The sequence below is a fragment of the Erpetoichthys calabaricus genome, chromosome 8 (assembly GCF_900747795.2).
Source record: "Erpetoichthys calabaricus chromosome 8, fErpCal1.3, whole genome shotgun sequence".
NCBI classification, from domain to species: Eukaryota; Metazoa; Chordata; class Cladistia; order Polypteriformes; family Polypteridae; genus Erpetoichthys; species Erpetoichthys calabaricus.
In genome coordinates, this window is record NC_041401.2 from 177,401,178 (window position 1) to 177,510,169 (window position 108,992).

At 40.0% G+C, this 108,992-nt stretch overlaps 1 protein-coding gene across 4 annotated transcripts; it reads left to right on the forward strand.

Annotated features, from left to right (window-relative positions):
• Positions 1-13,771: 13,771 nt before the first annotated feature.
• LOC114656318 (glycine N-acyltransferase-like protein 3) lies at positions 13,772-77,549 on the forward strand. Of its 4 annotated transcripts, none has more exons than XM_028807890.2 (6): positions 58,365-58,448; positions 66,590-66,780; positions 70,884-70,991; positions 73,804-73,930; positions 74,390-74,519; positions 74,874-77,549. In XM_028807890.2, the coding sequence occupies exons 2-6, from the start codon at positions 66,703-66,705 to the stop codon at positions 75,286-75,288; spliced, it is 858 nt and encodes a 285-aa protein (XP_028663723.2). In that variant the 5' UTR covers positions 58,365-58,448; positions 66,590-66,702; the 3' UTR covers positions 75,289-77,549. The 4 variants fall into 4 exon arrangements, with proteins under 4 accessions (XP_051786179.1, XP_028663723.2, XP_028663725.2 ...); XM_028807892.2 differs by having other exon boundaries at positions 58,392-58,448; positions 66,593-66,780; XM_051930219.1 differs by lacking the exons at positions 58,365-58,448; positions 66,590-66,780; positions 70,884-70,991 and adding exons at positions 13,772-14,005; positions 30,248-30,355.
• Positions 77,550-108,992: the final 31,443 nt, after the last annotated feature.

Below are 108,992 nucleotides of genomic sequence, written 5' to 3' on the forward strand. Positions count from 1 at the left end.
CCACTTGATTTTGGAGAATTAAAATTCTGGATTATTGAGAAAAATATTCATGCTGTGCTTTGGATATTGAGATAAATCCAGATCAAGGTTGTCAAAAACACAGCTTTCTGTATTCCACACAAGGCAAAAAAAATTTCAGGCAAGCAAGAAACATCTGGGTGGCTAAGAATCGGCAACATTTATAACTATTTCATTTATATAGTCAGTGAGTGTGTTTTACATGAAGGAAGCCCAATGGTTTATATAATCGTACATTTAAAGTGACAGGAAAGGTTCATGCTATGCAATTGTAGGGAGAGACAACTGTTTATTGTTTAAGTGGTATACTTTGCAAATCCTAAAACTTTCACATTATGTACTGAATCATTTTAAAAGTAGTTTTTCTTTTAAAAATTAAATTCATTCTAGTTAGAAATTAAGAGCTAAAGTGAGTGATTGCATGTCTTCATTGGAGAAGTCAAATTATTCCTTACTCAGGTGTTTATGAATTTAGTAAGGTGATGCAGAATGTCCCTGTCCCACTAAACTGCAGGCATCAGCAACTGTTCACATCGGAGCAGAGCTGATTGTGACTTACTGCAACACAGTATCCGTGTATCAGTACAAAAGAAAGAAGCTCATGGCGATGTGCTTTCAAGATGAATGAAGCCAAAAGAATGTGTGGAGAGATATGTAACCTTCATTGTGCAAATGATGGGCACAGTGTCGCCAGAAGATACAAGTGCCACATACATAAATTAATAAAATAACTAGAATACAGATCATGCATGTCACTAAAAGACTTATATGTAGATTTCTGTGTGTGATGATTCACAGATAGAAAGATGTGATAGGCACTATATGATAGACAGATAGATAGATAGATAGACACGGACCACTTTATGGATACATAGCTGCTCTGCCTTTGGAGGTCAGAACCGCAGACTCACATGCTGTACATAGCTGAGGACAAAGTCAATGCAGTTCTGCGTGGTCACTCAGTGCAGCAGAGTGCTGGAGCAGCCAACATGCAGTAATTTACTGGATTCTCGTGCATCAGCGCTTCTGTAAAAATAAATGCGCAAAACGCCAGGAATTCATCACTACAAAGAGTTATATTGCTGGAGTTTGGTTACCGTGGCCTCATCCCATTAGCGACTAGCTGAAAAAGGGAGCTGCGGCCTCCAGCAAATACCAAGATACAAAACGTAGGTGGCAAAATTGAAAATTCAATAGTGATCCAGCTACAGTAAATGTAGTCACCCTCTACTCCCACATATTCTTCACATTGAATGGTCCGAGATCTTCAGTCAGTTCCTAATAGTCAAAAACTACATTTTGGAATAACTAACATGAATGAACAACTAAAATTTATTTCTGAAATGTATTCATCCATGTATTACTATACAATATAGTTGGCTGATGCTTTTTGGCTTACAAGACCAGGATACAATAGAACTGTTCACAGAATATGTTTTATGGTTAGAGCACATGCTGTTGATCAGGGTCACACAGTGAGTGAGAGGCAAAAACAAAAACAATAGCCTTGAGGTATCAAGTCCTTTGTCTCAGCTGTTACGCAACAGCCATTATCAAATCCCTTAACCTATTCCAGGTTTGAGGGGTCTGGTGCCCATCACACTAACATCAAGCTTAAGGTAGGAACCAACTCTGAATGAGGTACTAGTACATGACCTGAGCACATTGCTGCATGCACTCACACTCCCTGATATGTCATCAACTTATTTTCCCCAGTTAACCCAACATGCACATCTTTCGAATATGGGAAGAAAAGCAGGGTATCAGACACAGGAAGACCATGCAGATTGCAAGCTTAGATTGATTAAAGATTAAAGCTGCCACCTTTAATATTACTCTCCATTTGAACTCCATTAGCACTATAAATTCTATTAATGAATGACTTTATTTTAAAATTTACAAAATACTCCATATGTGACATTCACAATTAAACCAGAGGTTTTATTGAGGGACATAAATAACACTTTATATAAAGAAATCACATCGGAATATATCAAGAAACAACTACTGCCACATTTTCTTGACAGACAAGAGGCACAGACACTTCTCGCTCATCACAATCATATGTTCCATCTTGCTTTTCTTTTCTTGGACATTGCAGTGGGTTAGATATAATGGACAAAATGAAACAGATAAATAAATGTAAATGTGAATTGTGGAAATAAATAAATAAAAGCACAATAGTATGTTGGCAAAAATAATTAAATGTTTCATATAATGTTTTTGTTGCTTATTTCATTCATATTTATCTAATGATTTTTTTCACTTATTTATCAATGACTTTACATGCAGCATTAAAAACACAATGAAGTGAAAACCCGTCACAGTTGAGAGGGTGGGCTCTAGTGAGTTCTAGACTGGTGAATCGTTGGTGAGGCACATGCCCTACGTTTTGAATGTGCACATGTGACTGCAAGAAAAAATAGCCCATAATTACTCCAGAAAATGAGTACTTTAATTGAGAACGTTCTGAATTCAACATCAGGATTCTGCATCTGAAATATCTGCTGTAAATGTGGTCCTTGATGGATGACAATTTATATCCACTTTATCAATGATTCACCAATCACAACATGTCCAAAAACATTCAGGTTAGATGAATTTTCAATGCTAAATTGGCCCTAATGTGCGTGTTTGGTGTGTGTGTGTGTGTATGTGTTTACTCTAAGATGGACTGGCAACCTGTCCAGGATTGTCCCTGCCTTGTGCCCTATGCTAGCTGGGATAGGCTCCACCCCCTTCCCATGCAGCCAATGTCTTGATTAGGCAGGCAATAAAATGACAAGATATTGCTCTCTTGTCCAATACAAAAGATTCCCAGACATCAGGCCAGGCACTCCATACAATTTTATGAAAATGTAATACCTCAACGCCACAAAGGCAAGATTATTTATTGTGAAATGTGACAAAACTGATAATCAGTTGAAAATCAGTCTTGAGTGAAATCACATGCTTGAGGACACTTTGATGTCATTACTTATTGAAAAATAACATGACCCAAAAAATATTCACAATGGTAACCACAAAACAGTTACACAGCTAATAAAGTGAGTCTCAGCACCACACACATTGTTTCCAAATTTAAATTAATTGCAATTAACTTTACCATATTTTGGTGTTACTTTCACTGTATCATTATGTCTGCTGTTAGCCTAGCACAATCTTTAATAAGATGTCTGATGTCCACTGAAAAGCCACAATCGTCACATCTATGAAAATGAACATTTAATCTCATACTTAAAGCCCTGGGTGGCACGGTGGCGCAGTGGTGGCGCTGTTGCCTCGCAGTAAGAAAACCTGGGTTTGCTTCAAGGGTCCTCCTTATGTGGAGTTTGCATGTTCTCCCTGTGTCTGCATGGGTTTCCTCCAGGTGCTCCGGTTTCCTCCCACAGTCCAAAGAAATGCAGGTTAGGTGCATTGGCGATGCCCTGCCCGGGATTTGTTCCTACCTTGCACCCTGTGCTGGCTGGGATTGGCTCCAGCAGACCCCCGTGACCCTGTGTTATGATATACCGGGTTGGATAATGACTAACTGACTGACTGACTGACTTAAAGCCGTCTGGTAATATCGTTTTGTTTTGCAACTCAAATGATATAGAAAAACAGGTGACCACCACAAAGAACAAAAATGATTCTTTAGTAAGTAAAGTTTGGTAGACTCTGGACAGAAAGCATGTGTGCAACTACAGAGAATAACAAAGAATGAGAGCTTAAAATTAGGAAAATGAAGTCAAGCATAGGAACGAGGCAAAATATAGAGAAATAGCAAATTATAGGAAAGGGCCCAGGGCTAGTCATTTTAAACAGATTTCTTAACTGAGTGAAGAGTTCTAAGGGTTTAGAAAATTCTCTATAGCAAGGCATAAAACATAGCAAAGGTGAAAAACTCAGGTTCAACAGGACATCAGCATGTCTGTAATAAGCAGAGAGGTGAACATCAGTTAGTCAGAGCTGAAGCACTGTGGACAGCGTCTAAAGTTCAAGAGAAGAAGCTGTGACTTCTGCAGAAGCAGTGGTTCACATTCGAACAGTCATGATGAGAACAGGAATTCAGCCCAACAAGTTCACCAATCCTGTTCATTTAGATTCCCCAAAATAGCATTAAATTGAGATTTCGGGGTACGTAAAGTCCTACTCTCCACCACACTACCTGGTAATTGATTCAGTGTATTTATGGTTCCATGTTGAGAACAAGCACTTTCTAGTATTTGTGTGAAATTTGCCATTAAAAAGTTTCCAAACATGTCCCCATGTTCTTGCTGAGGAATTCATTTAAATGTAATATCTGGGATCCACCATTGCAAATCCCTTTATAATCTTAATCACTTCAGTTGGGTCACTTCTTCAACTTCAGAGAGTGTATAAGAACACTTATTTTGAAGTGCCTGATAAATGTTTAAATTGTATAAGGGGATTTGCATTAAGGAATTAAGATTATTACAATACTAGCTGTGCTGCCCATCTAAGGTGGGTCTATACCTAAGCAATCAACATAGACCTCAGTGTGTTCAGTATTAACGTTTGCAGCACACCATCTATTGCAATGCATTTTGTAATGCATGTATTGATTAAATACATTGCATTTGTCATTCCAACAGATGGAATACACAAAGAGTTGTAGTAATGAAATGCATTGCATTTTTCTTGCCAGCAGATGGTGCATCACAAACATTAGCACTGCTTTTACAAATCCATCCATCCATCCATTTTCCAACCCGCTGAATCCGAACACAGGGTCACGGGGGTCTGCTGCTAATCCCAGCCAACACAGGGCACAAGGCAGGAGCTTTTACAAATCACAAACCCAATTGCATATAACAGATACATACTGTAGCAACCAGACAGACACACAGATACACAGACACTTGTCCTTTCATTAAGGTGGAAATTATGTTATATGTAGCTCAAGTTCAAGGTGACCTTCTGTAGTGTTGTATAGGTGTATGTGAGCAGTTCTTGTAAAGATTCTTGGGAATATATGGAGTAAATTTCACGTTTATTATTACTGTAAACTGAAACACTTGCTTGCATGTATCCCATAGACTAATGATATTAATAAAATACCAACAATAGAAAAAAAGAAATTTACTGTATATATGAAAGGGTAATGGAACTGAAAAAATTACATTCATTACCATCACATCACAGAGGGAGAATTACATTTCAATAGCCCTTGTCCACTTACATGTAGGTTTATGTAGATTTCATTATCAAGTTAAAAGTGACTATTGTTATTCACTGTTAAATATGATGCTTATGGTAAATGTATACCATTATTTTCAATTAAGTATACATTTACAACATCTTATATTCAGTCATTTGTACTTGTTCTTAATTATACACATATATATATAAGTTAAAGCAGCATGTTGGTTTAGGTTGGTGAGTCCATCAGCATTAACTAGTGGGCTATGGCTGTGATGCTGTTTTATTTTTGTGGGTTCAGTTTGAGAGTATTGTGTATAAATTGAGAAACTCAATAAAAAATACAGCACAGCATCACTGGTGCAGAGCCTCTTGCCAACAAAATCAAGAGCTCTCTGTTGTAAGAATTAATAACTCAAGTGCTGTTTCCATGGGCCCAATGGGAGAAAGCAGCTGCTTCTGTTTGCAACATGTTGGCTTCAGGTGCTTGAAATAGATACAAAGGTTGGGTTTGGGGCTTTTCCTGGATGTACGTCTTCAGTCATTTGATCTTTCTTTCTAATATAAGCAGTTAGGGAGTGCTTTTTGCCCAATATGTTTACACTATGCAGCCAAATGATTGAGTTCAGGTGATTCAGCTGCATCCATTGATAAGAGGTGCTAACAGTCAAGAACATAGCCATGAAATCTCCATTGACAAACACTGGCAGTAGAATGGGTTGCACCGAAGAGCTCAGTGACTTCAAATGTGGCACTGTCATAGGATATAACCTTTGCCATGCTGTGTCTTGAAGCCATGGACTATATTGTCACTACATTTATACATCAATGGGGTTGACAACACAGACATTTTATTGCCACTAGATTTTAAAGGACAATAAATTGAACTGAACTGAATGAAGCTGTGTGGCCGAGACTGAATTAGTTATAAAACATAACAAGCATACACTCTTCACACAGCACATCTGTTTCAGTTTCCACTGTAAGTAGATAATGGCGTAGTCCCCAACCATTAGAAAATATCAATGTTGTTGTCAGTAACTCCTAAGAAGCACTAAGAAGCATGGATTACACACGAGATACCTTTAAAAAGGATAGATTTTAAATTTTCAGTGAATAGCATAAATTACATTATATTAGATAAACAAACTGTATTAATCCCAAAGGGAAATTTAGATCCATACAGCAGCAAGTGCATAAAAACAAAGATACAGACTTATAGGACAAATGATACAATCAATTAATCTCTCTCTATACAGTATATAAAATCCAATGTCTGTCTGTCTGTCCACTTTCATGAGAGAACTACTTAACGGATTTAGATCGGTTTTTTCTATAATTTGCTTGAACATTCCGGTTGATTTTGCGACTTCTCTCATCTCGCTAAGTATCATAGTTCAGTTGCGGCACTGATTTATTCACATAAATCCGAGAGAGAGACTGCGGGCCGAGGGGAGGGGGAGGTGGGACCTCAGGAGTAGGGAGCCACGTGGGGCCCTCCTCACTCACGCGCCAGCCTCCATTCGAGTCGCTCTACCTCTCACAACGTGTTGAAGTGTACCTTGCCTCCACTTAGCTAGCGATACCTGTTTGATCAGCAGACATTATTATCTAGAGATTGTTAAAGAGTAACGTTTGTTGTTTTTGACAGAGAGATCTCAGCTACGTGTGTTTTAGAGGGTGGCTGCTCATTGGCAGATGAGCAGATATATCACATGCTCTTCATCCCATGTGGGGGACACTCTCCTGTCAGAACTGAACATGATCAGATACAGTGCCAATGTTTGACGTTGGAGCATACCTACCTTCCACTTCTTCTTCTTCTTCTTCTTCAGCTATTCCCATTTTTATACAGGGTTGCTATTTTTTTGTCTAGAATTTCTGTGCAGAATTGCAAAATAAACTTAAAGGGTGTCAGCATTTAATTTGGGACATTGGGAGGAAGCATTGAATTGCCTGATTGCGGTGGGCAGAAAAGACCCCCAGAGGTGCTTCTTAGCACTCTGTGGTGGAATGAGCCCGTGGCTAAAAGTGCTCCAGGAGGAGATGGAGGGAATTTTTCATGATGCTATCCAAGTTTGCCAAAATCCTCTTTTCTACAACAGCTTTTATTGTGTTCAAGGTTGGCTGTGTGACGAAGCAGGCTTTCCAGATGGGTTTGTCTGGGTATTGTGCATGTTTTGAGCTCAAGTTGCTTCCACAAGAGACCACAGCAGAGAACAATACACTGGCTGCTATGGACTGATAGAACATCTCCAGCAGATTGCTACATACATCAAAACACCTGAGTCTTCTTGGCAAGTCCAGTCTGCTCTGGCCATCATGGTCTTGTCACACCATCCAGTATGCTGTTCATGTAAACCCCCAGGTCCTTGTAGCTCTGTACCACTTTCACATCCTCCCCTGAATAACGACTGGCAAAATAATTTCATTCTGTTTTTCAGCGTTTCTTGATTTTGGGACTTTTGCTTGTATAGGATTGTTTGATTGTTTTGGGCAAATCCTATTGCCTTTGTGCTCCACAGAGCTTCATTGTTATTAAAGAACTTTTTCTGTGAAGAATAATTATTTATTTTATTAAGATTCTATGAGGTCCTTTTTGTGTCTAACCAGGAATTTTGATGGGATCTGTAGTGGGCATTTTTGGACTTATGTGCTTTAGGACTCCTTGTCGATGACAAACTGAGCCTCACAAATTTCCGTCTCTTGGTCAGGTAGTCTATGATCTAGGAGATTGTGAGGGCAACAAGATGTAAAGACTTGAATATTTTCCCCAGTCGATGAGGCAGAATGGTGTTAAAAGCACTATATAAATTAATGATGAAATTACAAACACTGTGTGTTGAAGTGAAGGATGCAGGTGCTGGTATGCGAATGTGCAGGCAGTTAGTCACGTCAGACTTGTGGCAAGTAGTCTGAGGCTGTAGAACAGACATTACCAGGCCCTAACAGTGTCAGTTTAGCATAACCTAGCACAGGTTGCATGACTTCATGGCAAACAATAACAGAAAATGAAACATTTCTTAAGTAATATTAGTTATTTGTCATGAATTGATTGCACTCTAAAATGAAAAATGGTATGAGGCCTGTGAAAGACCCGTAAATCCAGCCAGGGCCCTACCTAACATGCCCAGAAAAGGCTTAACCTAAGGCAGCCTGACTCCAATACTCTTCTGTCTGGCTTCAACCTGAATGGACCTAAAAAGGGTTTTTGGTGTCAAAAATTCAAACTATCTTTAATGTCCCAAAGCAAAAATACACATTGCAGATGCCCCAGAGGACAGCTGGGTGTCCTGTACCAGATTAGGGTGGAATCCTTACCCAGCTGGGATGCCATAATAGAAGGATAGACTAAATGGGAGCAATAGCCAGTCAGGATGCCTTATGATCTCCGTCCGGGGTGTGATGCCCGAAGATTACAAGAACTGGCAGGAGAGCATGACAGGGAGAAGTTCATCCCCCACTTTAATAGGTGCAGCGTCCTTCATATAAACTCCCAGTTTGGACACCCGCAGGGCTGCATGGGAATTAGAGTCCAGAGGATTAGCCCTGTGGGGATCCCTGGCAGATGACAGAGGGCACTGCCATGAGAGGATCTCCCTGGCTTTCTCATAACCCGGAAGTGTTTCCAACTGGCTATGTCACGTCACTGGAAGTACTCCTGGGTCCTCAATAAAACAGATGCACTGCCTTGTCCAAGCGAGTCAGAGTTCAAAGCAGAGATAGGCAACACTCAACCGCAGGAGTAGCAGTGCGGTGTAGAGAGAGGGAGAGACCGAGAGAAGAAACACATGTCTGTTGTTGGTTCAAGGTGTTTTGTAATGAAATCACTTTATTTCAATCTAGGACTGTGTTTTGTGTGATCTTGTTTGGGGTTTGGGGGCTCTTTAGTACCCCCTAGCCTTCACCACATAGATGACCAAAAAAACCAAAGCAAAATCATTAAAAATAAGAATATTTATTTATACTGCAAAAATACACAAAATTTGCACAAAAATGCAAAAGAAGCCAAAAAGAGTTTGTCTAAGAAGTCAAAGAAGCCACCCATTCCATTCCTTTCCAGTTCTTCATGGCAGATTAAACTGGACTCCATAGGATATTTTCGTATATCCACATCTTGTGGCTTGTGCTTTTCAGTCAACCTTTCCCAGAGTTGCTTGGAGTGTTAGGCCACCATACTGACTTGCCACTAGCTGGTCCAAGCAAACTCCTTGACTACAAACAGGTGACCTTCATTAGACTAATTATGAGATTTCTAAAAACCAACTGGCTGCATCAGTGATGATTTAGGAGTGTCACATCGAAGGGGTTAATACTAACTATATGTAATCAATTATTCAAACAACAAGACCCCTGAGCAAGTGCAGGCCGAGTCCAACGGTATGTACAAATATGTGACTGATAATGTTAATTATTATGCAATGTTGAGAACTAGGTTTCTTTAAAAACTGCCATTTTTTTCTTTGAAAGCAGAGGTGAGTGACTGATCATCAGAATTTGGCTTCTGAGGGAAGTCAGTTAAAAAATATTGTGGTTACAGAGGTACACCGAGTATCTATGCTTCATTGGTAGACTACTGTATTCCTGATTTTGATGTCCAATTGCATTTTCGCAATTAGATGGAAGAGGATTGCAATTTGTAAAACTATTTCATTGTGTGTTATATCTTTACCATTACCACAGCAAAGGACTGAGTATCAGTTTTATTTGGCATTGATCATACTGTATAATGTTGTGTGGAGCTTCAGCCCAGACACAGACTGGCAGACACCAATGGTTCCAACACACACACACACGCATTTTATTCACAATATTTACAGTTCCCAACACAGTCCCGCACAGCACACAGTGCCCCTGCAGTAATCACCCTCAAAGTCTGGACCTTTGTCATGGACCTTAAACTGCTAGATACAGTATACCACTGGACAGTGGACAGCAACAAACACTGCTGAAACTCAGTTGGCACATGTAATATAAAAATATATTAATAACTGTCTCAGTGTTTTCATCTGTTCATCCATTATTGAACCCCCTTAATCCAACTGAAGGTTATAGAGGTCAAAGCTTATCCCGGCAACATCTGGCGCAAGGCACAAGCAAAACCCGGACAGAACATCACAGCATCACAGGGCACATTCACAGACACAACCATACTGAGTCATAGTTGGTTAGTTTAGACTCTCCAGATAATCTGACCCAACACATGTCTTTATGGAGAACAACAAAATCACTCATAGAAACAGCCCCATTGGCACATATCAACACAGACAGTGCGTAAGCTGGGATTCACATTTTGCAGTCTCAGTCGAAGGGGGGCCTTTAGTTGTACAACGCCCAGACTTTGGAATGACCTCCCTAAATTAATTAGATCAGTTGACTCAATGTATTCCTTTACAAAACAACTTAAAACTCGTCTGTTCAGGAAGGCTTTTAACTTAACCTAAAATTAGTGCCCCTTCTTTCAGTTTACCTCTCAGTCCAGATGCTCAGTGTCTGTTATATCACAAATGATGTTATTTGTTCAGCCTTTTCTTTTAGTATTGAATTTATTATTTTACTCTGGTTTATTGTCTTTTATTCTATTTAATGCTTTGTATCTCCTGTATTTATTTGTTTAATGTTCTATGCAGAAATATTTGTTCTCAATGTTATATATACCCTGCTGTTTAAATAAGCACCTTGAGCATGGGAAAGGCACTATATAAATAAAATTTATTATTATTATTATTATTATTATTTTTATTGTCCCATTTATTGTACAGAGTACCATCTGCTGTGTGAAACTGCTAAGTGCAGGGCCTACCCATGAATACCAATAATATCTTGGCTAATAGGGAGAAATTAGCCTGTTTTTTTTGCTTTAAAGCTGTTCAAAACAGAATTTCATTTAAATTCACACATCCACTCATACAGTTAGGTCCATAAATATTTGGACAGAGACCACTTTTTTCTAATTTTGGTTCTGTACATTACCACAATGAATTTTAAATGAAACAACTCAGATGCAGTTGAAGTGCAGACTTTCAGCTTTAATTCAGTGGGGTGAACAAAACGATTGCATAAAAATGTGAGGCAACTAAAGCGTTTTTTTAACACAATCCCTACATTTCAGGGGCTCAAAAGTAATTGGACAAATTAAATAACTGGAAATAAAAGGCTCATTTCTAATACTTGGTTGAAAACCCTTTGCTGGCAATGACAGCCTGAAGTCTTGAACTCATGGACATCACCAGATGCTGGGTTTCCTCCTTTTTAATGCTCTGCCAGGCCTTTACTGCAGCGGCTTTCAGTTGCTGTTTATTTGTGGGCCTTTCTGTTAGAAGTTTAGTCTTCAACAAGTGAAATGCATGCTCAATTGGGTTAAGATCAGGTGACTGACTTGGCCATTCAAGAATTTTCCACTTCTTTGCTTTAATAAACTCCTGGGTTGCTTTGGCTGTATGTTTTGGGTCATTGTCCCTCTGTATCATGAAACGGCGCCCAATCAATTTGACTGCATTTGGCTGGATTTGAGCAGACAGTATGTCTCTGAACACCTCAGAATTCATTCGGCTGCTTCTGTCCTATGTCACATCATCAATAAACACTAGTGTCCAGTGCCACTGGCAGCCATGCACTCCCAAGCCATCACACTGCCTCCACCTTGTTTTACAGATAATGTGGTATGCTTTGGATAATGAGCTGTTCCACGCCTTCCCCATACTTTTTTCTTGCCATCATTCTGGTAGAGGTTGATCTTGGTTTCATCTGTCCAAAGAATGTTTTTTCCAGAACTGTGCTGGCTTTTTTAGATGTTCTTGAGGCTTATGAGTGGCTTGCACCTTGCAGTGCACCCTCTGTATTTACTTTCATGCAGTCTTCTCTTTATGGTAGACTTGGATATCGATACGCCTACCCCCTGGAGAGTGTTGTTCATTTGGTTGGCTGTTGTGAAGGGGTTTCTCTTGACCATGGAAATGATTCTACGATCATCCACCACTGTTGTCTTCCGTGGACGTCCAGGTCTTATTGCGTTGCTGAGTTCACCAGTGCTTGCCTTCTTTCTCAGGATGTACCAAACTGTAGATTTTGCCACTCATAATATTGTAGCAATTTCTCGGATGGGTTTTTTTTCTGTTTTCGCAGCTTAAGGATGGCTTCTTTCACCTGCATGGAGAGCTCCTTTGACCGCTTGTTGTATGTTCACAGCAAAATCTTCCACATGCAAGCACCACACCTCACATCAACTCCAGGCCTTTTATCTGCTTAATTGATAATGACATAACGGCGGACTTGCCCACACTTGCCCATGAAATAGCCTTTGAGTCAATTGTCCAATTACTTTTGAGCCCCTGAAATGAAGGGATTGTGTTAAAAAAATGCTTTAGTTGCCTCACATTTTTATGCAATCGTTTTGTTCACCCCACTGAATTAAAGCTGAAAATCTGCACTTCAACTGTATCTGAGTTGTTTCATTTAAAATTCATTGTGGTGATGTACAGAACCAAAATTAGAAAAAAGTTGTCTCTGTCCAAATATTTATGGACCTAACTGTATGTCTGTCATTACATGCACATTTATAAATATTTATTAATCAATCCATTTATTCATTTTCAAAATTTTAGGTTCATGTGCAAAGCTATAGCCAACCCCAGAATGGGGAATCAATCTATCACAGGGTATATATTGTACACAGCTATTCCTACTCATACAGGAAAGAATTATATGTTCTAGTTAAACCAACTTTCAAAACTTTGAGATGTGGGAGGAAAATGAGAGTACTTACAGAAAAACCCATACAGACACAGAGAGAACAGGCAAACCCCTCTCAGCGACTGGGCCTCTTCAACCCTTACTTCTGCTGGAGCTGGGAGGCAGCAGGGCTCCTTAGGTCTCCACTTCTGGACCAGTTCATCCCATTGCCACCTTTTTTCTGCTAAAGCCGCCTGTCTTAGCCTAGACTCTGCCACCTCCAGTGCCTTGTTATCCCTTCATTTTCTGCCAGCCTATACTTCTATACTTGCTGAAGCCATGTGTGAACGTTTTGAGCATCTGTATTGAAGAGCTTCTCTTTTAAAATATGTGACACCATAACTTCCTTCACATTGCCACTGAAGGGAAGATTCAGGATTTTTCTGTTCCTGTAAAACACTGGGCTTCCAAAGGCTTAGATGAAGGCTGAGCCACCTATGGAGGACGCTAACCCAGGACTGGATCCAGCAGCCTATTTCAGTAATCTGGAACAAAAAACTTGAGAAAACAGATGGAAATAAGGTGACCAGGTATGAGCTGGTATGGGTATTTAAGTAAATGTGCCTTGCTATGTTCCTAGTTGGCTGCTGCCCTATCCTCAGAACTGCCAGGATAGGCTATGGCTTCCCACAAACATAAACTGGCATATATTGCAGTGGTAGTGCTGCTTCTTTGCAGTAAGGAGACTGTGGAAGATTGTGGGTTCGCTTCCCGGTTCCTCCCTGTGTGGATAGTGCTTTGAGTACTGAGAAAAGCGCTATATAAATGTAATGAATTATTATTATATTGGTCCTGAAATAGTATGGATAGACACTCTTACTGCATTTTACAGGCTGATAAATGGCTTCACAGAGCAGCAAATAATATACAACCTGTGATGGGTATTCTTACTGAGCATAACATCTCCTTATATTCCAGCAGGGTTACTGAGCCACCATCAACTGACCTGTCTTTCATCAGGCACACTCTGGAACTACACCTTCTTTCACCAGTGACACATCAGAGTGATTTCAGTGTCTTGTTACGCTTCACTATGATTCTGCTGGAGTCAATGAAAAAGCTATCAGCCTTAGCTCATCTTCTTCAAAGAGAACTGCCACACTCGATAACAGTAAGATATAGTGTTTTCGTTCTAATATAATTTGACTCTTTTTTACTTTCTTGTATACAAAGTATAGGGAAAGTATTGTAATCATTCAAAAATTCCACCTCGAGATTTTGATGAATCTTGACATTTTAGACCACCCTGAGTCAGAAAATACCATTTTTGGAATTATGTCTGTGTGTGTGTGTGTGTGTGTGTGTGTGTGTGTGTGTGTGCGCGTGTGTGTGTGTGTGTGTAAACACGATAACTTGAGTACGCTTCCACTTAGGTCAAGCAAATTTTGCAAAGAAGTATTAGGTACAAAATGTAGCTCAAAAGTAGATAGAAATCCATTTCCGCTAACTGGAAGTGGTACTTTTTTATTCATGCAGCTGCAGAGTCCGATTTATTCAAGTTTCATTTTATAATAATTGTTCAATATATTATTAATTTGACTTAATTTGCTGTTATAAAAATATAATCATTGTCTTGTGATTTATTCCTCAAATATCCATCCCCATAACTGAGTATACAAGAAGTCTAGGGGAGACCACTCCCGATTTTTTCTTAGTGACGTTTTGCCTCAGACTCCTCAAATATGTACAGGTAGTATTTATGAAAAAATTTTAATCCAATAAGTGATTAACTTGATGAACTCTATCTGTCTGCACTTCCCACTAAGTAGTGGACTCACTTACAGCATTACAGCACCCCTAATTTGCTGCTGAGAAAGGATCGCCCATGTCGTGATTTTGTCAAATAAGGTAAGCCAAAGTGAAGCTGGTCAATGGTCTGGATCTTGCACTCCCTGAACCACAGGCAATGCAAGATTAAAACAAGTCCTTGAGATATATAGTTCAAAGGGGATGACCATTGTACAGTGGACACCAGGGGGCACTCAAGCTTCCCAAACACTCAACACAAACAAGCTCAGACATAAGTGTGAAAGCACAAGAGTTTTTATTCGAGTGAAACTCTTCTCTGTAAGCGTTTCTCACACCACAAGTACTGCAATAGACAGCACTCAGTAATGCCTTGTCTTCTGTTGTCTTTCTCTGTCATTGGTCACTGCTTCCTCCACTCCTCCTCACAAGCTTCATCCACCTTCCTCCCGACTCTGGCTCCTGGAACTGAGGCAGGCAGCACCTTTAATCTACCACCTGGAAGTACTTCCGGTGTTCCATACATGAGGTCCAAAAGCAATTCCGTGTGAGGTGAAAGTCTCATTAAGTAAGGCTCCCCAGTCCCAGCAGCACCCCATAGAGTTCAACAAGGCTGAACCAACAAACTCCAAGTCCCATGATGCCCTGTGGAAATGCGTGGCGCTGCTGCAAATCAGCAGGGCTGCCATTTAATGTTCCGGGGGAGACAGTGTCATGTGCATGCTGTCCCCCCGTCCTTCCATCTTGTGGGTGTCACGGCCATCCCTCACAACAGGTAATTAACATCGCTATGTCCTCAGTTGTCCTGGACACTTACGTTATTGCAGGCAGTGCATAAGTTTCAAGAAACTAAGACCCCTGGGCATGAGCATTCCAGATAATTAAATTTTGATTTGGTTTAACAGATATTAAATAATTTATTAATAATCCTGGAAAAGATTGTCCAGGGACAAGTGAGGTTCTAAATCAAAGCAATTTAATTGGATTTGACAAGCCTAAATAAAATCATTAATCTCTTTGGTAACTTTGGCACTTAATAGATATGGATTAACTATTGTTTTATGCACCTGTTATGAAGGGTATAAAAATAACAGACAAACTTGACCTTAGTTAGAGTCAGTGACAAACAGTCAGCCAGTTAGTTGGATGGAGGGAGACAACTTGCTGACACCAAACAAACAGCAGTAGCCACAAGATGAGTTATATGTTTTGTTATAATGTGTTAGCTCCTTCTTTCTGATTGGGGGCATTAAGGAGAACTCAAAGAGGGTCTAAGAGTCAGCTGAATATTATGTTTACATGCAAAAAGCCTTTTAAATGATTTTGTTTGCAAACCACAAAAATAGGACAGGGAGCTTGGTGTGAAATAAGCTGCCTATTTTCATCCCTCCATATTTTCCTCCATTCTTGTACGTATTTTTGGTGCACTTGTGGTGTAGGAGTTTTAGTCCAAGTTCCACTAGGACATAACACGGAGGTTAAGTCATCCAAGTGTGTGCTTGTAGTTTCTGGACAGGTTCCCAGGAGTGGAGCCCTTTTTTTCATTTAAGGAGTATGAGACATTAAAAAACTGGGAGCTCCTATTACCTGTGCCTTCTTTGTCTTCCATGAACAGTGAACAAAAAAAAACAAACTTCTGAGCTAAAGGAGAAAACATGTCTCAATCAGCCTTTGCAGTGGTGCAAGCTGGTTTCCCCTCCCTCTTCTGGAGTACCTCAGAATTAAGCTAGCGTCACATTACACAACTTTCAGTTAGAGGGAATGTCAAACTTGATGACTGCTGTCGCTGATCTCATCACCTGAGGATGTCAGATTACACAACTAGGGATTGTGGGGAATAGCTAACAGCATAACCACAAAGACAACTTTCCAGTATGGGTTCATGTTTCCAAACTATTGAGTGCTCTTCCCATTTTCACTAAGATTATATAAATAAAGTGTACAACTGAGTATCACTAGAAAAATCATGTTGTGTGATGGGGCCTTTAGGAGCTGCAGAGGTGCTGGCTGAATTTTTTCACTGGGCTTTCTCAGCCTTGCCTTTGCTTCCCTTCCATACTTTATGTTTGATTCCTTTAACTGCCCAATGTGGACTGTCTCTAACTGTTTTTGTTCCTTCTGCTGCCCATGGCGGAAATGTTAGGCAAAAGAAGCCTCCCAGGATATGTTCCTGTTAGCCTTCGTACCTTAACAGATGAAGCCACAGGGTTCTTCTCTGAGACTGAGTTTTAATCGGAATAGACTTTATGGAAGATGGTCATGCATCACACATCCGGAGTCCTGTATTTAAATCCTGTGTTAGATCTTTATTTGTGTTGAGATAGCAAGTTCTCCTCGTGTTAAGATGGAGTTTCCTCCAACATCCCCAAAGGCATACATGATAGATACGTGTGATTCTAAATTGGCCCCATGTGAGTGAGGTGTTACTTTATATAATGGGCTTTGCTTTTAATACATTTTTGTGACCTGCATTTTGGAGTTACCTTCACATGTTGATACTGAAAATGTCTTATGATTTTCAGTTGTTGTTAGTTCACTTTCAGATGTTTCATCATTATATAAAAGTGAGTTTGAGCCCTACACCCACTGTATAAGTAGTTAATTATTGTAGAGGACAAATGACACCCCTGTCTATATGAAATTGATGTACACTAATTCAAAGGCTGCTTTTGCTTAGAGTCAGGTCAATGTCAGCATTTTGTTCTTTGCCTTCCACACATATAAAGTATTTGTGCATGCCCATAGTGGTGCACCTAGAGAAGTGGCTTTAGGAGAATCTGCTGTGAAAGTCAGTCTTGAAGACAACAAAACTTCAAAAACACAGAAAAAGTTTGGGGACCGTCCCAGTAAATTGTCGTCCAGACAATAATAAAGAAACTGATTTGTAACTTGTAAAGAATAGCGAACACTTTACTACACACAAATTGGAGTTTTTATATGACAAGGAATGATGGGACAGGAAATGGTTGGCAGGAAGTGACGATTGGAGACAGGAAGCAGAACCAGCGTCATCAGTCGACAGAAGTGGAGGATTGTGGAACCGGAAGTGACGTCATTGGGATTGACTGGAAGTGACGTCATCACGGCTATTTTGAACCCAGAAATGGAGATCTTTATTTTTCTTCTGACTTCCTGTAGAATGAGAGAGATTCAGGTAAGTACCACGTGATGACCCTCTGTCTCGCGATAATTCACTCACCTTTAGGCTCTTTGACTGCCTCCAACTCGCACGTGTGTGACATGACCCCCCCCCCCCCCAGCCCAGACCCATCAGGTCGGGCGACCTGCACCGAGAGGTCATGGACACGGGAGAGAGCATCTGTGTTGGCCTGAAAGGAACCTCTACAATAAGTGACACTAAAACGATAAGGTTGAAGATCTAAAACCTGCTAGTGACGCGAGGATTAGACTCCCAATGAAGAATCATCCACTGTAAAGCGGCATGATCCATCACCAGAGTAAATTCACACCCCAATAGGTAGTACCTCAATGACGTGATAGCCCACTTAATCGCCAAGGCTTCTCACTCCACCGCAGCGTACTTGGTCTCCTGGTCCAACAGTTTCCGGCTGAGATACATAACGGGGTGTTCAGCACCGTCGACGCATTAGCTCAGCACAGCACCCAATCCTGTGGCCGATGCGTCGGTCTGGAGAATAAAAGGAATAGAAAAGTTAGGAGATTTTAATAAAATTTTAATAAAGGTGCTGACGTAAGGGCCAATTTTAAGTCACTGAATGCCTTATCAACCAAATCATCCCATACCACTTTTAAAGGTGCTCGTTTCCTTGTTAAATTCGATAAGGGCATAGGAATTTCAGAAAAATGCGGTACAAAGCGTCGATAGTAACCCGCCAATCCCAAAAATGCTTGTACTTGCCGCTTATTTATCGGACGGGGCCAATTCAGGTTGGCATCAGTTTTATTACATTGTGGTTTAACAACACCCCCACCCACCAGGTAGCCCAAATATATGGCTTCCTTTAATCCAAAAAAACATTTATTCGGATTAATACAAAGCCCTGCTGATGCCAGCGTGATGAGTATTGTTTAAACCTGCCATACATGATCCTTCCATGTGCCGGAATAAATGACTACGTCCTCCAGGTAGGCAGCACAATAGGAATTGTGAGGCCGTAGCAGTGTGTCTACCAGACGTTGAAAAGTAGCTGGTGCCCTGTGCAAACCAAAAGGAAGAACCCTGTATTGCCAATGTCCCCTGGGTGTACTAAAAGCGGTTTTTGCTTTAGCGGAATCCGTTAAGGGAATTTGCCAATACCCTTTTGTCATGTCAAGAGTAGTTAGGAATTGGGCGTTCCCCAGCCGATCGAGTAAATCATCCATTCGTGGCATGGGATACGCATCAAATTTAGAGACCTGATTAAGTCGACGAAAGTCATTACAGAACCTCCATGACCCATCAGGTTTAGAAACCAAAACAATTGGACTAGACCAAGGGCTATAACTTTCTTCAATAACCCCTAATTCTAGCATTCGCTTAATCTCCAACTCTACTTCCGCTTTCTTTGCTTCCGGGAGCCTATAGGGTCTCTCTCTGACAATCACTCCAGGGTCAGTAATGATATCATGAACAATCAGTGCAGTTAGTCCCGGTATTTCATCCACAACTTTGGGTACAGACAAGATAGCCCTTTCAAGATCTTGTCGTTGTTCATACGTCAAATTGGGACCAAAATTAAGATGGGCACAGGACATAAAAAGCGAACTAGGCTGTCCGGAGGGGAGATCAAGATCTCTATCCTTCCACGGTTTCAGCAAATTAATATATGCACTCACACGGTCGACGATTAGGTTGTTTAACCAAATAGTCTACGAGTCCTTTCCTTAATTTCATACGGGCCTTGCCAATGTGCTAACAATTTTGAATGAGAAGTTGGAACTAATACCATAACATGATCACCCGGGACAAATTCCCGAATGGTGGTATTTCTATTGTAATAACGTGACTGCACTGCTTGTGCTTTTTCCAAATTCTTTTTTAGAATAGGTCTGATTTTCTCCAATCTATTGTGTAATTGCGCGATATATTCAAGAATCTTTGAAGTAGGGAGGACCTCCTCTTCCAAACCTTCTTTTAGCATATCCAAAAGTCCTCTGGGTTGTCTTCCATACAACAGTTCAAAAGGAGAAAACCCCGTAGAGGTCTGAGGAACTTCCCGATAAGCAAATAAAACGAGAGGAAGTAACTGGTCCCAGTTTCTTCAATCCTTGTTAACTACTTTGCGTAACATCTGTTTTAACGTTTGATTAAAACGTTCTACTAGCCTGTCAGTTTGGGGATGGTAGACAGACGTTTTCAGATGTTTTATTCTGAGTAATTTGGCGACTTCCCTGAACGTTTCCGAAGTGAAGGGAGTACCTTGGTCCGTTAAGACTTCTTTGGGGATCCCAACACGAGCGAATATCCCTACCAATTCCCGTGCGATATTTTTTGTACTAGCTGAGCGCAAAGGAACAGCTTCAGGGAAATGAGTGGCATAATCCACTAGGACTAGAATATATTTAAAGCCCTTTAACGAGGGTTCTAGGTGTCCTACGAAATCAATTCCAACTCGTTCAAAAGGAATATCTATAAGGGGAAGGGGAACAAGAGGAGCTCTAGTCCTTCTTGGAATCTGGCGAAGTTGGCACACGGGACAAGAAGTGCAAAATCGCCGGACCTCCTCATTAACTCCCGGCCAATAAAATCGGAGTTTAATTCTCTAGGTTTGTATAACCTTCAATAGATACTATGGTATTCCTAGCGAATTTTAAGGAATCATCGTTCTACTGTTCTCTTTTAAAAGATGATGGTGTTAATAAGAATTGGGCAGTTAAATCTTGAATAGGGTCTCTTTCGACCTCAATGGGAGGGGCTTCTGCCTCCACATCCTCCACGTTAACTGTATTAGCTCCCGCAGAGGATGATGGGACATGGATTTCTTTGCACTGGGTACCCGTATCGGTCCGTGCTACTGTGGGACACGGCGTGGAGGCAGTCGGAGCATTATTCTCCATTACTAAGCCCAAATTTTCCTTAGGTACAGTTACGTTGTTACCGCTGGTAATTTTATTCCAATCTCTTCCTAGTATGACTGGAAAAGGGGATCTGGTAATATAGCCATAGCCATACTAGTTAAATTCTGGTTCACAGACACCACACATCTGGCTGTTTTATAATACCGGATGTCCCCATGAATACACTTCAGACTAGTTTTAATTTTAGTCCATTGTTGCGGTAAAACGAAACGGGCAGCAATCAATAAAAATGTTACTCCCAGAATCAAACATCGCCCTTACCTTCCTGCCATTTATAATAACTGCACCTGTATATGGAAGAGACAAAGGGTTAGTCACTGTGGCACAATACCTTTCTCCCTTTCCTAATGAACAAGCCATAGGCTCGTAATGACAGTTGGGAGACAGATGTCCGATCTCCCCACACTTGAAACAGCGAGGAAGAACAGCTGGTCTGTCCCTTTTATGGACGGCAGGTTCGGGAGTTTGTCGGGTGGGCTCAGGGGCTGCCCCACATACCTGTTGGGTTCTGCGAGAAAACTGTTCCGACCGCCCTGATTTACAGGCCGCCCAATGACGCTCCGCGATTTGAATCAAGGAATCCATATCCTCGAAATTATGCTTCCGGACTTGCTGGGCGATATGTTCAGGGAGGGCATGCACAAAGGTCTCACACACCAGGAGCTCGACCATTTTATGGGAGGTATTTATATCTGGCCTTAGCCAGCAACAGACTTTTCCCCAAGCTTCAAAGCCCTGGGTTCTTAATGGTCTCTCGGGATCGAATTGCCACTCCCTCCATTCTCTCGCCTGCTGCTCCGGAGATACGGCGTAGCATTTGAAAACCTCCATTTTTAGAGCATTGTAGTCAGCAGCCTGCTCCTCAGTTAAGTCGTAGTAAGCCCTCTGCGCCATCCCCTTCAGATTGGAGCCAGTTGGTACGCCCATTCCGACCTCGGCCATGCGTTCCGTTTAGCGGTACGCTCAAAAATCAAAAAATATGTCTCAATGTCATCCAATTCAGTCAATGTCGCCCATCTGGATTTTTAAGGTGTGGAGATCACCCATGATGGTACTCAAGACTGTATTAAGGTCCTGTTCTTCCGACATCTTTTAAACTTTCGAAAACAATCCTGCCGACTACGCCAATTGTGAAAGTCAGTCTTGAAGAAAACAAAACTTCAAAAACACAGAAAAAGATCTGGGGACCGTCCCCGTATATTGTCGTCCAGACAATAATAAAGAAACTGATTCGTAACTTGTAAAGAATAACGAATAATTTACTACACACAAAATGGCGTTTTTATATGACAAGGAATGATGGGACAGGAAATGGTTGGCAGGAAGTGATGATTGGCGACAGGAAGCGGAACCAACGTCATCAGGAGTCGACAGAAGTGGAGAATTGTGGAACCGGAAGTGACGTCATTGGGATTGACCAGAAGTGACGCCATCGTGGCCATTTTGAACCCGGAAATGGAGATCCTTATTTTTCTTCTGACTTTCTGTAGAATGAGAGAGATTCAGGTAAGTACCACATGATGACCCTCTGTCTCGCGATAATTCACTCACCTTTAGGCTCTTTGACTGCCTCCAACTCACACATGTGTGACACTGCATATTTCTACTGTTAAGATTTTAGGATTTTTAGGGAGCGCAAACTGAAAAACATATGATCAATGTATTCACAATCTTCCTTAAGTTTTAATTGGACAACTCTGGTTGTCTCTATTAATAATAATAATAATTCATTACATTTATATATTAGTATCATTTTCAAATTGAATGTATGTGTATGTATGTCTGCAGAGTAAAAGTGATCTTCGCAGTCTCCATTGCTGTTAACAGCTCCAGCTTACAATTGCTATTCCTATTCTGAAGAAGCAAAATCTTGAAATGTCTAAAGTAAATAACACCTCTCCAATTACAAATATTCATTTTCTGTCAAAAATCATAGAAAGTATTGTTTCTGCTCACCTAACACAGAACACAATAGTTACCAATGTTGCCATGCAAAAATTTGGTCACACCAAATTCCCGAGTGAGCTCCTGCATAAACTGTAAATGGCAACTTCCTTACTTCTGATGTGGAATGTTCCTTTACTCCACTTTTTCTTGACTTCACTGATGAATATGCCCCTGTCATATAGTGTCTGAGAATCTATGTAAGACCTGCTACTGTTGAATATGTTCATACATCTCCACAAGCATGAAATCTTTAGCGTATATTGGTGAACTAATATTTCTGCAGCTTTTTCCAAGTGCTGTGTCTCAGATTTCGATGTTCAGCAGGATTTTGTTCTGTATCTACATGGTGCCCTTGGAGTACAAGATAAACTCGCTCAGATTATACTTGCATGTTCATGATGCTCATGAAGATCATTCCTGGATTCATAGCACATGTAAATACATTCACATTCTCAGGCAGCAAAGTGGTCACATACAGTGTCCTGGGTTCAAATCCCATACTTGGTGGTTGTCTGTGTGTCTTTTCTCTATGTTTTCTTAATTTCTCTGTGCATTTCTTTCTGATGTTCCAGTTTTCCTCTCAAATCTTAAAGATGCACATTTTAGGCTGTCCCAGTTTGATTTGGCCCTTTCTTTTGAACAATACTGCCAGTATGGGCTCTAGCTTCACTCAAATCTTAGCTGGACTAAGGATGTTTGGGACTGTTTTGTTATGTTAAAACCTGTCACAACGACATCAAAGTATGAATGTCTTCTAAATTTTAAACTCTTAACACAACTGGAAGATCAGCACCACAATTCTCTGTTACTACTACACGTCTCAGTCCTACAAACTTTTCTCATCATTCAAACTTACCAGCCTATGAATCATGGTTAGTCATCTGAGATTTGAAAGTCATATCTCTGCAGCTGTCAGAACATCTGCCTAAATCCTTATTTGTGGCCCTTCCTCATACTTGATGCAGAACTACAATTCCCGACCTTCCTCACTTCTCAATTAGAACTAATTTCAATAATTTTATAATGCTTTCTTTTAAAGTCTGACACAGGTCAACCGTAAAGAACACGTCATCCTTCAAATGGATGGACTACACTGGTTTCCTGTGTGATATTGTATTACATTCGAAATTTTCTTACTGACTTAGAAAGATGTTGATTCTAAAAATCAAGACTACCTGGCATTGATGATTGCCTCAGAGCACACCTGACAGACTCTCATCATTTCGAGGACTTGTAAAATTCTTTGCCAATATTCACTTAACTTTGTGGCTTCCAAATTATGAAACTGTTGTTTTCTTTGCATGTTTGTGAATCTCTATTAGAAGTAACATTCATGTTCCAATTAAAAATTCATCTTGTTCCCCTTCCATTTTTTTAGACTTAATGCTGGAAGTGGACAAGGGGCCTCATGTATAAATGGTGTGTATTCACATTAAGATTTATAAAATCTAAAGTTGGCGTAAAGCAACACACATTTTCATGGCAGCCTCAGACCACCCGTACGCACGTTTCTGCTTCGTTTTGTAAGCGGGCAGCACCTAGCATCAAAGCAATGATACTGTTTCTGTGTGGTTTTCCTTTCTGTTTCATATTCACATCCATGACGCAGGCTTTATTAAATACACTGAAATTAACTGCATATTGTTTACAAATTGAAGACACTTGATTGTAATTAATCTGCGCAGAATGGCCAAACTATACCAACTACCATGGTTGTTTTAGCGTTGTTAGAAGACATTGCAAACGGAAGAATTAGAAGAAAGCGTGTATTTAGAGATTATATTGATTTCCTGTACCATGATGATGACTGCCTTCTAATTTTTTAGATTTCCAAGAGCTATCCTCTTAGAGCTGTGTGCTGTTAGAATACTAGGATGTATACTTGATACCATTTTTATGATGAAAGGCATTAAAGTATGTATATTACATTTTACAGATAAATTGTTAACTTCTTTTAAATAATGTATACTGTTAATAATTAAACATGTGGTGGCATGGTGGCATGGCAGAAGTGCTGCTGGTCCTGGGTGTACCCTGCCTAGAGTTTGCATGTTTTCCCGGTGGGTTTCCTCAGTATGCTGCACTTTCCTTTCAAAGGGTATGTACGTTAGAGGATTTGGTGATGCTAAATTTATGCTACTAGTGTTTGTGTGCTCTTGTATTCATGTTGCGATGAGCTGGCGCTTTGTCAAGGTACTGCTCCTGCGTCACGCACGATGCTTGCTGGTACGGGCATGACCGTGGATGGATGGCTGGCTGGAATAATTAAATATGTATAATGAAGAATTTTCTGTGTTCCTTAAAAGTTTTGAAGACACCCCTTAATGCAAAGCAGCAGTGCTACTGCTGTGCCACTATGCCACCACATGTTTAATACATGCCTTAATTATTTCATAATGAAAATTATATCAAATATCCATCTAGAATTCTAAAATGTTCAGAAAACTGTAATACATGCATGTAATGTATTTTGTATGGCTATCACTGCCTACGCGCTTCTGTCGACCTAACAGAAAACCTGTTTAGGAAGCACACAGAGATTAATGACTGGGTCGGGGAACATTTAGAATATGAAGTATTTCACGTGCTACTTTATTTATGATTGGGGTTTGAGAAACTAGTAAATTAAACATCAATTTTAAGATGCAGTTTACGACATCCTAACTTAATGACAAAATAAACGATGAGGTTATAGTCGGAATTTCGAGAATACAGTCAACATTTCTACTTTAATGTCAACATAGACCTTGTTATTCTTCACTGTGTGTGTCCCTATTTTTTTTTTCTTCTCTTTGGCCTTAATACGCTTCTGTATGACACTCCAACAATGGGCTGCAACTCAGCTTTTCATATCGACTTTGCTATCTGACCACTTCTTTTTTATTTATGGTATTGTGCAACTTTCGGAACTTGAAATTTTGGGTGCCTTTGCCATGCTGTGCCACTCCATCAATTTTCCTTTGCTACCTCTACCACTGCTTAAGCCACCAAATAGGATGCTTTTCTTTGCCTCCACTTCACTGAGCAGGACCTCCTTTTTGCATTTGCTGAAGTTCTTCTTTTTTACACGTGCTTTTGCCATTGTCTTTTAACAAAACACTAAACAGAAGGGGCTATTTATATTGATTTGCATATTTAAATAGGCTGTAGGCATGTGTGTTAAAATTCACTTTGATTGAGATTTATAAAGGGGAAGTGTGTGGAACTTTGCTTATGCAGTTTTATGCATCCTGATTTTTTTATGTTTACGCACATTTCTAGTTTTGTTCGTATGCCATGTTTTAGTATGAATTCTGTGCAAGGCATTATACATGAGACCCCAGAAGGTGAAACGTAGTCAAAACCAGAATAAAGCTGAAACAGTGAAGATAAAACCTTTTTCACCAAAGCCTAATCGATATTTAGAAATCAAAGTCAGAGGGAAAACTGAAAGTTTGGAAATCAGAAACTTGAGAAAGAAATTCGCACTACATTTGTTTGAGTTTTCTACCCAAATAATGGATATAAATGAATCATCGCTCTGGTAGTTAAGTGGTACTGATGATGGTGCTGTCTGAAGCCACTTTACTTGGTAACTGGGAGCAGCGTACCAGTAACAGGAATTATAGCATGGTGGCATCCATGTACAAAACAAAATATCATTGCGACACCAGAAAACCAAATAATCACTAAGATCAGGAACATTATACTGCCATGGTAATGGCACAGAAATGTACCTAAAGTAAAGAAACCCATATTCTGATTATTCTGATGTTTACTATTGGTTAGAAAAATGATTTCTCAAAGTGAACATCTCCTAACACATTTAAATCAACCACACCTGTAAAATTATTCCCAAATCTGCCTTACGTCTCACCAGTATCAACAATACTATTCCTAATTATAGTGTACTGTATAGTCTACCGTCTCATCGCAGGGATAAGTTGCTCGTTACTTATATTGTTGTAATACTGTTATAGAGATTAATATTTAATATTTTGATAATTGTTTGTAAATTTTCATTAAGAATTAGTAGTAAATTAAAAGAAAGCGCGGCTTTCTTTAAGTAAGCAGTAGTAATTTCCTTCCCCCAAAGCTTTAGGAATGCCGTTACCTTTTGTTAAGTGCTGCCTTGAAAGTGTATTTTATTGCATTGGGTTAGGGCGTATCTTGGACCAGCTTGGCAGGGGTGATTCTATGCAGGACATTCTATAAGCCATTCCCGACAGGAACAGATAAGACTTTAGGGCAGGTGTGTAAAGGCAGTACACCCATTGGTCTAAATTATGGCCGTTTATGATTGGTCTTGAATCAGAGGCCTTTCTGTACCATGACGCCCCACTGGTTTATGATTTTTGATAAGAATGATGTAAGCTAGTCACTCTGACTTTCTCTTTACATCTTGCCATTTGGCTGTGACGAGAAGATCAATTCCCTTAATTACCATTTTTCCATGATGAAGACAACTCTATCTTGGCACCCATTTTGAGACAAGCCTGTTTCAATAGTCTATTCAAAGGCCACGTGGTAACAAAGACAAAGCTACACTGAATATAAGCCAACAGAAGATGCACTGCTACTTAGGCTGTGATGGTATTTTTGTCACATTCATTTTATTTTGCTTATTATTTTGGCCATATTAACCAATAATATATAATTAATTAAATGTGTAGTCTGCCTGTTCTTTCACTCTGATTGCCTGAAATTATACATAAACAATGAAAGGGAGGAGGACATGCTAAAGTACAGTACTTGACCACAGAGTGGTAAGTGTATGTGATTTGAGGCATTTTGGTAAAGTGTACATAATAAATAGTATAAAAGGAAAAATAGGGTAATCATGGGACCCAATATGACAAGACAAATACAGAGTCACAAACACAGGGAAAAGGGTGTATGGCCTATGTTCCATTTAGAAGGCCAGGAGATTCACCAGCCAATTCAGGTGAGGCTCACCCCAGGTCATAATGTTCCCAACTGCCACTAACAGGCTTTGGCATGCACAGGCCCAAAAATGAAGAGCTAACCTTTAAAGTTCAAAACATCACAAGTGTCCCAGAAATGTCAAAATATCTCACAATGGAGAGAAAAACTGTGAAACCCAAAAGAAACTCTCACAAAGAATCTTTATAAATGAAGATATTTATTGACAAAGAAAAAAAATATAACAAATGTAGAAAAAATAAAGCAAAAATAAATCCAAAACGGCAAACTAGTCCAATTCACAGTCCAACAGCAAAAGCCAAAGACAGAAGCAAAATAAATCATATAAATTGTATAAACCAAAAAAATCAAGAACAACAATACTTACTGCAAACTCTTACACAAGCTTCATGATCCACTGCTGGCCTGGTCTTTGTGCCTCAGAGGTAGAGCCAGATTGAAGACAAGGCATCAATGACATCAGAGTGGCACCACGACCTGGGTACATTCCAAAGTACAAGGAATGGCCACCGCTTTAAAAAGACGGTATATCATTAGCAAATAATAAACAAGACTATCAGGAATAAAATCAAATCATGAAAAATAATTCAAAATGAACAAAAACAATATCACTCTATTATAAAAAAAAAATCTTGGGAGGGAGACTAGGGAGAAGAGACGTGATCTTTTCGGAAGACAATTTGACGTCCCGTGAGAGACACTTTAACTTCACGCGAGACAAGGCAGTGAGACAACATTTAAAACAAGTTTACGGACATCTAACCTAGCAGTTGTTGGAATGCTTTTGGCAGACACACTTCATGTGCTTCCAGCTCTTAAAACAACAACAAGCGACAAGCAGAATACGCAGATCGGCAGCAGCAGCAAGCCAGCAGATGATCCGACTGCTTCTCCCCCTTGGGTGAGCATAGCGAGCAGGGGGCAGAGCCCCCTAGTTAAAGCAAAAAATAAAACAAAAACATCAGATAAATACTAACATGCACGATCATGTGGGTGGTACAATGGATCTTGTGTCCTGGGTTCAAATAACATACATGGTTGCTGTCTACGTGTTTTCAGGTTTTCTTTTTGTCTGCATGGGGTTTTCTTCTTCCAGCATTACAAAGATGTGCTTGCTAGGTTAACTGGTAAATGGTTAAATTGGCACTGTGAGGGTCTGTGCATGAGCTGACCCTGTGATAGACTGGATAGGCTCTGCCCCCCACCACTCCCCACAACAGTATTAATTAGGAATGAGAATGTTATATGGCCTTGTAATGTATTTTATCTCTTGATACTTTGAATTATAGGAATACTGCCACATAATTACGCCACTGTTTTAATGAGTTTTAAGCACAGGGAAAAAAATGAACATTTGAAAAATCCGTAATTTAATAAACCACCAAGAAAAGTAACATTGCAACGATGCACGCTACGAACCGATCGCTGTAAACAGAAGTGAAAACAAAATCAAGCCCTCTCTGCCTTATGCGTCCATTCCTCTCTCTCTTGCGTGCCTGTGTGTGTGTGTGTGTCTCTCTTGCGCGCCTGTGTGTGTGTGTCTCTCTCTCTCTCTCTGGCTTGCTCTGTGTGTGTGTGTGTCTCTCTCTCTTGCGCCTGTGTGTGTGTGTCTGTCTCTCACGCCTGTGTGTGTGTGTCTCTCTCTCTCGCGCGCGCCTGTATGTGTGCGTTTCTCTCGTGCGCCTGTGTGTGTGTGTCTCTCTCTCTCTCTGGCTTGCTTAGTGTGTGTGTGTGTGTGTGTGTGTTTCTCTCGCGCACCTGTGTGTGTGTGTCTCTCTCGCACGCCTGTGTGTGTTGCTCTCTCTCTCTCTCTCTGGCTCGCTTGGTGTGTGTGTGTCTCTCTCACGCGCGCCTGTGTGTGTGTCTCCCTCTCACGCGCCTGTGTGTGTGTCTCTCTCTTGCACGCCTGTGTGTGTCTCTATCTCTCACATGCCTGTGTGTGTGTGTCTGTCTCTCTCGCGCGCCTGTGTGTGTGTGTCTCTCTCGCGCGCCTATGTGTGTTGCTCTCTCTCTCTCTCTGGCTCGCTCGGCTGCCTTAGTGAATTATGGGCATGGCCCTGTCTTGCGTCTTGCCTGCCATACGAGGGTGGACACGGGCCGGGGAATAAGGACAGTTTGTGAGTTAGCAGCTGCAATAGTTTTACACTCCAGTACATTGCGGTGAATGCTGGTAACGGTCAGGCGGGCGGATGGGCAGGCGTTCTCGTCCCATGGTCTTAGAGTTGGTGGGCGTGGCTCTGTGAGTTGTCGTCGTATCCCATGGTCTTAGAGTTGGCAGGCGTGGCTATGTCGTGCGTATCCCATGGTTGTCTTGTGTGCCCTAGTCGGCTGCTTAGTGAATTATACATATAGATATATTTCTAAGGTGCCTTGTGATGGTTGATTCATTGAAGACACCTACTGTATATAAAACTGAAGAAATGATTACATACAATCTGTATGAGCATTCAACAGATAAGGTGAACATTGAGTGATCTTTAGAAGATTCACCATGTCACACACTACGCAGTGACCCCGGTGGCCAGTATATCTAAATTAGACATAGTAATTCCTGAGATGGAATTAAGGTTCACACTTCGTACTTCCACTCTGATGATGAAAAATCTATAAAACAAGGACTTGTAGGTATGTCAAATTAAAGCAGAAAGTAAGTATTCACATACTCACTCAAATCCTTGCATCTTACTGTCATTTCCAGGTTTATGGAGGTCTTCAGCACATACGAAACAATAATCCTTTCAACATGGAGGTGTGCGTTGATTCATGGCCAGATTTCAGAACAGTTGTCTTGCGGCGTCAGAGACAGGTATTTGGATTCCCTTTTTGAGGTGCATTCTGATTCCTTCTTCTGTACATATTTTTAATTGTACTAAGATATGTAGATGACATCCAGGCTTGGCTTCCACCTTGGTTTTACAGAAGAATCCAGTTACAGACTGGTCAGTCACTGCAGAAATTAACAAATTATTTGATTTAAGTTTTGAATATGTAAACCAAGTCAAGTCAAGTAGGGGAGCATGCACTGGAGTTGGCGCACTCAATACACGACGAAACAACTCGGGATCCCAGTTGGCAACACCCCCAGGCAGACACACGATCCAGTCCCACCCTCTGGAATGACCCTCTATCTGCTGCAGCCAGGTGTTATGTGGGTGACCCCTTGGCCTGGTCCAGCCACTCGGGTCCCCAACAATGAGGATCTTATGAGCTGGATCACCCTCGGGGAAACGCGCCACATGGCCGTAGTGCCGTAACTGATGCTCCCTCACAATGCAGGTAATATGCCTCATTCAGGACTCCATGAGCAACCTCTCATTTGACACAAAGTCAAACCAAGTTACCCAAGGATTTTCCAGAGAGACACAGTATTAAGGGAGTCCAGTCTTCATCTCAGGTCACTAGATAGCGTTCATGTCTCGCAACCATATAGCAAGACAGGAAGCACCAGGACTCTAAAGACTTGGACCTTCGTCCTTTTGCATAGATATCGGGAGCACAACACACTCCTTTCCAGCGACCTCATGACCCCCCCCATGCTCTCCCAATCCGTCTGCTGACTTCATAGGAAGAGTCATGTCTCTCTCTCTCTAAACAAAACAATGACATAAATGACTTGTTTATTATTTCTTAATACTAATACAGGTATTGGTATGACCATAAGAGCACAAGACTTTTACTGTATAGTCTGTGTCTTAAAAACCTGAGACACCTTACCCAGGAAATGGCTTTTACAGTATAATTTCCAAAATCAAGTTGGGAAAGCAGTCAGCTTGAACACAGCTACAGCCATGTGTGTTAGGTTTACTTGTGACTGTAAACTGGCCTGGTATGGGCATTCATCCCAAACCCCAAAGATGTTCAGGTTAGGTTACTTGGCGACTCTTAACTTCTCTCCATTTGAGCAGGTGTACTGATATGTGCATGAATGGGCTGTGCAAAGCACTGGCTCACAGTCCAGGGTTTGTTCTTGACTTGTACCTGATACTGAGGGGATAGTTGGTGGCCCCATTAACCTTAACTGGATTAATCAGGATTTAGAGTGCTCTTTTTATATTTAATGACCAATTTCATGCTTAATTTATTTATGTTTCATAATAAGGTTTAGCACTTTCAAAAAGGATACATTGCTTTACATCAAAATGGTCTCCCAAGATTGAAATTTAGAACCACTAAAATAGACAGTGCTAACTCATGTTTTTATAATTTTTGTGCTAATTTATAATTACATACATACATACTTATAGTCTTAAACCCACTCCAAGGTCATGATGGAGCATAATCTGGCAGCACTGGATGCAAGGTTTAAACAAAACTGGACAGAATTCCAGCCAGTCGCAGGAGACACATACACAAACACACACTCATACTTGGCCATTGTAGCATTACCAGTTAACCCAACCTGCACACCTTTGGAGATGCACCACCATGTTGTTCAATTCCAATTTTAATATTCTTCCCTTTTGGTTTTGAAGGCTGAAGAAAAAGAGCAAAGTAACATTATCAAGCAAAGATGTTAAGTGGGTCCAATACGTCACTGCTCATTACCTAAATATGTACAGAATAGGTAAAGATCTTTTTTTAAGACCAAAAAATAAATCAGTTGTATACTGGAAATTTTTAGGAAAAAATTGAATCAGACATTTTGCACCTTCAATTATCACTCAAAAAGAAAATGACAGAACACAGAACAAAGTGATCATGCTTTGGCTTGCTCTTAATTACTTAACAGTTTATCACAGATGACAATGACGCCTTTTCCAATCCACATGCAATATTTGCTACGGATCCAGCGGAGCTGAAGAGAATACTACTGGAATTCAAAGTAATTGACTGGAAGCAAAGCCTTCTGCTATACGGTAAGTATCAGACCATTTGAGACAGTCCAAGAATGAGCTAACAGTTGGAACCTAATCTTATAAAAATGGCTTTAATATGTCACCTGAAGTCACGTCTTCAAAAAGTGGCTCTCTGGTTAAACTGAGAAAACATTTGAGATAAAATTTTAGACATTTTGTACAACTTTAAGAGTATTCTAGTGGAGAGAAGTTTTTAAACTTGGAGATTCATACTTCAAATTTCACTGTCTTTATGTCTGTCATAAGGCCAAGTCATCTCATCTGTTTGCGCTCTTTCCTGAAGGCATTACCCATGACCCATGAGGGCAAATGAGTTTAAAGTTGTTGCCTACCACATCCTATCTCATTATACTGTGCCTATCAAAAGAGAAAAAATGTGGTGAAGAAAGCAGACCCGCAGCACTTGTTAAAATTTTGTTATAATGTACATTGTGTTTGTTAAGGCATTTCAGGTTCCTCCTATGATATTTTGAAAGAAATGGCAGATGAAAAAAATCTGGCATTGGAGCATTTATTAGCACCATGCAGAGTGTTTATTCATCATAATCCAGAACTTATTGAGGATGGTTGGTAAGTACTGACAACTGTCTGCTTGACACACTGGGTATCTTGTGCATATTTATTAATGCGGCCTGCATAATTTGTCTTCTCTTTGACAAAAAATAAATACTTGAAAGCTAAATTTAGACAGTATAGAGGTACTTAAGCAAAATTACTGTATATGCACACACATACAGTATATATATACAAAAAAAAAACTTTTCAACAATGCAGTGAAACTTTCACATCTTTTCAACTCAGCCCTAAACTCCATTAAATGCTTTTTCACATTTTTTAAAACCAAAGAAACAGCTTCATTTGTAATGCAGTTTGGGAATTAACCAAATAGAATCTCTGAACCAGTGCTTCTTTAAAGTTTTCTTCATGCATAGTCTAATTTGGCAAAACAGGAGTATTTATTTCTCATGGGTTTCCAGGTTTAGCAGCTTGGTATCTTTATGAATTCTTTACCTTCTTTGTATGTCTTTATTGGTTTTCACAACGGTGCTCTGGTTCCCTCTCCATCCAGAATAAGTGTGGATTGACTGAAAATGGTACATTGGTTTAGTAGGAGCGATTGTGGTTGTATGAGTGATTGTGCCCTCCAATGAAGTCATACTGTGTTCATGGCTGGTCCCTGCCCTTTGCCTGCTGCTGCTGGTATAGCCTCTAGCTAACCCTATATTGCTGTGGTTCTCAAATGTTAATGGTGAACTTCAAAAGTCCTGGTTGTTTTTTTTTTTTTGTTTTTTTATTCAAAACATGTTAAACATGACCAATGATGACTGTTTCTTTTCTCAAAGAGCCCCTTTAAAGTGCATCTCATATATAGACATTACTTGTATATAGTTTGACCAGATTTGCATTTTCTCCTGGCATTAAAATGTTTACCTGACTGCTGCCAACACTTTGCGCAATTCATTTGAGTTTTCTGCTGACTTCATTGTTGTGAGTGTAGACAAAATGCATTTGCATTTCTGCTCAGTTCAACATGGTTGTCACAAAGGAAATCCAGAGGATAACGATGTTGCTTCTGTACTTTAGTTCTGAAAAAATTATTCAGAATGCAGCAGAATTAATCACTTTCTCTAAAATGTTTTGCCTTCATATCCAAAAAAGCTTTGTGTTAGGTTAATTGTTGACTCAAAATTGGCCTGTAATAATACAGTAGATGAGACAGGACTTGGCTCCTGGAAAATTTGAAATTAAGAGGGCTTAAAAATGGGTGGATGGATCGATACAAATAAAATAATTTACCTAAATGTGCTGCTCTAAATAACAACTACACTTATCTTCTTTACCTCTTTGTCTAATGAGGGGTGCGGTCAAAGCAGGTCAACACAGACTTCCCTGCCCTCAGCTACAGATTCCAGCTTTTCCTGGGTAAGTTACCGGTGTTATCAGACTAGTTGAGAGATATACTCCCTCTGGCATGTTCTGGGTCTATCACAGTGTTTCCATCCAGTGGGATTTTCCCAGAGCAGCTCTAGGGAGAGCCACCCAGAGGGCATCCTTACCACATGTCCAAACCACCAGAACGGTCTCCTGTCAATCTGGCAAGCAGCAATTCTACTCTAAGTGCTCTCCCTAAATTGCTGAACTTCAAACCCTATCACAGAGTGTCAGCTCAGCTCATTCTTTTGGTCATTACCCACAGCTCATGACAATAGGTAGGGACAAGTAAAATCAGGAGAACACTTCAGTGTGAAGGAGTTTATTGTAAGTATTGGTTTTTGTGTGGATTTTTCTGCTCTGACTTTAGTTTTTGTTTTTCTTTTAAGGCACATCCTTTTTGCTATTTGGAACATTTTTTGTTATTTTCCTATTTATGTACATAAACCTCAATTTAAAATACAGTTCGAGATTGTTCTACAGGTCAGAGTTTTCACCGTTTATTCTCCATTGTATATTTTGCAACATTTAGTCTTGTGACCTGTAGGGGGCATTGCAGCGCCCGAAACTCCCAGGCACTACTACACTACTACTACAGTCCTGGGTTCATATACAAGGTGTTTATTTTGCACAATTTCTCCACAGGGCTTCAGTTTCCTTCTTTCTAGACCTACAATAAGCAATAGGTTTCTCCTTCTACACCTCCCAGGCAGTCTCATCCACCTCCTCCAGACGCAGACTACTGAGAGAACAATGGTGCCCCCTTTTATGCGGACCCAGAAATACTTCCTGTGTACAGGAGGAAGCATTCCCAAGTCAGGCAGAAGCCCCTGAAAGTAGTGACAGCTGTCCCCAACAGCTTCCCTTGTCAGTGCCCAAGGAACCCAGCAGGGCCGACCCAGGGGACCACAACTCCCAACATGCCCTGTAGGTACATGAATGGGCATACTGGCACAACAATGCTGTCATCCAGTGTGCATGTACTCTTGAGAGGCAGTACCTACCCCTCCACCCTCCAGCCCATCAACCCCTGTCCATCCACTACACTGGCCTCCCTGCCATGTGAGGGTGTGGGATTTTATTCCAGCTGGGATATCAGTCCAGCCCTGCTGTCCATCACAGTCTTTTTAAGCTTTCAAGGCCAGCTGCCCAATATGGGGCCTGCAGGTAGATTTCTGGGACAAACTGGTCTGAGATAAGCCTCTTTTGGGTTGGCCCGTGAAGGTTCTGGTCTACCTTTTGTAGATGTTTTTGAAGACCTTACCTCATTTGCCATGTTTTGTATATCAAATCATAACAACCGGAATCCACTTCTGGAGCCAGGCCTGGGAAGTGATGTTCCCCAGAGGACAGCGGGTGGTTGAGCAACCACCATAACTCATCCGGGCTCATAGTGAAACAGTGATGTTCAAGTCATGTCAAATTTATTTATAGAGCACAATCTAAAACAATATAAGTCGACTAAAGTGCTATACAGCTTCTAGAATGAATAACTCCCTCTATTATTTAAGAAAAATGGGATGTGACTTTTTCAGAGAGATACTTTCAAGTCCCACAAGATGAGACCTTATGCCAAGAGATTTAACTATGCCTGAGGCCAGAAATAAAAGACAAGGAGTAGATGACAAAGTAGAATATCATAAAGAATTCAAAAATGTTGGCGCGATACACATGCAGAGCAGGTTAGAGATTATGGAAGTACAAAAATTCAGAAGTCTCAAAAAAAACTGATAGTAAAGATCGCTTTAGCGCAAACTTCCAGAAATTATTACTCGGTGAAATAACGGAACAGTGAAAAGAGATCGAACATATTGTTCGGATTTAAAGTTTAAGTCGGAGACTTGTAGATAGTCTAATTCGTGTTGCCATCAGGGAAAAGTAGTGTTTCTTCCCAAAGAAGAGGTCTGTCTGTGAGAATTAAAAGATTTGTTGCTTGGTGAAAGTGAAATCCACATACGCGAGTGGCAGAGACACGAAGTGGCTAGCGCATATCGTAGGCTGGGGGGTTGGCAAATGAAGCGATCAGGGGGACAGAGCCCCCAAGTACACCAAAAATAAATGCTGACATACAAATTTAAAAAGCTAAGGTGAAAAGATAGGCTTTCAGGCAGGATTTAAAAGTGACCAAAGTTGGTGCTGACCTTTATATAAAAAGGTAGACTATTTCAAAGCTTAAGGGCAGCTACTGCAAAGGCATGGCCCCCTCTAACCATGACCAATAACTTCTGGTCAGAGGACCTCAGTGATCATGAAGGAGAGTAAGGCGGCAAGAGGTCAATAAGATAGAATGTTGCTAAACCACTCAGGGACTAAAAAACAAACAGTAAAATGTAATAAACTCAATCCTGTGGCAAACAGGAAGCCAGTGAAGAGAAGCTAAGACTGGTGTGATGTGATTCTGTTTTCGTGTGCCTGTTAGAAGCTTGGCAGCAGCATTCTGGCCGAGCTGGAGACAAGCAAGGCATGACTGATTAACTCCAATGTATAATGAGTTGCAGTAGTCAAGATGAGAAGAGACAAACAAATGAGTGTTTCAAAATCGTTTAGAGAAAGAAGGAGCTTAACCTTAGCTAGTACTCTGAAATGAAGAGTTAATTTGTTTATCAAATTTGAGGGCATTATCAAAAATCATTGAAGCATTTACGGTAAGTTGTCAAAGGGACAAGATTAATTTCTGGAGAACAAGTAAGATCAGAAGGTCCAAAACACCCAATCTCTGTTTTTTTTTTGTCATTTAGACTAAGACGATTTAGGGACATCCATGTTTTAATATCTTAGACCTTCCAATAAAGGCTTAAGAGATTTTGTTTTGATCTGTTTCAATGGAAAATTTATCTGTGTATGATCTGCGTAGCAATGGAAAGAAATGTTGTGTTTTTTAAAAATGGATCCTAAGGGCAACATGTACAGTGATAAAAGAACAGGCCCCAGAATAGATCCTTGAGGGACCCCACAGGTGATAGTGGCCGAGGATGTGGGCTCACCACCTGTAAGATGAACGGTGTGGGTTGGGTTGGATGCCAGTTTAGTGGCAGGCATAGGTGGGAAAGACCTAGATTGGCTAGACCTTGTCTGTGAGTACATTTATTTATTCATTAATTATTTAATCCCCCCATATACTGTATATCTAAGAGACCTTGATTATTTGTGTCAACTGGATTGTATAATATGAGGGGAAAAAACTGAAAGTTGTCTGACTGTACATTACTTTATATTGCATCCTTTAGCTGTAAATTCATTTGCTCCATAGCATAGTCTATAATCAAGAAACTATATGACAGCAAATCACACAATAGTAAAGTAACTAAAGTAATTAACAACAAAACTTCTTGTTTCACTTTGCAGGTTTCACAAATCATCAAAGTTGTCCAGTGACACTACGTTCCTTGCAGAGCTCATTAACAAACATATAAGCTATGGTGGAAGTGAACAGAGCCTGAATTATATAAAGAAGTGTATTGAACTTTTCCCATCTGCTTACATATCAGATGACGAGGGCCACTTTATGGGATGGTGTCTGACTGATGAACTGTCCGCATTTAGGATGGCTTACATCCTTCCAGAATTCAGAAATAAAAGCTATATAAAGGGACTAGTCGCAAATCTGGCAAAGAAGATGCATCATAGGGGATATCCCATCTACTGCTTTACTGAAAAAATCAACACCATATCGCAGTTGATTTGTAAAAGTCTTGGAATGACAGAGTGTCCACATACTTACTATTATCTCAAAATGACTCCAAGGAAAAGTCAACTATAAGAGCTCATAATTTAAAAAAATGAATTTCTTGCTGATTAAATTAAATTTGATAGGTGTACATGTATGGTAAACAGTAAAGGAATTCATAAAGTTCAATTGTTTTTGCATTCCATAATGCATAAGAATGTATTTTAATACAATAGCTGTTCTTTCAGACAGATCTAAAACAGCCAGTTGTTATGGCCAGAGTCATGAGACTAAAAGTACCAACCTGAAAGGTCCAAAACCAAGCACTGTGAGATAACATGTCCACCAAAGAACAGGAATAGACTTTATAACAACACACAACATGTCACTGTCATGGAGAGCACATGTTCATTATCTTTCATATGCTTCTAAAAACCAAGAACACTTATTAAAATATTAAGTCGTTATTACACTTAAATGATGAACTATAGGCTACCAAGGGGTCCAGTTCTGTGTATGTAAAATTAGCAAATCATTTAAAGAGGTAAAATGAATTAAATGTGAATCATTAGTTACCATTTCTTTAAATTTACACTACAGTATGTGCCACAGCAAAAATACATGAATAACCAAAACAGATTTACAATTATTATCAATTGCATTTTGAGAATAGCCTACTGAGATGGATGACTGGTTCAGGATTTCAAATGTCTAGCTTAGAAAGTATGTTTTCTTTTGAGGTTGGGTGGCATATCATTTTCAATCGTTTTTTGTCCATTTAGGTCTACAACATATATGCAATTAGTACATTCACCTCTTTATAGCTATCCCTTTTAAAATCACAAGCTCTGTTGTACTGTATGGCCTTGTAAAATCATATTGCCCATCTTTGCAATTATTAAAATAAACTGTACAATGCTGTATTTTCCAAAATTTAAGATTTTTAATCATAAAAACTCAACACTTATCTCACTTGCTCATTTAAAATATGAACAACCTTGTCTGTTGAGATAAATGTAATTTTCCTGTTGCTACTGTATATAACTCTTCATGTAAACTGTGTTTATTTTTCGCCACTGACCCTCACTATATGACCAGCATGAGTTATATTACGAACATAAGCATAAACCATACTATCTACTACAATCTAAAACAATATAATTAAGACACACTTCCAAAATAATTACATTCCCATATGTTTAATTTTTGAAGCAGTTACGATAGACACACCGTTATAAGGTTATTCATACTAATTTCGAAAAATAATTGTCAGTTGGTTTTGTACTTTACTTTTCCTGTTTAATATGTGCAACTTATGCTACCTCCACATTATTACATTTTCATTTTAAAAATGCAGACATTAATCTCCGTTTTCACCCTTCATCTACACTGCACTGGGGTTTTTAACCGCCAATAATGGTGACTTTTAAAACTGCTCTATAGACCTGCATACTTCAGAAAACTCTGGCTCAGCATGTGGATGGCCAAAAACATAGACTTTTAAAAATGTAAACTCTAATCACGCTCAGATTTCCTCATGTTTATTACATAGCCCTTCTCTGATGTCTCATTCCTTGACCGGTCACCCTTCACCGAAGGAAACTCTAATTCCCACATAGCAGACATGCAGGAATTGCTTTCCATGGTGGTTGTTGTGTTGCTTACCCGTAAGCATCTAAACTACACTTTGTACAGTTTGAATGCTGCATACAAGCACAAAAGACAAATAATTTACCAGTTACTACAGCTTTCATGGCTGGCGGCATTACCACCCCTTTCAGAGCTTTTCCTCCAAAGTGTCCATGTCCAGTGTAAGTGAACCTTTATGTCATATGTGTTTTCCGCCATTTTAGTGTCTACAGAGATACTTTTGTAGACGATGTGAAAACAGAAGTGTGGATGAAGGTTGTGTTCATTTAAAAACATAGTAGTGTCAATGTGGCCTAAAACTCAGCCCTTCTTCAGTGAAGCCGTTCACGTAATAAAGCATTGAATAATTCATTGAAAAACAACTCTGCTTAATGAATGACTGCCTGTATTATTTTACCATGTTTTGCTTCCTTTAAGTGTTGTTATGCTTAATAAAGGCACTTTTAATGTTCCTACTGGCTAAAAAATTGCCATAGGCTATGCTGTTTAGATAAAATGCATTTATTTAAAACACCTCTGTATAAGATATGAATGTGTGATTGATGTTTTTATTATTTTTTCTAATTCCATGCCCCGTGGCTGTGTGTAATTTATGTGCCCTCCTTGTGCCTACATGCTTTTTTAACTGTTTTTGTCTTGTATTCCCCAAGATGTGCGCATGAGGTTTACAAATGGCTATAAACTGGTATTGCACATGAATGTGTATGTGTGTGTGTGTGGTGTGAGGCCTACAATAGACTAGTGCTCCATCCTGGGTAGGAGCCCCCCCACTCTGACCTTAGGTTTGTTGAGAAAGTTGTGGCTTATCGTTAATTGTATTAATTGTGTTAAATTTCAGACCTTATTTTTAGCTGTATGACTACATATCATAGAATATGCCAAAAATCATTCAAAATTCTATAAATATCTGCCAGAGCTGCTTCTCTGTAAACTTATTTCTGAAGTACCAATATCATGTTTTATTACTGCGCCATTGTAGGTTAAGCAGAATATTGCATTTGTAATTCACAATGTGCTGAAAACAGATTACAGTGATTTGTGACAATAATGACCCCTTAGACCTTTAATGTTCTACAATGAAGCAACTCTGAAGCTTCTCTTTTCTCTCTACATTGATATTACAGTAATATTTTTTTTTAAAAATTGATATCTTCAACATTCTTGTTGAATTCTGCTTTAAATTTTGCAACAAGAGCTTCTAGATGGTGACGGAATCTGTGCTTATGTAAATGAATCAGATGTTTAGAGGTTTCTTTTTAGCATAAAATTGTTAAATGATAATTTAGGTACTTGCATGTTTTACATATTTTATTTGAATTATTGTATTCACATAACCATGAAGAATGCTTGTTAAATTGTTTTATGGAGCATTTAATAGAATAAAAGGCTGCCAAGTAAATATCTTCTTTATTGTATTTATTGAAGCAAAACAGACTATTCATTATTTTTCCATTTTTCCTCAGCATTTGTCAAGTGGAAAGATTTACAGGGTGAATAAATCTAGAACTACAAAGTTGCCTTGTGCAGCACACGAGCCATTCAGCTTCAGGAGTGAAGGGCTTCAAGGGTCACATTATAAAATGCAGAATGTGCTTCATCGTTATAAAAGGTTATCACTTGGTGATGTCCATCCATCCATCCATTTTCCAACCCGCTGAATCCGAACACAGGGTCACGGGGGTCTGCTGGAGACAATCCCAGCCAACACAGTGCACAAGGCAGGAACCAATCCTGGGCAGGGTGCCAACCCACCGCAGGACACACACAAACACACCCACACACCAAGCACACACTAGGGCCAATTTAGAATCACCAATCCACCTAACCTGCATGTCTTTGGACTGTGGGAGGAAACCGGAGCGCCCGGAGGAAACCCACGCAGACACGGGGAGAACATGCAAACTCCACACAGGGAGGACCCGGGAAGCAAACCCAGGTCCCCAGATCTCCCAACTGTGAGGCAGCAGCGCTACCCACTGCGCCACCGTGCCGCCCCACTTGGTGATGTCTTATCAGAAAATGATCTGAGCAATGTCATTAAACCTGCATAAAATTTACTTGATTGTTCATTCTTCCACAGCTAGTAATAACAATTTAACAAAACATTAAACAAGATAAATCTTACAAAAGTAAAAAAGAGGTTATATTATATTTATATAATATATATATCTATATACACAGTATATATTTATCTATAATAATAAAAGGCAAAGCCCTCACTGACTGACTCACTCACTGACTCACTCATCACTAATTCTCCAACTTCCCGTGTAGGTGGAAGGCTGAAATTTGGCAGGCTCATTCCTTACAGCTTACTTACAAAAGTTAGGCAGGTTTCATTTCGAAATTCAAAGCGTAATGGTCATAACTGGAACATATTTTTTGTCCATACACTGTAATGGAGGAGGCGGAGTCACGTATCGCGTCATCACGCCTCCTACGTAATCACGTGAACTAAAAACAAGGAAGACATTTACAGCACGAGTCACACGCGGGAACGAAGGTAAATTACGTTAATTTTTGACTGTCTTTTAATACTGTGTGAGCATACATATTAACACATGTGCAATTAAACGTGTGCATTTACGGGGTGATTTCTCAGGCTTAAAAGCTCACCTTTTATCAAACGCGGGAACAAAGGTAACTGACGTTGTTCACTGTCTTTTAATACTGTGTAACCATACATATTAACACATGTCCAATTAAACGTGTGCATTTACGGGGTGATTTCTCAGGCTTAAAAGCTCGCCTTTTACTAAAAAGGTAAATGCAAAACTATTTTCAATCAGTTTATTGAAACGCTCCCGTTAAGGATTGCAATAAGATATTCGCGAGATAAAAGAACGAAGTACGGGGAAATGGAGGAACAGCCGCAAACAGCGAAGAGCAAAAAATTAATTAAACAATTGAGAATGGAGCGAGTTAAGCATACAAGCATGTTCATAAGGGAAACAAAGCACGGTGTAAAACGTAACTTTAAATTAAGTTAATAGAAACGCTCCCGCTGCGGATTGCAATAACATATTCGCGAGATAAAAGTTTAATGAGAAGACACGAGGTATAAACGAAGCACACGCCGTGGCGCAACGTTAGGGGCAACAGTTTCAACCATTCTATGATCTGCTTCTCGCAACTGAAAGACGGCACATGGCGGATGTTAGCCGACTTGCTGACCGCAACGTTAGGGGCTTCAACTATGCCGCTGACGCAACATGTCAGTGCCAACACTTTGCAGACTGTACTTAAAAGACACGCCCTCCTCACTGGACAGTTAAAAACACCAATCAAACTAACGATGACATCAAGTATTACCCAATCAAAAGTAGGAAAGGAGGCATCTTCATAAAATGCGTGTGGGATGATTTGCATGAGACGCTGCTTTAAAAAAAAAATGATAAAAAAAATACGGGATAAATCCCGTCCAGTATTGATTCAAAACGAGACGCGCAATTTCATTCTCAAACGCGGCACGATTCCGTATTTTAAAGGACGGGTGGCAACCCTACAGTGCCAGGTAACCACCCATACAATCAGATTGTGATTCAGACTAGGAATGCAATGAATGTAATTACCCCGATCTACATACAAGGTGAAAGTCTTGCAACATTCAAAGATGATGGTTTGGGATAATTAGTATTTATTAAGTACAACATTGAACATAAAAGAGCTTATGAAGCCTTGAACCGAAAAAAGCAAGATCTCAGAGATCGTAAAAAAAAAAAAAGGAGGTAATGTCGTTTTACTCGCTGTACATTTTACTCAGACATTACCACTTATTCCACGAGGGAGACCAGCAGATGAACTCAACGCGTGTTTAAAATCCATGCTTCTCCCACGGTCGGTTATATGTCGCGTGTTCTCGGGTAGGTACACCAAAAAATGTATACATTTAAGCATGTAATGGGCAAAGAAAAAATTACGTATACCCGAAGGCACTGCAGTAGTACTCAATGTAACTTTACTTCTTAAATGTTAATGTTTTACTGTTTAATAATTTATACGCTTCTTATATATTGTTCAAATTCTTTTATGAAAATACCAGTGACAGCGCAATGCACGATAACATCGAGTGAATACACCATACGCATCTGCCCACGGCCGCCCTGGTGTGCGCAGATAGGAGTTGATTCTAAAATAAAATAAACATAAAAAGAGTAATACATTCATCACCCATAAAGCGGATAGCAGACGTGACGTATTATATGTGTACCACATTTCAAGTCAATACGTGAAACGGTTTGCAAGCTACATGTGATTTAAAATCCTGGACAGACCAACGAAAAGCCACGGTAGCAAATTATTGAAGAAGATTTTACTGTTTAATAATTTATATTTATATGAAATGTGCTTCTTATATATTACTTCATATTCTCATATGATAATGATGTTAATGTTGTTTATATTGATTTCTATGTTATTGTAAGTGCATCTATGTGTGTATATGTATGTATGTATGTGTGTGTATATATATATATATATATATATATATATATATATATATATAAAATATATATATAAAAAATATATGTGTATATGTATATATAATATATCTGTATATGTGTGTATATGTGTGTGTATATGTGTATATGTATATATATATGACGGCAACACTCATAACAATGACAACACAATTACATTGACAATCATGTTACATTTTTTTTAAAATGTTTCCTTTACTTTTTCATTACCTCTTTAACACACTACTTCTCCGCTGCGAAGCGCGGGTATTTTGCTAGTATACTGTATATAAAAGTCAACGTATGTGTGTGTGTATGTATGTATGTTCCAACATCACTTCCGAACAGCTGGAGAAATATTCGTGAAACTTGGTATACATATTTCTCATTGGTCGTCTAAAAATATTGTAGAGTGAAATCAACCCTATTGGGGAAGGGTGGGGAGTTATCTTGCGGTTGTGTGTGCATGTTATCATCCAATTGACACTCGGAATGACCACCAGAGGGCAAATTGGAGGACATTGCCAGCATTCTTTATGTTTGAGCACCACCGCGCCACTGTTGCTTTTGAAATTAAACAGAGTTGGCCGGATCCAAGTGTCATTTGGATGACAACATACATACACGACCACAAGACAAGCACATTAGTGAGTTCATTGTTTGTTAATTTTTTTTTTTTTTTTTAAAGTTGTGTTTTTTTGTTTTATTATATTTTTCTCAAACAATTAAAAAAAATACACTTTATTTTCCTCCCAGGCAACGCTAGGTATTTCAGCTAGTATGTACATATATATATGTGTGTGTGTGTGTGTATATATTGTGATTGACTTTTTAGGTGAATTCAGAAAAATAAGGGGACATAAGAAAATAAGTGGGTTGAGTATAATTATATAATTTATAACTCACACAGGTCACTATTTATCCAGAAGAAAAAATCATTTATTTGAATTACTATATGTGAAATTGGAAAATTTAACACATTATATTACAATTTACATTTAGTCGGAGTTTGAACTGCGTGTGTCAGCTTAGGCTGATGTCCCATTATGAGACTTTTTGTTGTGGGTATGTCAGATTTTCCAATCACAGTCGCTGATCTCGTTGCTGCACCATGTCAAATTACATGGCTGACAATTGCAGCCCATGTCACATTGACCAACCGAGCTTGATCTTCCAGCGCAGTTGTGCTTGCCCCTTTTTCTGACACCCAATAGGATGTTGCCTGATGGAGTGGTGCTTTTTAAAGAATTAACAGCTGCAAAGAGTTCAGCAGCAAATTCTGTGCTTTATTATTTTTTATCATTCTGTTATTCTGCAATGTAAAATAGAAGACATCAGACAGATGAGCTTCTCTTCAGTTTGTGAGGTTCAAAACACAACTGTTCCTCATTCTTCATCATTACATTCTATGCATTGCATGTCTAGATGAGCATTCATTGGCTCATTTGGTTGTCAGCTCTCTGGCATACATGGCCTGCCCTTCCAACTAATAAGAAAATCAAACCTGTTTGACTTGATCCTAGCCAGTCACAGATTAGTTGGTCTCAGTTGTCAGGCATGTCACATTAGACAATCAGCTTCACAGAACTGCTTCTGACTGGCTAAGATAATGTAAATGAAGACTACACCTGAAAATCGCTGGAAAAGTCGTCTAATGTGACACAGGTTTTAGTGTTTTGAAAAGCGTTTGGCATTTCATTTGAACTGCACAGATCAGTTCAGTGTTTCGAACTTCATTCATCAAGCTCTGAAGTTCTTAAAGTAAATCTTTATTGATGTAATATTCAGCATAGTTTGGCTGAAAAATTCCAATTAAAAAATTAAATACAAAACATACAAACTATGTACATACATACAGTACATACATAGGGATTTTTTGTAAATGTTATATACAAATAACATTAAAATAAATAAATAAATTGAGATTCAAAGCTTTACCATATACATTTTTAGCATTGCCTTAGCATTTTTCCCTCCTTTAAATGTATTAATATAAGAGAAAGAGAAGTTAGGAGAGAAAATTAAATTTTAAATTGTGCAAGGCATCGTCTTGGACCATTTACATTTATGAATGTGGAATTTACATTCACTATTAAACATATTAAGGTATAAGCAGAAACAACAAAAACCAAGATGAAGCTTTGGGATGTCCACCCCATATACTTGAAAGAAAGGAAAAACTTAGCAGTAGAAGTAGTCGCAACAGACTCAGTCCACGACTGAACTGAAATATATGAGACAATACGGTGGTTTTATAGTGGGTTGACAGGAAGGGGTGTGTTTCGAGGACTGGAACCGGAAGTAAGATCACACAGGGTTTCCTTCTGAGGGTCTGCAGAGGAATGAGAGAAGATGTTAGTGTGCATCGCCACCCCCTAGACTGGCGTATACGTACATTTATTTAAGCCCATTGACTGCCTTCTCTCCACATGTGTGTAATAATGGATTTACCAACTTTTATATTCCATATCTTCTTATATAATACGCTACCGTGGTTGTCCGTTTGTCTGTCCAGGATTTTAAATCACCTGTAGCTCACAAACCGTTTGACCGATTGACCTGAAATTTGGTACACATATACTAGGTGACGTCTACTATCCGCTTTTGGGGTGATGATTGACCTCCAAGGTTATTCCTCTTTTTATTTTTATTTTATTTTATTGTGGAATGAACTCTCGGCAGCGGCCAGCAGGAGCGGCCGTGCGGCACATGTGTTACGGGCGCCTTTCTCATTCCCTACTACCTTCGCCGTCACTTCTCCTACCTCTTCATATCTTAAATCATTCTTGAGGCAGATTGAAGACTTAAGTGCCAGCTTAAGTGAAAAATTAAGGAAAACGTACTAAGTAATTGCAAAACAAACACTGACTTAATCAGTTTTAATGCGAAAAGATGCAGATGAAAGAAGAGAAGAAGCAGGTCGCTAGGGTGGAGAAAAGAAGAGCTGCTCAGGAAGCGCATCAACCTCTGAGCAAATGAATGGTAAACGTACAGAGAAAGGGGATGAAAACTAGGAATGCTCAAGTCAAGTGTGTTCACTGCCCGTTATCGTGCAGTGCGCCATTGCTAGTTCCATATAAAAGAACAAAACATTTTTACCATTTAAGGAAATATTAACACCAGTAGTCATCTTAAAAAAAAGTTTCCACCAAAAAAAAAATCTGTGTAAATACATCGAAAAAAATCAATGAACAATACTTTCCTGCATTTCAAACTTCATTCATTACGGTTTGAACTGCTCCTTTAAGCCTCCAGTCTCAAACCCTAACCTCACATTTCGTTTGAATTGCGCATATCACCACCGAGCAGTGCTTAAATTGGAACCAAATTACTGGCAGTAGTCTTTTTTTAATGTAAAATTGTCTTAATTCAATTGACTGGTCAGCTAGCCTGAGGGAATACAGATGGCTGAGATGAAAGAGTGGTCTTGCTGGGGATGGAATGGGGCGGAGTCGTGCTGAAGCAGTACTAGAACGTAGCAGGGAGTCGGCCTATCCCATTGATCCGGAAAGTACAATAAGGTAAGCTGGGCAAACATAAAGACAGGATAACAAAGAAGCTTAGTTTCTCTCTCTCGGCTGCCACATCCAGACAGAAAGCCACCTGGTAGCATTATTAAACAAGATGAACCAATTATTAATATTTAATATTTTTTGCCAACACTCACATTTGTACTTTGTTTATTATAGTGGAAATATTATCTATGATACCTGAATACATTTGTAATTTTCATTCACCCCCGCTTGTTCTTGTGCTCTAATTGCCTGAGATTATAAAATACACAAGAATAGGGGAAATTTTAAAGTACAGCAGCAGTTAATTGTGACGGTGTAGTAAGAGTATAGGATCTAGGGCATTCAGTTATGGTATGAGTAATAAATAGACCAGTATTAAAAGGGGAACATGGTCACCCTAGGACCTAGCCAAAACATAACAATATCACCAAATAATGCAATAAAAGTAAACTGAGATTTTCTTTTCATTGAGATTTTGGTATTGTCTGCTGTTGTCCAGCGTTTGTCTGCATTGAAGCCCATTTATGATAAAATTTGTTATCTCCATTCTCCACAAAAAATGAATTTAAATGTTTTCTTGGCCATTACTACAAGCTACACAGGGTGAGTAAAAGACTAATAGTTTCATTTTTGGGTGCAGTATTATTTTGAGATGTGGAATTAAATAAACAAAAGACAGGAAAAGATTTGGGGCACCAGCCAGTGATCTCCATATATTGTAAGACAAGATCAAGCAAGATTTTTGCAATTTCGGACAACATGCATGTTCTCAGATAAGAGTTCATATAATGACTGACTCCAACATTGCAAGTGTGGAGGTTTTATGGATTCTTGACCAGAAGAAATCTGGATTAGGGGCGCAACCAAAAGTGACCTCACAGATCCCTGACACTCTGTGCTTCTGGTCTGTAGTTGAAAAACAAAAGGATGTGAATAAGAGTGTCCTCTCTTGAATCGGGGCTGGAATTATCAACACTACACAAGCCCTTTAAATGTCTCCTACATGCACATGCATGACACATGATAATGTCTGATAACAAACAGCTACAATCACTTGGGAATCCATACATGATGTGAGCACTCCACCCTGCCTAGCTATGTACCCCAGTGATGGTCTGTTCTGCACCATCCACAGACCACTGCCTCTTTGTGACACCAGCTGAACTATACCTGGATTGATATGGCACAGGATAATGTGTGTCATTTGCACAACTTATTCAATTGTTCAATGTTCTTTGCTAGCTATGAGAATATTACCTAATAGTGATAACCCTCACTTGTAATGCTGTTCTAGTGCAAGTCTTTCTTGTTTGGGTTTCAGAATAATATTTTACACTCTTTGTCACTTAATCAATGAGCCAACTCTTGTGAAAATTGGACAAGTGCTCCAGGACTCGACATTTGTTTACTGAGTGTATAACAAATGTCAAAAGTCAAATCACAGTTTACATTACACAATAATGAACATCAAGGACATTTCTGTACACATCAGTGACAGACCTGCAAAGGTGGAACACAAAAGAATCCTACTAGATTTAAATTCCCAGTGAAAATGTCCTTACAATGTAATGATCATCACAAGCCAGTAATGTAACATAATATGAATTAGGAAATAATCCTTTATAGCAGGGCAATGACCTGAAGCACAATGCCAGGTCAACAATAGATTGTTTGAAAAAAAGAAAGAAAATGAAGGACCAGTCCAATACTGAATACAGTAAGACAGAAATTTATGTATGGCGAGAGTTGCCATTCATTGCTCACTATCAATAAATGTGTCCGAGCCTGAAAAAAATCTATGAAAAAGTATAGCAAGCAGACATTCAGAATGAAAGGCTTCTGGCAGATGATTCTGTCACTCTGCTTCCAACAAGCAATGACTCTCTCTGCAGTCAGCTGTAACATTTCCTTTGCCATTCCGATACATTCCTTTATAACTGCCTTAAATTTTGTATATTATTTAAAGCTAATTAAACAATAAGCAGTTACTGGTTTATTACTAGTATTACTAGTATTACATTACTAGTGTGAATATATTTACCAGGCACAGCCCTGTGTCACTATGTCTCTATTAGTACTGAGAATATCTCCCTATTATAAAAAAAAATCTTCAGACAAGACGAGACCATTTCCAAGAGATATTTTTCAGGTCCGGCCCTCCTCTCAACCATTTACAGTTAGCGGTCCTCTTACCTCTCATTCGTATGAATGCTTTTGTCAGACACAGTTCCTGCGTTCTCAGCTCTTATAAATTTTTACGTTTTCCTCACTTTAAGTTCTCAATAAAAGAAGACTTATGATGTCCAAATCTTAATGAAGAATTTCATCCCAAAGGATTATCAACAGAAGAAATGACTACACGGGCAATCCTAGCACACCAGAGAAACAATGAAGTCAAATGAATTTACACGAAAATTGTTGATCGGTTACACGGCAAATTGGCTAAATGTGTATCAACAGACTATGCTGAAACAGTTGGTGGTGACTGTGTAGAAGATGAAAACATCAACTTACAATATCCTGTAGGATATCTATAACCGTTAATACCGTCCAGTCTTCCGTGGATAATATTAGACACCAAAGGAGATCTTGATATGCCATTCGTATTAAAACGTTTAAAGTTTCCCGTTAGAACAGCTTTTGCTATGACAATTAACAAATCTCAGAGCCAAACATTCAAAAAAGGTTGGTATATTTATTAGAGAGAAAGAAACGATATTCACTCACAGGCAGTTATACTTTACGTTGTCATGATGTAACTCCAAACACGGAATCAAAATTCAAAGTGATGTTGATGAAAAGTTAATTCCAAATATTGTTTTTACTGAAGTTTTACAGTAAAAGTGTAAGTTTAAAAAGTATTTGCGTGTTAATTTCAAAGCCAAACAGAATGAAAATGTATAACGCAACGAATACCTCTAATGCAACATGAAACATAATTTTCTTTCAATTTATTACGTTTTACTGTTTTTTAATATGGTTGATTACTTTCTGTAATGTAAAATAGTTAGGTCTATTATGCATATGTAACAATTCCCATGAAAATAACAATCTGTTTAAATTGTACATCCGCTTCCCCATACGTGAGTGGCAAAGCCACGAAGTGTGTAGCGCGTAGCGCCTGCCCAAGGATTGGCGAGTGAAGCGAGCAGGGGGCAGAGCCCCCTAGTATGTTCAAAGTAAAGCATCTTGTATCTCTCCTATGATGTGAACCCTGCTCTTCTCATTAGGAGGCGGCAGTGTTACCACCACAGTACTGTTCTGCCTCTTTATGATTCACGTACTTAGTAAACATAAGTAAGTTACAAGACAGCTGACAGGTAGCATGGAGCCAACCAAAGGTAAACTGAGAGACAGTAAGAAAAAAAATAAACTATGGCACAGTGGTGACAGGGAGGGGTTGGAAGCATACACTGATTACAGTGCGTTGCCACACCCAACACACACAGTGCCACCTGGATTGGGACCCGAGAGCAGCAGGTGACACCTCAGCACCACACTGGAACGCTGTGAGGCTTTTTTACAGTGGCTGGAGTGCCAAACCTGCTACCATCCCTCAAGTTTTACCTGTAAGTTGGACGACCTGCTTGCAGGGTTGGGTGCAGGTTAACGTCATCCCCAGGACTTAACGTCATCCCCAGAACGGAGCAATTACAGCTTAAGGGCCTTGCTCAAGGGCCCAACCGAGTAGAGTCACTACTGGCGTTTACAGGATTCAAACTGGCAACCATACGATTGCTGGCACAGATCCCAGCCTCAGAGCCACCACTCCACCCTACCGTGGTGACAACTGATGTTAAAATGTAAAAGGATTTCATTTAACAGCAAACCAGTTCACAAGGATGGAGCTTCAGTGATGATATTTACAGTAAAAATGACTGCATTAAGTCTCATGAACATACACAAGTATGTAACAAAAAACCAAACACACACATAAAAATAAGACTCGCACTGTGTCACTCACAGAAATGGAATAAATCCTCTGCACAAGAGCTCTTATTCAGGTAACCAAAAAAAGACTGGGATAAAAACTAAAATGGTAAAAATAAATGGCTTACGTCTGCCCACCTTCCATTTCATAAAACTTCTAGCCAAAACAATCAAAAGACCACCCTAGCTCTTAAGAGTTCCCTCCTGTGGTGTAGCAATAGATTGTGCAAAGCACAAGGGACTACGAGCTTGGGGGGGCCCACTCGGGGCCATATAGATTTTTTTAAAAAAATGAATAACTTAAATCACCTGCATAGTTCATTGCGTTAATAATTCACAGTTTCAGTGACGTGTTTGCACCATCACCAGGCAAGTCCAATCCAATCCATATTACATATTCGGCAGGCATTCAGTTTATACAAATTTAAACTTCGGTAGTTTGCAGGTTCAGAGCCTAATCGGAGGCACAGCACGCCCTAGTCAGTCCACCTTACAGAGAAGTGTACATTCCCAAATTTGGCGACCTTCGGCGTACCATAGAGGACGTGAATGGAAGAAGTTTTGAAGGACATCACATGAATGGTGTAAATATACATTATTATCATAAATAATTGTTACTTTCGTACTTATTATGTCAACAGTTTTCAAAGTTCAAACTCGTAAATAGTAAATCATCGTAATTCTGTTGTTACGTTATGGTCCCCGTTAGTCAGCAAATGGCAAATATTAGAACATATTCAATGTTTTTTATACTCTGGCCAAACAACACCATGTCGGCCATTAGCAGTGGATCCAGCAAACATTATAAGAGTGGTGCTGCTAAACGTAAGGCACGCCTGCAGCAGGAACTGAAAAACGCTAAGCTTACCAAGACTTCTACCTTTCTCAAAACTGAGCAAGGTCCAGCGGTGGTAACTGAGAATGCTGATGCTGGTGAATCGTTGCAACGATCGCAAGCAGGTTATGCAGACAGTGCAGTGAGTGAAATGGTTACAACTATCAAGTTTTGAAGTAGCGATACAACGGCTTCAGATCAGGTGCTATATGATAAAACCATTAAAAATGGAGAAACTACTGAAGACAAACAAGCAATATATATGATCAAGCAATTTCCTGCCAACAAGGCAAATTTCTTGGAACCATTGACACCTCACTTTATGATGTCCATTTTCTCAGAACTTGTGTAAAACAGGTCGAATGTGTAGTAGATAGATAGATAGATAGATACTTTATTAATCCCAAGGGGAAATTCACATACTCCAGCAGCAGCATACTGATACAAAAAACAATATTAAATTAGAGATTGATAATAATGCAGGTAAAAACAGACAATAACTTTATATAATGTTAACGTTTACCCCCCCCCCCCCCCGGGTGGAATTGAAGAATCGCATAGTTTGGGGGAGGAACGATCTCCTCAGTCTGTCAGTGGAGCAGGACGGTGACAGCAGTCTGTCGCTGAAGCTGCTCTTCTGTCTGGAGATGATACTATTTAGTGGATGCAGTGGATTCTCCATAATTGATAGGAGCCTGCTGAGCGCCCTTCGCTCTGCCACAGATGTCAAACTGTCCAGCTCCATGCCAACAATAGAGCCTGCCTTCCTCACCAGTTTGTCCAGACGTGAGGTGTCTTTCCTCTTAATGCTGCCTCCCCAGCACACCACTGCGTAGAAGAGGGCGCTCGCCACAACTGTTTGATAGAACATCTGCAGCATCTTATTGCAGATGTTGAAGGACGCCAGCCTTTTAAGGAAGTATAGCTATATATATATATATATATATATATATATATATATATATATATAGATAGATAGATAGATAGATAGATAGATAGATAGATAGATAGATAGATAGATAGATAGATAGATAGATATAGTAGTATCCTGTCAGCCGTATTAATTTGATACAAACTGAAATGGCTTCATTTAATAACACAGGTCAGTTTCTACTTTCTAGCTTACTTCACAAAGTTGTCTTGGAAAAGCAAGCGGGTCCACATCTTACATATATTTATGTACTACTACTATTACCCATACCTCCCACATTCATTTCCCACAATTTATTTAATTTTTGCTAATTTACAGCTGGTCTAATAAAGCGATTAAAAAAGTTATTACAAATTCCATTTAGAGAGCCGGTTTGTTTGTCACCAGCATGTGATCTGGTCGTGGACACCACTGCCCAGCCAGCCCCTAGGATTTAGTTGTGAATATTTTACTAACAATTATGCTAGACAGGAGGGGCTCACCAAAGGGCGCTGCACAGGGGCCTTCAGCAAGCTAGCTACTCCACTGGTTCCCTCACAGCACCTGCTTTGCAGCTAACCACTGAGCCACCAGACTGATGAAATCTATTTATTTTTTTCCCCACTGGCTGTCTCTGCTCCCACGAAATGGTCTTCCACTGGGTCAGTCGACCCCATACTGACGGACTTGCTGAGTTTATAAGGAGGCCCCGATCTTCCCCTGACTAACACAGCATGGCACTCTGACTTTTCCAAGGGGAAAACTGGCCAAACTGAGTAACCCTCTATAAATTCACCTGCAGTGTTGCGGTCCTTAAGTTAACACACATAAAACACACTATTGACCTAAATGAGTAAAACTAACTCAACCAGACTGCGCAATTATCAAGTCAACATCAAAACTGAAACAGGGTTCCCTATAACTTTTGCTTTCCCCCCACGCAATTCCCGGTGAGTGTGTCCGTCCTTCAGCCCACAGACGCTAGACTAGGGTGCCGTTTTTAACGAAGCATTTTGTGCGTAACAAGGTGCACAAGTTAGTTGGCAAACATGTCGAATGCTGACATGCAAATATTTGTCCGTTTCACTTTCAGTTCAATGCAAACTTTACTAACAAAATGAACAAGACCGCTGTAATTTGCGGGGATTCTAGGTAAGTGGTATCCGTATCGCTAACCATTTCAGTTGGCAAACCTGAGTATAAGGTGCTGTGAGGCTCTCGGCGTCACAAAGTAGGAATATAAGTTTTTAATGACAACATTGTGTGACATCAACATAATTATCTTTATCTGTTATCAGGAGCAGACTGCATGACAAAACCGGCCCGGACATCCTTCAAAGAGTGAGGTGATGAGGTCGACCCACTCGGCCCGTTATTCATTGAAATTTTCTTAAAATTTGTGATGAGTACGCAGCTCGCCACTTGCTATGAGCCTATGATATGAACTCTATCTAAACTGTTGCCAAACTTAATCTGTACACTGTTGTTTAGACACAACTTAAAATTTGATGACATGCTTAGAAATAAAATTTAATGAAAATTAAAAATTTAGTAACACAGCTTACACGTTATTAGAGTCAAATGTCAATGTCATGTCCAAGTGCCAGTACCCTAGTAGTCTAGTAGCTGCTCATTTACAATGGAATAAATTATAACCGAGGTTAGAATGAAAACCTCACATGATTGAAATGTTCCATTAACTTAACAATAAACTATAAATGTTCCATCCTAATATGAAAAATTCCTATCCTGTGCTTTATAACTTTATATCATCATACTAATAATTGCAGCTGAAAACCACTAATTATCGCTCACACCGACGACCAGAGAACAATAAAACATAATACATAGTCAGTCAGTTATTGTCCAACCCGCTATTTCCTAACACAGGGTCATCGGGGTCTGCTGGAGCCAATCCCAGCCAGCACAGGGCGTAAGGCAGGAACAAATCCGGGGCAGGGCGCCAGCCCACCGCAGGGCACACACACACACCAAGCACTCTAAGGACAATTTAAGATCGCCAATGCACCTAACCTGCATGTCTTTGGACTGTTTGGAGGAAACCCATGCAGACATGGGAAGAACATGCAAACTCCATGCAGAGAGGACCCGGGAAGCAAACCCAGATCTCCTTAATGCGAGGCAGCAGTGCTACCACTGTGCCACCCACGCATAATACATAATTGTGGACGAAAAAGGCACACTGAAAAGCAGGCAGATAAGGGCGGAGTGGTGGCTCTGAGGCTAAGGATCTGCGCTGGTATCCAGAAGGTTGCCATTTCGAATCCCCATCACTGCCAAAAGAGATCCTGCTCTGCTGGGCCCTTGAGTAAGACCCTTAACCTGTAATTGCTCCAGGGGCGCTGTACAATGGCTGACCCTGCGCTCTAACCCCAAGGGGTATGCAAAAACTAACAAATTTCTAATACGAGAAATCGTATAAGACGAAATTAAGAACAAAAAAAATATATATATATATTTTTCTCAATTCTCTTTATTATTCATTCGGAGTCACAGTAAGTAGAGATTCAAAAGAGAATAACTTATTGCCGCAAAGCTCAATTGAACCCTGATCAAAAGCCAGGAGAGGTTTTTTATACTTTAGCATCTCATGATTAATAAGACAGAAAGAACATCCTTATCAAAACAGTAAAGTTAAACAATATGTCTGTTGAGCTAAGCATTATCTGTGTTTTCAAAGCTAAGCACAGGAGAGACGCCTTTGCATAAACTACGTGTACTTTCTGCAGCCTTGTGACCTTGTCCCTGAAACATTCACTCTGAGAAAGGGAAAACAAGAAACAGCTTAGATTTTATTCATGTGGACACTATTTCTCCTGAACCCTGGAATAACATATTTTTGTTAGTTCATAAGCCAAAGCGTCTCTCACTGGCAAGTTACAAAATAGTTATTATAAAAATTCTAATTTACTAAACACACAAAATACGTGGTGCTGAGGAGAACATTCTTCTTCTACATAATCTAAACTAATTATTAGTACCAAAGAGTTGAAATACTATATATGAGATAAAATAAATTGCAATAATGTACAGTATATGCTAACTGAAATGTAGCAGTATTGAAACAGAAATCGGCAAAAGGCAGTTTTGACCAAATTTTTCGCTGCAACGTTGTGTACTGACAACTAAAACAACTTGATGACGTAATACAGTATATTATATAGGACTATATAAATCGCAGTACCAGACAGATACTGTTTAGTAGTTTAGAAAATTAATTTTAATGTCAAACAGTAACCAGTTTATTTCATGAAATGGCTGGCCCATGAGCAGACCAGAGTCCCTGGCAAACTGGGCATTATCCAGATGCCCTAATGGCCAGTCCGCCCCTGTCTGTTATACCACGAACCAAAGCCAGTATACATATATAAGAGTGTGTTAAAGTCACACTCACCCCAAGCGAGTGTTCCTGCGCTCCAGACAGTGTTGTGCAGTGGGCGGGTGGCGTGCCATGAAACTTGGGCAGACAGGTTGAGGGGTTGGGAACTTACATATCGCGTTTGAAATGAAAGTGCATGGAGATCATGTCACCCAACCAGCAAGATTAAGTTACCACAACGTCATTTTTGGGTTTTTTTTATTAGTGAATTAATGAAATGGAGCTGAAATTACAATAGTAAGCTGAAGTAATTACTATTATTATTGTGTCAGCACAATGTATTAATTCCATCCATCCATCCATTTTCCAACCCGCTGAATCCGAACACAGGGTCACGGGGGTCTGCTGGAGCCAATCCCAGCCAACACAGGGCACAAGGCAGGAACCAATCCTGGGCAGGGTGCCAACCCACCGCAGCAATGTATTAATTAAGGTTTGCAATTCAGAAGGTTAAACAAAATCATTAAATTTGAATTTTTAACTTGTAAGCATGCATTTATTTAAGTATTGCATTTAATAATAATAATAATAATAATTCCTGATATAGAGCATGTGTCTCCTGAACATTAACATGACTGCTAACTTTGTGTGTGGCTATCAGCAATGGAGACAGAAATAATGAACAAGTAACACCAAAGCTCATCTTTATCTATACATGTCAATCTGGACAAGTACTTTTATTATCTTGTCAGTTTCCCAGAGTTTTTAAATCAGTTTTTGCATCTCACGCATTGAAGAAACCAATAAAACACTTGTCAATTAAGCCAGCAATATCCACACAACTCATTATAATGGTCAGCTATATACGAAATGAAGTGCCTGCTGTGTCATCTACATCCAGAAAAAAGATTTTCTTTTCATCTTCCTTCTGCAGGGCCATCTTAACATCATCACAGCCCCTTGTGCAAAGCAGTGCGTAGTGTTAGTAGAGTTTTTGATAGCAAAAGGCATCAGAAACATTATGGGCCCCTGGGGCCCGCAGCCTGTGGCCATACGTGAAGACGGCCCTACATCCTCGATCTCCTAAAGAAGCATCAATAAAACAATTATATGCCACAATTCCAGAAAACACAGATAGTGACAAAGTGGGCTGTCAAGGTATATGAGTGGACTTTGCCAACAATTGTGTACATTTTCTAAAGCTGCCCTTATTGACACAATCTCGGCTCTCATGACGTCCCCTGGCCGCTGACTCCCGACAGCAGAGCAGTGAAGTTTCATTTATTGGAGTAATTCCTTTCTTTCTCTCCATTCCACTGTGCTTTGCCACTTGACATGGGGCACCCTCGATATGTGCCACTCTCACATCAAAATCCAAATCCCTCTGCTGTAAATAAATAAAAAAAAACAAATAGGTCTAACCTCCTCATCATGGCATGTGGCCTGACTTAAGCCATATCAGAGAAACATTCCAGCTCTCTCCACTTCTAATCCTTCTGATTTTCTCTCAAAGTAAATTACTTAATTGTCATGAGAGCCTGCTAGAAGCTTTATTATATAGGAGAAGTGAATAGGGTTCAAGTGGAACAGAAGTTAGCAGGAAAGTCAGAACTGGTGATTAGAGACCCCCCATACCCCCCAACCCCCCCCCCCCCACCGGTGCTGGCAGAGTCCAAGGATGTGTACAAATATGTGACTGATAATGTTAATGATTAAGCAGTGTTGAGAAACAGGATACTTTAAAAATTGCTGCATTTCCTTTTGAACACAGAGATGGTTGACTGATCAGCAGCATTTGGCTTCTGTGGTAAGTCAATTCAGAGATTTTGTACTGATAGAGGGTACCCCGACTGTCTATGCTTCCTGCAGTAGACTTTACTGTGTTTTTGATTTTGATGTAGGATTGCATTTCCACACAAGTGTTAGATGCTTGACTATTTCATTGTGTAAAAGGAACAGAAATGTTTGCACAATTGTGTGTTGTTGTTTCACCTTTAGTAAAGGGTGGTGTATCAGTTTTATATTGCATTGCACATACAGTGTTGTTGAGGGAAAGGTGGAAAGGAGCCTGGGAGGATATTTTCTCATGGATTTTAAACTGCTAGCTATACCAGTGGATGGTGGACAGCAGCAAACACTGCTGAAACTCAGTTGGCACACATAATGTAAAAATATTTTAGAAATTGGCTCTGTATTCTATTGTATTTATCCATTATTGAACTCCCTTAATCCAAACTGAGGGCTACAAATGTCACAGCTTATCCCAGCAGCATCTGGCACAAGGCATGAGCCAAACCTGGACAGAAAATCACGGCAGCACAGGGCACATTCACAGACACACAACCATACTGACTCGTAGTTGGTTAACTTAGAGTCTCCAGATAATCTAACACACGTCTTTATGGAGAACAACCAAAACACTGGTAGAAACAGCTCTGTGGCCCAGAGAGCAGATGCATAATCAACGCAGACAGTGGCCAGGCTGGGCTTCACACCCACAACTCAGGAGTCCTGTAATGTTCACCACTATGCTCCTGTGGCCAGGGAGAGGGAAGTCTGGGCGTCTCTGCTCAAGCTGCTGCCCCCGTGACCCGATCTTGGATAAGCAGAAGAGGATGGATGGATGGATGGATGGATAATACGCTTTATTTATGTAGCACATTTCATACACTGAAGGACACTTTACAATTCAATAAACACATTAACAAGATAATAGAAATTAAATAATATGAAAAACAAGAAAATGAATAATACTCATTGAAGAGATGTATTTTTAACAGGAGTTTGAAATAAATAATAGATCTTTCCTTGCGAAGGCTGAGAGGAAGAGCATTCCAAATTTTAGGGGCTATCACACTGAAAGCTCTGCCACCCATAGTTCCTAGCCTGTATTTAGGTGCAGTGAGTAAGTTAGCATCCGATGATCTTAATGCACAAGCAGGAATGCAAGGAAGCATCAGCTCAGATGAATAATGAGGGGCTAAACCATGAAGGGCTTTAAAGGTGAGAAGAATAATTTTATTTTTGATTCTTGAAAAGATGTAAGCAATGCAAATCATAAAGGACAGGAGTGATGTGACTGATTTTTTAGTGTGTGTAAGTAGACATGCAGCAGAATATGTGGTAAGCTATTGATATATTTAGTCAGGAGGCCATAAAGCAGTGCAGTGATGAAAGCATGAATGAGTGTTTCAGTATCCTTCACACTGAGGAAAGAATGCAGATAAGCAAAAAAGCTGTCTGTACTATTGAGCTAATGTGTGGTTAGAAAAGTAAGAAGCTGATCAAAGATGACACCCAAATTACGGATTGATGCTGAAGGTTCAACCAGGATCCCATCGACATCAATTTTTAGCCCACGACAGGTAGAGAGGACAGATTTGGTACCAACTAATAAGAGTTCTGTTTTATCAGGATTAAATCGTAAACAATTAACTGTCATCCAATGATCGATTTCGCGAATGCAATCAGTCAGTGCAACAGGTGAAGATGCTGCAGTTGCATCCACACTTATATAAAGTTGTGTGTCATCGGCATAGCACTGGAAGGTCAGACCGTACTGACGAATAATCTCACCTAATGGCAACATATAGATGTTAAAGAGAACTGGACTTAGAACTGACCCTTGAGGGATACCTTGTGTGAGGAAAGTAGTGATAGATTTGTTTTCCATAATGAAGACGTAGTACTGGCCATCACTGAGGTATGATGTGAACCAAGAAAGAGCAGCACCAGAGAAACCAGTAACTAAAAGTAGTGTACAGTTTGACAAGTACAGTCCTAATGAGGAGCAGACAGCGACTTTAAGTACTAATTAGATAGATAGATAGATACTTTATTAATCCCAAGGGGAAATTCACAATTAATTAAAATGTGGAATTAAAAGGTCTCTACTTTTATTCTGAAATTTACCCTGATAACTATATAAAACCGCTTGCAGTGATGTACTGCATTAATGGAACAATATAAAATAAATATTGATTGATTCAAAGTATCGTATAGTAAATCAGATGGCTGACTTTCAACTACTCCTACCACTAACTCATATACACACCACCCACCACTTCACTGGCACACGTATGGAAATGACTGTGGAAATTGTGATTTGTAGAAAGACTTAAAGTGCCAGTTAAATTAAAAAAATTAAATAGATAAACTAGTAATGTTTATTTTCCATTCGCCAGTTGCTTTATATTACGTGGATTCAGGCAATGTTCATTTTCAAAGATGTTTTAACAGTTTTAGCTACTTTTATCTGCAGATATTTTAATGAACCACTAGGCTTCACATTTTATCTCAAACATGCCTCAGCCTCGATTAAGGAGTCTCCTGTTTTTTGTACTTAAGAGTGCCATCTTCTGTGTGTAACTGCTAAATGCAGGGCCTCTCCATGAATACCAGTGCTTCAAAAACACCTTGGGTATTAGGTTTAAATTTGCTGGGATATTTATTTTTGTGTTAATTTTAAAGCTGTTGAGAACACAATTTCATTTAAATTCAAATGTATGTTAAACACTTCCATTCATATGCCTGTCATGATGTACACATTTAAAAATATTCATATATATATAGTGATAAAAATAACTCGCAAGAAAACTCAAAAAGAGTTGGGGAATGAAACCATATATTGTCAGGCAAAGATGAAAAAAATGTGGTCAAATGAATCAAAATAGATCACAGAAGACATCGTACATTCTGTTTAGATAGATAGATAGATAGATAGATAGATAGATAGATAGATAGATAGATAGATAGATAGATAGATAGATAGATAGATAGATAGATAGATAGATAGATAGATAGATAGATAGATACTTTATTAATCCCAAGGGGAAATTCACATACTCCAGCAGCTAAAAAATATTAAATTAAAGAGTAATAAAAAATGCAGGTAAAAAACAGACAATAACTTGAAAAATGTTCAACGTTTACCCCCTCAGGTGGAATTGAAGAGTCGCACAGTTTGGGAGAGGAATGATCTTCTCAGTCTGTCAGTGGAGCAGGACAGTGACAACAGTCTGTCGCTGAAACTGCTCCTCTGTCTGGAGATGACACTGTTTAATGGATGTAGTGGATTCTCCATAATTGATAGGAGCCTGCTGAGTGCCCGTTGCTCTGCTACGGATGTCAAACCGTCCAGCTCTATGCCAACAATAGAGCCTGCCTTCCTCACCAGTTTGTCCAGGCGTGAGGCATCCTTCTTCTTAATGCTGCCTCCCCAGCACACCACTGCGTAGAAGAGGGCACTCGCCACAACCATCTGATAGAACATCTGCAGCATCTTACTGCAGATGTTGAAGGATGCCAGTCTTCTAAGGAAGTACAGGCAGCTCTGTCCTTTCTTGCACAGAGAATCAGTATTGACAGTCCAGTCCAATTTATCATCCAGCTGCACTCCCAGGTATTTAATAATAATAATAATAATTCATTATTTATAGGTCTGTGCCATCTGCACACAGTCACCTCTGATGATCACGGGGTCCATGAGGGGCCTGGGTCTCCTAAAATCCACCACCAGTTCCTTGGTTTTGCTGGTGTTCAGGTGTAGGTGGTTTAAGTCGCACCATTTAACAAAGTCCTTGATGATGTTTCTATACTCCTCCTCCTGCCCACTCCTGATACAGCCCACGATGGCAGTGTCGTCAGCAAACTTTTGCACGTGGCAGGACTCCGAGTTATATTGGAAGTCCGATGTATACAGGCTGAACAGGACTGGAGAAAGTACAGTCCCCTGCGGCGCTCCTGTGTTGCTGACCACAATGTCAGATCTGCAATTCCCGAGACGCACATACTGAGGTCTGTTTGTAAGATAGTCCACGATCCATGCCACCAGGTATGAATCTACTCCCATCTCTGTCAGCTTGTCCCTAAGGAGCAGAGGTTGGATGGTGTTGAAGGTGCTAGAGAAGTCTAGAAACATAATTCTTACAGCGCCACTGCCTCTGTCCAAGTGGGAGAGTGATTGATGTAGCATATAGATGATGGCATCTTCCGCTCCCACCTTCTCCTGGCATGCGAACTGCAGAGGGTCGAGGGCATGTTGGACCTGTGGCCTCAGGTGGTGAAAGCAGCAGCCGCTCCATGGTCTTCATCACATGTGATGTTAGAGCGACAGGCCGGAAGTCATTCAGCTCACCAGGACGTGATACCTTTGGGACTGGGGTGATGCAAGATGTTTTCCAAAGCCTCGGGACTTTCCCCTGTTCCAGGCTCAGGTTGAAGATGCGCTGTAGAGGACCCCCCAGCTCTGATGCACAGACCTTCAGCAGTCGTGGCGATACTCCATCTGGACCTGCTGCTTTGCTGGCACGAAGTTTCCTCAGCTCTCTGCTCACTTGCGCTGCTGTAATTGTGGGTGGGGATGTCTCTCCTATGTTGGTATCAGCAGAAGGATGTGTAGAGAGTGCAGTACTCCGAGGTGAGAGTGGGTTAGGGTGGTCAAACCTGTTAAAGAAGATGTTCATTTGGTTTGCTCTCTTTACGTCTCTCTCGATGGTGGTACCCCGCTTCGAGCTGCAGCCAGTGATGATCTTCATCCCATCCCACACTTCCTTCATGCTGTTGTTCTGCAACTTCTGCTCCAGCTTTCTCCTGTACTGCTCCTTCGCCGCCCTGAGCTGGACTCGGAGTTCCTTCTGCACACGCTTTAGCTCATGCTGATCACCGTCTTTAAAAGCCCTTTTTTTCTGGTTCAAAAGGCCCTTGATGTCACTTGTAATCCATGGCTTGTTGTTAGCATAGCAGCGTACAGTTCTTACTGGAACTACAATGTCCATACAGAAGTTGATGTAGTCAGTAGTGCAGTCAACAACCTCCTCAATGTTCTCACTATGTGATCCCTGCAGGATATCCCAGTCTGTAGTTCCAAAACATTGTCTCAGAGCATTCTCAGCCTCCGGGGACCACTTCCTGAATGATCGTGTGGTTGTAGGTAGGACTGTCACATGGTTAAAGTCTCCAGCGATTAGCACAAGTGCCTTGGGGTGCTGCGTTTGTAACAGCAGAATGGATGATGTCACTCGCTATCTCCACGTCCGCCCGAGGAGGAATATACACGATGACAACAATGACGTGTCCAAACTCTCTGGGCAAGTAATAGGGACGCAAAGTTACGGCCAAAAGTTCGATGTACCTGCAGCAAGTGGAGACTTTGACTTTGACATGTCCAGAGTTACACCACCGTTTATTAACATAGAGAGCGAGTCCTCCTCCTTTGTGCTTCCCACAGGTACTTGCGTCTCTGTCCGCTCTAACTGTGCTAAACCCGGGTAGCTCCACATTAGCATCTGGGATGGTGTTAGTTAGCCACGTTTCGCAGAAACACAACAAACTGCATTCTCTGTAGGTTCTGACATTTTTCACCAGCGCAGCCAGTTTGTCGATCTTATTTGAGATTGAGTTCACATTCCCCAGAATAACAGAAGGCACCGAAGGCTTAAAACGCCACTTTCTCGCAAGCCGCTTCATTTTTAGCTTAGTGCCGGCTCTGCTGCCACGATACCGCCTTCTTACCTCGTCAGGTAAACAGGGAACCACACCGGCACTGGCATTTGTTCTCAGCGCTCGAAGTTGAGTACTTGAATAGGCGAGTCTCAGCGTGTAAAAATCCATGCCCACATTGTAAAAGTAAGTGTGTCCAGGGAACAAATCCACATAAAATAAAGTGGTAGGAGTGATCAATAAATAAAAATACAAAAATAAAAGTAGAAAAATACACATACACATATAGTCATACACGGAGCTGCTGAAAAGGCTGCCACTCTCGGCGGCGCCGGATGTTGAAACGTTTTAAGACGTTTTTATAGACAAAATGGTGGAAGGAAATGACATGGTGGAATTGACATGGTGGAAATGATGTCATGTGGAATGGCCGGAAGTGGCACCATTATGGCAGCACCGGAAGTGATGTCATCAGAGATGCTCGGAAGTGACGTCACAGAAGTTGTGTGTGGTGTTGTTGCAGCCATTTTGTGAACCCAGAAGTAAAGTAGGTGCATTCTTATTCTTCTTCATTTTTTTCTGTCGGCGAAGAAAAACAGACATCGGCGCTCACAACCAGCCCTCCACCTTGCAAAGTAACACTCACCTTTGGACTTGATGGCTGCTTCCTAATCACGCATGTGTGACAATATATATAGTATATAAACAGGATTTCCAGAAGATTCTGGAGTGTATCTGTGGGAATTTGTGTCCATTCAGCCAAAATAGTATTTGTGAGGTCAGGTACTGATTTTGGACAAGAAGACCTGATTTGCTATCAGCGTTCTGATTAATCCCAAAGGTGTTCCATAACATTGAGGACAAACGCTAGACAAGCTCTGAAATTGTCTTCCATCCACACGTGTGTGACAACTGAAAAGTACTCAGTTAATTGCATAGTACTTCTGATACATTTGATTAACTGAGGCCCATTGTTTTAGAAAATTAAACGGGAGAAGCCAGGTATCACAGCTAGTATAGATATAATTTTAAATCTTACAATCTAATTTTATATTTTGTAATCATTCTTCCAGAAATACATTTGTGTGTCACTAAACTGGAGCATTTGTTTTTATAAATATCCATATATATAGTATATAAACACACACATATACTATACAATCAAAGGTTTGTGGACACCACACAATCATACCTATGTAGGAAGTCACATTCTGATGTGGCAAAAATAAGAAGTTCTGATTTCTGCCCAGTCATTACAACTGAAAATTCTCAAGAGTGCAAATAGGACCACCAAGAGTGAAAGGGGAAACGTGAATACTCTGACCCATAATAACAAAAACATTGTTCTTTTATATTTAAAAATCCAGAAACAAGAATAGAAACAAGGAAGATCAAAAGGTATGCGTAAAATTGAAACCAAAACCAACCACTAAGAAGTCCTAGATTCAGTAATGAACAAAGCTAAAATCCTTAAACAAAAGATAAAAAAAAACAAAACAATTACAACAGCCAAAAATTCATAAATCCAAAAAAAGAAATAAACAGAAGAGGAGAAGAACAACAGAATTTTCAGTAATAACACAGCAGCCAGCTCATGACCTTCTGAGAGTCTCACCACTGTGACTTCAGGGGAACATCTAAGGGCTCAATATGTAAGAGATAAGGGACACAAGTCACATATACATAATTGACACAATAATTATATAATGTTATAAAATATAAAATAAAATGATATTCTTAAAACAAAAGAAAAATTATATTCAATAACAAAGTAATATTTAAAAGACAACAAAAAAACTAAATGAAGAAACAAAAAAAGAAATCTGACTGAGCCGGGAACAAAACTCCATGGTACGTGCAGGCTGTACACTGACAGAGACTGAGCTCCGATTCAAACCCAGCATTCTGGGCGCATCACTGCCAACAACTGCACCACCTTTCAGGCAAATTCATGAAGTTCTTAAAACTTGTAAGCATTACATGGATACATATTCCCTTCTGCCCGAGTACATTTTCTTTCAGTACTCCAATTTTCTAGCACTTTCCAAACACATTCATGCTAGGCAAACTGGGGTCTTGAGACTTAAATTGGCACTGAATGATTGTGTGTGTCGTGCACTCTATGGGTGCCCTGTCTTCCATTGGTTTATGCCTTGTATCAGATGTTGCCCAGGACTGGATCCAGTGCCACATGTCAATATGGCTGGAAAAAAATATTGTCAAAAAACAGGTGGAAGGAAGGTGGCCAGGTACGAGTGTAAAGGTAATTGCGTAAGTGTGCCTTATTATGTCCTTGGTTGGCTGCCGCCCTATCCTTAGAACTGCCAGGATAGGCTATGGCTTCCCGCAAATATAAATCAGAAAAGGCAAGTTCTGAAAATATATGGATTGATGCTAGAACTGCATTTTACTGGCTAATAAATAGCCTTACGTGGCAGTGAGTAGACGTATATACAACCTGTGATGGGTATTAACACTTTCTGAACATAACATTTCCTTATATTCCAGCAGGTGTACTGAGCTGCCTTCTGCCGACCTGGTTTTTCATCAGAAACACTCTGGAACTACACCTTTTTAACCAGTAACCTGTTAGTAGTTTCAGTGCCTTCTTAGTCTCCACCATGATTCTGCTGGAGTCAGTGAAAAAGCTATCAGCCTTGGCTCATCTACTTCAAAAAGAACTGCCATACTCCATATCTGTAGGATATATTCTTTTTTTTCTAATATGACTTTCTGCCTTAGACTGCTGAAAATGTTTACAGGTACCCTTGGAGGAAGCCATAATGATGCATATAGTGTGTTTGGACAGTTATGGATCCAATAAGTGATTAACTTGATGAGCTCTAACAGATCTGTCTACTGTCACAAACTTGATCACAAGCCATAGCCAGGTTTGGGGCAGCCACCTGTATATTATTGTCCTGGCTGCAAAATTGCAAACAAAAAAGATAGCAATGGTGTCCATAAATCAGAGTCCAAAACAGAACTGAGGGAGTAGGGGAAAGGTGGAGGCTTTTAAAGGTCGGGATAGGAAGTGACGTCAAAGGGGCCAGGATCGGAAGGGTCTTCAACCAAAGGCTCGGGCCCGGACATGACATCAAGGGGGGCTGGAACCGGAAAGGTCTTCATGTATAGGTTCGCACTTGTCAGTGACATCAACACGGCCAGGTGGAATTTCCCGTGAATGGATCTGCAAGGAAGCGAGAATAAGAATCAGTGCACTCTGCCACATCCCGGTCTGATTCGGAGTTGCTCTCATTCCAGCCCTTTAGCTGCCTCCCATGCGCACGTGTGTGACACTATACTTTCCACTAAGTAAGAGACTAACCTTTGCTGTATACATGTCAAGATTTTTTCAAAAATAAAGTGAGCAAAAATTGGTCAGCGGTTTGAATCCTGCACCGTACTCTATAAACAACAGGCAACGCAAGATTAAAACAAGTCCGCACTACATGTTTAGCTCTGCTGGACTCGTAAATTATTGTAGGTAGTGCAACAGTTTCAAGAGCTCTGGGCAGAAGCATTCCACATAACTAACTTTTAATTGAGGTTAACAGATATTACAGAATTTATTAGTCACTAGCCTGTCTACAAGCCAGGTAAAAGAATAAATTTAAAAATATTTGATATCTCTAGCCACACATATACTGTACCTTCGGCGTTGTGCCTCAGTATCATCGTGCATCTTAGCCTCTGTAGCCCAGCACATTCATATAAAGCCTGAAACTTTCTGTCATTCTTGGGCACATCACTCACCTTCTGTCCACTTTTATACTTTGTGTCTTTGAAGGTGACTCTCAGCAGGCCTCCTATGCCTTTACTCCTCTTGGTTTGTGTCACACTCACACTTCCCCTTTCGATTGAGTCACCAAAGCTGAAGTGACCAATCAGATTGCTCTGAGGGACTGCATGCACACATATCTTAGTGTTTTACTACATAGGGTAAAGATTTTCCAAGAACAAATGAGTTCCCAAATCACATGTACGAATCAATTCTTAATTGGATTTGGCAAAGCTAAATAAAGTTATTAATCTCTTTGGTAAGCAAAACATTGAGGCACTGATTCATTATTGTTACGTGTACCTGTTATGCACTAAATTATCACTTAGTTCCACTCGTACTGTTCAGTGCATAGTAAGCTTCTTCCACCTAATTTCTGTCTGTGGGGACTTTTTCTGCTTCACCCCATTCTATATCAATGGTTTTGAGGTCTTCGTGCCAGGTCTAGAAGGAACTTCTCTGCCTACTTATGCTGGTCTTTGGTCTCCAGTTTGTCGTAGGCTTCAGGATCCGATAATCATGTAATTGGAGCATGTGTCCATGTGCATATGGTGTAACCTTTTACAAACGATATAAAAATAAAAAACAGATAGCCTTAATCTTAGTCAGAGTCAGTAACATCAGACGGTGAGTCAGTTGGATGGAGGGAGAAGACTTCCCGGCAACATCCACACAAACTGCTGCAGCCACTGGGTGAGTTATTTGCTTTGTTATAACGTATTCGTGCCTTTTTTCTGATTGGGGGCATTAAGGAGAGCATGGAGGATTACAGAGGGTCTATGAGTCAGCTGACTATTATGTTTACATGCAAGAAACATGCAGCCTATGAAAATAGGACAGGGAGCTTGGTGTGAAATAAACTGCCTATTTTAACCCTTCAAACTTATTGGTGTAGTCCGAGACCACCCCTAGGAGGGGGCCCAGAGGTTAAGTCATCCAAGGAAGTGGAGCTGTTATTTCAGAAGGATGTTAAGGAGTTTCAGACTTTAATAACTAGGCTGTCTTTGCCTAGCTTAAAGAAGTTGTCTTCTGTGACTGGTGATCAGGCACTCATGAAACCTTCTGTGTTGTGCTAAAACAGAAGTCATATCTCAGTCGGGCATTAGTCTAATAAATGTTAGTTTATCTTCTCTCTTCTAGTGTGCCTCAGAATGAAGCTGGCATCATATTAGTCAGAGGGAATGTCAAACTAGACAAGTGCTGTTGCTAATCTTTAGGATGTCAGATTACACAACTAGCGGTCACAGGGGATGGCTAACTACATGCCTGAGTGATGACTTTTCAGTGCAGGTTTATATTTTCAAAGTATTGTAAGCTACTCCCATTTTAACTAAGGTTATGTAAATTAAGTCAATGACTAAAAACACTAGAAAAAGTGCGTAGTGTGCTTGGGTCTTTAGGAGCTGCATTGGTGCTGGCTGTATTTTTAAAATGGTCTTTCTCCGCCATGTCCTCAACCTGTGATTTCCACTTCCTTTAAGTGCCCACTGGGGACTGTCTCCAACTGTTTTTGTTACTTCTGTTGCCCATGATGGGAATTAGAGGCACGGGAAGCCTTGTAGGATATTTTCCTGCTAGCATTTCTCACTTAACAGGTGAACTTCAAGGGCTCTCCGTGTCCAAGCTTGCTTGAGTTTCATCAATTTTGTAATCAGAATGGACTTTATGGAAGATGGCGGTACAGTACTGAGTCACTGCAGTCAATGTAATGAGTTTGACTCCTGTGTCTAATCTTTGTCTGTGTTGAATAAGCATTATCTCCTCATGGTTACTCAGAGTTTCCTCCCACATCCCAAAAGACATGCATGTTAGTCACATGTGATTCTAAACTGACCCTGTGTGTAGTTTTGATTTCAGCTTTGAAAATGAGCACACAACTGAGGCTGTCGTGACAGGTAATGTGGCTTTCATTTTGAGGATCTTACTCAAACAGGGAAAGACAGTTTCAACCTCATTCTACTTTAAGGTTGTCAGCAGAGACAGAGACATACATGTATGTCTGCTGAATAAAAATAATCTCTGCAATCTTCTTTATTCCACCCAAAAATGATATTTTGTAACTGTTACTTACCTCATGTAGTTTATAGTGATGGCCAAGAAAAATATTTAATGTCATGTTTTCGTGCAGAACTAAAATAGTAAAGTTTTTGATAGAATTGGACCCAATGGTTACCAACACTGGAGACCAGCAAACGTTATCAAAAGTGTCCACGAAAAAATCTCACATTACTTGTGTCACACATTCCACATATCAGATCATTTAGTGGTATTCTCACAACATACAAAATGCATGAATTATTTGCTAAAATACTGTTAAATAACACGTGAAAATGAAAGTAGTCCACAAACAGGAAGCCTTTTCACACTGGATCACGCTTTTGAATTAAAGACAGGATTCTTGACCAATAAATGAGGCGGGTTACTGTCTTTGTGTTTTCGTGTTCTTTCTGTGCCTGCATGGGGTTTTACTAAGTTCTTTGTTTTCTTCCAGCATTGTAAAGACGGGTATAGCTTAACTGGCAATTTCAAACTGGCTCTGTGAGGGCCTGTGTATAAGCCAGCCCTTTGACAGACAGAATGGGTTCTGACCCCCAACCCTCTATGACTCTCAACAGCATTAGTTGGGACTTAGAATGCTAAATGGTCTTGTTTTTTATTTTGTTACTGGGAATTCTATGAGTGTATTTCTAAGGTGCCTTGAGTTACTTTCTTTAGTGAAGAGCTCCATATAAAACTGATGAAATCCTTACGTACAATTTGTATGAGCATTCAGTGAATAAGGTGAACATTGAGTGATCTTTAGAAGATTCACCACGTCACACACTACACAGTGACCCCCAGCAGTCAGTGTATCTAAATTAGACATAATAAATCCTGAAAGGGAATTAAAGCTCACACTTCATACTTCCAGTCTGATGATGAAAAATCTATAAAACAAATACTTGTATGTATGTCAAAGTGAAGTAGAAAGTAAGTATTCACATACTCACTCAAATCCTTGCTTCTTATTGTCATTTCCAGGTTTATGGAGGTCTTCAGCACATACGAAACAATAATCCTTTCAACATGGAGGTGCACGTCGATTCATGGCCAGATTATAGAACAGTTGTTTTGCGGCGTCAGAGACAGGTATTTGGATGCTCTTTTTGAGGTGCATTCTGATTCCTTCTTCTGTACATTTTTTGAACTGTACTAAGATATGTACATGACATCCAGGTTTGGCTCCAACCTTGGTTTTATGTAAGATTCCAGTTACGGACTGGTCAATCACTGCAAAAGAATGAGCAAACTATTTGATTTCAGTTTTGATTATGTAAACAAAACAATGACATCAATATTTTTATGACTGTGTTTCATAATACTCGGACAGGTATTAGTATTACTATGAGAGCACAAGAATTTTACTGCATAAGTGCTTTAAGAACTTGAGACACTTACCCAGGCCATCACCTGTACAGCTTTCAAAATCAGTTTGGGTAAGCTGGCACCCGGGACACAGCTGCAGCCTTATGTGTTCGGTTAATTTGTGACTGTGAACTGGCACAGCATGGGCATTCCTCCCACACTGGAAGCTCACCCCTTGTCCTGATAGCCAGTAACATGCTGCCTGACAGCGCAAGTGCTGTATGAAGAGTTTACAGGTATGGCAAGTTCAGACACAATCACAACCTTTTTCTCAGGTTTCTGTTCTGTCCCGGTATGTAAAACATGAAACATTGTGAGGCCCAAAATACCTGTGTTCCTTATTCTTTGTAGCAGCATTACATTCATTGTATTTCCAGGTGGTTGTCTGATTTTGTCAGGGAGAGTTGCAGACTGATTGGACTGAGTCGCAAGTGATGTCAAACTACAAAACTGAAAGCTATGGGAGAGTGCAGCAACTGCCTCTGAACTCACTTAAATTATAGAAACGAAGTCTACAACTGAAAATCGCTGGAAAAATCATGCACCATATATACAACACTAAAACTTATCACAAAATGAAAATACTAGTCATTTAGCCCGTTACAATAACGGGCGCTAGAACAGTAGTGCATAAACATTAGTAGGAACAGTCTATATTAAATGGCAAGGGACTTTGACCTCATTCTTTTTGTTGGTCGTATTTTTCTTTCCTTCAGCCTTTCTTTTGTTGATGTTTACTTGCTGAGCTGACCGTTCTTCGTGGGCTTCCGCCGTGTATTGTGTGTCTTTAATTTTCTGTGACAGTAATACTGTCTTGTACGGCTCTATTCAATAAGGGCACATAGATAATTTAGTTCAAATGGCTCTGGAATATGTGAAGAGCAACAGGTGCAGATCTTTATTTACGCGCGCCTTTATTCGCTGCGCCCAATTGAGGTCGTCCTTTTGAGGCTCGCCTTTTTGTGCGCGCCCTTATTGAAGGATACCGTCTTGTACGTCCGCTGGCTTGTACGTCCGTACGTCCATAATATACCTTTAATTTTCTCTGGCGGTAATACAGGCGTGCGCGTCGGTAATATGCCTTTAATCTCCCCTGACAGTAATACTGGCTTGTATGTGGCTGTAATATGCGTCACTGTATTGTGTACCTTTAATTTCCTCTCGCAGTAATACTGGTTTGTATTTCCGTAAAACGCCTCTAACTTTCTCTGACAGTAATATCGCGCATAGCACCGTGCCCCGCGCATGCGCACTTCACCAGAAGACACACACACATGGACACCTGGACGCACATAGGGATTTTATATATATAGATAACAGAGCCATGGCAATCAGGGTCATTTTTATCGGACCCTTGTGGCATCAGATTTCCATTCTAACCAACTTATGTGTGTAACTAGACTCTTTCCTTAATTAAGAAAGCTGATATTTCCACTTTTGTGTAAATCCAGAAATACCGCATGTGGTAGAATACGTTTTTCAAAGAATATTACAAGCATTTGGTTGTGACACTGGGAAAAATTGGTTTTGTATATCTTACTTTTGAAGATTTTGCTTTCAAATTTTTTAAATGTTCTGGTTATTTAAGTTGCTTGCTAATGAGCAGACAAGTGGCTTTGGCAGAGAAGTACAGCATTAGCTGCTCACCTTTAAATCTGAGTGTTGTTGGCACCTGCGTCTTCTCTGCTCTTTGCTAAATTGGATACAGTTAAGGATGTAAACACCAGAGGAAAACTGAATAAAAAGAAGAAAAAAGCAAAACAGACTTAAGTATTTAAAGTCATGACAAAAAAAAATGTTTGTAAATTGCTCATAAATGTACGTTTTACAGTGCCATGACTTTCTGATTTTGAAAGAAAGAAAATAAGGCCAGCTACTTAAACAACAGAATCATCTAAAAGTAGGAATGACTTACTGATTATGGAACTAATTGGAAAGCAACCACAGGGTCCCCCGGGATTGAAATTTATAGCCACTGCCAATGCTAATGGATGCTTTTATAATTTATTTTTCTACTAATTATAATTACATTCATACATTCTTATACACACTTAATCCATTTCAAGGTTATGGTGGAGCATAAAATGGCAGCACTGGATGCAAAGTTGGATACAACCCTGGACAGAATTTTAGTCCATCACAGGACACACACACACATTTACAATATGCCTGTGTAGAATTAACAATTTAACCCAACCTGCACACCTTTGGAGATGCACCACCATGTCGCTCAATTTCAGTTTTACTATTCTTCTATTTTGATGAAGTTTGGGTTTAAAGGAGGGGAAAAAAGAGCAAAGTAAGATTAATGCTAAGTGGGTCCAATAATTTGACTGCCCAGTTCCTAAACATTTAAAGCTAGGTAATGATCTTCTTTTGTAAGAACATGTAAAAAATCAATTATATACTGGCAAATGTGAAACAAAAAATGAATCTGAAATGTTGCAATTGCACTTAACACAGAACAAAGTGATCATGAAAGGACTATGCCGAACTGACCTCTGTTAACTGCTTGCTCTTGTTAATTGCTGAACAGTTTGTTACAGATGACAGTGACGCCTTTTCCAATCCATATGCAATATTTGCTAAGGACCCAGCTGAGTTGAAGAGAATGCTGCAGGAATTCAAAGTAATTGACTGGAAGCAAAGCCTTCTGGTAAACGGTAGGTATCTGACCATTTCAGTCAGCCAAAAATAAGCTAACAGCTGGAACCTAATCTCATAAATTAAGAAGCTTTAATATGTGAACTGAAGTCATCTCTCTGAAAACTGGCTCTGTGGCTTAGTGGTTAAGAGTTGTAGAAACTCGGGGAATACGTAACATAAAATTTTAGACATTCTGTACAACTTTAAGAGTATTCTAGTGGAGAGGAGTTTTAAACCTGGAGATTCACACTTCAAATGCCACGGTCTTTATGTCTGTCACAAATTCTTCTCACCTTCTTGTGCTCTTTCCTGAAGGCCCATGAGGGCAAAAGAGTTTCAGGTCTTTTCTTACCACATCCTATCTCGTTTTGCTGTGCCTGTCAAAAGTGAGAAGATGTGGTGAGGAAAGCAGCAGTCGTTAAGACATTCTTTGAAATTCAGGATTTGCTAAAATGTACATTGTGCTTATTATTAAGGTGTTCCGGGTTCCTCCTTTGATATTTTGCAAGAAGTGGCTGATGCAAAAAATTTGACATTGGAGCATTTCATGATACCAAGCAAAGTGTTTATTCATCATAATCCCGAAAGCATTCGTGACGATGGTCGGTAAGTACTGACAACTGTCTGCTTGACACAGCCTGGCCTGTTCCGTAGCTGTCATCCATTGGTCCAGATATGACCTACAAAGTTAGTTATTATTATTTTAAGTTATTGCTGTACTGGCTCCAAGACTAAATATGCGCACATTCGTTTTCCTAGAACTAGAACATTCTGTTTTTAAGCTTTGTAAAAGTTAGTTAGCCAATAAAAGGTATCATTTTGCTTGACTTCTTACAAACATTCATAATGTAGGCTTTGTAAAATAAATAAATAAACACTCCTATGATCTGTTCTTTTTTCTCAAACATAATGTACTGTAATAATCTTAGTTACTAAAACAATTCCCTGTTTACTTTGCAGGTTTCACAAATCATCAAAGCTGTCCAGTGACACCATGTTCCTTGCAGAGCTCATTAACAAACACATAAGCTATGGTGGAAGTGAACAGAGCCTGAATTATATAAAGAAGTGTATTGAACGTTTCCCATCTGTTTGCATGTCTGATGATGAGGGCCGCCTTATGGGATGGAGTTTGACTGATGAACTGTCCGCATTCAGGATGGGTTACATCCTTCCAGAGTTCAGGAACAAGGGCTGTATGAGGACAATTGTCACATTTCTGGCAAAGGAGATGCATCGTTGGGGACTTCCAGTCTACAACTTTATTGCAGAAGAGAACACTATATCTGCTTTGTTTTCTAAAAGTTTTGGTATGACAGAATATCCAGATATTTACTATTATCTCAGGATGACTCCAAAAAAAAGTAGCCTATGAGAGTTCACAAAACATTTGCAACAGATAATTTTAAAAAATGCACTTCTTGCTTATTAACTCTTTCAGGGCTGATGTCGACTTTTGTCAATAGGAGGAGCTGACGATAATCGGTAATCAGCTGTAAACTGTGACAAAACCAACCGTTGTGTTTTAGTTTGACTCTCATTGGTAGAAGGAAAGTTCTCTTCTTTGGTTTTGACCGAGATTTCCTGCGTAGCAAGGCGCAGAGAATGGCAAAAATAGCACTGCCATCTGGTGAGAGATTAAAGCGAAAGCGTAAAGCAAAATACTCCATGGAGGACGTGTTGCCTGTTCTCTCTGAATTGGACTAAGACTTGTTGGACACTGATTTTGATACAAGCAATCGAAAACGAATATGAGGTGTTGCAGCTTCAGCTGATTGGTCCCCAGCTAATCGTGGTGCTGAACAGGTTCATGTAGTTGACATGCCTATGGCACTGTTCGCCTGGGAGGACTGCCACTTAACAATGATAAGAGGTAGAAACCAGATTGCAATGCACTGTGACCGTGACCGCTGCTGTTGCCTCGTGCAGTCACGTGAATGCAGCCTGGCAGCTTGCCTGCTGCACATTCTTGGCAAACTGGCAGCCACAGCATGCAGCAACAGATGTTTTATGTTGATTTCTGTGTGAAGCCATTGCGTTTCAGAAAACTATGTTTTTTGGAAAAAATATTCAGCCCTCAAAGAGTTAAATTACATTTTCTTGGTGTATATGTATATATATATATACTGTATGTATATATATATATATAGTAAAAAACAGAAAGAATATACTCTATATAATTATATATAAAATCTGACGTTTTCATGTTGCATTTTTTGTCACGCTTTAAATCGGCTTATTTTAAAACTTACATATATATATATGGTTAATATAATGGTATCATTCATTTCAGAATTTATCAAACTTTAATGTGATGTTGTTAGATTTTCAGATTCTTATTCCGCTTTTAAATTCTAAACTAAAAAATATCAAGAACTCACATCCTGCGAGACAATACTTAATCAATAGTGCCAAAAGATTTAACCACGCCCGGGGCCGGAAATAAAAGACAAAGAGTAGGACAGCTGCTGTACAGGCTTTTAAATGTTCGAAGCGCCGCGTGAGATGCAGATCATGCGGCACGACAGCAGCAGCAGCAGCAGCAGCAGTAGCTGATCAAGCAAAGAGGAGGTAAAAAAAAAACTATTTTTTCTCATTGTATCACCGTTTAAGAGGGGGTTTCAGAGGAGCGACTGCATCTCCTTGGGGTGCATTCAGCCCCCCTCTTCACAATGCGAGTGGCAGACTGGCTGCAACTGCAGGTTGGGTGCCAAAGGTGCTGGGGGGGTGAGCCCCCCTAGTATATATATAAAAGTCACTTGTATTTGCCCCTGTTATTTGAACTTTACTGGTGTTCTGCTTAATGGCACTTTTATTGACCCTGCTGGTTAATAGGTACCTAAATGCCATATGTAAGAAAATGCATGTATTTAAATATATCTGTGTTAGGCATTAACATGTGTTTTATGGTTTGATTATTTCATAACTGTGATTTGCGTGTCCTCCTCTTGTCTGTATGGATTTTTTCACTTCTTTCCTCTTGTATTCTCCAAAGATGTGCACATGAGGTTTATAAATGGCTATAAATTGGCATTGCACTTGTGTGCGTGTGTGTGTGGCGTGATGCCTGCAATGGACTGGTTGCTCCCACTGGGGTAGGTGCCTACCTTGTTACTGATGCCCCCATGTTAGGTTCTCCCCACCCACTGATGGTATGTTTGTTGAGAATGCTGTGGTTTATTTTCAGTTGTGTTAAATCTCTCGTTGTATTTTTAGCCGTATGACTAAATCATTCAAAATTGTATAAATGTCTGCCAGAGCTGCTTGTCTATAATCTTATTTTTGAAGTGCCAATATCATGTTTTATTACAGCTGTGTTATAGGTTAATCAAAATATTGCATATTAATTTTACAATGTGCTGAAAACAGATTGTAGTGATTTGTGACAGTAATGTCATTAATGTTCTAAAATGAAATTTAAAATGCTGCAACTCTGAAGCCTCTCATAGATATTATAGATACATTTTTAAAAAACGTTGTCACTATCATTCACATTCCTTATTTCTATACTGTTTTAAATTTTGCAGCAATAGCTCCTAGATGCTCCTTGGTGATGGAATCTATTCTTATGCAAATGCATGTTAAATGTTTAAAGGTTTCTTTTCAGCATAAAATCATTAAATAATAATTTGGGTACTTGTGTGTTTTAAATATTTTCTTTTAATTACTGTATTCCCATAACAGTGCAGAATGCTCATAAAATTGTTTTATGGAGCATTTGATGCACTTGTATTTACTTCTTGAATTTTGGAATAAAATGCTACCAAGCAAATATCCTCTTTATTATAACGTTTAATTGGCAATGATAGAAGCAAGACTGACTATTCATTATTTTCCCATTTTTCCTCAACATTTGTCAAATGGGATGATTTACACGGTGAATACGTCGAGAACTACCAGGCTGTCTGTGCAGCACATGTTGCCATTAAGCTTCAGGAGTGAAGGGCTTCAAGTGTCACATTATAAAATGCAGAATGTGCTTCATTGTTATAAAAGGTTATCACTTGGTGATGTCTCATCAGAAAATGATCTAAGCAACATCATTAAACCTGTATAAAACATACTTGATTGTTCAACAGCTAGTAATGACCTAATGTGAAAGAATAATACAGTATGTACACAGTACAATGCATAATCTTCATATATAATACGCTACCGTGGCTGTCTGTTTGTCTGTCCAGGATTTGAAATCACCTGTCGCTCGCAAACCGTTTGACCTACTGACCTGAAATTTGGTACACATATACTAGGTGACGTCTACTGTCCACTTTCAGGGTGATGATTGACCACCAAGGTTATTCGTCTTTTTATTTTTATTTTATTTTATTGTAGAATCAACTCTTGGGAGCAGCCAGCATGGCGGTTGTGCGGCACATGCGTATGGGTGCCGTTCTCATCCCTACCACCTTCGCCGTCACTTCCCCTACCTCTTCATATCTTAAATCAGGCCGATTGAAGACTTAAGTGCCAGCTTAAGTGAATAATTAAAGAAAACGTAGCAAGTAATTGCAACTTAATCCGTTTTAACGTGAAAAGATGCCAACGAAAGAAGAGAAGCAGCGGGCCGCTAGGGTGGAGAAAAGAAGCAAGAGTATCAACCTCTGAGCAAACGAATGCTAAACGTACAGAGAAAGAGGATGAAAACTAGGAATGCTCAAGTCAAGTGTATTCACTGCACATTATAGTGCAGTGCGCCATTACTGGTATAATATAATTTACATACAGTAAATTATTATACTCCCTGCGTGGAGTTTGCATGTTGTCCCCGTGTCTGCGTAGGTTTTCTCCAGGTACTCTGGTTTCCTCCCACAGTCCAAAGACATGCAGGTTAGGTGCATTGGTGATTCTAAATTGTCCCTGGTGTGTGCTTGGTGTGTGGGTGTGGGTGTGCCCTGCGGTGGGCTGGCACCCTGCCCAGGGTTTGTTTCCTACCTTGCACCCTGTGTTGGCTGGGATTGGCTCCAGCAGACCCCCGTGCGACCCTGTAGTTAGGATATGGCGGGTTGGATACTGGATGGATGGATGGATGGATATACAGCGACCAACATGACTACTGAGACAGTGAAATCAAAATTGTTAGTTTGCTGTATACACAGGTAATTGCTATATGAAATAAAAGAGTTAATAAAAGGCAAGTATATATAGTGTCACTGTTTATTTTAGATATTTATGTGTATCTATCATGTAATGTCTTAGAGTAGTGCTACTTTTTTATGTTCTATCATAACTATCAGTATTGGGGCAAGTAACATGTGGTGACCTCTTATTAGCAAGATGTCGAATTTTGCACTAATTGTGCACACCAAAGAGGCGTGAATGTCTCATGTTGAACTTAGAACTCTTGGAGTCAGCATGCCTAAATTAAGGAAGATTATTCATGCCAAAATTAAATGCAATCCTGTGTATTAACTACATTGAAATGCAATGCATATGCATGTGATGCATTTAATTTTAGCATCGTTTTATTCTGTCCAACCAACTGATCGATTACTTTTCACTACGGCACACAATTTTCATGTCAGATACAAAAGAGCATTGTGTTTTAATTCATGTCCATAGATCGCACGTCATACCTAAAAGATCAGCAAACTTATTTCGTTTAGTGGCTGTTCTGAGTGTATTGCATTTCAAGTCAAGACAATGCATTAATCGTATGTCAAAACTGAATGTATTCAAATGACCAAATCAGAGTGAAAAGATCGGGCAGGAGGCACTCCACTTCTCGTATCATGTTGTTTCATTCTTCTCTTTAATGCGGAGGAATTCAGTGCCACGTGAGAGCCACAGACCAAACTTAAAAAATAAAAAACCAAAAACAAAAAAGTTGGATTCCTAAATGCACTAAACTGCATGCGGCCCTCCCACTGATGCCTCGTGGGATATCCTTGTGCACACATTAAATCACAAGGTGAGCGCAAAAGAACACATTTCTACATCATTGTCATAGTTCTGGTACTTTTTGATGACATTATGTTTGTTCAATAATAAACCTTGACCTCCTGATTAATTTTTTAGCAATTAACTTTTAAAAATTGAAATTTTCAAACAGAGGATTGGCATTATTAAAAAAAAATATCTGATATGTCCAATTCAATACATGACTTTTCCTTCCTGATGTTAATACACATAAAACTCTCAATAATTTTATCTGGAGAGCGAAATCAACTGAAGCAATGTAGGTCAAAATCAATGGACTGCTAGCATTTTATGAAGCTAATAATTAATGCCAAGTTTCATTCAGACCTAGTGCTTTGTTTTTGAGTTATCATATGCACACACCAGCACTGAAACTCACTTGGGGAAATTTCAAATCAGCTATCATAATACACACATTTATACAAAGTGGAGAGAAAAACCCACACAGACAGGATGGGAAACACACAGGCAGTAGCCGAGCACAGGATTTACATTTGCATTTATTCACTTAGTAGATGCTTTTATCCAAAGCGACTCACAAAAGAGTAAACGTCATGTAAACATAAATTTGGAGGACTGTTTGGGTACAAGTGTGACAGGACAAGGGTACAAAATTGATCATCACTCATGTACAGCACATGCGTTATCCAGTTTAATAATGTTAAAATAATGATATCTTTTTCATCTGCAGAGTAGGCAATATTATGATATAATTAATCATGATCACGGTTATGGTATATATCATGGTATAATCTATGTGCATATATTTTTCAGATTGAATTAATTTGAGGTGCTTCTCTTGGCCCAGTTTCACAGGTTAACAGTGAGTAGTTATGTTGTGATGTTTCTTTTCATAAGGACCATTTCAATCAACTGAAGCCATTCTGAAATATCTGTACTGTGCCAAATAATGCATACATGGCACGTCTTTTAAGACACAGAATCTTGGAAAATATGTATACTCGACAGACCAGGGGTCTCCAACTCCAGTCCAGGGGCCTCATGTATGTACATGGCGTACGAACAAAAGCGGAAATGTGCTTACGCAGAAAAAAATCCAGATGCATAAATCTATGCGTACGCCAACTTCCACGTTCTTCTGCTACATAAATCCCAGTCAACGTGAAAAGTAACTCAAGTGCACGCGCCTGCTGTCCTGCCCCAACTCCTCCCAGAATTATGCCTCTTTGAATATGCAAATCAATATAAATAGCCCTTAAGCTCAGCCTTCTGTGAAAAGACAATGGCAAAAGTACGAGGGAAACTAGAAGGATTTCAGCGAATACCAAGAACTTACTATTTGTTTGTTTTAACAGTGGTATAAACAATAAAAGGAAGTTGATCGAGTGACATAGCGTGTTGGAGAAACTCGAAAGCACAAGTTCACAAAGTCGCACAGTGCCCAAAATAAAAAAGAAGTTGTCATATATCAAAGTCACCATGAAAAGGTGAGTCGTAGCCTACCATCTGAGTGTCATATGAAAGTTTATTAGGGTACAAAGGAAAAAAAATAGGCACACAGTGGGGAAAAAAAGCACAAAATGTCAACTTTAATCTCGAAATTTCCACTTTAATCACGTAGTTTATTTTGTCATTAAAGTAGAACATCATAAACTTCATCTTAAAATCATTTAATTTACTAGTTTCTCAAATGCCATCGTAACTAAAGTAGCATGTTAAATGCTTTGTTTTGTATTTGATCTTCTATGTGGTTTATGCATGTGAATCACTACGTGCTTCTGGGCTTTCTCTTCCACCAACAGGACACAGAATCCATTACATTCGTAATAGTAGAGCTCTCTGAATAATTGAAATACTGAGAAGTATACGTGATATCATTTTCATGATGATAGGAGTTAAAGCATGTTATTAAACATGGGAACATGGTGGCGCAGTGATTGTTCATGCCTCACGCAGATGCTTGCTGTGACGTGTGTGGCCTTTGATGAAATAATTTATTGTAGCAGTACTGTCTCTTTCAAACATACTAACCCCCAATTCCTGTCCTTACCTTTCTTTCTCCAAATACCCAATCCCCACACAATTATCTTTGTAATAGACGTTAAGCCATCTGTAAGCTTAGAACGCTGATTCTTCAAAACTTTTAAGGAACATTGAAATATCTTCGTAGTACGTGTTTAATTATTCTATCCTTCTAGTGTCGTGCCAGACCCAGCAAGAATACAGCGTGAGACACGAACAATCCGTGAACGGAGCGCTCCTTGCTAGCACTGTGACACCATGTCCTCACATGTTTAATTATTAACAATATAGATTATTTAAATGAAGTTAAAGTTTTATCTATATAATATAATAAACATATTTTGCTGCATTTTATCTTAAAAATGATATTGTCATATGTAAATACACGCTTTATAAAGTGGCTCAGGTTGTGCAATATTATAACTGTATCGCACATTTACAGTGAGGTAATTGTACTTATAGGTACAAACAGTTCTACAAGGAGCACTTGATGGACTGATTGAGTGCGTTTAAAGTTCTTGGGATGAAACTGTTTCTGAACTGCGAGGTCCGTACAGGAAAGGCTCTGAAGCGTTTGCTGTGTGAGAAAAGTTAAATGGACAGCATGGCTGAGGCAGCGTGTGCTTGATGCTGTATACCAATAATTCTCTTTCCAATCAGCTGCTGTAGATCTGTGATTCCCCACTCAGATACAGTGATATAAATACTCCGAGTGGTGCAGTGAGAGTAATATGGAAAAAGAAGAAAAAGGTGGAGCGAGAGTAACAACACTAAAGCAGTTATGGTATTTAGAATAGTTTGACCATTCTGTGGACAATGATATTGTTACAGGTTAATTACAATCAGATGCCTTAAACTAATAAACAATATGCGGTTAATTTCAGTGTATTTATAAAGCCGCGTCAGGGATGTGGATCTAAAAAAGTAAGGGTAATCACACAGGAACAGTAGCACTGCTTTGATGCTGGGTGGCACCAGTTTGCAAAACCGAGCGGAGAACTTGCGTACACCAGGGTTGGAGCTACCGTGAAAATGTGCGTGGCTTTATGCCAAGTTTAGGTTTTATACATCGCGATCTGAGTGTAGAAATGTTCGTACACAACATTTTTGCACGTACACACCATTTATACATGAGGCCCCTGGAGAGCTACTGTGGCTGCAGGTTTTCATTTTAACCCAGGGGTCCTTGGTCACAGTCCTGGAGGGCCGCAGTGGCTGCAGGTTTTTGTTCTAACCCGGTTGCTTAATTAAAAAGCAATTCTTGCCAATAATTTAATTTCATGGCTTGTTAGTGGTTTAACTCTGCCATGTCAGGCCATTCTCATATTCTAGATTTTGTTCTCCTTTCTAAGGATATCATCCTAATGATTTGAAGGCTAAAATGGAGGAGTAATTCTCAGTCCTTCATTTTTTTTCTCTTCACTTTCCTTCCAAGTATTTAATTAAATCCAGTAGTGCGAGATAAATACACACAGGTGTAAATGGTAACAAGCAAAATGGAGAAATGCTGGTCTCTTTTGTCATTTGCATGTCATTGTTAGGGCGGCATGGTGGCGCAGTGGGTAGCGCTGCTGCCTCGCAGTTGGGAGATCTGGGGACCTGGGTTCGATTCCCGGGTCCTCCCTGCGTGGAGTTTGCATGTTCTCCCCGTGTCTGCGTGGGTTTCCTCCGGGCGCTCCGGTTTCCTCCCACAGTCCAAAGACATGCAGGTTAGGTGGATTGGAGATTCTAAATTGGCCCTAGTGTGTGCTTTGTGTGTGGGTGTGTTTGTGTGTGTCCTGTGGTGGGTTGGCACCCTGCCCAGGATTGTTTCCTGCCTTGTGCCCTGTGTTGGCTGGGATTGGCTCCAGCAGACCCCCGTGACCCTGTGTTCGGATTCAGCGGGTTGGAAAATGGATGGATGGATGGATGTCATTGTTAATTAGGAACATCAAAAACCAAGAATAAAGCAGTTTAAGACTAAAATAAGCAATAAGGGTTCCAAATCTTAACGAGTGAAACAATTAAAGTGAAGCAGAAGTGTCACTTGAGCAAGAAGTGCTTCTTTTTAAGAAATTGGGTTGGAGCAAAAACCTGCAGCCATTGCCACCCTCCAGGACTGTGATTGAGGACTTCTGTTCTAACCCTTTTCTTAATTAGTGACCAGATTTTGCTGCTAGTTAACTCTTTGCCTTAATTTTAATTGATGCACAACTTAATACTCAGGCCACTTAATCATTTCATTTTTCATAATTAGCAACCAAACAATATTACGACACATAATGTACCAACACATAAACAACCACCTGTGCCCATCACACAATAACTGAAAATAAAGAAAGGTGAAGGCCTCATTAATGTTGATCTGCTCAGGTCCACAAAACATTTTGACAGCGCTCTTAAAAAAAGAAGCTCAACAGTTTTGGAAATGTCTGCCATGGCAGAATGAGCGCCATGGAATTAAATAACGGGTTTAATTAGTAACGAGAACTGGCTTCAAGTTAAGAAGCTGAATGCAGTGAAGTTGGTTTGGAGTTGGCCATTTGTTGGCTCACTTCGCATCAAATTTATGTTAAAGTGTTGTTTAAGGAAACAAAATCAATTCAGAGGTCATAGTCTCAAGAAAAGTCAATTACAATAATGGGAAATAGTTAATTAGCAGCAAAAACTGGTCACTAATTAAGAAAAGAGAGAATGAAAACCTGCAGCCACAGTAGCTCTCCAGAACTGGACTTGGAGACCCCTGGTCTGTAGAGTACGCATATTTTCCAAGATTCTTTGTCTTAAAAGATGTGCCATGTATGCATTATTTGGCACAGTACAGATATTTCTGAATTACTTCAGTTGATTAAAATGGTCCTTATGAGAAGAAACATCACAGCAGAACTGCCCACAGTTAACCTGTGAAACTGGGCCAAGAGAAGCACCAAAAATGAATTCAATCTGAAAAATATATGCACATAGATTACACCATGATATATACCATAACCGTGATCATGATTAATTATATTGTACTATTGTTATAGACTATACAATAAGAAAATAAGAAAGATTGAAAATTAAAAATAAGTATCCAAAGATCTATTCTTCCCAATTTACCTGTTTCCCAATTGAACACAAACAGGTAAGCCCAAGTAGATTTTAAAATTGCCTTTCCAAACATCTTTGCGAACATGAAGAAAAATTATATAAAGACTCATTTTAAGACATGAATCTGAACCAACGTAAATGCAAATCTCCGTTAACTGCACACTACTCACAATGAAAACAAGCCCCACAGTACAGGCTACTAAAGAAAGCCTTCAAACTCGTCACACTACTGAAATGAAGTTTTCCTGAAAACATTCTTTTCAATTTTCAAAATCCTCTTTCTACAAAAATCAGTATTAGCAGACAATTTTTAAAAATATTTAAGAAATATTCTTATTTGTACCAAACAAAACATCTTCTATTCCATTGTTTTCTGTCCTTGAAGATATATAGCATCTTAACATTGTGATGGACGGCCGGCGTTTCAGTCTGGCCGGGACGTCCCTGAACAGAAAAAAGGAGGAAGAGCAGGCTTTTCAGGGCATTGCATCCCCCGGGACGCTAGGTGGCAGCTCCCCTGGACGGAAATGGTTCCCTGGATTCCTTCAGGGCATCATGGGACACGGAGTCCGTTCCCTCAGCCCTGTTGGGTGCCGCCAGGGGGAGCTCACAAAGAACCTGCAGACTCCTATTGTTGTTACAACCCGGAAGTACTTCAGAGGCACGAGGACGGAAGCCTGCAGTACTTCCGGGCTACTTGAAGGATGATGTGGCGTTTGACCCGGAGAAGGAATACTTCCAGGTCATGGACATACATTGCCTGGCCAAAATAATAGTCGCCACCAAAAAAAAAGGTCACACACTCTAATATTTCGTTGGACTGCCTTTAGCTTTGATTACGGCACGCATTCGCTGTGGAATTGTTTCGATAAGCTTCTGCAATGTCACAAGATTTAGTTCCATCCAGTGTTGCATTCATTTTTCACCAAGATCTTGCATTGAAGATGGTAGAGTCTGACCGCTGTGCAAAGCCTTCTCCAGCACATCCCAAAGATTCTCAATGGGGTTAAGGTCTGGACTCAGTGGTGGCCAATCCATGTGTGAAAAAGATGTTTCATGCTCCCTGAACCACTCTTTCACAATTTGAGCCCGATGAATCCTGGCATTGTCATCTTGGAATATGCCCGTGCCTTACGGCTACACAGCTGTTCAGTCCTAATCCATTGAGTTCCCTTCGCATTGTGCATGTGGAAATGCTCTTACTTTCACTATTAAACATAGACCTGAGTTCTACTGTTGTTTTTCTTCGATTTGATTTGACCAAACATTTAAGTGATCGCCGATCACGATCATTCAGGATTTTTTTCCGGCCACATTTCTTCCTCAAAGACGATGGGTCCCCACTATCCTTCCAGTTTTAATAATGCGTTGGACAGTTCTTAACCCAATTTTAGTAGTTTCTGCAATCTCCTTAGATGTTTTCTCTGCTTGATGCATGCCAATGATTTGACCCTTCTCAAACAGGCTAACATCTTTTCCACGACCACGAGATGTGTTTTCGACATGGTTGTTTAAGAAATGAGAAGCAACTCATTGCACCAGTTGGGGTTAAATAACTGGTTGCCAGCTGAAAGATAATCGCCCATGCAGTAATTATCCAATAGGAGGCTCGTACCTATTTGCTTAGTTAAATCCAGGTGGCAGCTTTTGTTTTTTGGCCAGGCAGTGTATTTAAAGGACTGGTCAAAACCCAGCAAGGGGAGAGCTAGAGTTGGGACGCTGGGTGACTAAGCTGCTGGGAGTGGAGGATTGATTATTGTGTTTATTATTATTGTAGTATTGGAGAATTGTGGAGTGTGCGGTGCTTTGTGCACTTTATTTGAAGAGAAATATTAAAGATATCTTCTTGGTGCTTTTATAAGTGTGTCTTGGACGTCTGTCTTGTGAGTTTAGCGGGGCAACAGCGCCTCTAGCGTCCACAACACACATAGATCAAAAGATATAAAATAATGTTTATTGTAGCCCACTTATAATTTATTTATACTGTACTTTCTCGTACGTTTGTAAAAACTCTGTGCCACCCAATTGCTGCCCTAAGCATGTGCCTATTTTGCTTAAAGGTCAAAACAGGACTACCTTATTGTTATTATCAAACTGTGGAAGGTATCTGCGTGCAAATCTTAAATCACATCACAAATGTATTTTCTGTTGTCAGCACAGAATAACTGTCGTTGGTTTTATAGTAGTTTTATTCGTCTAATTTGCTCATCTCTGCATTATTTTTAGCTGTTAAATGTTTGTAAAATGCATACATAAGCATTCTATAGAAAGTGCATTGGTAGTGTGATAACCACATGAGTTTGAATTGAGAGTTTTAAGTTATGGTGAGAAAAAAATGTAATATTGTTTAATCACATCATACAGAATATGAAATATAATGTACGAACCCAAGGTGTGGCAGAGGAAGGACAGAAACACAGCTGAAAGGACCGTTTATTGTCCCTTTAAGAAAGGAGCCTGATCATCTGACACCTCTCTTCCTCTTCAAGGAGGCTCACTTGCTACCCTTGTGGGCCTTCACACCACGCTAGATACCCTTTTTCCTTTGCCAAGTCTCAGTCAGACTGTCCGACCTGCCACACTGTTCATCGTACCTCCTTTTAAGCTCCTTCAGTAAGCACGGCTTTGCTATGCCCCCTGCCAACACTCACCCGCCCATTCTCATGGGTCGTTCCTCCAGTACAGATGCAAAATAGAAATTTTAACAGAAGTAGCAGGAATTCTACTGCCATCTTATTCTGCTATTCACAAATATTATTACAGCACTAGACATTAAGCCCGTTACAATAACGGGCACTAGAACAGTAGTGCATAAACATTAGTAGGAACAGTCTATATTAAATGGCAAGGGACCTCGACCTCATTCTGTTTCTTGTCTTAATTTTTTTTTGTCAAAAATATTTTTGCAAGAAGCATAAAGTAAAATAATAATATAAATAAAATAGAAACGTATATGACAATACAGTAAGTATAATTAATATTACAATTATCCTCTCCTCTGTGGCTGTTGATTTGATGTGTTGTGTCTGTTTGAAGACCTCCTATCGTGCCTCTCTTTAGTTTAGCTTGCTGTGGCGTCTCTCCAGCAAGTACTGTGAAGTTCCCCAGCAAGTATTTTAATCTGTGCTGGCGTGCAGCTGCTTATTGTATGTGTGGCGTCTCCCCAGCAACGGATTTTATGTGAACGAAAATAAATCTACTTTTAAAAGTCATCCTATTGTAATATCATGAAAATTCGTATATTTAGGAAAACCCCTTCAACAACTGACACTTTACACTTACACCGTTCTCATTCCCATCACCTTCGCCGTCACTTCCCCTACCTCTTCATATCTTAAATCATTCTTGAGGCCGATTGAAGAATTAAGTGCCAGCTTAAGTGAAAAATTAAAGAAAATGTAGCAAGTAATTGCAACTCAAACACTGTTTGTTAGTTTGCTGTATACACAGGTAATTGCTATATGAATTAAAAGAGTTAATAAAAGGCAAGTATATATAGTGTCACTGTTTATTTTAGATATTTATGTGTATCTATCATGTAATGTCTTAGAGTAGTGCTACTTTTTTATGTTCTATCATAACTATCAGTATTGGGGCAAGTAACATGTGGTGACCTCTTATTAGCAAGATGTCGAATTTTGCACTAATTGTGCACACCAAAGAGGCGTGAATGTCTCATGTTGAACTTAGAACTCTTGGAGTCAGCATGCCTAAATTAAGGAAGATTATTCATGCCAAAATTAAATGCAATCCTGTGTATTAACTACATTGAAATGCAATGCATATGCATGTGATGCATTTCATTTTAGCACCGTTTTATTCTGTCCAACCAACTGATCGATTACTTTTCACTACGGCACACAATTTTCATGTCAGTTTAAAATGCAATACAAAAGCGCATTGTGTTTTAATTCATGTCCATAGATCGCACGTCATACCCAAAAGCTAAGCAAACTTATTTCGTTTAGTGGCTGTTCTGAGTGTATTGCATTTCGAGTCAAGACAATGCATTAATCGTATGTCAAAACTGAATGTATTCAAATGACCAAATCAGAGTGAAAAGATCGGGCAGGAGGCACTCCACTTCTCGTATCATGTTGTTTCATTCTTCTCTTTAATGCGGAGGAATTCAGTGCAACGTGAGAGCCACAGACCAAACTTAAAAAATAAAAAAACAAAAACAAAAAGTTGGATTCCTAAATGCACTAAACTGCATGCGGCCCTCCCACTGATGCCTCGTGGGATATCCTTGTGCACACATTAAATCACAAGGTGAGCGCAAAAGAACACATTTCTACATCATTGTCATAGTTCTGGTACTTTTTGATGACATTATGTTTGTTCAATAATAAACCTTGACCTCCTGATTAATTTTTTAGCAATTAACTTTTAAAAATTGAAATTTTCAAACAGAGGATTGGCATTATTAAAAAAAAATATCTGATATGTCCAATTCAGTACATGACTTTTCCTTCCTGATGGTAATACACAAAAAACTCTCAAGGATTTTATCTGGAGAGCGAAATCAACTGAAGCAATGTAGGTCAAAATCAATGGACTGCTAGCATTTTATGAAGCTAATAATTAATGCCAAGTTTCATTCAGACCTAGTGCTTTGTTTTTGAGTTATCATATGCACACACCAGCACTGAAACTCACTTGGGGAAATTTCAAATCAGCTATCATAATACACAGAAGAATAGATCTTTGGATACTTATTTTTAATTTTCAATCTTTCTTATTTTCTTATTGTATTGTCTATAACAATAGTACAATATAATTAATCATGATCACGGTTATGGTATATATCACGGTGTAATCTATGTGCATATATTTTTCAGATTGAATTAATTTGAGGTGCTTCTCTTGGCCCAGTTTCACAGGTTAACAGTGAGTAGTTCTGCTGTGATGTTTCTTTTCATAAGGACCATTTCAATCAACTGAAGCCATTCTGAAATATCTGTACTGTGCCAAATAATGCATACATGGCACGTCTTTTAAGACACAGAATCTTGGAAAATATGTGTACTCGACAGACCAGGGGTCTCCAACTCCAGTCCTGGGGCCTCATGTATGTACATGGCGTATGGACAAAAGCGGAAATGTGCTTACGCAGAAAAAAATCCAGATGCATAAATCTATGCGTACGCCAACTTCCACGTTCTTCTGCTACATAAATCCCAGTCAACGTGAAAAGTAACTCAAGTGCACGCGCCTGCTGTCCTGCCCCAACTCCTCCCAGAATTATGCCTCTTTGAATATGCAAATCAATATAAATAGCCCTTAAGCTCAGCCTTCTGTGAAAAGACAATGGCAAAAGTACGAGGGAAACTAGAAGGATTTCAGCGAATACCAAGAACTTACTATTTGTTTGTTTTAACAGTGGTATAAACAATAAAAGGAAGTTGATCGAGTGACATAGCGTGTTGGAGAAACTCGAAAGCACAAGTTCACAAAGTCGCACAGTGCCCAAAATAAAAAAGAAGTTGTCATATATCAAAGTCACCATGAAAAGGTGAGTCGTAGCCTACCATCTGAGTGTCATATGAAAGTTTATTAGGGTACAAAGGAAAAAAAATAGGCACACAGTGGGGAAAAAAAGCACAAAATGTCAACTTTAATCTCGAAATTTCCACTTTAATCACGTAGTTTTATTTTGTCATTAAAGTAGAACATCATAAACTTCATCTTAAAATCATTTAATTTACTAGTTTCTCAAATGCCATCGTAACTAAAGTAGCATGTTAAATGCTTTGTTTTGTATTTGATCTTCTATGTGGTTTATGCATGTGAATCACTACGTGCTTCTGGGCTTTCTCTTCCACCAACAGGACACAGAATCCATTACATTCATAATAGTAGAGCTCTCTGAATAATTGAAATACTGGGAAGTATACGTGATATCATTTTCATGATGATAGGAGTTAAAGCATGTTATTAAACATGGGAATATGGTGGCGCAGTGATTGTTCATGCCTCACGCAGATGCTTGCTGTGACGTGTGTGGCCTTTGATGAAATACTTTATTGTAGCAGTACTGTCTCTTTCAAACATACTAACCCCCAATTCCTGTCCTTACCTTTCTTTCTCCAAATACCCAATCCCCACACAATTATCTTTGTAATAGACGTTAAGCCATCTGTAAGCTTAGAACGCTGATTCTTCAAAACTTTTAAGAAACATTGAAATATCTTCGTAGTACGTGTTTAATTATTCTATCCTTCTAGTGTCGTGCCAGACCCAGCAAGAATACAGCGTGAGACACGAACAATCCGTGAACGGAGCGCTCCTTGCTAGCACTGTGACACCATGTCCTCACATGTTTAATTATTAACAATATAGATTATTTAAATGAAGTTAAAGTTTTATCTATATAATATAATAAACATATTTTGCTGCATTTTATCTTAAAAATGATATTGTCATATGTAAATACGCGCTTTATAAAGTGGCTCAGGTTGTGCTAATATTATAACTGTATCGCACATTTACAGTGAGGTAATTGTACTTATACGTACAAACAGTTCTACAAGGAGCACTTGATGGACTGATTGAGTGCATTTAAAGTTCTTGGGATAAAATTGTTTCTGAACTGCGAGGTCCGTACAGGAAAGGCTCTGAAGCGTTTGCCATGTGAGAAAAGTTCAAAGGACAGCATGGCTGAAGCAGCGTGTGCTTGATGCTGTATACCAATAATTCTCTTTCTGATCAGCTGCTGTAAAGCTGTGATTCCCCACTCAGATACAGTGATATAAATACTCCGAGTGGTGCAGTGAGAGTAATATGGAAAAAGAAGAAAAAGGTGGAGCGAGAGTAACAACACTAAAGCAGTTATGGTATTTAGAATAGTTTGACCATTCTGTGGACAATGATATTGTTACAGGTTAATTACAATCAGATGCCTTAAACTAATAAACAATATGCGGTTAATTTCAGTGTATTTATAAAGCCGCGTCAGGGATGTGGATCTAAAAAAGTAAGGGTAATCACACAGGAACAGTAGCACTGCTTTGATGCTGGGTGGCACCAGTTTGCAAAACCGAGCGGAGAACTTGCGTACACCAGGGTTGGAGCTACCGTGAAAATGTGCGTGGCTTTATGCCAAGTTTAGGTTTTATACATCGCGATTTGAGTGTAGAAACATTCGTACACAACATTTTTGCACGTACACACCATTTATACATGAGGCCCCTGGAGAGCTACTGTGGCTGCAGGTTTTCATTCTAACCCAGGGGTCCTTGGTCACAGTCCTGGAGGGCCGCAGTGGCTGCAGGTTTTTGTTCTAACCCGGTTGCTTAATTAAAAAGCAATTCTTGCCAATAATTTAATTTCATGGCTTGTTAGTGGTTTAACTCTGCCATGTCAGGCCATTCTCATATTCTAGATTTTGTTCTCCTTTCTAAGGATATCATCCTAATGATTTGAAGGCTAAAATGGAGTAATTCTCAGTCTTTCATTTTTTTTCTCTTCACTTTCCTTCCAAGTATTTAATTAAATCCAGTAGTGCGAGATAAATACACACAGGTGTAAATGGTAACAAGCAAAATGGAGAAATGCTGGTCTCTTTTGTTATTTGCATGTCATTGTTAATTAGGAACATCAAAAACCAAGAATAAAGCAGTTTAAGACTAAAATAAGCAATAAGGGTTCAAAATCTTAACGAGTGAAACAATTAAAGTGAAGCAGAAGTGTCACTTGAGCAAGAAGTGCTTCTTTTTAAGAAATTGGGTTGGAGCAAAAACCTGCAGCCATTGCCACCCTCCAGGACTGTGATTGAGGACTTCTGTTCTAACCCTTTTCTTAATTAGTGACCAGATTTTGCTGCTAGTTAACTCTTTGCCTTAATTTTAATTGATGCACAACTTAATACTCAGGCCACTTAATTATTTCATTTTTCATAATTAGCAACCAAACAATATTAAGACACATAATGTACCAACACATAAACAACCACCTGTGTCCATCACACAATAACTGAAAATAAAGAAAGGTGAAGGCCTCATTAATGTTGATCTGCTCAGGTCCACAAAACATTTTGACAGCGCTCTTAAAAAAAGAAGCTCAACAGTTTTGGAAATGTCTGCCATGGCAGAATGAGCGCCATGGATTTAAATAACGGGTTTAATTAGCAACGAGAACTGGCTTCAAGTTAAGAAGCTGAATGCAGTGAAGTTGGTTTGGAGTTGGCCATTTGTTGGCTCACTTCGCATCAAATTTATGTTAAAGTGTTGTTTAAGGAAACAAAATCAATTCAGAGGTCATAGTCTCAAGAAAAGTCAATTACAATAATGGGAAATAGTTAATTAGCAGCAAAAACTGATCACTAATTAAGAAAAGAGAGAATGAAAACCTGCAGCCACAGTAGCTCTCCAGGACTGGAGTTGGAGACCCCTGGTCTGTAGAGTACACATATTTTCCAAGATTCTTTGTCTTAAAAGATGTGCCATGTATGCATTATTTGGCACAGTACAGATATTTCTGAATTACTTCAGTTGATTAAAATGGTCCTTATGAGAAGAAACATCACAGCAGAACTGCCCACAGTTAACCTGTGAAACTGGGCCAAGAGAAGCACCAAAAATGAATTCAATCTGAAAAATATATGCACATAGATTACACCATGATATATACCATAACCGTGATCATGATTAATTATATTGTACTATTGTTATAGACTATACAATAAGAAAATAAGAAAGATTGAAAATTAAAAATAAGTATCCAAAGATCTATTCTTCCCAATTTACCTGTTTCCCAATTGAACACAAACAGGTAAGCCCAAGTAGATTTTAAAATTGCCTTTCCAAACATCTTTGCGAACATGAAGAAAAATTATATAAAGACTCATTTTAAGACATGAATCTGAACCAAAGGAAATGCAAATCTCCGTTAACTGCACACTACTCACAATGAAAACAAGCCCCACAGTACAGGCTACTAAAGAAAGCCTTCAAACTCGTCACACTACTGAAATGAAGTTTTCCTGAAAACATTCTTTTCAATTTTCAAAATCCTCTTTCTACAGAAATCAGTATTAGCAGACAATTTTTAAAAATATTTAAGAAATATTCTTATTTGTACCAAACAAAACATCTTCTATTCCATTGTTTTCTGTCCTTGAAGATATATAGCATCTTAACATTGTGATGGACGGCCGGCGTTTCAGTCTGGCCGGGACGTCCCTGAACAGAAAAAAGGAGGAAGAGCAGGCTTTTCAGGGCATTGCATCCCCCGGGACGCTAGGTGGCAGCTCCCCTGGACGGAAATGGTTCCCTGGATTCCTTCAGGGCATCATGGGACACGGAGTCCGTTCCCTCAGCCCTGTTGGGTGCCGCCAGGGGGAGCTCACAAAGAACCTGCAGACTCCTATTGTTGTTACGACCCGGAAGTACTTCAGAGGCACGAGGACGGAAGCCTGCAGTACTTCCGGGCTACTTGAAGGATGATGTGGCGTTTGACCCGGAGAAGGAATACTTCCAGGTCATGGACATACATTGCCTGGCCAAAAAAATAGTCGCCACCAAAAAAAAAGGTCACACACTCTAATATTTCGTTGGACTGCCTTTAGCTTTGATTACGGCACGCATTCGCTGTGGAATTGTTTCGATAAGCTTCTGCAATGTCACAAGATTTAGTTCCATCCAGTGTTGCATTCATTTTTCACCAAGATCTTGCATTGAAGATGGTAGAGTCTGACCGCTGCGCAAAGCCTTCTCCAGCACATCCCAAAGATTCTCAATGGGGTTAAGGTCTGGACTCAGTGGTGGCCAATCCATGTGTGAAAAAGATGTTTCATGCTCCCTGAACCACTCTTTCACAATTTGAGCCCGATGAATCCTGGCATTGTCATCTTGGAATATGCCCGTGCCTTACGGCTACACAGCTGTTCAGTCCCAATCCATTGAGTTCCCTTCGCATTGTGCGTGTGGAAATGCTCTTACTTTCACTATTAAACATAGACCTGAGTTCTACTGTTGTTTTTCTTCGATTTGATTTGACCAAACATTTAAGTGATCGCCGATCACGATCATTCAGGATTTTTTTCCAGCCACATTTCTTCCTCGAAGACGATGGGTCCCCACTATCCTTCCAGTTTTTAATAATGCGTTGGACAGTTCTTAACCCAATTTTAGTAGTTTCTGCAATCTCCTTAGATGTTTTCTCTGCTTGATACATGCCAATGATTTGACCCTTCTCAAACAGGCTAACATCTTTTCCACGACCACGAGATGTGTTTTCGACATGGTTGTTTAAGAAATGAGAAGCAACTCATTGCACCAGTTGGGGTTAAATAACTGGTTGCCAGCTGAAAGATAATCGCCCATGCAGTAATTATCCAATAGGAGGCTCGTACCTATTTGCTTAGTTAAATCCAGGTGGCAACTTTTGTTTTTTGGCCAGGCAGTGTATTTAAAGGACTGGTCAAAACCCAGCAAGGGGAGAGCTAGAGTTGGGAAGCTGGGTGACTAAGCTGCTGGGAGTGGAGGATTGATTATTGTGTTTATTATTATTGTAGTATTGGAGAATTGTGGAGTGTGCGGTGCTTTGTGCACTTTATTTGAAGAGAAATATTAAAGATATCTTCTTGGTGCTTTTATAAGTGTGTCTTGGACGTCTGTCTTGTGAGTTTAGCGGGGCAACAGCGCCTCTAGCGTCCACAACACACATAGATCAAAAGATATAAAATAATGTTTATTGTAGCCCACTTATAATTTATTTATACTGTATTTTCTCGTACGTTTGTAAAAACTCTGTGCCACCCAATTGCTGCCCTAAGCATGTGCCTATTTTGCTTAAAGGTCAAAACAGGACTACCTTATTGTTATTATCAAACTGTGGAAGGTATCTGCGTGCAAATCTTAAATCACATCACAAATGTATTTTCTGTTGTCAGCACAGAATAACTGTCGTTGGTTTTATAGTAGTTTTATTCATCTAATTTGCTCATCTCTGCATTATTTTTAGCTGTTAAATGTTTGTAAAATGCATACATAAGCATTCTATAGAAAGTGCATTGGTAGTGTGATAACCACATGAGTTTGAATTGAGAGTTTTAAGTTATGGTGAGAAAAAAATGTAATATTGTTTAATCACATCATACAGAATATGAAATATAATGTACGAACCCAAGGTGTGGCAGAGGAAGGACAGAAACACAGCTGAAAGGACCGTTTATTGTCCCTTTAAGAAAGGAGCCTGATCAACTGACACCGCTTTTCCTTTTCAAGGAGGCTCACTTGCTACCCTTGTGGGCCTTCACACCACGCTAGATACCCTTTTTCCTTTGCCAAGTCTCAGTCAGACTGTCCGACCTGCCACACTGTTCATCGTACCTCCTTTTAAGCTCCTTCAGTAAGCACGGCTTTGCTATGCCCCCTGCCAACACTCACCCGCCCATTCTCATGGGTCGTTCCTCCAGTACAGATGCAAAATAGAAATTTTAACAGAAGTAGCAGGAATTCTACTGCCATCTTATTCTGCTATTCACAAATATTATTACAGCACTAGACATTAAGCCCGTTACAATAACGGGCACTAGAACAGTAGTGCATAAACATTAGTAGGAACAGTCTATATTAAATGGCAAGGGACCTTGACCTCATTCTGTTTCTTGTCTTAATTTTTTTTTGTCAAAAATATTTTTGCAAGAAGCATAAAGTAAAATAATAATATAAATAAAATAGAAACGTATATGACAATACAGTAAGTATAATTAATATTACAATTATCCTCTCCTCTGTGGCTGTTGATTTGATGTGTTGTGTCTGTTTGAAGATCTCCTATCGTGCCTCTCTTTAGTTTAGCTTGCTGTGGCGTCTCTCCAGCAAGTACTGTGAAGTTCCCCAGCAAGTATTTTAATCTGTGCTGGCGTGCAGCTGCTTATTGTATGTGTGGCGTCTCCCCAGCAACGGATTTTATGTGAACAAAAATAAATCTACTTTTAAAAGTCATCCTATTGTAATATCGTGAAAATTCGTATTGTGAGACTTGCCCGGACACCACCAGACTGAGACCACATCTTTATCAAGATACTTTTATTTTCTTCTCCACACAACAACACTACTCAGTCCCGCACAACTCACAACGTGCTTCTAGCCCCAGTCTCCCTTCTCCTGGGCCTTCTCTCTCCTTGTCCCTGGGCCACCTGCACTCTCTCTCCAGGAGCTTCGTCCTGCTCCTGCTCCCGACTCCAGCTCAAAGACAGGAAGGAGGCGGCCCCCTTTATCCTCACCCGGATGAGCTCCAGGTGTTCTACCTGACGTCACGTCCTGGTGTGGCGGAAGCATCAGGAGAGCACCTGGAAGCACTCCGGGTGACCCTGGAAGGATCGTCCTCCATGGGTGTGGCGGAAGTGAATAAGTCCCAGGCTCCATGAGGCTCGGGGCACCCCCTGGCGGTGACCAGAGGCCCCAACGGTCTTGAGCCTCCCTGCTCCCCTTCCGTGGGCCTCTTCTACTCCAGGGCGGTTGCCCCCTCGTGGCCCGGAGGATAAATAAGCCATGACCCAGTCCTTCCAGGCGTCCCGGCCAGGTCTGACCCCCAGCCGCGTACCACAGTATATTTAGGAAAACCCCTTCAACGACTGTCACTTTACTCTTTACCAGGCCAAGCTTCTTAATCGCAAATCTGACCTCCTCAGAGTGAACACTTGCACAACCACAAACACTAATCCCACCTCTGTGGGGAAGCTGGTCTCCGTGTCTCAGTACCCGATTGGATTTTTCGTGCCTTATGTTTTAGGTGTTACCTCATTTACCAAAATCCGATTGAATTGGCAACGTGATATTTTATAGGTCCCACCCTCTCTGTCTTGTGTGATGAGTCAGGCGGCCTTTGAAGCATCTGCTAGAGGCTGGTGACTCTGCCACTCATTCCGCCCTTCCCTGTACTTCCGCCTTGGTCGTAATATGCGTTTAATTTTCTGTCACAACAGTGGGCAATCAGCAGAGTCTCCCCAGGAACTGATGTAATGTGTGGCGTGCAGCTGATAATTATGGCCGTTATTACATTCATCCTCTCCTCTGTGGCTGTTGATTGATGTGTTGTGTCTGTCTGAAGCTCTCCTGTCCTTGCTCTCTTTATTTTAGCTTGCTGTGGCGTCTCTCCAGCAAGTACTGTGAAGTTCCCCAGCAAGTATTTTAATCTGTGCTGGCGTGCAGCTGATTATTGTATGTGTGGCGTCTCCCCAGCAATGGATTTCATGTGCGCGGTCGCGAGTACCCAATCAGCACTTTCCCCAGCAATGATGTCCTTTATTAAAGAGTGCCCTGTGCATGTGCACTTCACCAGAGGACACACACACGGACACATGGATGCACACAGGGATTTTATTAAAGAGGATGCATTTTTTATAAAACGCACCAATAGCACACTGTTGGTTTTAGGACATGCAGGTTAAACGCTACTTAACTGCATGGGAACCTTCAAATTTAGCTATAGCAAACCGAAGCCAGTGGGACTTTGCCGACATATGCCGCACTGTGTTATAAGGACAAGTAACAGAGGTGGCTTCCTGATGTCCTCCACAACTTTTAAATATTGATCTCCCTTTGGGTAAGATTATTAAACAGCATGATCTGGGATTTCATTTCTACGCTGATGACACTCAGACCTGGTTGAGTGCATTGGTCACATTGATTCTTGCCTGTGCCATTAACTATTTAAAACTTAATGGAGACAAGACAGAGGCATTGCTGATAGGTACTGAGACTCTTTTTAACTCCACTGGCAGCTTTGGCACTGATATTAAACATGGCACCATCTCTCTTGTCTCAGAAGTATGGAGCTCGCGGGTTGTTTTAGATTCCAATCTATCATTTGAGCCTCATGTTAAGAATGTTACCATTCTTTCAGCTGAAGGACATTTCACAACTCGTATTTCACGACTCAGACCTTCTCATTTATCTTACTGCTCAAATACTCATTCTTGCTTTTGTCATCTCTCAGCTTCGTTATTTTAATGCTCTGCTCTTTAGTGCTTCAGGGAAAGAGCCAAATAGATTACAAGATGTGCAGAATACTGCAGCCAGAATTTTAACACATGCTAAACCTTGGTAGCATGCAACTACTTCACTGATTTCCTTGCACTGGCTGCCTGTTAAAAATTGGATCTTTTGCTTACTCATAAAATTCCTCTGTCTATATGTCAAACATCTTAAAATGCTATACACCCTGGCACAATCTAAGGTCATCTAATGCTGAATTTCTTGCTGCCCCACAAAACTAAATGCAAATCCCTTGTCCTGGGTATGAAGTTAATCTGCATCTGCCCTGCAAACAGTCCTTCATCTTGCAGGGAAAACTTGGAGGTTGGTTGCAGGATTGGCAGTCCTGCCACCGTAAAAAACTTCACGCAGCTCCGAAATGACAGACAGGACTCTTTTCTGCTCTCCACAGGAGTAGCTCTGCTGCAGCCGCCCATAGGAAAGCTTCTCACATTATGAAGGGGATGTGGGGAAGCCCTCAGGAGTCTCTTCCACAGAAGAGACAAAACCACCGAAGAGCCAATGGGGTCAGGCCTGTTGGGGATTTGAACAGGTGTGATGTTGAGGCGTCACCCGCTACACAGCATCACTCGGGTCCCAATTTGAGGTGGCCATCCGGTAAGGCCCGTGGAACATCTTGTCTGTCCGGCATGATGATCATCTTTCTCTGCTGTCGGCACCTTCTGAGGTGCACAGACCTGGGACTGGCCAGAGCTCTGTAGGTGGGTACACCTTTCATTGGTCTGGTGGCTCTGATGGCTGTCATACTCAGGGAATAGCTGTTGCTGTGGCGGATCGGCGCCTTCCGACGTTATCCGATGTCATTCCTTTCAATGAGCGTATTATAAGACTCAGATTAAGGCAGTCTCTGGGGACATTTTCTGTTGTCTCAGTGTATGCTCTGACTGCAGTGAGTGATGTCTCAGTCAGGGAGACATTTTATTCACAACTTCATTCGGTGATTGATGGGTGCCCACGAGGTGACACTCCTCTGGTCATAGGTGATTTCAAAACGACCGCTGGCACTGACAGGGCTGGCTATGAGGATTGTGCTGTCACTGTCCTGCTCCACTGACAGATTGAGGAGATCGTTCCTCCCCCAAACTATGCGACTCTTCAATTCCACCCGGGGGTGTAAACGTTAACATTTAACATTATACAAAGTTATTGTCTGTTTTTCACCTGCATTATTATCATTCTTTAATTTAATATTATTTATTGTATCATTATACTGCTGCTGGAGAATGTGAATTTCCCATTGGGATTAATAAAGTATCTATCTATCTATCTATCTATCTATCTATCTATCTATCTATCTATCTATCTATCTATCTATCTATCTATCTATCTATCTATCTATCTATCTATCTATCTATCTATCTATCTATCTATCTATCTATCTATCTATCAATGGGTCCTGCGACTGTGGTGAAAGTAGCTCCATGTTCATTGACTTTGGAAAAGGTCAGGGGCTGTGGATCGCAGGATATTTAGAGAATATTCTCTTTAATACCACAGCAATTTAGAATCCCCAACTGAGGTAGCATATCTGGATAAACAAGAGGTCCTAATGTTGGCCTTTTACCTACAGCATAGCTAGATTAAACTAAAAATGCTGACATGGTGGCCCAGAGGTTACTACTACTAATACTTTATGGATGAAGCATCTTGGATTCAAATCCTGCACTAGATGCTGCTGCATTGGTTTTCCCCCTCGATATCCCTAAAGACTTCAGACTACAGTTAAGTGATGATTCTATGTGGGGGTGAGGGCACTCCCAGCAATAGCTTGGTAATCTGTCCACAGCTGGTTCCCACCCTATATCCAAAAGTGTTGGGAGTCGAATCAACAAACATTGTTTAATGTACATATGTAATAACCTTTAGTTTAATTATAACATACACTCACTGAGCAAAGTATTAGGAACATCTGCTAATCCATGCAGTTATCTAATCAGCCAATCATGTGGCAGCAGTGCAATGCAAACATCATGCAGATAAACATCACTAGCGTCAGTTAATGTCCATAGCAAACACCAGAAAGAGGAATAAATGTGTTTACAGTAATTTCAACTACTGGCATTATTGTCGGTGTCGGATAGTGTGGTTTCAGTTTTTCTGTAATTCCTGATCTCCTGGGATTTTCATGTACAACATTCTCTAGAGTTTCCTCAAAATGGTGTGGAAAATTAAAAAAAAAAAAAAAAAAAAACCACCCAGTGAGCAGCAGTCCTGTGAAATGTGTGGCACGTGGCTGGGGGTGGTACCCAGCCGGGACGCCCAGAAGGACAGAAGGAGGGCTTATGCCTCCTCCGGACCGCCAGGGGGTGTCCTTATGCCTGGAGGACTTGGGACCCCGGCACTACCGCCACACCAGGAAGTGCTGGGGGGAAGAAGAAAATGAGACACCCGGAGTGCTTCCGGAAAGACAGCCGGCACTTCCGCCACACAGGGGCATGTCAGGGGAAGATTGCCGGGAACCACCTGGAGCACATCTGGGTGATTATAAAAGGGGCTGCCTCCCTTCACTCAGGGCTGGAGTCGGGTGGAAGAGGACGAGGTCTCAGAGTGAGAGTTAGAGGAGAGAAGGAGGTGGCCTGAAGGTATTGTGGACTGGCCTGGACTATTGGGGTGATTGGTGCTGTAGCACTGGGTTGTGCATATTTGGACTGTGTGCATTGTGTAAATAAACGTGTGTTGGGACTTTAAAATGAAGTCTGTCTGTCTGTGTCCGGGCTATGTCCGACAAATGTCTTGTTGATGAGAAAGGTCAGAGGAGAACAGTCAGTCTGGTTCGAATGGACAGAAAGGCAATGGTAACTCAGATAACCACTCTGTACAACTATGGTGAGCAGAAAAACATCTCAGAATGCACAACACATCGAACCTTGAAGGAGACTGGCTACTACAGCAGAAGATCATGTAGGGTTCCATCCCTTTCAGCTAAGAATACAAAGTTAAGGCTGCGGTGGGCACAAGTTCATCAAAGCTGGATAGCTGAACACTAGAAAAATGTAGCCTGGTCTGTTGAGGCACACAGAGTGTAGGATCAGAATTTGGCACCAACAGCATGGATCCATGCACTCAGCCTACGTTGTGTCAACAGTCCAAGCCAGTGGGGTGTCATGGGGTGTGGAATGTTTTCTTAACACACTTTGGATCTCTTAATATCAATCAATCATCGCTTGAATGGCCAACTTGAGTGTTGTTGCTGATAGTGAGAATCCCTTCATGCCCACAAATTACCCATCTTCTAATAGCTACTTCCAGCACAATAATGTACCACAAAGCAAAAGTTGCCTCAAACTGGTTTCCTAAACATGACAATGAGTTTAGTGGGCTTACCAGTCACCACATCTGAATCCCGCAGAATACTTTAAGGATGTGGTGGAACGAGAGATTGACAGCATGAATGTGCAGCTGACAAATCAGCACAAAGTGTGTGATTCAATCGTGTCAGCATGGACCAGAACCTCAAGGGTATGTTTCCAGCATCTTGTGGGATCCATGCCATAAAACATTGAGGCTGTTCTAACAACAAAAGTAGGCCCCAAGCAGTATTAGTATATGTTTTCTTTAATAATTTACTAAGCAAGTATTTGTACATTAAACTAAAAACCTCAGTGTAAAATAAAGAAAATCAGGTGATTTGAGTGTAAAATTGGAGTAAAACTGAGACGCATTTTTCTTGACCCCAGCAAGTTTTTGACTAAAATCGTTGCAGATGGCATGACAGCAATGTCTCTAAAAATAAAATACAACTGAGTCTTAAATCTAAGATTAAAACAGAAACAGGTGATATACAAAGTACATACGTACAAGTATCTCCAAATGCTGTTCACAATTCTTACTGAGTGTGCTGCAGGCTTCTCAATAATCCCACTGGAAAAAAAAAAACACAAAGCATACGCTAGGATGAATTTTCTGAGCACAGCACTTAACCTTCCTGACAGGTTTATGTCCGCGCTCATTACTTTTGTTGTCATAAAATATTAGTTGGGCTCTATTAATAAAAATGAAATATACATAATAAAGCATGATGTAATATAATACAACGAAACAACTAAAAAGTTATATATTATAGTAGCAGGATGCTTAACAAGATGACATCAAAATACTTACATATTCTTAGAGAGAGTGTACATATATATAATGAATTATTATTATTATTATTATATATCAAATTAAACATCCTTCATGTTATATTTTCACCTTCAAGCCCTTTACCACTACTGAATGATAAATTGGACTGGACTGCCAATACTGATTCTCTGTGCAAGAAAGGACAGAGCCGGCTATACTTCCTTAGAAGGCTGGCGTCCTTCAACATCTGCAATAAGATGCTGCAGATGTTCTATCAGACGGTTGTGGTGAGCGCTCTCTTCTATGCCGTGGTGTACTGGGGAGGCAACATTAAAAAGAAGGACGCCTGACGTCTGGACAAACTGGTGAGGAAAGCAGGCTCTACAGTATTGTACGCACGGAGCTGGACAGTAAGACATCTGTGGCAGAGCGACGGGCGCTGAGCAGGCTCCTATCAATCATGGAGAATCCAATGCATCCACTAAACAGTTTCATCTCCAGACAGAGGAGCAGCTTCAGTGACAGACTGCTGTCACTGTTCTGCTCCACTGACAGACTGAGGAGATCGTTCCTCCACCACGCTATGCGACTCTTCAGTTCCACCCGGGGGGGTAAACATTAACATTATTATTGTCTGTTATACCTGCATTTTTATTACTCTTTAATTTAATATTGTTTTTGTATCAGTATGCTGCTGCTGGAGTATGTGAATTTCCACTTGGGATTAATAAAGTATCTATCTATCTATCTATCTATCTATCTATCTATCTATCTATCTATCTATCTATCTATCTATCTATCTATCTATCTATCTATCTATCTAGTCCAGTTTTTCACATTTGCTCAGAGACTGAATTGGTAATTTTGCTTTTAACACTGCAGTGCTTTGACTACTAGGTGACACTGTCATAAGTTTGAGATATTATACGGGTGTCAGGGGGATGCCCAGCTGGCAAAATGTTGTTAAGAGCATTCAGGAGATCCCTGTTAGTGGATAACAAGAGAGGAATCCACACTAGCAACTGAGAAAAAACACGTCTTCTTAACATGCTGCACAGGAAGGGGCCACCAGGGGTTACCCGTTGTCATTGTGAAAGATAACCTCCAAGTAAATACCCTGAGGACACCACAGTGACAGCACGGTTCACTGAAGGTATGTTGGAAGGTGAAAAGAAGAGAAATCTACAGCAAAAGTGGAGGAACAAGGCCTAGTGGAAGAGCAGGTTTTTACCTTGTTTTCATTTCCTTTGACACTTTATGTTTTTCCTTGTGTTTTGGTTCAATCAAGCCATTTGGTTTAATTCCTGAGTCTGAGATGGGGTATCCAGTAGTTGCTATTGCTACTCCTGAGGACATGGAGTATATGAAGATGAGACAGAGTATAGGAGAACGTAGTGCAGAAAGAATTATTGTGTTGTGGATTAATTTTAAATGAATAATTTGACATTTTGGCCATAAGTCAATACTCAATAACTGATAATGACAAAGTGAAACTATATTTTCAGGAAGGATACAAAATTTATTAAGAATCAAAAAACAGAAATCTCTCATTCATAGTCAGACCCTTGGCATCCTGTTTCTTTAATTATCCTTGAGTTGTGTTCAGAACCTGATTGGAGTCCACCTGTGGCAAACGTTTGAGTGCAGTATTCCTTTATCATGATGATGCCTGATAACAATCAGCTACCATCACTTGAGAATCTATACATGACGTGAGCACCCCACACTGCCTAGTTATATCCCCAACAGAGCATGTGTGCCAATGATGGTCTGTTCTGCACCATCCTCAAACCATTGCCTCTTTGGGACACCAGCTGAACTATAGCTGGATATGAGGAGAATATTACCTTAATAGTAATGATCCTTACTTGTCGTGTTATTCTAGTGCAGTACATTTCTCTCTTGTTTTTTTACATGCTTGTCACTCAATCTATGTACCAAGTTTTGTGAAAATTGGTATCCTTGATGTAACATTTGTTTCCTGAGTGTATAACCAATGTCAAGATTCAAATCACACCTTAAGCTGCACAATAATAAACATCAAGGACATTTGTTTATTTCAGTGACACACCTTCAATGGGAGCAACAAATGAGGATCCTGCTAGATTCCCAATGAAAATCTCCTTACAATACAATTATCATCACAAGCCAGTAACATAAAATGTATGAGTCAGCAAATAATCTTTTATAGCAGGGCAATGACCTGAAGCACAAGGCCAGATCAATGGATTGTTTGAAAAAAAAAAAAGAAAATGAAGGACCAGTCCAATACTGAATAAAACCGAAATTTATGGCTAGAGTTGAAGATTGCCATTCATTTCTCACTACTAATAAATGTGTCATAGCCTGAAAAAATCTATGAAAAAGAATGATGGCCCTTCTGCGTGCATAGCAAGCAGACATTCAGAATTAAAGGCTTCTGGCAGATAATTCTGTCACTCTACCTCCAACAAGCAATGACTCTGCAATAAGAATAATTTCAGATATTACATTTCCTTTGGTATTCAGAAGAATTCCCATGTAACTATCCATCCATCCATCCATTTTCCAACCCGCTGAATCCGAACACAGGGTCACGGGGGTCTGCTGGAGCCAATCCCAGCCAACACAGGGCACAAGGCAGGAACCAATCCCGGGCAGGGTGCCAACCCATCGCAGGACACACACAAACACACCCACACACCAAGCACACACACGGGCCAATTTAGAATCGCCAATCCACCTAACCTGCATGTCTTTGGACTATGAGAGGAAACCCACGCAGACACGGGGAGAACATGCAAACTCCACGCAGGGAGGACCCGGGAAGCGAACCCAGGTCCCCAGGTCTCCCAACTGCGAGGCAGCAGCGCTACCCACTACGCCACCGTGCCGCCCCCATGTAATTATCTTAAATATATTTATATTATTTAAAACTAATGCAAAAATAGGCAGTTTCTTGTAATGCATGAATATACTTACCAGGAGACACAGGCTTGGGTCACTTTGATTCTATTCGTATTGACAAACACTTTTTTAATTTTCTAGCCAAACTGCCATGGCACCTGTAATGTTTCAGGCCCAGTTATGCAAAAGGTTTTTGAAGGTAATGAAAATTTATTTACAAGAGTCTCAGGGAAGGAATCCCATCTTACTGTCTATAATAAGATCCTGGGATTACTTCATAACACTTTCGTTCATTTATATAAGATCTACTCAAGAGAGACCTAGCTGGCAAAATGCGGCCATCAGGATGGTAAAAAGCAGCGTTAAGTGAAGAACAAGTCCTCCAAAAGAGACATAGAATCTTACCGGCGGCAGAAAATGTCCTGCAAACGCCAGTGTGAAAACACAAGGGCCACTGGGGAGCAGCAAATTCTGCATTAGTGTTGAGTGTATCAGCGGGTCCTCCCTGCGTGGAGTTTGCATGTTCTCCCCATGTCTGCGTGGGTTTCCTCCGGGTGCTCCGGTTTCCGCTCACAGCCCAAAGACATGCAGGTTAGGTCCATTGGCGATCCTAAATTGTCCTTGGTGTGTTTGTGTGTGGCCTGCGGTGGGCTGGTGCCCTGCCTGGGATTTGTTCCTGCCTTGCGCCCTGTGCTGGCTGGGATTGGCTCCAGCAGACCCCCATGACCCTGTGTTAGGATATAGCGGGCTGGAAAATGACTGACTGGTTCATGAGGTAAGAATACATTTCCCACTCGCTTGTCTGCTCACAGCTGCTGTCGCGGTGGAGTTATGACAACCCAGTAAGCCCCCAGTGCCATATTTACTACTTTTGCTTGTGCAAATCTGTTTCTGTTTCATCAGCGGTTAAGTTCTGCAACAGCACGTAGTAACAGACAGATGCACACTCAAATCATGTAATTAGTTTTTAGAAAACAGAAGCCTACCATTTGCACATTACATTTTGAGTTATTATTTTACATAGTCTACACAGCAAGAACCACACCAAGTGGCAAAATGAAAAGCTAAGAGTTTCACTATACATTGTAAAATAACAATAAAACTGAACTGAATTGATTACACCGCATTGTATTTTTAAAATCAGAAAAACCAAGAAACTGGTTATTGACTTTCACCACACCAAAGACCCTTTATACTTGGACACTATTTAGAGAGTGGATGTGGAGGCTGTGCACTGCCACTTGTATTTGGGGGGTCCACATCAATGACAGGTTGGACTGGTCTTACAACACTGAGGAGCTATATGAGAAAGGGCAGAGCAGACTCTTTTATTTTAGGAGACTGTGTTCCTTTAATGTGAGTAGGGACATCCTTTACATGTTCTGCCACTCTGTGATAGCCAGTGCTGGGCTATGTTGGCATCATTACTTCAGGATAAGCCCACTGAATCAGCAAGCGAATTAAAAGAAGGTAGTGATGGGGGAGAGAATAAAGACAAAACTGAGTGTCATTATGAACAATGCTTCACACTGTCTCTCTGACATACTAACACATAATATTTTCAGCCAATGAATTATTCAGCAGAAGTGTGTTAAGAAACTCTGTGGAGGCTCCTTCATACCAACAGCAATACACTGCATAATACCTCACTGTGAATGTTACTGCCAAGTTTTCCTTCTTTGTAGTTTTCTTTCTTTTTAGTCATTCTGGTGTGTGTTCAGATCACAATGTGTATGTATATGTATTTATTATTTTTATATCTATATATACCATTCAGTAAAAGGCCAAATTTCCCCCTGGGGTAAATGAAGTTCTTTTGTTCGTTTGTTTGTTCGTGCGTGTGGCGTTCGTTCGTTCGTTCGTTCTTTCTTTCTTTCTTTCTTTCTTTCTTTCTTTCTTTCTTTCTTTCTTTCTTTCTTTCTTTCTTTCTTTCTTTCTTTCTTTTAAAAGCCTTAGATTTTTGAAAGAGCCAAGCCACTTGCACGTTCCACTTTCTCTGGTGTGTTGTACAACACCAAACATACTCAGAAAATGAAAAACACTGAGTGTGATAGAGCTGACTGAAGCGCCAAAAAATTATTACAATTTTTTTTAAATGCATGTTAAGTCACTCTTGCTTTGGATATGGTAATAAAAGAATTTAGAACAATGTATTTGAGTGAGTATACTCAGTGACACTCACTCATACCAATCTATCCATAAATACATGCTGAGAACATGTAAAACTCATGCAGACCTTGGTGTGATGAGGCAGGAATGAAGCAATCCCCTCTGCTTATGCAAACCATCTGTACCAAACTTGCTAAACTTTAACCTGAATAAACTCAGGTGAACTGGCATTGCTAACTTGGCCCAAGTGTGTGTGTGTTTGCCCTGTGATGAACTGGCTCCCTGTCTAGGGATTGTTTCTGCCTTGTGCCCGATGATTGCTGTCATAGGCTCCAGCTGCCCTGTGACCCAGCCCTGGATTAGCGGGTTAGATGGATGACCGGGTGCTTACAACGTCTCTTCAGTTCTTGTCACTTGATTGCATTGTATGTGTGTGCACTCTCTCACTGCACATGTGTACATTATAACCTTCTGGATAGTGACAGAATATAAGCAGTCGTGAGTGTGCTTTTTTAAGCTATTATTGACTAGTTGTCTACAGAACAGAAAAATTAATTCACAACTTGGCATCAACATTCAATAATACCAAAAATAGCACTTAGTAATGGCTTTCTGAGGTGAATCCACGCCCTTGAGGCCAAGTATCTCTTCTCTGTTCTGCATGCTGCAGCTAGGTTAGTCTTTATCGAGATGTAATGACAAGTGGGGTGTTTGGTGAAGTTAATCACACAGCCATCTTTTTAAAATGCTTGACTCTCACAACAATGGTTTACTTTTTTACCTTCTTAAAACAACATGGATAAGCTGCTTTCCGATATGTACAGTATGTAATCTCAAGAAACACATCGATACTCAGTAACATTCCTGGCTTGAAAAATGAACGTATTTGGTAGGTTTTAGGATTTTCCTTTAAAATGGAACCTCACTATCCATAAGCTCCAGTATAAAACATAACGGAAGGCTAGTTATATTTTAAAATGCATAAAATATACCCGGGGGGCATGGTGGCGCAGTGGGTAGCGCTGCTGCCTCGCAGTTGGGAGACCTG

Coding starts and splice junctions, on each gene's coding strand:
- LOC114656318 (XM_051930219.1), top strand. CDS start 13,772: ATGGGTATTCTTACTGAGCATAACATCTCCTTATATTCCAGCAGGGTT. Junction 30,356..73,803: donor TCTTGCGGCGTCAGAGACAG/GTATTTGGATTC, acceptor ATTGCTGAACAG/TTTGTTACAGATGACAGTGA. Junction 74,520..74,873: donor AGCATTCGTGACGATGGTCG/GTAAGTACTGAC, acceptor TTTACTTTGCAG/GTTTCACAAATCATCAAAGC.